The 144179-nt window shown below is 44.5% G+C and overlaps 1 protein-coding gene and 1 non-coding gene across 4 annotated transcripts; both read right to left on the reverse strand.

Annotated features, from left to right (window-relative positions):
* Window positions 1-8692: 8692 nt before the first annotated feature.
* XPO6 (exportin 6) lies at window positions 8693-117895 on the reverse strand. Of its 3 annotated transcripts, none has more exons than XM_061153076.1 (24): window positions 117355-117894; window positions 82029-82119; window positions 78896-79008; window positions 77718-77915; window positions 74412-74571; window positions 72296-72373; window positions 62890-63343; window positions 59499-59625; window positions 54801-54910; window positions 46143-46251; window positions 44620-44709; window positions 43386-43455; window positions 36659-36818; window positions 33470-33562; window positions 28318-28462; window positions 26533-26679; window positions 25433-25622; window positions 18733-18888; window positions 17667-17781; window positions 17332-17503; window positions 15778-15939; window positions 12477-12575; window positions 12104-12334; window positions 8693-9388 (listed from the first exon to the last, which is right to left on the reverse strand). In XM_061153076.1, exons 1-24 carry the CDS (start codon window positions 117355-117357, stop codon window positions 9287-9289), a joined length of 3375 nt encoding a protein of 1124 aa, XP_061009059.1. In that variant the 5' UTR covers window positions 117358-117894; the 3' UTR covers window positions 8693-9286. The 3 variants fall into 3 exon arrangements, with proteins under 3 accessions (XP_061009059.1, XP_061009058.1, XP_061009060.1); XM_061153075.1 differs by having other exon boundaries at window positions 44620-44712; XM_061153077.1 differs by lacking the exon at window positions 77718-77915 and having other exon boundaries at window positions 44620-44712; window positions 117355-117895.
* On the reverse strand, window positions 70913-70985 carry TRNAE-CUC (transfer RNA glutamic acid (anticodon CUC)). Its single transcript has one exon. It is a non-coding gene; the product is annotated as a tRNA-Glu (tRNA).
* Window positions 117896-144179: the final 26284 nt, after the last annotated feature.

Consider the following 144179-nt stretch of genomic DNA (forward strand, 5'->3'; position numbering starts at 1 on the left):
ACCCACAGGGCCTGGGTGGAGTGACAGGGAAATGGAGACTTCAGGCACCAGTGACAACTTCAATATTTCACCTGCTGTGTCCTGGTGGGGACAGTTAAGGCCAGATGTCACAGGCAAGGGAGTGGCGCACAGACACAGTTCCAGACACGGAATTGAGTCAGTGATGGATATTCATGCCCTTTTGGTCTGAGGATTCAAAATCCAAAATAAGAGCTAGATGTCCCTCCCCCAACCTCATAAAAACACATAAGCCATCTCGCCTTGAAAGCCATCTTGGAAAGAAGAGGGATGAGGGGGAAAGGACACCTCTTGAGACAAGTTTCAGTGGGGAGTTTGACAAGTTCGCCATGGACAGCTGTGCAGGTTGTTCACTGTCCAACAAGGCCTGGCTCAGGGGAGCAAGCGTGGGTTGCAATTGTGCCCACCCTCCACTCTCCTGGTATGGAGCTGCACCTGCATGGGGGAAGAAGTGCCTTTTGAAACTCTCACAAAATTTGTCTAAAGTTTGAAATTTAACTGCATATTTTATCCAGAAGAGTCTGTTTTAAATCTGGAGAGAATAATTTCTGTTTAATAGGCAAATTTTTTAAAAGTACATTTCTCCAGCCACCAGTATTCCAGCATAAAATGAGATCATTTCTAGAAACAGGTACATTTTGTGGACACCGGAGTCACATCAGAGTTCATTTTGTCCACCACCCCTCACATGTTCATGTACCCGTGTGCACACACACATGTGCATGCACACACACACACTCTCTCTCTCAGCAGTAATTATGATGATATAAAGGACATGGAACAATTTGCATTTGCAGCAACATGGAGGGACCTAAAGACTGTCATACTGAGTGAAGCAAGTTAGAGAGAAAGATAAATATGTATGATATCCCTTATATGTGGAATTTTAAAAGAAATGATACAAAAGAACTTATTACAAAGCAGAAACAGACTTGAAGACTTCAAGAACTGGACATATGGTTACCAGAGGGGAAGTATGGGGAAGAGATAGAGAGTCTGGGACTTCCATGTACACACTGCTATATTTAAAATGCTAACCAACAAGGACCTGCTGTATAGCACATGGAACTCTGCTCCATGTTATGTAGCAGCCTGGATGGGAGGGGAGTTTGGAGGAGAACGGATACACGTACATCCACAGTTGCTCTGCAGTGTACCTGAAGCTATCACAACATTGTTAGTTGACTATACTCCAGTATAAAATAGGGCTTCCCCAATGGCTCAGCAGTCAAGAATCTGCTTGCAATGGAGGAGACATAGGAGACTCGGGTTCAATCCCTGGGTCAGGAAGATCCCCTGGAGGAGGAAATGGCAACCCACTCTAGTAGTCTTGCCTGGAAAATCCCATGGACAGAGGAGCCGGGTGGGCTACAGTCCCTAGGGCCGCAAAGAACTGGACACACCTGAGCACACATGCCAATATAAAATTAAAAGTTTTTTTTAAAAAAAGAAGAAAAAACAAAAGGACACGGTGCACTTTGTTGAGGGCAGGACCCATGGTTTCCCATGCATGGGTCCTCGACTCAGTAATGGTCACAGCGTAGACCCGCAGTAAATGCCTGGTGACAGCCTGGCGGACTGAACCGGTGAGTGAGCGTGAGTGACACGCACCATCCTACCAAAGGAAACCTAGACAGCTGTGGCTTGACTCTGCACCCCCGTGCACAGAGAAACCCCAAGGAGCCTTGTGCTCAGGGATGGGCCTCCCAGAAGTATACCCCACCTGGGCCACCTATACAAACTGGACTCTGCAAACTACTCTCAAAGCCACCAGGGAAAGCAGAACCAACTTAGGTATGAAGCCTGCTGTGCGTCAGGAAGCAGGTCCGCTCCTCACACGCACAGGCTCTGAAAACAAGAGAGAGAGGGATGGGGCCCGGCAGACACGGTGAACCTGAGCCCCCAGGGACCCAGACTCGCGGCTTCCTGCTCTTCCTGATGACCAGCTCAGGCTCTGGAAACCCCCAGCCCCACCCACAAAGCCCCTCATCCGGGGCCCGTCAGGAAGCAGAATACGGAGCAAGCCACAGCAGCTCTGCCAGGGAACAGAATTCAGAATCTTGGAGACCTGGTTTCCTGCCCGGCCACGTGCCAGCTGAGTGGCCTTACAAGCCTGCTCAGCTGCTTCAGTCATGTCCAACTCTTTGCAACCCCATGGACTGTGGCCCACCAGGTTCCTCTGTCCATGGGATTCTCCAGGCAAGAATCCTGGAGTGGGTTGCCATTTCCTCCTCCAGGGGATCTTCCTGACCCCAGGGATTGAACCCAGGTCTCCTGTGTCTCCTGCACGGGCAGGTGGGTTCTTTTCCACTGGGCCACCTGGGAAGCCTGTGTGATCTTCGGCAAGCCACATAACCCCTCCAGGCCCCAGTGTCCTTCAGGTTTAAGAGGAATAGTGACAAATGTCCTGCTGATTGGAATATGAGCGTAGGAGGCATTTCCTGGCAGTCCAGTGTTTAGGGCTCCGCACTTCTACTGCAGGGGCACAGGTGTGATCCCTGGTAGGGGAACTAAAATCCCACATGCCAAGCAGTGTGGCCAAAAAAAAAGGAATATGAGCTTAGGAATGACTGACAGGAGCACAGAAGCTTCCAGGCCCCTGGGCATGCCACTTGCCCAGCGTGGCTGAGCCAAGGCTGGTGCCTCCATGAGCGCGGGCACCGCAGAAAGAACGCAGGCAGGGGAGCATACAGACCTAAAAAGGGACCCCAGCTTTGCCAGTGACTTGCTGTGTGGCCTTGGGCAAGTCACCTCCCCTCTCTGAGTCTCAGTCTCCTCTGTAAGCATTTGCTCTAAGAGCAAAGGAATCCTAAGGGGGTGAGGTGGGTGCCTGCAGAGGGCAAGCCCTGGACAGGATCTGGAGGGCAGCCTGTCTCCAGCAGCAGGTGGGAACCATTTTCGAAAATGGCATAACACACATCAGTAAGGTAATAACAGTCCCCCAGAGCAACTGCTGGTGGCTCAGAGGGTAAGGAATCTGCCTGCAACGCAGGAGACCCAGGTTTGATCCCTGGGTCGGGAAGATCCCCCAGAGAAGGAAATGGCAACCCACTCCAGTATTCTTACCCGGAGAATCCCATGGACCGAGGAGCCTGTCGGGCTACAGTCCATGGGGTCGAAGAGTGGACGTGACCGAATGACTAACACTCACTTTTTCAGAGCTTCCTCGGAGTTCCCAGCCCCTTCCCGGCAGGCTCAGCGGGAGGAAGTTGGCGATGCTATGCACGTCCTTCTCTGGAGCCTGAATCACTCCTACTCCAGCGCCCTTCAGAGGCTGGAAGCAAGGTCGCAGCGACTCCCGTCAGCTCAGGAGTCATCCACTGGCGGAGGGAGGCGGGCTGGGCTGATGGCAGCCTCTGGACCACAGGCCCCACCTCTGTAAAATGGCAGTTAAGCCTTCCTCGAGGGCTCCAAGAGTGGACAGCATCTGATGGCTTCTCTGGAAGGAGCCGCTCCTCTGGATGAGCCTCCAGTTTCAGGCCTCGTGCTAACTCCAGACACTCATGTGGGTCCGAGAGAAATGAGGGCCCAGATTACCTCTCACAGCGTTCCAGGGGCCGCTTCTCTCACCAGCCCCCGTTTCCTCTTGGCAGAAACAGCCACAAGAGACAGCTGGGTTCTCTTAAGGGGCCTGTGACCCACCAAAGGGCGTGTACATGCAGACAGGCCTAAGGGGCCTGAACCCTGCCACGCACGTAACATTCTCTGGTTCACCCTGAAAGAGACGTGTGGATGTACAGACACACAGGGAAAGGTCTGGAAGGCCACCCACCAAGTCATTATAATGCCTTAGGAGATTTTTATTTTCTTCTTTTTATCAGAAAGGAATATGCATTATTTGTACAATAAAGAGAAGGGAAACTGGGGCTGTGGGATTTCCCCTGTGGTCCAGTGGCTAAGACTCCACGTTCTCAATGCAGAAGGCCTGGGTTCGATCCCTGGATGGGGAACTAGATCCCACAAGCTGCAACTAAGACCCGGTGCAGCTAACAAATAAATAATCAACCAAATATATTTTTAAAAAAAAAAACTGGAGCTACTGGAGGTGTTTAAAATCATTAGTCTTTCTCTCCTTGCCCTCCACCACCAGCACCACACAAGGCTCTCAACTTAGATCCAGAGGGCCACAAAACCCAGGTCCACAGTGAAACCCACCAACCCCCTCAAGGGCCTGAGCCAGCTAATTAACATGGCTTTTAAAAGATGTCTCCAAATGACACAGACAGGGGAGAGCGGAAAAGGGAGTCCTTGAACTGAAGAAATCCTTCACTGAAGAGCCGTTCACTCGAGTGCTTCTCCCTGAGGAGCCTGAAAGCAAAGCCAGGCGTTCTGAGCAGACACCAAGGATGCAGCTTCATTATGTTAAAAATTAGCCAGAAGAGACCCCAGTGTGACTCCAGCTTCCTCCTGTGAGAAAAAACCCGTTTGGATAAATCTGGAAAGATCCTCATGCACTCAAGTGTTCTGGGGGCACCTGCCCCAGGCCAAGCCCTACACGGAACACTGGGGACACAGATGCGCCCCAGCCTTCCAGGAGACCTCACTCTAGTAGGGGAGACAGGCGCCGTGGGGTCAGTGAGGAAGCCTGTGTCAAGGGGCGGGCAGGAGAGCTCCTGAGGAGGGGAGGGCTGGGGGAGGGCAGCCAGCTCCAGCCCAGAGGGTCAGCGAGGACCCCTGCTTCCCCCAGAGCTGGTGTGGAGACAACCCAAACCAGTAAGACTGCAGTTAGCTGCGGCAGAATACACTATTACACATCCTCTATCTCAGCGCTCGGGACCAGCTCAGAGTAGATCCCTCCCGATGAGCCAGGAGGCTGCACCTGAAGCTGAATGGAAGGATGTCGGTGGTCATCTGTCTTTGTGTTAGTCACTCAGTTGTGCCCTACTCATTGCAACCCTGTGGACTGGAGCCCGCCTGGCTCCTCTGTCCATGTTCATGGGGATTCCCCAGGAAAGCATAACTGGAGTGGGTTGCCATTCATTTCTCCAGGGGCTCTTTCCAACCCAGGAATCGAACCCAGACGTCCTGCATTGCAGGCAGATTCTTTATATCTGACTCACCAGGGAAGCTCTGCCACAGCGCAACAAGCCTCCCAGGGCCAGACACTGTCTCTTCCAGGACCAGGAGAAGCCCCAGTTGACACTTATCGTCCCAGAATTACTGTCGATAATGTCTCTTCTTACTCAACACATCCTGGTTTGGAAGAAAGATTTTAGTCACCCCACCCACCTGTCCACCAAAGCTTCGTGGCAGTCTGCAAAATGTCTCCAGCCAGCTCCAGCCTGCTCACCAGCCTGAGGATCCTATTGGACCTGGGTCTTCACCTTTCCTCCACCCCTTGCCCCAGGTGAGAGCCTGCTCAGGTGATCGCCACCTGCAACGAAGCATCCCCTGACCCCCTAGTTCAACAACCATTTCCTAGACTCCTCACCCCGATCACCCGAACAGTGCTAAATACTTGAGATTCTTTTTTTCGGCTGTGCTGGGTCTTCATTGTGTGGGCTTTCTCTAGTAGCAATGAGCAGGGGCTACACTTCGTTGTGGCGCTCAGGCTTCTCATCACGGAGGCTTCTCTTGTTGCGGAGCATGGGCTCTAGGGGAGCAGGCTTCAGTAGCTGTGGTTTGCGGGCTCAGGAGTCGTGCTGCACTGGCTTACTTGCTCTGCAGTAAGTGGAATCTTCCTGGACCAGGGATTGAACCCGTGTCCCCTGCACTGGCAGGCGGATTCTCATCCACTGTACCACCAGGGAAGTCTAGCACACCTTCTGCAATGAACTCTTTGCCTTTCTCAATGGTCTGTGAATTCCTTGCAAACACAGGCTGTATCTCATTTGTCTCTGAATCTTCCCTTCCCTTACAGATTAGCACCTGGCTTAAGATGATAAGTTTGTTGAACTGATGAACCACCATCAGTTATGGTTCCTGTCAAGGCCCAAGGAGTGGACTAGAACTGTAAACTCTTCTCTCCCGGGTCCCAGCCGCCTTGCAGAGGTGTCAGTCAGGGACAACAGTGTGGCTCAGAAGTGGGCAGGAGGGCTGTTTAGGCTGCCACTAACCAGCCAGGCACCCCCGGGGGCTCAGAGGCCCTGAGATCCACAAAACCAGGGGCTGACTTGGAGCCTTTGAAATCTGTTAACTTTCATCCTTCTCCTGAAATAGAAATCAGGCCCCACTAATACCTATCATAAGCTTCAAAAACTTGATGCAGCAATTTCACATGCAGGACTGAACCTATGGAAATAATCACACAAGTGCACCAAGATTTATGTACATAGATGTTCACTGCAGCATCATTTGTAATTAAAAAAAAAAAAAAAAAAAAACCCTGTAAGCAAATCATGGTTATCACCATATGAAATAATACAATTACTGAACCGAGGTTCATGTGCCCTAAGCACAGTGAGACCAAACAATACCAACATGTTGGAGTTTGAGCAGAGAAAAGTTTATTGCAGGGCCACACAAGGAGACAGGAGGCTCATGCCCGCCAAACCCTGAACTCCCTGAAGGATTTCAGAAAAGCATTTTTAAAGGTCAGGTGAGGGAGGAGTGCTGTTGGTTGTCACAAACTTCTTGGTGCAGCAATCTTCCATTCACGTAGGTTAGGTCAAGATGTTCCTGTAAACCTCCAACAAAACAAATGTCATTCTCTGTTCTACAACTTTTTATCTCCATATGAATAGAAAAATGTTATACTCTTAAAGGTTGGAGCCTTGAGAATGGCCTATCCTGTATATTTTAGGCAATAGGTAATGTTCATAACTCCAAGCAAAAGGAACAGGATACAAAGGTTGAAGCAAAAGAAACAGCTCAAACATGGAGTCAGATTTGTTCTTTCCAATTACAATAGCATCCAAGGTTTAAAATCATGATTTAGTACAATACATAATAACACTCAGTATAATTCTTAAAAATGGGGCTTCCCTGCTGGCTCAGACGGTAAAGAATCCGCCTGCAATGTATGAGACCCAGGTTCAATCCCTGGGTCAAGAAGATCCCCCTGGAGGAGGGCATGGCAACCCACTGCACTATTCTTGTCTTGAGAATTCCACGGATAGAGGAGCCTGGTGGGCTACAGTACCTAGGGTCGCAAAAGAGTTGGACACGACTGAGCGATTAACACTTAATAACATGAGAAAATTGTCATGTTAAGTAAAAGGGAGACTACAAAAACAATGGGACCTCAAAAAAAAGGGGTGGGGGGAAGGAATGTGAAAATTGTACATTTCTGCACACATATAGGAAAGAAAATTCACGGAAATAATCTTTTAAATATTTATTTGGTGGCAGCAGGTCTTTGTTGTGGCACTCGGGATCTTTCCTTGCGGTACACTGCGGTCAGAAGTCATCAGATCAGAGCTCTGTCTGACCTCCCCTGAGGGGAGGTTGCCTTCCTGCAGGTCATCCAGCCTCCTGTCCACCTCCAAGGCCCGGGAGCTCACTACAATCCACACAGCAGGGGCCGTGCCCGTCAGTGTTGGAATAAAAATCCTCCAACCCCCTCACTCCTCAAGGCCTTTCTTCTACCATCTCAGGTCCTGCCTTGTGTTCCATGAGTGGAGCTCACAGGGGACCAAACCCATCCCCTCACCCCCTCCATCTCCAGGCGTTCAAAAAGCCCCTTCATAATTGCCGGCATAGACAGCACTCCCAGCCTTGCCACGCAGACAGGTGAGGTAGTATTTATAGCCTGAGAATAATCGGATGCTAATTCCCTTCTGTAGGAGAGTGACTGAAGTTCAATTCCCTCCTCTATGAACTCAGAAGTGGGGCTAGCTGCAGCTGGGAGGCTGTGATTGACAAGGAACAGGGGACTGTGTGCACAGGTGCGTGCATTCACACACACACACACAGCTCGAACCCGGCCCAGGGCCCCACTCCCACCAAAGTGCTTCTTATCAAGAAAGGCCCTGAAGTAGAAGCCATCAGCCAGCTGCCTTCCTCTCCAGTTCTATCGACAACCCAGACCCTGACCCTCACCCACCCTTACTTTCAAAGGGTGAGCATACCTCTTCCTGCCAGGCGTGGTGTTCCTCAGGAGAAGCAACCCTGTCCTGTCGGTCCACTCCCTATCACACCTAAAGCAGGAGTTGCCACTGATCCATTAGCCCAGGAAACTCCCAGGACAAGCGCCATCTCTGCCCATGTGTCAGCTCCCTGACACACCAGCGACCCTGAGCCCCACCCACTCCTCGCCCCCACATGAATGGCTACACCCTCCCTCCCTTCTCCAACCACCGCTCTCAGACGGTCCATCAGGAGACCCCCGCCTCCCTGCCACTCTCGGGAGAGACCCTGGGCCCCTGAGGGGCCCACTTCCTGGGAGGGAGAGGAGTGGACATGACTCGATGAGCAAGGGGGTGGGCACCACCCGGACTCCAGACCCCACTCCACTAGGAAAACCATCAATGGAACCAAGTCCCCCGCCCTTCCTGAACGTGAGAAACGGGGGCCCTGAGTCTTCTCGGGGTTAAAGACGTTGTCAAGAAGAGGGTGGAATGGAAGCCAATCCTGGGAAGGGCTCTCCCAGGGCACCGATGCAGGGCCCACCCCTCATGGCCCCACTCCCCGCCAGGCCGGACACTTCACCTGGATGCTGGACCCTAAGGAAGTGTTTTTCCTGTTTTTTCCTCTTGAGAAAGTTCTGAGTGGAAAAGAAGCTCCCTAACCAACGTTTATATAACAACAACATAAGCATTTTATTTTTTCATTAAGCTTCTTAGTTTCTTAGTATCACAATGGAATGATGAGAAAACAAGAACAACCAAAAAAAAAAAAAAAAAACCCCATGAGTCTGCAAATCTCTGACAAAAAGCAGAGACTTCAAGGCAATTTAGGAATTTAGGGGGAGGGAGGAGAGGCTTGACGGAAGTGCCAACGTAGTCCCAACATCATGCCTCTCCAGAGCGGTCTGGGCCGGGAGGGGGAGGTGGAATGGTGAGAAGGTGGCACTGTCACAGCTGTCCTTGGCGTTTCTGCCTGGTGACTGATGCATGATCTGCACGGACCACCCCATAGGGTGTCCTGGGGCTGCCCTGGTACCTGGCCGCATGACCCCCGCCTGCTCCAAACACCCCATGCCCTTCAGCCAGTGCTGGGACGCCCCGGAGCTGGTTCTGCTGGGCGGGCAGCAAGAGAGGAGCGTGGAGGAGTTGTGAGCGTCGGAGGAGCAGCCGAGGCCGCTCAGGAGACGCCAGTGGCCGCAGGCGGAGGTGATGCGGGGGCGGCGGCAGGAGTCGGGGTCCCTCGGGTGGCGAGCAGGCCGCACCTAGAGCTTCACGGTGCCGGGCGGCAGGCTGTCGTTGCAGAGTCTGTAGTAGCGCAGGTCGTTGACCAGCCTGTGCACACTCTGGGTGAACGAGGGCAGGTCCTGGAAGGCAGGGGCACAGCTGCAGCCCAGCCCCACCCGACACCCAGACCACCCACACCTCCCAGCCACCGCTTCCCCTCGGGGTGTTCCCGAGCTCTGCGAACACTCTACCAGACTTGAAACTGTCCTCACTCTTGCCCCACATGTCAGCAAAAGCACGGCGGGAGAACAAGAATGACAGCGGACACGGCCCTAGTGCCCACCACGTGCCAGGCCCTGTCCCCAAGCAGTTCGGAGACGAACTCATTTAATCCTCACAGCCAGCCTGCAACACAGATTGTCAGCACCATCACTGGGAGGAGGAAGAAAGTGAAGCACAGACAGGTTAGGAAACCTGCCCCGGGGGACCCAGTCATGAAGGGAGGGGGTCCAGACTGCAGTCACTGCCAGGGCTCCCCTTCACCGTGGCCCGCCAGACCCCTCTGCAGAGCCTTCTCCAGCCAGGGCTCCAGGCAGGCCCTGCCAACCAAGAGTCACACACTGGAAGTGGCCTACACGCCACCCAACACCTAGCCTGCTGGCCACAGAGTGCAAACAGAGAAAGTCCCTCACGGGAAGCCCAAAGTCAGCCACGGACCACTGTGGGACCACCAGAGGTCGTCTTCTTCATTTGGGGATTGGATCAATAATGCCGGATTGCAGGTCCACACACATAGGAACATCTACAGTGCTTGTCCACACCTGTAAGGCCACCTGGCTAACCTCCCTCCTCTCAAAGCCTGCCTCTTCCAAAAAGGCTACTCGGATACAACCTATTTCCTGGCCTCAGCGGGGGAGGTGAGCGCCTCTGCTCCAAGCTCTCGGAGGCCCGTGGCTCTCCCTGCCCGTGGATAGAGCACAGGTTCCGGAGCCAGAACCCCCAGCTCTGGATCCTGCTTTTTGAATGTACCAATCCCAAGTTCTGTACTGCTGACCTTTCTGAGCCTGGGCTCCTCTGTGAAGCAGGGTTGGCAACAGGACCTACCCACCCTTCACAGTAAGCTGTTGGAAGGCTTAAAGACGCCAACGGAGCTTCCCTGTGGGAAAGAATCCACCTGTCCATGCAGGATCCCCAATCCGTGAAGATCCCACACACAGTGGAGCAACTAGGCCCGTGCAACTACTGAGCCTGTGCTCTCGAACCCGAGAGCCACAGTTACTGAAGCCTATGCGTCTTAGTTGGTGCTCTAAAACAGGAGCCACCACGGCGAGAAGCCTGTGCACCACAACTAGAGAGTAGCCGCCACTCTCTATAACTAGAGAAAATCCCAAGCAGCAACAAAGACCCAGCCCACCCAAAAATAAATAAATAAAATTATTATTTTTTTAAGTCAAGCACATAAGGTGCCTGACTCAGCGAGGTCCAGAGGGCTCTGCTGCCCATCTTCCCAGCAAGATGCTTGGAGGCAGGGCGAGTGGCGCTCCCGGAACCCCGGCACAGGGCCTGAGATGCAGCCAGCTTCAACTACACGGTGGATGGATGGATGAAGGCACTGACTACTTACTTCATCCTCATGGAAACAAACCCAGGGATGTTTTTAAAATCAGTGGCTCCTGAATGCCAAGTTCAAATTTCTTGAGTGAAACACAGGAGTACTGCTGCAAAAGCACCCCAGGTGCTTGATGCATACTGAGATTTGAAAGCCACTGTTTTAAATCCAGAAGTTGACCAACAAAAACACAATTAGAAACCAACCACTGAACATCAGGGCCTCCAGGACAAGGATGACAGAAATACCCAACTGGCTGAAGTGAACTTCAAGAAGCTCAGGAGAAAACAAGATCAATCCAGGGAGAGAAAGACTCCGAGACAAGGGAAATCAGGGGCTGAGTCCAGAAAGAAGAATCCCGCCGCGTATCAGAGGAGACGAGCGAGGAGGATGGGGAGTTTCCTCCAGCAAGAGCAACACGTGACCCAGAAGAGGAAGGTGGACAGGCTGGTGCACACGGGTCAGGTCAGCAACACCGAGAGGACACAGGAGAGGGAGCAGGCGTCACTGCATCAAGTGTGAGGAGGTGGAAGACAAAAAATTACTGGACAGATAAAGGTCCAGGAAGCGCCTCCTGGCAGGTGAGCAGCAAAGACTTGACAGGGGAAACAGGAAGGAGGAGGGCAGGTGAGGGCCCAGCATGGAGGCCCCAGCGCAGAAGAGGCTGGCACCATGCAACCTAGACACACCAGCAAGGATGGCTTCCCACACTCCAGAGACCTCACCACCCCAATTCCCACCTGAGGGGCTGCCCAGCCCACCTGACCGCCTCCGGGGGAACAGCGTGGGGAAGAGCGTGAAGGCCAGGAGGCTCCTCCCAGGCCCCGGCAGCAGGTCAGCCCCGCTGCGCCTGGCGTCTGAGAAGAGCCAAGGCCCCACTTCTGACCCTGGGCTCCCTCCCAAGCACCAGTCGTCTCGGTTTGTCACAAGTCCAGGCTGTACCAGCTCACTGCCCAGAGGAAACAAGAGCTGGGCCCCGCTCAGAAGTGGGCTCAATGGGGCACAGAGAAGCTGAGACAAACCAGGCGGACAGCTGGGGCCAGAACAGGGGCTGGGGGCTGGGCAGCGGACACAAGGAATATACTCGACACAGGCCACCCTGGGACAGCGCGTGCCCCTCCGTCCACTCCCAGCACCGACTCCCCCAGGAGCCTTGCGAGCTACAGCGGAGCCACCGTCCGCACCCAGCAGGCCCGGGGCAGCCTGCCCCGCCTCTCGGATGGCCGCCGGGCCTCCCTCTCCTCACCCGATCCATCTTGAAGTTGCGCCCCAGCACGTTTTTCTGGTTGGCATCCACACCATCGCAGCTGGAGAGGAACTCCGGGAGGAAGCCTGTGAAGAAGCCGTCGAAGTCCACGGAGGCCATGTTGTAGACGGCGATGCCGATGTCCTCCTGCAGGAGGTCGTGGGACCTGTGCACCAGGACCTGCAGCAGCACGTTCACAAACTGGAAGAGCATGGCGCTCCGGAAGATCTTCTACAGACAGACAGACAACCAGAGCGGGTGAGCGACAGCCTGGCAGGCTCCGCGGCCACCGACCCAAGGAGGAGGGACCAGGCCTGGGCCCCTGACACCCCTGACGACGAAACCTGTATCTGAGAGGCGGTGGGGCACTCACCTTGTGGTACAGCTTCTGCTTGGTGTTGAGGGTCTCCAAGTAAAAGAGGTTTTGTTTAAATAGGTGGATGTCGGGCTGGAGAAAGGACTGTCCAAAAGCCTAGGAAATAAGACCACCGTTTTATTAGCTCCAGCCCTTCCAGGGCACCGCCCTACGCCCAGAGACCCGACACTCGCTGGCAGCTCCCCGGCCAACACAGGGTGAGGATGCGTACTGCCCGCTTTCCTGGCTCATCTGGTCAGATCTGTGTAGTCTGAGCTCCCAAGAACTCCCCACTGGGCCTCACTTAATTTGGTTGCATTTTGACCCTTTTGTAATAAACCTTTAACACCCTTCACAGGGCCTGTCTTTGGAGGAAGAAGCTAACACCTCTAGGCAAATACCTCAGCCATCACAGCAGACAGCAGAGGTTGCCCACCCCCAGCTCATGCCAACCACTCACCCATAAGCCACCCTCTCCTTGGCATCCCAGGTCTTATAAACCACAAATCCTTGGAGCTCCTGCACAACCGGCTGCCTCTGCCTTGGGGTTAAGCAATAGCTCATCTTTAAACTGCTTTGCAGGATCTGAGCTGAGGAATTCCGTTACTCGTTCACCCTCCCCACTCCAAGTACAAAGAGCCCTGCTCCAACAGGAAGTGACTGAGAAGGGGGCTTTCCTGGGGCTTCAGTGGTAACGAATCCACCTTCCAATGCAGGAGACATAGGTTCCATCCATGATCATAGGCCACGGAGCAACTGAGGCTGTGGGCCACAACTACTGAGCCTGTCTCCAGAGCCTGGGAACCACTACTGAAGCCCGCACACCCTAGAGCCTGCACTCCGCAGTAAGAGAAGCCATGGCAATGAGAAGCCTGTGTCCCACAACCAGAGAGCAGCCCCCGCTCGCTACTAGAAAGCTAGAGAAAAGCCCTCCCGCAGCAATGAAGACCCAGCACAGCCAAAAATAACAGTAAATAAATAAAAATTATAAAAAAAGTCTGACTGAGGAGGAGTAGGGTAGGCCAATGAAACGCAAACCTATCAGTGGGCAGGACACATCCCACAATAGGCTGGCTGGCAGCTTCATCATTCTGTCCGTGGGCTCCTAAACTATGAGAAGAGGGTCTTATAATCCTTGTGCCGTGATGAAATCTTCATGACGTCCAATGGTTTTATTTTTTAATCATGTTTATTGAAGTGTAACAGAGTAAAATTTACCCCTTTGATGTTCGCCAGCGTGTGGTTCTAAGCAATACACAGAGGCATCTGACCACCACAACGATCAATAACAGTCTCCTCTCCTCAGAAAGTCCCATCACGCCCGACCCGTGGTCAGTCCTCGCCCCCTTGCTGTTGCTCTTGTTCAGTCACTAAGTTGTGCCCAACTCTGCGATTCCATGGACTGCAGCACACCAGGCTTCCCTGTCCCCCACAATCTCTCAGAGTATGCGCAGATTCATGTCTGTTGAGTCAGTGATGCTATCTAACTAACCATCTTTTCCTCTGCTGCCCCCTTTCTCCTTCAATCTTTCCCAGCATCAGGGTCTTTTCCATTGAGTCAGCTCTTTGCACCAGGTGGCCAAAGTACTGGAGCTTCACCTTCAGCATCAGTCCTTCCAATGAATAATCAGGACTGGTTTCCTTTAGGATTGGCTGGTTTGATCTCCTTGCAGTCCAAGGGACTCTCAAGAGTCTTCTCCATGACCACAATTCGAAAGCATGAATTCTTTGGCACTCAGCCTTCTTTATGGTTCAACTCTCACATCCATACATGACTACTGGAAAAACCATAGCTTGGACTATACAGACCTTTACCTTTGTCAGCAGAGTGATGTCTCTGGTTCTTAATACGTTGTCTAGGTTTGTCATAGCTTTCCTTCCAAGGAGCAAGTGTCTTTTAATTTCATGGCTTTCCTCTCCCCCTACCCCTAGGCAACCACTGCTCACTCTCTGTTCCTCTAGACTTGCTTTTTCCAAAACACATGTCATATGATGGGATGGAATCAGCAGTGTTTCCAAAGCAACCCTTTGGAGCTGGTTTCTTTGCACTGGGTGGAATGCACTGGGAGGCCGGGGCATTGCTGCGTCAACAGTGCCTTTTCACTGCTGAGGGGCAGGTGTCAACAGTCTATCTAGTCAACGCCTGATAGATATTTGGACTATTTCCAGCTTTTGGCAATTGGGAAAAAAGCGGCTATAACATTTCTGTACAGGCTGTGAGAATACATGTCTTCATTTACCTTAGGTAAAAAATTTAGAGGTGAGATTGCTAGATTATGGAGTAACTACATGTTTAACTTTATAAGAAACTGCCAAACTGTGAAGCTGTTTTACAAAGTGGCTTTACCAGCCCTGAGTGGAAGACCAGCCATCTGTCAACCAAAAGCATTTTGAAAGCAAGGACAGAGTAGAAGGAGGAGGTAGGAGGGGAGGGGAGAAGGCACCTGAATACTCCAAACCCAGGCCGGCCTTGGGGTGTCGGAAATGGAAGAACGGCAAAATAACTGCCGAGACCAGGGGTGCAACAACTGCTCTTCCACACCGGGAGTGTGTCTCGTGTGTGTATGCTGGAGGGGAGCAAAAGTGAAGAACAGTAGAACCTCTCTGGCTTCTCTGTGAGGAAAAACTAGCACTGAAAAACCAGAAAATAAAAAGAACCCTGTACTCTGACCAAGGCTCAGAATAAAAAAGTTGTACAGCTGAGAGCAGAACGAGGAGCGTGCCTGAAAGCAGCCAGGGAGCAGCTGCCACCCTGTGTGCTCAGCCCCCAGAGCTCACAGCCATCACACCTGATCGAAAAGGGAGACTGGCTCCCAGGGCAGTGCCTCTCCCAACGTGGCACAAGCCAGAATTATCTTTGAAAAATGCAGATTGATCACGACAGTGCTGCGGGTGAGGAGGCCCAGGTGGACCTGATGCAGGCGGCTGCCTTACATGTGGGTTAACTCCACCGTAAGGCAGAGGGAACTGACATGGACCCAGCACTCCCGGTACCAGGAACACCATGGATGCTCTCATGTAACCTACAACAAAGCTATGAGACAGGCAGTGTTACCCCTACTTCACAGATGGAGAGACCGAGGCTCCAGAAGTTAACTAACATCACAGGTACTAGAGCAAGAACTGAGCTTCAGACCCAAGACCACGAGGCTTCAAAGCACCACTGTGTGGTACCCGCTGCAGGGGCCACATTAGAGGAAGGGGGACCATGAGCCGGAGAAGCCAAGCAAGGGACAGTCGGCCAACAGACGCACTGTCATCCAGAATGGGGCCTGCCTGTTTGTGGATCCCACGCAGCCTCACCAACTCTCCAGGTTACCTGCATGATGGCACTGAACTGCGGTTGGTTCTCCATCTGCTCCTCAGCCATTCCCCTCTGCACACTCGCCAGGACGGTGGACTTGAAGAAGTACCTCCAGTTGTGATGGAGCGTCCGGAAAAGGAGCTCAAACAGCTCTGCCTTCACATCAGGGGAGGGGCGCTGCGGAGACACACACAGACCCTCGCACCTTCCCTTCCCAAGGCTCAGGGGCCACCCACGGCCCAGTCCCAGCACAGGGACGAGGTCTGAGACGCCTGTTGAGAGTCAGCAGCATGCCCCCTTCCGCGTGGCTCTAATCCCGTCCAGCCCCCCCGTGAGCCAGCAGTTCAAATGTGGAGTTTGCTCTCATCCCATCTAGCACCCCACAGGCCTGCAGTTCAAACGAGGATCACACAGGCCAAGACAGGGCCAGAGCTGAGACACACAATGCCTGGGGTCAGTGCCAAGGGTCCCTTTCTCTGATGGAAGCACTCACAGCTTTTCAAGCTAAGAAAAAATGTTCCTAAGTGGAAAAACAATTAGGACTATGGATTTCCTGTTTAGAAAGCAGTTGATCTGATCCATCATTTCCTTTGCCAGAATTAAAAAAAAAAAGTGTCCCATGCAACCTCTGAGGATAGAGACAGATGAGAAGGCTGCCCTCTATAGAAAAGGAGTTTAAAGGGCACTTAGAAACCACCAAAAGCAGCATGAGAGGGCCTCCAGGTGGAGGTGGCACCTCACGGGGGAGGCAGCTCCTGGTGCTAACTGCTCTCCGAGTCTGTCTCCTCTTTCACTGGCAGGAGGAGAAGAGAGAGGCAGGCTCAGCAATAATTTGCTAATTTATCAAAAAATCTCCAAGTCGTGGAAGATCATGACAGGTCACATTATTCCATGTGTCTTGGCAGAAGTCAACATTATAAGGCCCAGATCTATTTAATCCAGCCTTGACTGAAATCAAGACCAGGGGGCACCAGCTTCCATGACAGGAACCTTCAGAGGGCCAGGATGTGTTTAATGACACAAAGCAACTGGACTGACTTATGCCTTAGCTTGGGCAGTTAGAAAGGTTAGCCCTTGTTTACGAAACTGTCACAGAAAACTTTAGTTAAAAATATACTGATTCTGAATTTGGTCATGCTGAGTGGCTGTTTTCTGAGAAGGACAAGGAGCTTTCTAATGATGAAAACCTTGAATGATTCTAGGAACTTGTTTTGTACGCTTGAGATTATGAAAGTTCTTAACAGGAAAGTATTATAAAATTTTGTTATTATAATGTTTGTTGTATCTGCTGGAGAAAACCACGTATTCACCTAAAGCTATCAACTATTTCCCATGGGAGGCTGATCTTCCCAACCAAGCAACCTCATGACAATGAACCTGCTATGCTTATACTAGATTAGTTCTAATTAACTCAACTAGTGTACCAAGCTAGTAGCATTCTCAGAAATAATATCTTATGAGAAAAATAAAATAACTAATAAATTTGTTTTAAAACACAACACCTTTTCCTCAGTATCTCATTCCCTCCCCAGTCACAGGCAGCACGGGAGACCACCCAGCCCCTCGTACCTCGGCAATGATGGGATACACCTGCTCCATGCACAGGGCAATGATGCTGGGGAGGAAGGGCTTGAACACCTGGCCAGGCTCCTGGACCACCACCTGCAGGATCTTCAGGAACTTCTCGACCACCCGGCAGCCAGTACTGCCTTCGTGGAGGATGCTCTCAGCCAACTGTTCTCTGAAGACAAGAGAAAGCATACCATAGCCAAGGAAATGGCTCTCTAGGAGCAGCACGTGGCAAGTGAAGAAAGGGAGCAAAAAGGCCCATGCTTAGCAGCCAGGTCCCACCATTTCTCATGTGGAGCCTGAAAACCATGGACAGCGAGCGGGTCAGCGGTTACCTGGTAAACATATTGAGGAAAGTCTGTATGATCTGCTCAGTGAAAGGCACGCCCATCTGGACTCTAAGGCCTCGAAACAGAGTAAGGAAGAAGCTCAGCATTTCATCAGTCACATCTAAATAAAGGGACAAAGCGAGTGATCAGAGGCACATACACAGGCATGAAGAGCAGCCCCTGGCTAGATGCACTTCCTCCTGCAATCTGCACTATCTTCTCTCGCTCTAAGGCTTCCTGCAGGAAAAAATTTAGCCAGGACCATCAGAGCCAATGATAGAAAGTAGAAAATGATTAAGGACATGCTGAGAAAACAGCCCTGGTACAGACAACTCCGCCCAATGGCTCATGGTAGGGAATGAAGGTCATCTTGAAGCCACCCTCAATGCCCAGCATCCAGCGCTGTGCAGAGCGCTCACTGTGGCTGGGTCATCTTGTGCTCGCGGATGCGACTACTGAACTGGGTCAGCACCTGAGGGCTTCAGCCACTTCTCTCTGCAGTTGGGTCCAGGGTCAAGTGGCTGAAAGTGGATAACGGTGTACTTCTGATTGCATGCCCCTGGGCCATTAAATGGACTAACTGCCGAAAATATTGGTTACATTTAGTGTGGCTGCACTTTCAGATCTCAAAAATCATCTGTACAGCATGTTCTGGCTTCAACCACATACACTCGGGGGCAATTAGTGAGGATCTGCTGACTGAGAAGCCCTGATATTTCTCTCACAAGACTGACAGGACCAGTCACTGCTCAGGAGAGCCAGGCCAGCACAGAGACCCAGAGAGAGCTTCCCTGAGCGAGGATGACAGAGTGCGGGGAGGGTTAGCATCTCAGCGAAACCCACTTTGCCATGTAATAAATAAGTAGAACCCTCAGAAAAAGCTCTATGTCGGCCCTGGAATAACGCCCCATCCACTGACATGTTCCCAAGTGACTCAGCACCTCACGACATCACCGCCCTCAGCCTGCCCTCGAGTCTGCGCTGCCGACCAACTCGGCCTGCCCTACAGAGCTAGGCAGGACTCTGGGCCCTGTCAGAACCACCCGGCAGGCGGCCCGTGGCCAGCTCCTACCTGACTGATGGATGAAAGCTGGAAAGAGGGCCAGGGAGACCTGAACGGATTCCTGCAGCGACTGATAGCAGATCTGTCGGGACTTGGTGGATTCCCCAGAGATGTTCTCCACGATGTCTTCTAAGACACTAAGTGTCTGGTGGATGATCACTTTGGCTGCAAACCAAGAGTGAACTGCAGGTTATGACTTGTCTGAGGAGAAAAGCAGAGTAAGAGGGAACACCAAGAGGAGGAAGAAATCTGCAAAGGTCTTTCTTTGAAGGACAGTCACACAGAAGCCTCTCTTGACTGAGTTCTCAATCTCTGTCTGGATCTCTCTGTATCTTCTTTCTCTTTTGTTCCCTTTTTACTGTCAGGACTCCAATTGCCTGCCAGCCAGCCTGTTCAGTGTTTTGCCTCTATTCTGCCTCTTATCACGTGAAACATGTCCACAGAGAAGATGAAGTGTCCTCGGGTTTGGGGTCTTGGACTTGAGACTTTAAGATGGGAACAGACTAGTGAGGATGTGAGGGTCAGAAAGGCCCAGATGGGAAGGGACACATGCAGATGGAACCCTCCCCCCCACCTCCCCACATGACTCCAGCCTGACAGCCCACACAAGCACCTGCTGGGCACACCTACTGCTGCCGCGTTCATCAACTGCCTCATCAGACCTGTCTCTTGGGGCTGAAAATATATCATTACTATTATCATATTGCATTACGGGGCTTTCCAGGTGGCACTAGTGGCAAAGAACCTACCTGCAATGTAGGAGATGCAGGAGACACGGGTTCAATCCCTGGGTTGAGAAGACCCCCTGGAGGAGGGCACTGCAACCCACTCCAGGATCCTTGCCTGGAGAATCCCAGGGACAGAGCAGCCTGGCGGGCCACAGCCACAGAGGTGCAAAGAGTTGGACATGACTGAAGCAACTGAGCACACATGTATGGACGCATACTGCATTGTATTCTTGTAATCTATGTTTCATATTGTATTATATGTTATTGACAATACATACTTATAACACTCCCCTGAGGCAGGAGCTCACTGATGACTCCACACAGCACACAGGGGAAACAGAGGCAGTGTGGCCAGCAAACAGGCAGGATCTCAGAGGATAGAGCAGGGGGCCTGGCTGTGAACTGCACATGGTCAACACTGCTCCACATGGGGGAAGGATCCTCATCAGCAAGCCAGGGTTGGCCAACAGCCCCCAGATATGCGAGGCTGCTGTGAGGATTAGAGACAAGCTTCAGAGAGATTCCAGCAAAGCACCCAGCATATCAGGAGCTTCCCAGGGAAGCTGTCACCATTCCCCAGCTCCAGTGGGGTTTCTCTTCCCATCAGCTGCCTCAAGAAGCAGGTCCCGGGCTCAGCCTGAATTTAGCAGACTTGACCCTGGTGGAGCTCCAGTAGACGAAGCAGAGCTAGGCTGAGCACCAGCCTCCACCTGGCAAGGCTCACTGGGTGGCCCTGACCTCCAGAGCCCACCAGCCTCTGGGCACCACAGCAGCTTCAGAGAAGCAAACAACAGAAAGAATCTGGGTTTTAGAGGTGGGTGGAACCAGTGTTGGCTCCTGACTCTGCTTATTCTGAACCTTGGTCTCCTCACCTGGGAATGTGGAGATGACACCACCTCCCTCACGGAACTGGGCAAAAAAGAGAACAATGGCTCCCACAGGCCTGGCCCACTGAAGGCTGGTCCCTGGGCGTCAGAAGCCGAAGGAAAGGCACCTGTGCTCCTGAAGGAGCTGCTCACTCCCCGCACTGCCAGCCCGCAGGCACTCACTGAGCCGGAAAACTGCGCTGGGGAGACGCCACCCCAGGGACACCAGGCACAGGGGAGGCAGCTTAGGGGGAAGAGCAAAGAGTCAAGAGACTGACCAAAATCTGCTGTGTAAGGACACTTACAAGAACCAAGATTTATTCGCAAAAATGTCCAAGTGGAAGACTAAAAGTTCCATTCAATTAGGCAGTAATAAGAAAATGGACTAAATATGCAAAAATAGGAAATATGGACATTGGTACTCCACAGGATACGATGATATAAAACCATTAAAAGACAGTGCTCTCGAGGAGACAAGGACAATGTGATGATAAGCGATGAAGCCATTCAGACCCAAATCTGATTCCTACCACCACCACTTTCTCTATGATCCAGAGCAACTTATGCCTGCCAGGCTCTGGGTAGGGGTGGAGAGCAGGGAGGGGCTACCTTAACAGGGGAGAGACTGGCAGACACAGCCTGAAGATGGTGACCACACTGAGCATCAGCAATAATGAGGCAAACAGAAGCAATGAAGCAGAAATACAAGTCACTACCTAGGTGGTACTCCTGCCAAAAACTGCTGGGAACAATCAGAAGAAACAAGAGTATGGGACATTCCACAAGAAAACAGGTCTGGATGCTTTAAAAATGCCAATGTCATTAAAAAAAAAAAAAAAAAACTAGAAACATTTCTTTTCTAGAGACTAAAGAGATGTGACAACTAAATATAACTCATGATTCTTGAAAATAACCCTTTTAAAAAGCAAAAAGGACATTTTGATAACTAGGGAAATTTTAAATGTGATCTATATGTTAAAAGACTTTACTGCAACATTGTTCCTCAGCTTGGGTGCTCTGGTGACATAACAGAATATCTTGTTCTCAAAGATAGAGTGTTTAGGGATAAAGTGTTGATGTCAGCAACTTCGTTTAAATGGCTCAGTTAAAAAGAAAAAGTTTGTGAGGTTGGGAAGAACAAAAGCGTGGCAAAATACTAACAACTGGTGAATGCTGGTGAAAGATACATAGTTGCTCATTTTCTCAATCTTGTAACTATTCTGTAGATTTGGAAACTTCTCAAAGTATAAAGTTGGAAAATCTTTCCAGGCCTTCATTTATCATTTGCAGCATGAGGGGAAAGCAAGATGACATAACGTACATAAAGTTCTCAGCCCAGTGCCTGGGACACGGTACACACTCAACAAATGTTACCTATGGTTTTCCATTACGCTCAGCACATATTTTCTCACCTGGTGGCATCACTCTTCCCACCCTCCTCTGGAGTTAAGCCCTGACCCTATAATCGTTCACTCTGGCCAATGCGACGGGAGAGGAAACGATAAGTGTCACGTCTAGGCGAGAGCTTTAGGAACACTGCACAATACACCACGCTCCCTTCCCAGGTTAAGCACAGACTGCAGCAGAGCCATCACCAGCCTGGGTCCCTGAGTGAGCAGAGTAAGTATGACCCCCACAAACCCCTGACCCAAGCTGGACATGTAGTACGAGCAAGAAGTAAGTGTTTTCCCTGCCTTAAGCCACTAAGGCTTTGGGGATTGTCTGTCACCACCCAGTATTAACGTAGCCTATGCTACCTGATATAAGTGCATGTGAGATACAGTGAGAAAAGAAGATCATTACACTTTATAAAACATGATTCCACAGCAGCTGTATCTAATCCCTGGGCAGATTACTTAATCTTCACATACCTTGATTTCCTCATGGATAAAAGCAGGATAATTAACATTACCTAACTCAGAAAGCTGGTATCAGAATTCGATGAATTACTGAATGTAAAACACTTAGAACCAGGATTAGACAAATACCAGACTTTGAAGGTTGATGCTGGCACAGCCAGAGAGGTGATGAGGATACAAGATCACCAAAACAAGAGCCCAGCACACAGTATGCCCTTATTAAGCCAGCCATTCTTATACAGCTATGTAACTATAAAATATATTTACAAATGAAAAGGGAAGACAACGGGGAATTATAATAAACCTTAACTACAAGAGAAGTCTTTCCTTTTCTCCTTTGCTTTTCACGTCTCTTCTTTTCACAGCTATTTGTAAGGCCTCCTCAGACAACCATTTTGCTTTTTTGCATTTCTTTTTCTTGGGGATGGTCTTGATTCCTGTCTCTTATACAATGTCATGAACCTCCATCCATAGTTCATCAGGCACTCTATCAGATCTAGTCCCTTAAATCTATTTCTCACTTCCACTGTATAATCGTAAGGGATCTGATTTAGGTCATACCTGAATGGTCCAGTGGTTTTCCCTACTTTCTTCAATTTAAGTCTGATTTTGGCAATAAGGAGTTCATGATCTGAGCCACAGTCAGCTCCTGGTCTTGTTTTTGCTGACTTCATAGAGCTTCTCTATCTTTGGCTACAAAGAATATAATCACTCTGATTTCAGTGTTGACCATCTGGTGAATGTCCATGTGTAGAGTCGTCTTTTGTGTTGTTGGAAGACAGTGTTTGCTATAACCAGTGCATTCTCTTGGCAAAACTCTATTAGCCTTTTACCCTGCTTCTTTCTGTACTCCAAGGCCAAATTTGCCGGTTACTCCAGGTGTTTCCTGACTTCCTGCTTTTGCATTCCAAAAGTATGCCAAAAGCCTTTGACTATGCCAAAGCCTTTGACTGTGTGGATCACAATAAATTGTGGAAAATTCTGAAAGAGATGGGAATACCAGACTGCCTGACCTACCTCTTGAGAAATCTGTATGCAGGTCAGGAAGCAATAGTTAGAGCTGGACATGGAACAACAGACTCGTTCCAAATAGGAAAAGGGGTACGTCACGTCTGTATATTGTCACCCTGCTTATTGAACTTATATGCAGAGTACATCATGAGAAATGCTGGGCTGGATGAAGCATAAGCTGGAATCAAGATTGCTGGGAGAAATATCAATAACTTCAGATATGCAGATGACACCACCCTTATGGCAGAAAGTGAAGAACAACTAAAGAGCCTCTTGATGAAAGTGAAAGAGGAAAGTGAAGAAGTTGGTTTAAAGCTCAACATTCAGAAAACTAAGATCATGGCATCCAGCCCCATCACTTCATGGCAAATAGATGGGGAAACAGTGACTGGCTGTATTCTCTTGGGCTCCAAAATCACTCCAGATGGTGACTGCAGCCATGAAATTAAAAGACGCTTGCTCCTTGGCAGGAAAGTTCTGACCAACCTAGACAGCATATTAAAAAGCAGAGACATTACTTTGCCAACAAAGGTCCGTCTAGTCAAGGCTGTGGTTTTTCCAGTGTTCATGTATGGATGTGAGAGTTGGACTATAAGGAAAGCTGAGCACCAAAGAATAGATGCTTTTGAACTGTGGTGTTGGAGAAGACTCTTGAGAGTCCCTTGGACTGCAAAGAGATCCAACCAGTCCATCCTAAGGGAGATCAGTCCTGAGTGTTCATTGGAAGGACTGATGTTGAAGCTGAAACTCTGATACTTTGGCCACCTGATGTGAGAGCTGACTCATTTGAAAAGACCCTGATGCTGGGAAAGATTGAAGGTGGGAGAAGAAGAGGACAACAGAGGATGAGATGGTTGGATGACATCACCGACTCAATGGACATGAGTTTGGGTAAACTCCGGGAGTTGGTGATGGACAGGGAGGCCTGGCGTGCTGCAGTCCATGGGGTCGCAAAGAGTTGGACATGACTGAGCGACTGAACTGAAATGAACTGACAAGAGGAGTCAAGACAGGCTTGCAGGGGGAGCTATTACTCCCTACCATGCACTGTCAATTACTCCAAACAGGTAGGTATTACCCACTTCATCCAGCAGGAAGGAGAAAACTACTCTTCTTTCTCAAGACAATTCAGCTAAGCAGAGACTGTAACAGCCCAACCAATGAGAAGCCCTCATATTTTGGACTCCCAACTTCTTTCAATGGACTCTGGTTATTACAGACATCCTCTCAACCCTCCCTTTGCCCTATAAAAACAAGTGCCCCTTCCTAGCTCTTTGAATCTGCCTATGGTCCGCCACAGTCCTCATAACCTGAAAATTGCAATTCCTCTGGCTATTCATGAATAAACTTGCTCTTGCTGGTAAAAGAATTGACTATTACTAAAGCTGAGAACGACAAAATAGTTAAAAGGGTTACTTTCCAAAATACTAAAAATGGTGAGACTTAAAGAGTTCCCTTTTCCATCTGTATACTATTCTAGTATTTTTGTATAATGAGCTTATGATATTATTCTTACTTGTAAAAGTAATGTACTTTAAAAAGAATGTTGAATATATATTATTAATATGTGACAAAGCATTTTTGTTGACATCATCCAAAAATGTTCTATTATTTTCTCACTGTGAAAATAGACAATTTACAAACTATTTCTGTAATATTTGTTATTTCAGGAAGATTGTTCAGAGAAATCTGATGCCTTTTACTTGAACAACTGAATTCTTTTTCTCCCTTCTTCAATATAAACAACCAAACTTGAAGATACCAAGCTCTATCACTTTTGAAGATACCAAGCTCTTTCAAAGCCTCTAAAACATTTATAATTTGAGAAAGGTTAAAAACAGTCAAAAGATAGTTTCCTGTTTCCCAGTGTGGAGAAGTGAACTGCTGTGACTGCTTATGCAAGTACCTGAGATGGATCAATAATCACTAAAGGGTTTTTACCCACAGAAGGCATCATCAAATAGGGTCTTCAAATGGATGTATTTCTTATTGTTGACATTGTTGTATTTCTTATTTCTTATTGTTGACATTTTAAATAAGAGACGGGCACCCTGCATTCAGGGAACAGGTCCATGTGATGTCCTGAGTCACCTGGGTCACCTGAGTCACCTGGCTGAGCAGCTGGGTGATGGTGGGCAGATGAATTCACCCACGAGCCCCAGATGCAAAGCCCATCTGCTACAAAGGAAGAATGATGCCAGCTCTACCTGTCTCCCCAGGCTGCCCTGGCCTTGGGGCCACTTACTGTCATCCAGGGGCATCTTCCTCTGTGGGGTGACAGCACTGGGCTTCAGATTGCGATAATCCCGGGACAGCGCAGAGATGAGGCTGGCATGGTTCATGGAGCGCACCGGCCACTGCTGCTCATTCTCTGGGAGGTTTGGCCACGGAAGCAGCAGGATGTTCGAGAGGGCTCGGCACACCAACACCTGAGCCTGGAAGAGACCCGAGGGTATCCATCCAGCAGAAGTTTACAACCAACATGGACAGCAGAGCGGCTGCACCTGACATGACCTTTGACACTGACCACACACGCTGAGCTCAGGCCTTGGGCTCCCTTCTTAAAACCTGGGCCTGGGACTTGGGTCCAACTGGAACAATCCAGGAAGGAGGGGAAAACGGAAGAAACACCACCAAATCTAGGCCCAGCACATCTGAAGGCCAGCCTCAATCATCACTCTTACTGCTGGCACTTCCCCTCTGATTTGTTACTTGAAGCGTTAAGAGGGGGAGAAATCACCGACGCTGAATCTAACCTGTCCCTTGGCTGCCTGCTCCGGATATCCTCCACCGAGAAGCTACTCAGAACACTGCTGTTGAGAGTCTTTTACACTCAATGTGCCCTTGGGGACAAGTCAGAAGCAACACATTCACAGTCCAGGTACTTTTAAGTAACTGCTTTGACTCCGCTATGACCCCGCCCCCATTTCATTGCTTTTAAACTTTTAGCCTGAGCCTCCCAGAGGATTTTAGAACATACTTGTCTGGAGTGTCTCAACCCTAAGAAAACAAACATTTAACAATAAAAGCAGACTCTTTTAAACCACAAAGAATACAGAGAGGACTCTCCCAGCACCAGCCAAACTGCCAGCTCTCAAAGCAGCACAATCACCAGGCCTGTCGGGAGGAACTTTTTATGTCTGAATAAGCACGCTGACCGTATTGGGAAGGAAGGTCATAACAAGAGAGCACTGTATGCATCAGTGTCATACATGTAAGAAATCCATGTACGCTGGCAGGGCCTGTAAGCTCTAAGTACAAGACGAAAGGCTAGGTTCTTCTTCCTCAGCCTCTCAGCCTGAGCCAAATGGCCCTGGGGATCCCAGGGGAGCCCTGAGGCCTCACCTTATCGACAAGTCGTTGGGAAGAGGCGTCGGTGATCCTGTTGAATACTTTCTGTACTGCAGGGATGCTGATCAGAAAGACAGGTCGCACAGTGGTGGCCAGTGAGACCAGTAAGTGGCATGCAGATAGCAGCAATTTGTCTTGGACCTGGGGAGTGAAGAAGACATGTCAGCTCACGACGTCTCCTGTGAGACTGGTATTAGAAGAACTGGATGAGGCAGCCATGAGCTGAATGCAGGGCCTGATGCCAAATTACGTCAACTAGACTCTGTCTCAAAGAAGTTTTCCTATAATGATGCCCAGTAACAAGGTTTCCTCTTCCCTGCCACATCCATAGCTCCTGCCCTCAAACCAAGACCACTGTCTAATTTTCTAGTTCTCAGCCACTAGTATCTTTGAACCCAGTCACTTCTCAGCTCATGAAACTACAGTGGCTCCCCGTCAGCATTTAAACCACACAGCAAACTCCTTGGCATCATTCAAACAACGGGATTGTTCATCTGACTCTTCTTACTCTAGTCAAGCTGAGATCTCTCTTAACCCCCATTCTGCAGTCCATCAATCACACCAGGCTTGCCTACTTCCTTCACTTCAACAGGCCAATCAAACCCTTGGTTTAAGTACCATCCTTCCCTTTCAAATTATCTAGCAAAAGCGAAGACGCTTTGAAAACAGGACCAGATGCATAAATAAAAAATAAAGAAAGAAAGAAAACAGGACCAGATGCTAATAAGACTGCAGTCCAACAGCACACCAAAAAGCCAGTGGTATGTAGAATAATTTAGAAAAATTACATAATTTCCTAAAACCAAAAAATATCCCTAACCTTTGAACCCTATCATCCCACTTATTCTAAGCAAATTACCTAAAAAGATAAAGCTATAGTCGTGAGTACACACATTTCAAAACTATCTGTAATGAACTCTTAACAAACGGACACAATTTAAAAGATCAGCAATGGATAGGTGAATTCTGAAACAACCCCCTCACAGGATTATCATAACTCATTTACAAATTATAATTATAAATACACAAGAACTTACTGAAAACACCACCTTGTTCTGTTAATAGTGGTACAGAATGCCATGTATGATTAAAACTACCAGAAAAAGAAAAAAGGAAAAAAAGTATCTATATGCTTTAGTAATATAAATTGGTGGTTTCCTTAGAGGAGAGCTTAGAATCGATCAAATTTTACATGGATAGAACCTTAGACCCAGCAATTATACTTCTAGGAACCTATCCTACAAGGATGTACAGACAAGGATCTAATTTACATCAACAGAAGAGTTATCATACATCCCCACTACAGAATAGCATTGGTCAGTTTCACACGCTACATTTGTCTGACACATGTAGAAGTCTCCAAGGCACACTGTTACACAAAAGAAGATATTAATATATCTCCAGCTGTCTACAAACATTTACTTATGTATATGATAATTGGAAAAAGTCTAAAGGATATACAACAAATGGTTGACAGTGCTTACCCTGGAAAGGAAAATGTTTTGGAGGAAGGAATTAAAGAGTACCATAATTTTTTAGCCTATACATTTGAATAGTATTTTACTTTTAGACAATGAGCATGTATCTGTGGGAGACAGAGAACTGAAAAAATTGGTATATTTGAATTTATATGGACTAGAACTGAAAAGGAACATGAAATGGCACATAGTTGTATCACAGCAGTAAGAACCGGGTCTTAAGTGGCATTATAAATGGGTATATGAAGAGGAGGACAGACGAGGAGTTAGAGAAGAGATGCAGCCTTCGCTGTTTCAAGACCTTGGTGGTGATGAGAGGTGTGACTGCATCCATGGTGGTGGAGATGAGTGAAATGAACTGCTGGGTATTCTGCCGATGTGCCTCGCTGCAGTACTGTGCTAGCCAGTGAGAGTACGCCTGCAGGGCAGCCAGGGACTGAGCGTGCCTGCAAACAGAGAGAAGGTGTGTTAAAGGTTAAGGTCAGAATACATCAACACTAAACCTACTTTCACAGGAGGAGAGAATTCCACCCATCGCATTTACCAATCTACAACACTCATGATAGCCTGGAAACCTCCTTGCTCCCGTAGGACCTAAAGTTAAAACCCATCATCTAAATATTGCCACCACTGCCTGGAACCCAGAAGGCAGTTAGCAAACGTCTATCAGATCTCATTCAATCTTTCTGTGATACACACGGGGTCAGGTGAGAGAATGGTAAATAATAAAGCCAGAATCCAAGAATTCAAGTGATCATGTGTTAGACTGGGAAATAGTAAAAATTTTATATCCCTAACTATAGACCAGGATGTAGAAAGCTACCAGGAATTAGAGCTTTACAAATAAGCTTTGATACGAGACTCTCAGCTTTAAGCTTCCACCACACCATACATGGTATCTGGCTGAGGCTTAAAGGAGCAAAGACTACAGTTTCTGCCGATGTTGTACTGCACCATACACGCAACAAAATATACATCATCAGTTCAGTTCAGTTCAGTTCAGTCGCTCAGTCTCTTCCGACTCTTTGTGACCCCGTGGACTGCAGCACGCCAGGCCTCCTTGTCCATCACCAACTCCCAGAGTTTACCCAAACTCATGTCCATTGAGTCGGTGACGTCATCCAACCATCTCATCCTCTGTTGTCCTCTTCTTCTCCCACCTTCAGTCTTTCCCAGCATCAGGGTCTTTTCAAATGAGTCAGCTCTTCACATCAGGTGGCCAAAGTATCAGAGTTTCAGCTTCAACATCAGTCCTTCCAATGAACACTCAGGACTGATCTCCCTTAGGATGGACTGGTTGGATCTCTTTGCAGTCCAAGGGACTCTCAAGAGTCTTCTCCAACACCACAGTTCAAAAGCATCTATTCTTTGGTGCTCAGCTTTCTTTACAGTCCAACTCTCACATCCATACATGAACACTGGAAAAACCACAGCCTTGACTAGACGGACCTTTGTTGGCAAAGTAATGTCTCTGCTTTTTAATATGCTGTCTAGGTTGGTCAGAACTTTCCTGCCAAGGAGCAAGCGTCTTTTAATTTCATGGCTGCAGTCACCATCTGGAGTGATTTTGGAGCCCAAGAGAATACAGCCAGTCACTGTTTCCCCATCTATTTGCCATGAAGTGATGGGGCTGGATGCCATGATCTTAGTTTTCTGAATGTTGAGCTTTAAACCAACTTCTTCACTTTCCTCTTTCACTTTCATCAAGAGGCTCTTTAGTTGTTCTTCACTTTCTGCCATAAGGGTGGTGTCATCTGCATATCTGAAGTTATTGATATTTCTCTCAGCAATCTTGATTCCAGCTTATGCTTCATCCAGCCCAGCATTTCTCATGATGTACTCTGCATATAAGTTCAATAAGCAGGGTGACAATATACAGCCTTGATGTACTCCTTTTCCTATTTGGAACGAGTCTGTTGTTCCATGTCCAGCTCTAACTATTGCTTCCTGACCTGCACACAGATTTCTCAAGAGGTAGGTCAGATGGTCTGGTATTCCCACCTCTTTCAGAATTTTCCACAATTTATTGTGATCCACACTGTCAAAGGCTTTGGCATAGTCAATAAAACAGAAATAGATGTTTTTCTGGAACTCTCTTGCTTTTTTGATGAGTCAACAGATGTTGGCAATTTGATCTCTGGTTCCTCTGCTTTCTCTAAATCCAGCTTAAACATCTGGAAATTCATGGTTCACGTACTGTTGAAGCCTGGCTTGGAGAATTTGGAGCACTGCTTTGCTAGCATGGGAAATGAGTGCAACTGTACGGTAGTTTAAGCATTCTTTGGCATTGCCCTTCTTAGGGACTGGAATGAAAACTGACCTTTTCCAGTCCTGTGGCCACTGCTGAGTTTTCCAAATTTGCTGACGTATTGAGTACAGCACTTTCACAGCATCATCTTTTAGGATTTGCAATATCTCAACTGGAATTCCATCACCTCCACTAGCTTTGTTCGCAGTGATGCTTCCTAAGCCCACTTAACTTCACATTCCAGGATGCCTGACTCTAGGTGAGTGATCACATCATCATTATCTGGGTCATGAAGATTTTTTCTGTACAGTTCTTCTGTGTATTCTTTTACATCATAAAAGCTCACAATTCACCAAAAAGAGTAAATCTTTGAAAAAGTGAGGTAGTTGTCCCAGAGCTTACAAAACATGAGACCTTCTAATAAACATAAATGGGTCATTTCTCCCTTTTCTGAAAAAATTAGTAAGTAAGTTTTTGGGTGGGGTGATACTTTGAGACTCCATAAATAAGTAACACCCTCCACAACAAATACCCATTGAGAATCCATGCCTACATCATTCTTAAAACTTGGTGGTTGCAAACGAGGGAATTTTCTAATTCTTTTTCATTAGCTATATTCTTCTGTAAAAAGAACTTTCTCTCCCTGATCTTCTTTTCTAACCATATGGATGCTGTATATTCAATCATTTCTATCCTTTCTGGATGATCACATTGTCAAGCTAACCAGGAAGCGCCCTTTCTAGCTGGCCCCCGTGTCCTTTTCATACATTCCCAGCCTTCCCAGTTGGCTCAACAAGATTCTTCAGGGTCAGCCTGCCCCAGACTTGTAGCATTTCTCCAAGAAGCTCTGATTCCTTTTGGTGGAGAATGTATCTCAGAAACCAAGAGCCTGAATACTAAAGGGAGCACTGCTTCTGTGGTATCACTGCTTCTGGGACCTTTCAGTGGAAAAGCAAGGATACATGCAGACACTATTTAAAAATCAAACTTAGCATCAATAACTCCAGGGCAAATCGACCTCCAAGGCCTTCTAGACATGATGCAAGAAGGACACACCATCACATATATAACATTCTTGCTAAAATGTTTAACCCTGATCTAATACAGACAAAAACTAGACAAATCAAGATTTTTAAGCTTTTCTTAAAAAAAAAAAAAAAAAATCAGACGTGAATCTCCGAAAAGTAACTCTCTCCCCCCACCCTACCCCTCCCAAACACACAATTTGGGGAACTAACTTGTCTAGACTATAAGAGAAACACATAATGAGATTCCTTAGTTAGAACCTAGATCTAAAATATATACATCTATAGATAGATACGTATAAAGGACATTCCTGGGACAACTAGGGAAACCGGAATATACAGACATATAGATATGCTTAAAAACAGGAGATGACATTACTGCATCTATGAAAGTTTTTGAGTGTTAATAATGTATTATGGTTATACAGAAGAATGTTCCTAGGAGATAAATGCTGAAGGATATAAAAGGTGAAATGATGTGTTGTCTGCAATTTATTTTCAAATAGTTCACACAAAAAACATGTATGTGTGTGCACATGTGTGGGGCTTCCCTGATGGTTCAGTGATAAAGAATCCATCTGCAGTGCAGGAGATACACGTTCGATCCCTGGGTTGGGAAGATCCCTTGGGGCAGGAAATGGCAACCCACTCCAGTATTCTTGCCTGAAAAAATCCCATGGACAGAGGAGCCTGGCAGCCTACAGTCCATAGGGTCGCAAAAGAGTCAGACACAACTGAGCTGCTGAGCATGCACATGCAAATGTGTATGCAGAGAGAGAAGCAAAAACAGAACAAACAAACACACACAACAAATGTGGCAAAATATTTATCACTGATGAATCGAGCTTGAGAGTATAGTATATGGGTGTTCATTCTATTACCCCCTTTTCTATAAATTTGAGCTTTTCCAAACTAAAAAGTTAGGTAAGAATAGGTACTAAATACTTTACAGTAAGAAACTGTAAATTTTTGGATTTTGGTATTCATTGTGACGAAACAGTTATTTTGTATTTTATCTTTAGAATCCAGTGATCAAAAAGTACGAAAAGTAAGGAGAAAGGCATCAAAGTCTGTCCTGTGAAAGGGGTGTCTAAGAATTTCAGCCAATCTTTTACATTTATACAGCTCCTTAAGCCTAAAGGAAGGAACACTAAAACGTTCTGAAATTGTGTGCAAGGCGTGTTTATGAGCAAATCAGCGTCTTTCTTGGAAGAAGCTTTCTCTAAATTCTCAAAAAGGAGAGCAATATTAAAAAAAAATTTTTTTTGAAACCACCATAGTAAATGAGACTCTTTTTCTGTGTATCTAATTTGAAGCTCCAGAATGCTCTAGAACAGGGATCAGAGACTTTTTCTGAAGAAAGTCAGAATATAAATGTTTGTTTTTGAAGGCCATCCACTATCACTCAGAACTGTTAACTACTCTGCCACTACAGTGCAAAAGCAGCCATAGGTAATAATGTAAATGAATGGGCAGGGCTGTGCTCCAGTAAAACTATTTTTAAAAGCTAGCACGGGGCTGAATCTGGCAGAATGCCTCTCCAGCCGAGAGCAAGCCTTCCAGGCAGTAATCTCTGGGAGAGGGCCCCATCTCCAATCCCCATTCCTTTACCCCGTCCCTATGTCACTTTCCTAATGGTCTCCCACTGTCTATACTGTTTCTCAGTGTGGTCCCTGGGCGGCCGGCTTCAGAATCACTTAGGGTTCTTGTTTAATATGCAAATACCAAAGCCTCGTACCATCCTGCTATAGTCAGGATCTCTAGGGGCATTTGTTCCCCATGCAATTCTTCTGTACCCTACAGTTTCAGTCACTGGTCTTCAGAACACGATTCATGGCATTCACTATGCAGCCTCGCCTCCCACCACACCAGCTGCTCCCCACACCCCTACCTGTGTGACTCTGCATCACTTCTGTGTCTTGGCATGTGCTATTCTTTCCTCCTGAAATGCCTACGCCATATACCTACCCTCCGCTCCCAGCTCTCATCTGCCTGATGAACTCCACTCACTCCAGCCACCCCAGTCCCCAGATATAACAAGCTTTCTCTCTTTCGGGGTTTGGAGAGGGAGTTTTTTCATCTTTTCACAACAGCCACTACAGTCTCTTTTTATCTATAAAGCCATTTGGGGGCAGAGAACAAGTCTTTCTGAGAATACACAAACATCTAACTATACTTACACATCAATGAGATCAGGCTTCAATACTGATGGCACGGCAGTCTCAATGTTGTACAATTTTATCTGAGATCCATACAAAGTGACTTTGACCAATCTGTTGGCAAAGAAGAATTGTACGAGTGAGACCACACTCAGTTTGTGGACTAAAGCAGACACAATGGACAAGGTATCAACAAAGGTCTTGAGGACATGCTTTTTTCCAATCAAAAAAGAATCAAGACCAGGTTTTCAATTTTATCCCAAAGATGTAATCTGAGATATGCATAAAGATTTATACACTAAGACACAGACTAAAGCACTACCTACAGTCTCAAACTTTTTGAAAACAATATAAATATCCAACGGAGAATATAATACATCCAACAACATGATTAGAATGGAAATTGTTATTATATGTGTATTTTACCACAATTTTAAAAAATGGAAAATAAGCAAATGTTTCAGGTAGATAGACATATGATAAAATATAGCAAAATTTCACTGTAGAATCTAGGTGATGGGTACATGGGTATTACCTATACAATTTTTTAACTTTCTGAAAATATGAAATGTTCATGATAAAACACTGGGGTGGGGTTGGGAAAGGGGGACACAAGTTTCTACAATAGATTAAGGTATTTTTAACTGTCAGCACAATTCTTTAAGAAGCAAGATGTTGAGCCCCCTGGTTGCCCAAGGGCTCACTACATACAAATGAACATTAAATATCACCAGCTCTACTGGGAAACGGGAGACTGCTCTTCCATTAGAGAGACTCCTTTCTGACTAAACATTGGAAAAAAAAAAAAAAAAAACCCTAGAGAGCTGGCTAAGTTCTCTCTGTGCCTGCTCTGTAAGGAACCCTGGACTCAGGTCTGCGGGGCATGCCAGGGAAGATGGTGCATGTTTTGCTCCCTCAATCCAACAGCGCAGAGGGTCCCACACTTCACTGAGCGGAAGAATCAACTGGGGAAGTGGGTATAAGACAACTTGCTGGTGCTGCCCACAGATGGACACTGCAGCTCTGAGGGCATCTGGACATGTGCACCTCTGAAGAGCATCCATGGGACCCTGATGCATGGGGTCCATCTTCTGAAAAATATTCCTCTCTGATAGGGGCAAAAATCAGGATTTTATTATAAAACCACGAGCTTGAGTCACAAGTTATTCAGGGTTGGGGAGCAGTCAGAAAGAGGTATTTTCAGTAAGCCAAGGAACTAAGTAAAAGAATAAGAGTCAAGGGTCCTCAATCTGAAGTTCTAGGAAGCGGGGTGTGGTGGTGACGATAAGCAGGCATCAAAAAAGTCACCATCAATAAGTAACACACCAATGAGTGCCCAGTGTTTAATTCTTTAAACTGTTTTACATTTTTTACATTCATACAATGTGTGTACAGTTTACTGGTGTTAAATATATTCATAACATGCAACTACCCCAATCATCTATCTCCATGACTCTTTCCATCTTAGAAAACTGAAACTCTGTATCCATTAAACAGTAACTCTCCACAACCCCTCCACCCCTGACAACCAAGGACTTTGTGTCTCTACCATTCTGACAACTCTAAGTACCTCACAGAAGTGAAACCATACAGCTTGTGACTTGATACTCTTCACTTACATTTAACATCATTCTTTAATGTTGCTCTACACTAAAAATGAACTTCTAAATGTGTCTTTTAATATTTCTATGTTTAGTAGTCTTGATACTAATATCATGTAACCGACAAGTAAAAATGCTACTGATGGAAGTGGCTATTAAGATCATGTAGCCGTGACAAGGAGGCTTCTCTCACACTTTATTCTAAGTGAAGACCAAAGAGCCAAGTCTGTTTAACTACTGAGTCTGCAAACTTAAGCAATACAGAAAGATGTATATACCTAAGGACCTATAAAATAACAACCCAGAATCTCTGAACCTCCCTGTGAAGCCGAAATGAGTGATGGATACAATACATGGCTTAAGTTTAAATTAAAAAAATATAGACTTCAGACAGAAAGACAAGTTCTATTTCTACTATCAGAGGAAACAGGCCTAGCGTAGGAAGAAGAGGAAAAAGAGCTTGAAGTAGAAGCTCTGTGGCTGGAGAAAGCTCAGCATTTGGGCTCCAGAAACTGGTAAAAGTCCATGTGCGGCTTCTCACAAACTGTGTGGTCTGAGGCAAGGCACTCGCCCTCTCTGGGCCACAGTTTACACAGATAAAATGATAATACCTGTCCCTCAAAATACAGAAAGAAAATGGACAAAATTACTTTCTAAAATCTCCTACTACTGTATACTGCTTTTCTTATTAACATTAATCTGGCTTTGCAGATTTATTTAAAATTCTCAGTCATGTCTGCTTTTAAGCAAAGAGAAACAAAGAAAAATCTGGCATGCAAGTAAGTAGGCTTGGGCCCTAGCTCCCCCTTGTGTGTTACCAATGACACAGCCACTGTGCCAATGAAAGCACCAGGTGTCTCAACTTTGGGCTGGATCCACACCCACCAGGGTTTGATCTAATCTACTTGCTGGTTACCTTCAAACGACCTGAACGACCTGTCACTTTTATTTTCAGCAAATGACGTTTTAGGTGCCTGAGTTCATGAGGGGGTGGGGACCGGGCAGTAGGAAATGATCCTCAACAAATGCAGCCGTAAAGCCCGTGACAGACCCTCCAGGAAGAAGCAGTAATGGGAGCTCGGTGGGGGTAAGGTGGGGGTCCGCCCCTGTCAGGCTTGGCAGCTGCCCAGCTTCAATTCCCGAGGACCCTAAGAAGACTGCAAAAACTAGCCCCACTCTTAACAGGACCAGAAAAAGACCCCTCTGGCATCTGGCTGCCTAGCCAAGAGTGCATAATGCCTACTTGTTTGTCCTTTTATTAACAGGGCTGTCTTAACATCTCTTTATGACCAAAGCTGGTTTCTCTTGACGTTACTGCTGTCTTTAAATATAAGCTCTTCCATGAAATCACAGCTTATCTTTACCGTGTGCTACATACTAGGCCCCAGGCTCAGTGCCTTACCTCATATAAATCTCACAACAAACCCACAGCATACTACGTCCACTCCATTTTACCAGGACCTGAATGAAGTTCAGAGAAGGGCAGTGACTGCTCCACACCCTGTGTGCGGTGGAGCCTCGAGTCACCTGCGCAGGGCAGAGCTGCCCGGCCACCACAGCCCCTCATACAAGCAGGAAGTTGAGTTCCATGCTGTGACTGCCCACCCACCTCTCCACCACTGTGAGCGCGTCGCTGAAGCGTGCGGCGAACACGTCCCCAATGAAGTACTCGGCCAGGCGGCCCACAGCCTGCAGGAGGGAGCTCAGGTCTCTCAGGGAGCAGTGCAGGCGCCGGCAGTCATTCTCCGCTGTGATGTTCAGCCTGGGTCCTGGAACAGAACACTTCAGGTTGTTTTTCAACAGGAAGAACATTCGCTAATTCCCACTACAGGTAACTGCCTTTTCATATGGTTCAGGGGATTCTCAAGGGAAAGGTCCGTCTAGTCAAAGGTATGGTTTTTCCAGTAGTCACGTACAATGTAAGAGTTGGACCATAAAGAACGCTGAGAGCCAAAGAATTGTTGCTTTCAAACTGTGGTGTTGGAGAAGATCCCCAAGAGTCCCTTGGACTGCAAGGAGATCAAACCAGGCAATCCTAAAGGACATCAACCCTGAATACTCATTGGAAGGACTGATGCTGAAGCTCCAATACTTTGGTCACCTGATGCCAAGAGCCAACTCACTGGAAAAGACCCTGATGCTGGGAAAGATTGAGGGCAGGAGGAGAAGAGGGTGACAGAGGATAAGATGGTGGGGCAGCATCACTGGTTCAGTGGATATGAGTTTGAGCAAACTCCAGGAGATAGTAAAGGACAGGGAAGCCTGGAGTGCTGCAGTTGATGGGGTCACAAAGAGTCGAACACAACTTAGCAACTGAACAACAATGGCTAAGGAACAGGGCTTCCCTAATGGCTGAGTGGTGAAGAATCCGCCTGCCAATGGAGATGCGGGTTCAATCCCTGGGTTAGGAAGATTCCCCCAGAGTAGGAAATAGCAACCCACTCCAGTATTCTTACCTGGGAAATTCCATGGACAGAGAAGCCTGGTGGGCTACAGTCCACGGGGGTCACAAAGAGTCGGACACAACTGAGCATGCACACACACATGGATAGGCAACACAGTAGACAGAAGAAGGCAGGCTGACACCTAAGAGCCAGGGGGATGAGTCAACAAGTTCGACACCTCAGCTCCTACATGGATTTCCAAGTGATGAGGCTGGAACAGAGCTCGTGACAGCCCCGAAAGAAGGACAGGAGCCTGGAAAGGGGGACACTGTGGCCAGGGCGTTGTGACAGTGGGTCACACCCCAAGGAGCCAGAGGACGAAAGGAAGACACAAGTGGAGGAAAGAGCCAGTGACAAAGCAGCCCTGACCTGCCCCCCTGCAACACTCCCCACGGAGCACAGAGCCTTGGCACAGAAACACCCAGCAGCAGGATTCTCAGCCTGCAGGCAGCCCGGCCAAGGCCACCAGACGGGTGGCTAAGGAGGGTGGGCCAGCTTCCAGGGTCAGAGCAAGAGGGTGAACACCCCACACTGCCAGCCAGAGGGGCCCACAGCACACACAGAACCAAGAAGTGGTTCTGGTCACGTATGGTCACGTGAGGGGGAACAGTGCCTCTGTCCACTCCTCTCCCACAAAAGCACCACAAGTACACACCTTCTGAGTGTCAAGGATGTTCAGGGTCACTGCTATGTAACCAAAGCCCGGGGTAAACTAAAACCTGTCAGAAGACGGGTTCTGATTCCTCATCAGTGGCCCCTCCCCTTCCCTGTACATACCCATCCTCATCACCCACCCAGCTCTACCCTGATAACTCATTTTCAACTTTTTCACTGTACTAATTTTCAGCATAAAGGGAAAGATACCGTGGTTCTCTATGATCACCAAGCCAAAACAGCAGCCTAAATCAGGTTTCCCTCACGGATAGTCATGAGACAGCTTAAAAGTCATCCTGACGGGGCCGGCCCTCTTCCCCGCACACATCTGGCCCACGGCCGTCCCCAGCACTGCCCCCTCAGCCTCTTCCTGGACCCCTCAATAGAATGCTAGAGCTCGATGTCTCCTGAGGGAGTCTTCCACCTTTCGATAGCTTGGTCAGAAACACAGGGGTCTCCCCGATAAGTCCTCCTATCATCCCCTGGTCTCACCTCTGTCCATTAAATTCTCTAGGCAAGAATACTGGAGTGGGTTGCTATTCCCTTCTCCTGGGGATCTTCCTGACCCAGGGATCAAATCCGAGTCTCCTGCACTGCAGGTAGATAATTTACTGTCTGAGTCACTGGGGAAGCCCTTCCACCCTTTGAGAGTGGAGAACAAAAAACAAGCTTAATTTAAGCCTGCTGACACATGACAGTCATGGGGAGATGTGGAGAGGAGGGTCACATTCTTGCGAATCTTCTCTTGGCTGAAATACATGCCTGGTCCCTTCTGTTTTCTGTGCCCACCCCCTCTCCAGAATCCTGGCCATTCTCATCACTCTCATTTAAACCTGCCCTAATTTTTCTGATAAAAAAGCAGTACCTAGAATGAAAAACAGCCTGGAACTGCTGTGTGTGTTTTGAACTATTGGTTTGAACCATAGCAATTTGCTGCTATTTGACCATTTCTGACCTAAGAGAACCATGGTAATTCATATAGTTCAACTTAACATTATGTGCCATCCAAGGTTCAAAACAATCAAAATGGCAGTTGGTTCTTTCCTGATGTGTCTGCAATGCAGTCAAACGCACAGACAGTAAGTACCCCTCAATCAGTCTCTAGCCCTGCCCCCCAGCCTGGAAACCTCATACTACTATCACCACAAAATCAAGCAACGTAACCACATTGCCACCTGAGGGGGAAGGCCAGAGTTCCCACTGTGAAAAACTGTTCAGATCAATCCACATTCTATTCTGTTTGGCTGAGGCTTAGTTCCCTCCTTGCTCCCAACAACAACACAGAATATCTGCACAATGGAACCTGCAGGTGAGGACACTACGACGTGTAGGCTTCAGAGACAGAAGAAAACACGGCCACACCAAAGTCTGATCTTCCATAAACCATGTTACCCTGCAGCTGTCTAGATAGATGTCCCCTGAGCCACACCCAAACAACAGCCCACAGGACTTCGCTGGTGGTTCAGTGGTAGGGACTTCACCTTCCAATACAAGGGATGTGGGTTTGATCCCTGGTCGGGGAACTAATATCCTACATGCCTCACAGCTCCCCCTCCAAAACAAAACAAAACACAAAATAGAAGCAATATTGTAATAAATTAAATAAAGACTTTAAAATGCTCCACACTTTAAAAAAAAAAAAAAAGATCATTAAAAAAAACAAAAAACAGCTCACTGGAAAGTCACTGCCCTGGAAAGAAACATATTAATGTTAAAGGTAACTCAGGGGTCAGTGGTTAAGACTTTGCCTTCCAAAGCGGGGGGTGTCAGTTCAATCCCGGGTCACGGAGCTAGGATCCCACATGTCTTGGGGCCAAAAAAAAAAAAAAGCCAAAACATAAAACAGAAGCTGCTGTGTAACAAATTTAATAAAGACTAAAAATGGTCCATGTTAAAAAAAAAAAAACTAAAAAAAAAATTTCAGTCTTTTTTTTTGGGGGGGGGAGGACTGGGCAATAAAAATATAAAAATTAGCACTTAAGGTATTCAACTCTGAGAGAAAAAACAAGTCATAAATGAACCTAAGCAGAACCAAGAGTTTAAGTCTAAAAGTCTGTATCATAGACGAAGCAATCTCTTAGGCAGGGAAGTCTGCACGGCTAAACAAAAAGTTAGCGGGACTGCTTGGAGCAGAAATGTTGCCCCAATGAGGGAGGATCTCAGTGAGGAGTGGCAGAAGCCAAACACCTACGTAGAGGACAGATCCTTCAGGACATGTAAGGACACAAACGCAGCAGCAGGGGCACAATGACTGGTGAGGGGATGACGCAGACCACAAACAGTGGGAAAGACAGTCAGCCGGGGCAAAGATGCCGGCCGGCGTCAAGGCGGCACAGCAGCTGGAGCGCACAGCGACGGCAGGTTTTGTCTTGGCTTTACCAAGGGAGCAGAAGCAGGGGGGTCAACAGAAGCTGAGTCAAGAGTAAGACTCCCAGGAACTTCCCTGGGGGTCCAGTGGCTAAGGCTCCAAGCTCCTGATGCAGGGGGCCTGGGTTCGATCCTGGTCAGGAAACTAAGATTGCACCTGCCTCACAACGTAGCCAGGACAAAAATAAAAGTAAGACTGCCATCACTCCAGAATTCAGGCCAGGAGAAGGTAAATGCAAATGAAAGGAATGAGCCCTAACCCATCGGGGAAAAGAACGTGGTTTCTGGTAAGAGGCAGTAAGGCTGACTAATATAGCATGAAGGTTATGTGAGGGGTAAATGACCATGGGAACCAAGGAACAAATCGTACTCAGAGTTTCCATTTTTTAATAGCCTTTGCATTGGAAACTTGGCTTTTGCTTCATCATGGATAAGAAAGCTCATTTTAAAACAGGAAATAAGTATTTCTCTGGCCTGAGAGGCTCTGCCCCTTGAGTGTATGCCCCAAGGATCAGTGCTTGGGGTTGAGCTTTAAAAATGACCTGAAGAGCCAAGCACACGGCGAAGCTGCCAGTAAACGGGCTGCGATGAGCAGACCTACTTCATTCAGGGAGCAATCGACCAGACTGTCCTTGGACAAGAAAGTCTACGTGATGAGATTAAGTCTCAGAAAAAGGACTTGGCAATCACTGCAGATTGCCACCCGAAGACAGACTCAATGTTAAAAAGTCAGCTACTATTACTGACTTTAGGTATCTATTCTGGGGGGAAAACAGTACATGCTCCATTTTAGTTTTAAGACCAAGAATAACTTTCTTAGGATCCTGTGTGTGTGCTCAGTCCAACTCTTTACAACCCTATGGACTGTAGCCCACCAGGGTCCTCTGTCCATGGAATTTTTGGGGCAAGAATACTGGAGTGGCTTGCCATTTCTTCCTCCAAGGGATCTTCTAAAGCCAGGGATCAAACGTACGTCTCCTGCGTCTCCTGCACTAGCGGGTGGATTCTTTACCACTGTGCCACCTTAAGGTCCTGAGTATATTCTAATTGGAACAAGAGCCCTGAGGGAGAGTCCATTACAGCATGATTTTTCCCCCAAGAATAGATTTTGGAAATATCTGCAGCATCTGTACACAGTCCAATGACTCCCACTAATGTTGACGGTGTATCATACAGGCACGCTTGCTTTGAAAAGTAGTTCTTTTAAAGTTCTACAGAAGCTGTTCTTACTCGATCTACACAAATCAAGGTCTAGAGTTGGGGCATGCCACGTCCGTCAACCTCCTGGGGCCCAATGGACTGTTTATGGTAGAAGCTAATCTAGTCATGGAAACAAGCAGTCACAGGCCACCAAGAAGGGCAGCCTTGGAAAGAGCCTCTTGGGGAGGCTCTGCCACAAATAACAAGCTCATCCAGGCACTAGGTTGTACCCTGGGCAACCGTGTGACAGGCTGAAGAAGCAGAGTTATACAAGAGAGGGGCAGCTGCAAAGGGCCAGGGATAACTCCTGTAAGGAAAACTGTGTGTGGGTATTGGGGGGGGGGGGGGGGGGGGGGGGGCGGGGGGTTGTGTAGCACAAGTGTGTTTGCAAGCACTTTGTTAAGTTCCTATGTGTCTTTGTGTGTGTCTGTGTGTGTGTGTCTGTAGCACAAATGTGTTTGCAAGAAAGACGTTCCTGGTGCTTTTGGCTGCAGAATGAATATCAGATTTTGGCTAATTCAACTTTTTATTATTTCCTAGTATACCCTCCTGGGACTAGCACCAACAAGCTATGTGACCTTGGGTAAACTAACACCTCTGAACATGAATTTCCTCTTTTGTAAAACAAGAGAACCGTGATTAGTACTTACACCTCACAGGAGAGTTGAGAGAATTAAATAACAAAAGCTAATAATATGGTGCCTGGCATGCAACACCTCTTCTACAAACAGAAGCTATTATTATTAACAAAATAATCCCAAAATGCTAACCCTAAAACCCCAACTGGTAAAACCTGCCAACAGCAGGCCAAGGCCCCTCCAAATGGCTGCAGTCAGGGCCACTGACACAGGAGGGCTGAGCAGGTGGCACAGTGGTAAAGAATCTGCCTGCCAATGCAGGAGACACAAGAGACACAGGCTCGATCCTTGGGTCGGGAAGATCCCCTGGAGAAGGAAATAGCAACTCTCTTTAGTAGTCTTGCCAGGGTAATTCCATAGACAGAGGAGCCTGGCAAGCTGTAGTTCACAGGGTCACAAAGAGTCAGGCACGACTTAGCGACTAAACAACAACAACGTTAACACAAGAGAGTTGACAATCCCCATGTGCTGCAGAGCTGCTCCCAGGTCCTCCTGATCCTAAAACCCAGAGAAGGAAGAACACATCCCAGCAAAGTCCAAGGCTATTTTTTCCCCCTAGCTCACCAACTGGTTTAAAGGACACAGAGAAATATTCCAATTGCCAGGGTTTTTAAAAAGTCCTACTTCTTTATTCCAAATTAGCTTCTCTCTCACTGAAACACCTCTTTGGGATAAAGTGTCACAGCCTCATCCTCTACCTCCCCCACAGCTCCTTTCTAATCATGATTTTTTTTTTTTTTAATTTTTGCCTATTTAGAAATTGAGAGAGAGGAAGCAGTGAGGAGGGGGCAGTGGAGAAATCATGTTCTCAGAACAAAGAAGGCAGTGATTAAGTATTAGTCCACAGGGTCGCAAAGAGTTGGGCATGACTGAGCGACTAAACCACAACAACGTTGACACAGGAGAGCTGACAATGCCCATGATCAGCTCTACCAGGTCATCTGCTGCAGCGCTGCTCTCAAGTCCTCCCGGGAGGATGATTTTTCAGAATCTTTTTTCTGAATATTAAATTAGAAGATAAAAGACAGTTTACCTGACCCTGAAGTAACTATAAACTGCTGTAACCCCAGATAAACTTCTAAATTGTCCTGAAGAACTGGGAACTGAAAGAAACAAAAGATTAAAAAAAACATAAATGCGAATTTTAACAGCATTTAAACATTGAAAGAAGTATCTATAGTGGGAGGAGCAGGGTAAAAAACTTTTCTCTCGGAGCCTTTACACACAGCTAAGAAGAGGTGGCACCCCTCAGCACCTCCCATCCCCAAGAAGTCTTCTACAATTAGAACCACCAGTTAATATTTGGAATAAGAAAGAAAATAATGCACTAGTTCCATACTTTTCTAAACAAAGCACTATGATTATTATGACAATTATGTCCTTAAATGAGGATATCAAGCCTCCAAATGATCTATACTTTCTAGAGCTCTGAGACAGGACCCAGCTCCCTTCAAGTCCAAGGGAAATCCTGCCCTTGAAAAAAAGCACAGTTATGCCTTTTTAAAGTGCATGATAGAGTGAAGAGACAGCCAAATTATTTGGAGTCAGTTTGTCTTACTCATTTAGCAGACAGGACCTTCATAATCAGAGCTCTATCTTTTCTTCCTAAAGCTGCTAACTCACCAATAAGATAAAATTAAGACGTTAATATGACAGGTCCCCATGAAAGGCATATGGCAAAATAAAATGGCAGTCTCCAGGTAAGAGAACACGAGACACGGCTGGGCCGTGCAATGCAAACCTGACCTCAATAAATTATCCTGCCTTTAGAGGAGAAATGGACTTAATGAAACTCCTTCAAATAACAAGCATCACTTAGTGAATGAAATCAGTCCTTATGACTAAGGATTCTATGTTCACATAAACATAGACAGAAACTGCCCAGCAAATAATCTGCCAAGAGTTTTTTGAGTTTTACGAAGGCTAACTTTCCAACAGTATAATTTTTTTTTTCCAACAGTATAATTTTTATAAATAAATCTTCCACTTGGCTTGGCCACTTGTAAGCCACTGGTGAAAGAATAAAGGCATCAGTAAAATTTATATTATGCCCAAGAGTTTAGGAAAGAAAAACAGAGCTTCCAACAGCTCATTTAAAAATACTGGGAGGAAATGTTAAACACATTAAATTCAAGGGTCGGTTATCATAATTATTATTGTTTAAAATATATACATTATGTAAGACTGGTGAGCACAGACGCCTACCCCGCCACGCTATATGCAGGGAGATCATCAGGCCCTCCGCTCCCCCCCAGACGGTGAGTTACCAGTGTGGAGAAGGCGTGTGTGGGAAGGAGCTCCATCACTTTGGCCACCACCTCCAGGCTCTGGCGTAAGTACCGCTGCCACTCTGTCTGCTGCTGCCGGGCAAACACAGAAGGATCAGCTCTCCTGCCAGCCTGCCCTCCACCTCAAGCCCACTCTCAGACATAAGTATGTGAAGAAACAGTAAACCAGGTTATTTGGTACTTTAAAAAGGCCAAGCTAAAAAAAAATTTTTTGATCCAATGAATTAATGTCATAAGAAGCTGGTTCCTCAAAAAGTAAATGATCCACATAGAATGACCTACTTTTCTCCCTGTCATAGGAATAAGAGATTTTAAAAAGTGACTGGTGAAATAAATGCTCAAGTCCCCTTTCCATCATCCCAGCTGTAGGAATCTGTCATTCATTACTTTCTGAGACAGCCCGTTCCTGAGCTTATATAACCGGCCACACCAGCACTACACAAAGTATGGTCAATGAACAGGCAGCATCGGCATCTCCAGGGTGGGGGGTTGTCAGAAATGCAAATTCTGTGCCCTGCTGCCTCCCCAACCCCCCACACACACACTTCCTGAATCAAAGTCTGCTTAACAAGCTGTCTCACAGTGACTCTTATTCAGATAAACTATGAGATGCACTGGCTTATATCAAACAGGTACCAGGAAGTGAAGCTAAGTCTACCAAGTGCTGCCAAGCACCTACCGTCCACCAGGCACACGGCCGCTATGTCCATGTGTGCTGCCCTCACCTGACTGTCAACACAGGTCGGTTCAGACATATCGTTCCCGTTCGGGAGATGTGGAAATTAAACCTCAGAGAAATCCAGTGACCAGTCTGCTACCTTCTTTGTACTCAAGGCTGCACAGTCAAATCTAGGCCATCTGGTTCCAAGCACAAGGCTGTTTCTAACCCAGATATGGCTACCCTCAAGGTCTTAACCACAGCACAGTGGCTGCTATTCTGAGAGCCGTAACAGTGACTTGAAAAAGTTTAAATGCATGGTGGTTAAGAAAAAGGAACACTGGGATTATATCCTTAAAGACATTTTTCTTACCAATGTGGGGCACGCCAGCGTCAATAAACTCAAGGTTGATTTTAAGAGATATCAGTTTATATTAATAAAATATAGTCAATAGAGATGTCCTTTCACTCTAGCCTTATCATTTAAGTATCTCTAACTATCTCCACCACTACCCAGCCAGCTTATATTTGTTGCCCAGAGTGTGGATGCAAGGCAGGGGAAAATAGGTGGGATGCCGAGTTCTTACTAAACCACTTTTCACTGTATGTATGGCTTCTTTACTTACGTCTCTAGTCCATACAGGTAAATGCCTGTAAAACCTTTTTACAGTTCATAAACCCAAATCGACCAGCAGAATACAAATATCAAATGAGGAACTCAAACCATAAGATTGTTCTGGCTTAAAGACGGTCTCCAGAGCAAAGAGCTATGGATTCCAAGTCCCCATTTCCATTCATACCACAGCGTGACAAGGATTAAGGCCAACAAGGCTGTGCTGCTTACATCATCATCCAGAGTCTCATCATCCAACTCCTCCAGCTGGGCCTGGTTGTATCTGAACTGGATTCGATTCAACACCTCCGTCAGCAAGAGGACTAGGGCGTCTTCGTACCTATGTGGCAGGGAGAAATGCAACATCAGGAGAAAGCAGGCTTTTAGCCTAGGATTTCAAAAAGGCCCCCCACATTCTGAAGGGAATGGTGTCTACACTGGATTACCACACACAAGAAGCATCTAAACTAAACTTAGTTTATGGTTTGGCAAGTGTAATGTGACCGTGGGACAGGAGCAGGGGTGTGACTTATTCAACTATGTTCTAGGCACCTTCTTATATAATATCCTTTGTCTCTGGTACCAATTTTTGTCTTAAAAGTCTATTCTGTCTAACTTAGTATATAGTCAGTAGGTAAACAATCTGTCTACAATGCAGGAGACACAGAACATGGGTTCAATACCTAAGTAGGGAAGATCACCTGGAGGAAGCAATGGCAACCCACTCCAGTATTCTCACCTGAAAAATCCCACGGACAGAGGAGCCTGGGGGGCTACGCCCCAAAGGGTTACAAAGAGCTGGACACGAATGAGTGACTAAGAATACCCCACACACACACACAGTGTAGTTACCTCAGGTTTATTTTGGTTATTGTTGGCATGGAATATCTTTTCCTCTTTTTACTTTAAACCTATTTGTGCCTTTAAAATTCAAGTCAGTCTCTTGTAAACAACATGTAGTCAGATCATGTCTTTTTAGTCCATTCTGCCAATCTTTGCTTTTTAACTAGAGAAGTTAAGCCTTTACATTTAATGTAATTACCAATAAGAAAGGACTGACTTCTGCCATATCGCTATTTGTTTTCTCTATGTTTTATCTTTTATTCCTTACTTCCACTAGGACTGCTTCCTTTTGTGTTAAATAAATTTTTTGAGTGTACTATTTTAATTCCCTTGTCATTTCTTTTACCATATATTTTAAAGTTTTTTTTCTCAGTGGTTGCCCTGAGGATTATAAGTACTATATATAAATATCAATTAACTCAATGATCCGATTTGGGGGCGGGCGGGCTGCACCACATGGCTTGTGGGATTCTCAGTTCCCTGTGCAGGAATTAAACTCAGGTCATGGCAGTGAAAGCCCAGAATCCTAAGTACCAGACCACCAGGGAACCCAATGATTCAATCCTGTCAACAACTGTGAGAGGTAGGTGGTATTACTGATACTTTTCTGATGAGGAAATTATAGTTAAGAGAAGTTAAATCAACTGCCCAAGGTCACAAAGCTAGCTGGTTTGAACCCAGGGCTCCCTAAAGTCAACACCTCATGTTCTTCTCTCTACACATAAACCACCAACAGGCTTTGAGCCTGCTCTACCCATTCCCCAAAACCTCAATTTTAGTCAACTTTTAAGAACATTTAAAGCCTAAAAGAAGACATGGAAAAAGTCTAGGGAAACCCTGACCCCTTGATCTGTCTAAAAATAATTTCTCAAAGAAACATTTGGAGCCCAAGGCTTGGATATTTCCCAGATGTGGTAAGAATCTAACTTAGCACCAAAGTTATATGTAATAGTTGCTGCCACAAGGGCCAACAAACCACTAATTTTCAAGAACAAATCATGTGGCCTAAACATTTGCCTTAAACATTTCCTGAAATGTTTCTACGAGAAGTTCGGGGCTAGACCCACTCACAGGGCAAAGCACCCACCCTGGTGGCTCAGCTCCCAGCACCAGTCCTCTCTCCACACTCTGTGATGCGGGGACCGAGACTGCACACAGCACATCTCATCTCTGCTTGTTGGACTCTATCAAACACTAGAGGAAAACTGAAAGGCAAAGGGACCCCTTTCTTCCTGTGGGCTTGCTGTCCTGGCAGTGTCACCCCAACAGTAGTCCCCAGGCAGTAAAAGCAATAATAAGAGGTTTCAGCTTTCAGCTTCCACACTCCCCAAGCCAGCCCCATCACACCCTCTCTCTGAGGTGCCAACAGGAGCCAGGTCACAACCTCTCCTCAAAGGAATAAGTCCTAGCTCCCTGGGGTCCCTCTTCTGAGCTGTGGCAACTGGGTGATTCCCTCCCCTCAGAGATCTAACCTCTAGCTGCATGGAGGCCGTCTCTCTGATAGTCAGTGACCCCGACACCTTTCCGTTGTACCCCTAGCCCTAGGGATGAAACTGCTTCCTGTAGTTACCATGTGTTGTCTCAGTGTTCCCTTTTTGCTTTCCACTCCTCTTAAAACGTGTTTAAGCAATTTCCCACATTGAATTCTTAAATAAGTGTAATTTCTGTTTTCCTGACAGGACTCTAACTTATCAATCACCTAATCTTATACGGGGAGTGCCAAGACAACAAGACAATTAAAGCCAAAAGGTATCCAATACCAAGACCAAGTACAGTTCATTCAGTCTAAGAGTTACAACCCCTGTACTGAGACTGCAGATACAGTCTAAAGACTACTTAAAAATCCTCCTGAAATGTCACATTTCAGAGCTCTGTGGGCACAGGAGCTCATTTCTTCATCAGAGACAGAGACAATGTCCCCCCTCAATCCCTCAAAGAGTTCCTCATTATTTGCAAATAACTTAACAAGCTAGACAAGATAAGTAATTAAGCATGATGGCCCAGAGGAGAATACTGGCAGAGAAAAATCACTAATAAAATAGGCAACATCTGTGGGAAAACTTGCAAACAGAATCAAAATCCCACTTCAGTAGACTTTAGAAAAAGGCTAAGTTCAAACACTTGCGCCTAGAGCTTATATTTGTCATTTGCCTACCCAACCCCCTTCTTCCCCGATAAGAGGACACGAGGCCCTGATGCCAAATGAAAGACTACATTTCCCAGTCTTCCTCTGCAAACAGGAGTAGTCAAGGAAGTATTAGTTATTTGGTGGGGCCTCTGGGAAAGCTGCTTTTGTCCACCTCTCCCCTCTACTCCTGCTGCCTGAATCACGGGTATGCTGTCCACAGATTCAGCACCCATCTTTGACCATACAGTGACTGTGGAGGTGGAACTCATGCCTAAGTCTGGTAGAACAAACATGTACAGGGCTCTAAAATAGTTGACATACAAAAAATGAGGAGACACTGAATACTTATCAAGGGGAAGACAATCAGCAAACTGTCACAGATAACACAGATGCTGGAATTATCAAAGATTTTTAAAGCAAGCTATTATAAGCATCCTCCATGAGAGTCTTCAGCTGGAGGGTGTTTTGGACTGAACTGTGTCCACTCAAAATACATACGTTGAAGCCCCTAACTCTCAGTATGACTGTATCTGGAGATAAGGCCTATGAAAGGTAATAGAAGTTAAGTGAGATCATATGGGTGGAGTGGGCCTTTACCCGAAGAGAGAGACATGAGGGAGTGGAGTGTGCTCACGCTCCCTCCTCCCCGTGCAAGCACAGAAAAGAGGCCGTGTGAGGACGTGGAGGGAAGGCAGCGTCTGTAAACCAGGAAGAGAGCCCTCACAAGAAACCAAATCTGCCAGCACCCTCATCTATGACCTCCATTCTCTAGATGTAAGAGAAAATTCATTTCTATTGTTTAAGCCACCCCAGTCAGTGGTATTTCATTATGGCAAGCCGAGCTGGTTAATTGAGAAGGTAAATGATAATCAGAAAGAAACCTGGAAACCTGCCTGCCCCAGGGCACCGCAACTGCTGAGCCCACATGCCACAACTACTGAAGCCCGAATGCTCTAGAGCCCGTGCTCAGCAACGAGAGAAGCTGTGGCAGGAGAAGCTCATGCCCCACAACCAGAGTAGCCCCTGCTTGCCACAACTAGAGAAGAGCCCTAACAGCAATAAAGACCCAAGGCAGCCAAAACTAAATAAATAAAATTATTTTTTTAAAAGATTTTTCTAAAAAAAAACAATCTGCCTGCAAATGCAGAGGACATGGGTTCAATCCCTGGTCCAAGAAGATCCCACACGCCATGAAGCAAGTAAGCCTATGCACCACAACTACTGAGCCCATGAGCCATGCGTACTGAACTCTGCGTGCCCTAGCGCCTTTGCTCTGCAACGAGAAGGCTGCGCACTGCAACGAAGAGCAGCGCCCCATCACCACAACTAGAGAAAGCAACAAAGACCCAGCGCAGCCCCCAAAATTAACCAGTTAATTAATTCATTTTAAAACAGAAAGAAACGTGGAACTTCAGAATGAAGGGTAAGCAAGAGAACTGGCAGATCTCTGGGTAAATACAACAACTGTCTCTGTGTTGATTCTCTTAAGATCTCTTAAAATATGAATGCTGGATGAAAGCAAAAACAGAACATTGTCTGATGGGATTTTCACTGCTCACAGATGTAAAACATATGGCAGCCTCAATACAAGAAGAGAGAGCAGAAAAGTGGTGAGGCTTCTATATTACACTTGACGTGGTAATATGCTAACTTGAAAAGTTAAACATATATGCATTTGAATACACAGAGCAACCACTTAAAAAACTCATAAATACGGTCAATCATTCAGGAGATACACTGAAAGGAAAAACTAAATTTTTGTGAAATGTTGTTGTCATTTAGCTGCTCAGTCATGTTCACTTTTTGCAACCCCATGGACTGTAATCCACCAAGCTCCTCTGTCCGTGGGATTTCCCAGGCAAAAATACTGGAGTGGGTTGCCATTTCCTTCTCTAGAAACTAACAACAGAGTCTCAAAATAAACGAAGCAAAAACTGATAGAACTGAAAGGAGACATAGACAACTCCACAATTTTACTTGGGAGAACTGACCCCTCTCAGTAACTGATAGAACAAACTGGATAAAGACATGTAGACACTATCAACCAATCTGACCTGACGTATCTGGAACACTCCACCCAACAACAGCAGAATACACACTCTTTCAAGCACAATGAATAAGCCTCAAGAAGAGTAGGTCATAAAACAAATCCTGACAAATTGAAAAGAACTGAAATCACACAAAATATGTTTGCAGATCATGATAAACTAAAAGACAACAGCAAGAAGACACAGGGAAAATCCTCAAATATTTAGAAATTAAACACCAAAGAGAATTCCGAATTCTCAAGAGAGATTACAAAATAAACTGAATGAAAAGGAAACTAAAACATATCAGAATTTGATAGATAAAGCTAAAGCAGTGCTCACAGGGAAACTTAGAGCATTAAATGCTTAAATATACAATGGAAATAAACCTACAGATCTGTGTGGCTCAAGCCACAAATGTGATTTCAGAAGCACCCCAACTTCTTCTGAGAGTTAACTAAAATGTTATGTTAAGGCAACTACATAGCAGGTGCTTAGTAAATGTATGATGAATGAAAGAGAACAAATGAATCAACATGCAGGCAATAAATAAACAAACCTACAAATCATATAACTACAAAGCACCGAAGCATAATCCTGGATAGCTTTTTCAACTCAGTGAAACAATTAAGATCCCATTCACTTGCTCTCTGGGGCAGCCAACAGCATGAATTTCGTGTAACAAGAGCTAGAAAGCTACTGGAGCCCTGACATAAACCTAGTTAATACCTTTTACCAACTGTATCAAAATGCTGTGTGTCACAATGGCACTTCCTCTTTACTAAGCAGAAAAACCCACTCACAAGAAAAAGGGCAGCAAGTTTTCTCACGCCTACCCACATTTGTTTACAGTCCAATCTAGTGTCACCCGGAATCCCTGGCAGGTCTGTGGCCAGCACTTGCCAGCACTCTCATGACAAAGGGGTTCACAGGACATGACTCAGTAACTTTAGGTTGCTTAACACACTTCAAGTTTCCTCATCCTCCTGTAAAAATAAGTTTCTACCCAGGTGTCTCCCTACACATTGACAAGCACAGAGAGAAGGAAGTTAGAGAGACAAAGGATGAGAACTAATACTTATTTACTGAACATGTACTATCAGCCAAGGTACTTTAAACTGACTCATTTAACTTGCTCAACAACTTATAAAGTAGGCACAACCATTCCCAAAGCACAAAGGGGAAAAGGAAACTGAAATTCAGGTCTTCCAACACCATTAATTCAAAATGTCAAACCCGGACAATGAACCCCATTAGCAATTAGTTCAGCTGGGTATATTACAGAACATTTATCTGTTAACACTGGGACTCAAGTTCTCCAAGTCCCCACCAGCTCTGAACAAGAAATTCTTGAGCATCCTGACTAAGCAAGGAACATGTGGAGTTCCAATTTCCAAACTCCTAGGACCCAAAATATATCTATGTACATTTGTGCTTCTAAATTTGTAGCCTACAAAGCCTACCACTTTGTTGTGATGAATGATGCAAAACCTATAAACCACAAGAGACAGGAACTGAATGCTGTCTCTATGACTTAACCACACCTACGTCTCCCATTTAAGACACCAAGAAAACATCTGACTACTTCCTGCAAGACCAGTTGCTTCTGAAATTCTGATTCAAGTCACAAAAGCCCCCTAACTTCTTTCAGATATATTTTATCAGTTGAAAAACATTTGATTGCATTGACAAGCTCCTCACTAAAAATCAACCCAGTAATTATCTGTAGCCAGTGCTCTTTATCAGCTGCTTCAACATATTGGGATCTCTAAGATAACCTAGAGCCGTGGTTGCCAAACTTTCACTTAAGATTTTTTGAGTATGCACTTCTTATAAATATGCTCCATAAGAGGTGACAGGTAAAACACAGAGTTCAACTATTTTCTTCGAGGACGCAGTAGACTACCTTGGTACATCCTTCTTTGTAGTCTACTACCTTTGACCACTAGGGGGCGTCGGACTGACAAGCTGTTACCCCAGATGATGGTTACCATTTAACGGCATAAACCACAGACAAGCTTTGAATGTTTGGGTTGTTTTTTAAAAGTATGAAAGTGTTATATATGTATTTTTTTTTAAGTCATGAAAAATCAGAAAGCCTTATTTAGGATATAATCAAATGATCAGCAAGAAAAATCCCTAGTGTTTAAAGTGGTCAGCCAGGACCGCTGACAACTGTGACGACAGACTCCTAGGCAGGCAGGCAAGTGGGCTGAGGAACCTCTGTTGTCCAGGGGTCCTGTCACTTAACTCCACAATCACCACCTCAGTCAAACGACAGCGACATCTTCTATGACTTATTATTACTGTGTGGTCATTACAGTGACCATCCATTGAGTGCCTAACATGTGATCGATACTATGCCAGGTATTTTATATAACACGATTTCCTTGAATCCTAGCCATTCTGCAAGAGAGGTATTAGTATGCTCATTTTGCAAGAGGAAATGTGATTACCATATGACTTGACCAAAAGTAACACTGCTACCATGAAGCAGAAAAGGAATTTAAACTGCACCACTGCTCCTTCTATTGGTGAAACAATCAGTACAAGTATTTCTCGGTGGAACAATACTATATTCTCCTCACCTAAAGCATATTTCTACTGTGCTTTTAAAAGCATTTTTGTGCCGATCATTTCCTCAGCTTATTCTTCCAAAAAGTCTGAGCGATGTGAAAGACCATCTAACCACTTAAACATAGCAAAATCAGGCACAGTCCCAGAAGCAAAGGATGCGACTGCTCAGCATACAAGAAAGAGAATCTAGCGGAAGCGCCTTTTCTTTGAAGAATCTCATTCAACAACACAATTACTCACAGTTGGCAAGTTCACCAAAAACAGGATCTACTGTTGTGTAAGAAGGTTTCCGATACACAAATATACTACCCAGAACCACATGTGACCTGACACCATAACAAGCTGGAAGCTATTTTGCAATCATAAAAATAGTTTGGGGAATGAAAGTGCAAATGCTTAAACGTGGAATGAAAATACCATTTAGAATTTTAAAAACTCTTCAAGCCTCAGCAGTGGAAAGGGTTTTAAGAAGTTCAGTCCAACTCTCTCCAGATGGAGTTCTCCTCACCACCTCCATTTGGCACTCTAGGAGAGAGGTGTTCACTATCTCCACCATCCACCACTGATACTACTTACTGAGCATTTGTAATGTGCTGAGCACTCTAGATATATTAGCTTCAAATAGTTAGATGTATAAGGACTACAGTGTACAGGAAACATACTTTCTGCCTGCAAACAAGAAAAATGGGCTTGAGAAACGTGGGGAAAAAACATTTCCCCATTTTCTGTTTCTAAACTATAACAAGAAGTACAAAACTAATTATCCCTGGATTGTGAGATTATAGAAAACTTATCTTTATATTTTTCTATCTTTGCTAGTTTTTAAAATAAACACTTTTTCCCTGACAAGTATTCATTATTTAGTAAATTTTCAAGCACATACAAAAGAAGTGAGGATATAATGAACTCCAAGTTCCTATCAACTAAGTTCAACATCAATTGTCAACACATGGTCAACCCACTTCCCCCACTAGCCCCAGGGAATTATTTTAAAGCAAATCTCAGATGTCATATCATTTCATCCAATAAATACTTCAACTTATATCTCTAAAGTAAGGGTCATGGGGGAGAAGGGGCCACAAAAGCATTATCATACCTAAAAACTTAATACATATTACTTTTTAATCAGGAAAATGTTTTTTAAAAATGAGGTATCTAAGGGGAAGACAAGAGAATGCTCAATGGCATTACTACCTAAACAGCTTATGTGACTCAGTTTCACTAAAACGGTCTGACAGCGTGGCAGACTCTTTAGGCCACAAGAGAAACTGACCAAAATGTCTATTTCTAGTTATCAATGTTTCTGTGGTTTACCTGTTGAGAACTGCTTCCTTGTCTCCCAGACGGCTTTTAATTTTACTTGTCAGATAGTCCAAAAAGAGCGTCCAGATATCCAAACAAGAGAAGTAACCTTCATGAGTAGGCTATGGTGCAAAAGAAATCCAGACAATGAAATTACTTAATGTAACTACTCCTTAGAAACACACCCACCAGTGTTTACTTCCACCAGAACTCTACGACCATAAGCGTAGGTTCCCTTGACTTCTTGGTAATAACCACCATTGGTGTCTTCTATTTGGTCTTCACGATTGGGCCCTGCTGAACTAACAAGGGTCCATGGAACATATCATTAAGGAGATATTATGCAGAACAAACCAATTTACAAAATAAGCCAAGAGAACACCTATCTTGAACTCTGAGACTGTGATGTGGAGAGTTCTCACTGATCCTCTGATTCAAATCTGCTTCAGAGAAAAAGAAATTGAGATCCAGAGATACGTTCAATGTCAGGGATAGGAGCAGGTCTCTTTACTCCCCCAGCCAATGCTCTTTCCACTATGTACTATTACAAAACCAAAACTAAGTTTCAGTGGCTTCTAAGTGACAAGTTTACACATCTGAACATTAGGAAACAAACACTTGCAGTCTTCCTACATGACAGACAAAGTGAGCTCGTTAAGTCTGACCCGCAGGCTCCAGCTTATCTGCAAAGTAGATGTGTCAAACAGGCTAACAGCAACCTCTGCTGTGAGTTTTGACAAGGACAAAGTGAGAAGAGAACAAGTCTTTGTAGGGTCCTAGCATCTGGACCACTGCACTTTCTCAGGAGTTTTGCAAAATCCAGGCACTCTTTTCTGCAGTATCTAGTCCTCCTCATACACATTCAGTTTCATCTGTGGCACCCCCAACCCCCAACCCTTATGTATCCCCTCAAATCCTTGCTACCTACAAGAACTCCTTCATTTTACTTGTGATTACATCATTCAACTACATCATTGATGGCAGGATTAGATATGGCAAGAAATAATACCACTATCTTCTTAGATCAGCTTCCTTCCATTTCTGATCCAAGACAATCCAGAAGTTTACATAGGCAGGTATGGAATTTGTCCAAGAGGTAACTTATGACAATGGTGGTGGTGTACAGTGAAGTTCTATACCCAGGCCGAGTCTAAGACAGAAAAGCTATAAACTTAAAAAAAAGGGGGAAGGGACTTCCCCGGTGGTCAGTGGTTAAGAATCCACCTTCTAATGCAGGGAACTTGGATTTGATCCCAGGGAACTAAGATCCCAGATATTGTGTGGCAATTAAGCCTGGGGGCTCTGGAGCCCGTGCTACACAACTAGAGAAGCCCATGTGCCGCAACGGAGAGCCCGTGTGCCACAACTGAGACTCAACACAGTCAAATATGTAAACTTTTGTTTTTTAAAGTGGCCGACTCCACTCATAACGCACAGGGCTGCCCTGGAACTAGACTGCTAAGAGCTCAATCAGGACCACTGGCAAGACCCTCCTCATAGCACAAAATAAATCAGAAGAATAAGCAGGAAAAAACACACAATAAGCCCACAATAAGCCACGTGCCAACAATATGGGTAGCCTGTGGACAGGCACTAGACTGGCAGCCAGGAGATGTAGCCTTGTCCTGGCTGCAGTGTGCTGTGCTTCCTGTCAGGAGCTTACCCAGTCACACTTCCTTGATTTGAAAAGCAATACCTACCTGCTCCCTCACCAAAAAACATAACTGATCAGATGCATGTGGCTTCTGAGAAAAGCCAAGAGCTAATGGCTATGTCAAAGTGCTTCAAAATTACACACGTCCTTCTCATGCCTTTGAATTGAGGATTTACTATGTGGCTTGAGGCTGGAAGAAAAGTTGGACAGATACACCCTCTTCAGGACCTAAAACACCATGGTTCCCATCCACATCTACAGACCCCACGTGAGGCCTCCTGTGCTGCCCACAATCTGGCCTTTGACGACTGCTCTGGGCACAGAATGGTAAGATCATAAAGGTGGATAGGCTGACCACACTTTTGGTGTCAACTCTGCAGAGCCCTCACAGACCCCTCTCTAAAATGTACCCATACTCAGATTTACTCCTCAGACTCCAGAGCCAGTTAGTCACCAAAGACCAACTGGCAAGAGCCTTTAGAAACTAATGATACCACTACTCCTTTCTCCAGGGAATTGTTTCCATTTGCATTTGTTCTATTTGACCTTCACAACAGTCCTGGAAAATGGAGAGATATTTTTCTTCTTTCCATTTTACAGATTAAAGAAACCAAGGCTCAGAAGTAAAGTCACCCGCTAAGGTGACAAAATAAGGAACAAAAAGAGAACCAGAGGACTTTCCTTGTGGTTCGATGTTTGAGAATCCACCAGCCAATGCAGGGGGCACAGGTTCAATCCCTGGTCCAGGAAGATTCCACATGCCACGGGGCAACTAAGTCCATGAGCCACAACTACTAAGCCCACATGCTCGAGAGCCTGTGTTGTGCAATGAGAAGCCCTTGCACCACAACTACAGGATAGCCCTCACTCACTGCAAGTGGAGAAAGCCCTCCTGTGACAAGGAAGACCCAGCTTAGTCCAAAAAAAAAGAAAAAAGATGCCCCCCTGCAGTCTAACTCCTTAGAAATTTAAAAGACTTGTCCAAGGACAAGGCCTATTACAAATAACCAGAGCTCAAATACCCAAAGAAGTAGTCATTAGACATGCATACTTAGAACATTTTTTTAAGCTTTCTTCTATAACATATATCTTAAAAAGACCCCATTTTACATAGAGAACAAAGCTATATGATATTTCATTCTGTTTTCCCAAATAAACCCCTTCTTTCTGCCCCCAGCACTGGTTCCTTTTCTCTCATGTCTACTGCACTTATTCTAAAGTATCAGTCAAAGTCTTCCTTTTTTCCTGATTCTCTTTCCAGTTTCTCCAGATCGACATCAAAGCTCTCCCATTTCTGATATTTCTCTCCTACATGCTCACCCTCCTATATCACATCACCTCTCTGTCCCATCTTAGCCCTGGTGAGCTCAGCTGGCTTCCTCCTAGCTCTGAGCTCACTGGCCCCTCTATCAGACATCTCATCAATTCTTTAATCTCCTTCTCCTCCACCCGTACCCATCCAAATCCCCTATTACATTCACACACCCCTCCCAGCCTCCACCCTTGCCTCTCCTCTAGCCTCATGAAGTTACATGTTTCAAACTACCAAAATGACTACTTATAACATCAGATGCCCACCCTGACCTAGCAGTTCCATTCCTAGTACACACCAACAGAAGGAGTTACGCATGTCACCAAAGGCAGGCACAAAAACGTTTACTGCATGACTCATGACCACCAGAAACTGGAAGTAGCCCAAATCGGCAGTGGCGTTGCTTTTCTAATGACTTCCTATAAAACAGTGAGAACAAACTCCTGCCACACACAACACAGATGAAGTTCATAAACATAATGTTGAATGAAAAAAGTCAAACAAATCTATATTGTATGCTTCCATTTAGAGGAGTTCTAAAACAGGCACAACTCATCTGCTGAAGTCAGAACTGGGGAAGATTTGGGAAGGACATGAGGGGATTTCTGGGATTCTGGTAACATTCTATTTCTTGACTTGGGTGGTGGTTACCTGGGAAATCTTTGTTCATTTTGAGAAACCTCATGAAGCTGTACACGTATGATTTACACACTTCTTTATGTGTGTAACCCTTCAACAAAAAGCTTTGGAAGGGAGCGGGGCAGTCTGCACCTTGAGGTTTGCGGAACCTTAATTCCCCTGACCAGAGACTGAACCCAGGCCATGGCAGTAAAAGCCCAGAATCCTAACCACCAGGGAACTCCCCAAAAAGCTTATTTTAAAAAGGACACGTAACAAGGCCCTACTGTACAGCACAGGGAACTCTGCTCAACGTTACACGGCAGCCTAGATGGGAGGGCAGTTTGGGGGAGAATGGATGCGTGGATATGTATCACTGAGTCTCTACGCTGTCTACCTAAAACTATTATAACATTGTTAATCGTCTATACCCCAAAACAAAATAAAGTTTAAAAAAACAAAGACAATTATATGAAAGGGAAAAAAAAAGACATGCAAATGAGCACAAGTGAAAGGGCATGACTGAAAGGTCTAAAACAGCACTGTGATGATGGCTGCCCAAGTCTATACGTCTACCGAACACCACTGAATCGTACAATTACAATGGGTGAATTGCTTAGCAAATAAATTCTCAATAAAGTTGCTAAAATATAAACAGAAATAAAAAATACTGGGTCACCAAAATATAAATTCTAATGAAAAGAAAGGACTTGGTTTAAGAGGAAATACAACAGGAGCTCAAAAAACAACTGCTGAATGAGGGAAACAACTGGATTCACCAAAACTGAATTCTTGAGAGCTGCACTACCGTCTCCTTGTGGGAAGGCTTAGTGACGGCTACAGACTACAGCTAAAGGCCCTAAGGGTTCAAATTCTGGCTACACTGCTTACTAACTCTAAGACCCTCAGCAAGTTATTCTTTGTGCCTCAGTTTATTTATCTGTAAAATGGGGATGATAATAATACCTACCTCAGAGGGTGGTTATGAAGGATAAAGGTGTTCATCTTCATATAGTAAGCACTACGTAAATATTCTCAAAATAAAATAAAGTTCTTTCTCCCCAAAATAACAAAGTGGGCTTCTTGGGTGGGAAAGGGATGGATATGGGTCATTCCAGTGCTTTACCTGATGAAATGTGTACTTGAACAAAAGTGTCAAAAACTCCACCACAGGGAACTGGGAGTAGGACTCGATTCTCCTTAGGTGAACACTCACAAAGAGCCGCAGAAAGTCAGTAAACTTCTCGATGTAGCTAGAGAAGACAAGAAGACAAAAGGCGACAGTGAGAAACTCAGTCACCTCCTTAGAGGAGAATTCAATTCAATCCAAATTTCTTTCAGTACAAAACTATACAGATTTATAACATATTTGCAGTTAAAAATATAAAGGCCTGCAACAATTACCTACAGGTCAGGCAACCCTTCATTCCATTACCACCTGAAACATAGCAGAAAAGCAACTTTAATCCTCAGACACCATCTACTAAGGCATCTTATAAGCTAGCATCCTCACATTTGCTAACTCGGTGTTATGACCCAATTAAAGGGAAAGGAAATAGTACTAAAAAGGTCGATGGGCGGATCAGCTGTCATTTCAATGTGGCACGTCTGGAGGGCTGGTTTTCTTTGCTAGGAGGCCAAAATATCAAAATGAATGTGCTACAAACCCCAAAACAAAACAAGGCTATACAAAAGGCATGGCATCCAGGTAAGATCTATTCAAGCTTGCAACCCAATGCTCATGTTTTTCCCCACCCTCTAGCTCTGGTGCTAGTTAAACACAGCACATCCCAATCCATTCTAAAAAATTTCAGAAGGGAAGAGGGCTGTTCGAGCTGGACAAAACTCAGGGACAATTTAGCGATGCTTCATTTTACAGATGAGGCCCAGAGAGACAAAGTGACTGGCCCAAGGTCACTCAGCCAGCTCATGGAAGAATGGGACCACCATCCACTCCCAATCCAGTGCTCTTTCTTTTCACATCACAGGGAGTTCCCAATTCATTTGTATTCAAAAATCATTTCACAGAGGAGTGTGGGTCACAGCTGTAAGGATAAGAGATGTCTGTTATTAAATACACAGCACGTCATCACTCTCACATTTCAGAAACTGTCATTATAAGCCCCTCAATACCAAAAGGTGATTAGAAAATGAGATGGGTGTACCTCCATAAATCACATTTCAAAAACTGATTAAAAAAGGTAAACTTGGCCTTAGCCAAAAATTATATGTTGGCTAAAAGCAATTCCGAAACTCCTAACTGCAAAAAGCTGGCTTTTTGTTTAAAGCAAAGATATATGAGATAATAAGGGGGAAGAAGACTAGTCCTGAAAAGAGCAAAACTGGCCCATCAATAAACGTCCCAAATTGCTCCTGGGACCTAGCACCTGAGGGTGACCAATCTGTCTGTGTGGCTGCCACACACAGGTAAGTTTATCTGAAGCTTTAAAAAAAAAAAAATTACTTTGTTTGATAAGGACCATGGGGCCAAACATTTAAAAAACAGTAAGGCACCAATCAACTGTTCTTAGAGATGGAAAAGTACAAAAGAACTTCTCTCTGAGGCCTTCAATCACTAAGACTCAAGAGCAGGAACTCTTCACTCCTTGCTCTGCTTATTACATTTTGATGTGGTTACTCAAAGCTGTCAACCATTTTGCTGCTCTTTAGGAAGATGTACTCAATTCCCTACCACCCATAAAAGAATAAGGAAAAGTCGTAGGTCATGTAACACACAATCTCAATTTTATTTTCATCTCCAACTCAATTTTAAAAAAGAATACAGGCAAGACTGTTTGGCAGCTAACACTCTGATTTTATTTCACCTCATTTTCTTTCCCTTGCCCACCTTCTGGTACAGGTGCTAATGAGCAGTAGAAAGTTAGAAAAAAAAAGCAGGAGAAGAGAGGCAAGAAACCTGGGGTTAAGTAGCTCCTAAATGACTGAGAAAGGACTTAGCTGTTTAGAATTAGGGGGGAGGGACCCAAGAGCCAGGAAGCAAGCACACAGGATTGTTCATGTCACCTTTCTGCTTCCAGGCACCTCTCAGCTTTCACAGGGCAAGAGGAAGCATAGGATTAAAATATAAAACCAAGAGCACAAAAGTTACACGTGACAAAATCAGTATACATCATCCATGATGACATTTTTATACCACCCAAATGTAAGCCGTAACAGACATTAGACTACAAGTGAAAGTCAAAACAACTGATATCTATTTGATGCTTGGTGTAAGCTGCTAGGTTAACTGTTGGGTTTTTTTTAACCATATGAAGATATAGCCTTACTTAACCAAAGCTAGAAAGGATATAAACATATACAGTTGTGTGTTTGAAAGCTGATAGCTTTGAATTCAGACAGAAAGCCATTATCAAATAATGCAAAATAAACCCACATATTACCATATCAGATTATGAGTTCCTTTGTGAATATACAAAGAAAATTTCACAGAAAGCTTGTTCACGATGAACCAAACCAAAATACTCTTACATACCAATTTTTTTCAACTTCAGAAAAACTTGTCAAACTTGCTAAATTTAAAAAGGACTAGAACCGTCTTGACTTTAGGCACTTGACTTTATGTCCCACTGCTTACTCTAAGGAAAAGGAAAACGGCTTAACTCTGTATAGCTTAACAACAAAAACAAACCAAGGAAAATTGATTAAAATACTAACGACTTTTGCTCCCAGGCAATCTAGAAATATTTACTAATTCAATACAATTTATCTGCTTGAAACTTTCTGAACGGTCAAATTAATGTTCTTAATACATAAGCTTCCAATCTTCCCTTGTTTCTACACAGCAGTAGCATCACATGAATGAACACTGTAAGATTCATAAATGACATCATCTGTAAGGGAAATAAACAATGAGACGGTGCCTCAGCTCACTGTGGAGTCATCTGAGTCCTTAACAAAGACAGGCGAAGTGACTTTAGGCTGCTTTCAAGAGGAGAGTAACCAAGAAACACAGATGTCTGCCCACATGAACATCGCCCCTCTCTTCTGAGGAAACCTTGCCAGTGGTGTAAAACTTACAACAGTGACAACATTCCTACACACTGCACGACGTTCACTTGGGAAAAGTCAAACAGTCAGAACCAAGAAGCAACACCAAGCGAGGAAGGGCGAGGGTCACTCCTGTACCTCCACGGGCCTCCTCTCCTGGGCTTGGCTCTGCCTGAGCAGCGGTCCCCGCTCCTGCACCACCTCAGACCTGCAGGCAAGAGTGAGGAAGAGGGCGGACGAGGGAGGAAGGGCGGACAGGAGATGGACGGGCAAAGAAGACAACCAACCTGTACAGTGTACAATCGCTTTTCCTCCTCAACTTATTTCCCTTAACCACCCGAGCCCTCCTGGCTAAGCTCAGACTCACTGGTACATACCTACCTCTGCGTTCCTCACCAGGAGCCCCAGATTCTGAAACCAAAGAGGATTACGGACACTATGCAGCACAACGTGATCAACAGTCAGGCCCGTTCTTGGGGCACAGCCGAAGCCACACCTATTTTCATTACCTCTCATCGAGTTCTTCTAGCCTGCTCTTCACTGTGTGGGCATTGTTATCCTTGGTGATTTTCTGCAGGAGGTAGAAAGTCTGCTGGAACATACGCAGTAAGTACTCCTCGAATTCCATAGGCACACAGTTCTTGGACATGAGTTCATTGATGCAGGACATGGCCAGGACCCCCAGCCGGCCTCGCTCTTGACCCAACACACAGTTCTGGCTGCTGCCGTTAACTGATGCCATCTTTCTGGCCCGGATGTCACAGCCAAAGCGCGCAAAGTGGAAGATGGTGGTAAGGAGGGACGGGGTGATGCTGGCAGACAGAGGAATCCAACTGAAGAGATGGGCCAGGCACTCCAAGGCCAGGGAACAGATATACTCACTCTCCGCATCAAGAATGGGGATTGGCTGATTCAACAGTTTGGCTGAACTAGGACTCTGCAACAGGTTACTCAGTAAGTCACCTGAAACACAAAAGGCTTTAAGATACATGCCATCAAATCTCTTACAAACCAACTAAGAAAGAATTCTCCTTAAAAAAACAAAAAAACGAAGCATTAGTACAAAGCAGAAGTTCTCAAAGTTTGGCCCGGGGACCTTTAAGAGTCCCCAGGAACCCCCTTTGGGTGGTTCAAAAATTCAAAACTATTTTTAAAAGAATTCCATTTTCCCCTCTCACTTTTATTATCTCTCAAATGTAAAACAGAACTCTCCAGAGGCTACATTCCACAAGCAAGAAAAAGCAAAAGTTATCTATCATTTAGCTACATGTTAAAGAGATTTACAAACTATAAAATAACGCCACTCTAAGTAAAAATTTCTGATTGCTTTGCAAAGTTATTTTTTCATTAAGATGTATTATTTGTTTATATGTGCTAAGTTCAATATAGTTACTTTTAAAAGAATTAATATGTAAATCGACTATACTCCAATAAAAAAAGAATGCAGGGGACATGGGTTCAAGCCCTGGTCAGGAAACTAAAATACCCCATGCCTCGGGGCAACTAAGCCCATGTAACCACAAACAAAGAACCCAAGGGCACAGCTGCTGAGCCCGCGACCTCTAGAGCCCACGTTCCACAACCAGAGAAGCCCTTGGGCCACAACAAAAAAAGCTCACGCATGGCAACCAGAGACTCTGCCCCCTCTCACCGCAACCAGAAACCCAAGCTCCCGCTCACCGCAACCAGAGAAAGCCTGTGCGCCACAATGGAGAGCCGTCATAAAATCTTACAATGTTCTGAAATGTGCACCAATATAACAGTAGTACTATTACAATACACTGTAAAACCAAGATGAATTTATATATAAGGAGAAATAAAATGACACCTCCCAAAAAAGGATTAATAAATATTTCTAAATTTTCTCAGTTTTGATATCAATAGATAAAACTCATAAAGCTCTTTGAGGACCTCAATAATCCTTAAGAGTACAGAAGCTGAGGGTGGGTCAAACAGGCTGAGAGTGGTAAAAAGGTACAAACTTCCAGCTGTAAGATAAATAAGCCCTGGGGAGGGGATATGATGTACAGTATGGTGACTATAGTTTACAATACCGTATTCTATATTTGAATGCAGCTGAGAGTATAAAGTAAGTTTTCACCCCAAGAAAAGTATTTGTAACTATGTGTGGTAATGGGTGTTAATAGATTTACTGCTGACAGATCAGAATGTGGTGATCATTCTGCAAAGTATATATAAACCATTATGTTATGCACCTGAAACTAACACTGTTACATGTCAGTTATATTAAATACCTCAATTTGAAAAACAGAGAGAGAATAAACAGGCCCAAGGACCAAAAATTTGAAACTACTGGGCTAGTCAAGGTGAGGTCTGTGGACCTGCACAATCAACATAACCTGGGAGCTGGTCAGAGATACCAATGATCAGGTGCCACCCACTCCCACTGAAGTAGAACCTAGGGGGGGTGAGGAGGCTGTGCTTGTACCAGCTCTCCAGGTGAGCAAGCATTCTTATGCTTGCTTACTAGTTTTGAGGAGCACAGAACTAAACACTAAAGGAAATCATGCAAAATGAAACTGGGGGTGGGGAGATGGCTATGATTTTAGAGAAGACAAAAAAAAAGACAAACATTCAGTAACTATAACAAGAAGAAGTCTTTTCTGAAATAAAGATGAGACAAAAAAAAAGACAAACATTCAGTAACTATAACAAGAAGAAGTCTTTTCTGAAATAAAGATTAGACTATATAAAATAGAAGGGCTTATTCTGCCCCAGGGAAAAAAAAAATAAGGAGTAATCAATACAAAAACTTTGGGAATAAAGAAGGAATGAAGGCAGCAAAAGCACATATACAAAGAAGAAAACCCTGAATTCAGACTTCACAGTAACATTCAAAGCCAAAAAACAGTGGTGCACTGTCACAAGTTCTGGAGCAAAGAATGACTTAAGCCCAAAGATCTCCTTTGAGTATAAAGAAAGGTGACATTTTTTTCAAACATGCAAAAATTCAAATAATACATTGCCCACAAATTCTTAGGGAGGATAATGAACAAAGAAACCATGTAACTAAAGAGATAAATAAAAATGAAGAATTACGGAATGGAGAAGCTGTGGCAAATGGGACTAATGCAAGTACTGAATTAAATACAGAATCAAGACTAAACAAATGGAAGAATTATAGAAGGCTGTGCTAGCTAACTTTCTCATCTTTCACAAGCATTAAGCCTCAAAATATATGGACTAAAATTAAAACATGTAGTCAGAAATTTGTTTTCATAATCTTTTTTTCTTATCCTTGGAGATATCTTTTACAAACTAATATTACTTGTGGAAAAAGTATCTCATGGTCAGCAATTACTTTCATTTAGTACTTTCTGTTAAATTCAAGTAAAACTAAAATTTAATAGTCTTTATCAAAAAATAAAAATAGGACTTCCCTCGTGGCCCAGTGGTTGAGTATCCACCTGCCAATCCAAGGGACAAGGGTTCGATCCCTGGTCCAGGAAGATTCCACATGCTGCAGAGTAACTTAAGTACGTGAGCCACAACTTCTGAAGCTTGTGCGCCCTGGAGCCCGAGCTCCGCAACGAGAGAAACCACGAGAATGAGAAGCCCGAGCACCACAACGAGACGAAGTTCAAGCATAACAATGAAGACCCAGCAATCAAAAAATAAAAAATAACTTTTCTTTAAAAAATAAAAATATGTGTTATGATGCCATTTTGTCCTTTTATTCAGCTTACTCTACACCTTTATATCTATGCAGAAAGAGAGGTCTGGAATGATGCTATTTCTGGAAGGTGGAATACTGGATAAATTTTTACATTTTAAATATTTTTTTTACATTAGCAGCAGTTTTCATATTTGGGGTTTTAAAAGTTTTTAAGAGTGTAACTCTTAAAAATCATTGAAGACACCAAAAACACATTTATACTGGTTATTTCTATTGATATTTGTCATTAGAAATTAAAACTGGAAATTTTTCAAATATTTATTTCATTTAGTAATAATTAAGCTGATTTACCTGTTTTCATAAATACCGTTTTTAAATGAAAAAGATTATATTTTGCCCTACAAAACGTTAATGTGAAGAATAGCACTGTTACTACATTTTTGGAAATCTCTTTACTGTGTGGCTTAAAAGAAGATGGGGCTTCCCTGGTGACTCAGATAGTAAAGAGTTTGCCCGTAATAAAGGAAATACGAGTTTGACCCTGGGTCGGGAAGATCCCCTGGAGAAGGCAATGGCTACCCATCCCATGGACAGAGGAACCTGGCAGGCTACAGTCCATGGGGTCGCAAAGAGTCAGACACGAATGAGTGACTAACTCACTTTTGAAAGAAGACAGCTAGATTCTCTCATCTGCTTCTGTACTTTATCTGTTGTACTATGTTGTTTTACTGACATATATGAAGAGAAGCCAGCTTTACAGATAATAAAACTGAAAGAGAATGAAGTATTTTAGTGGCCTTTTCAGATAATGGCAGCTATTCTAATAATAAAATTTGAAAAGTACCCATTTCTTAAAGGTTAACTGCAATGTAGGATCTGAATGAACTTGTTTTTCAGTATACTCATGAGAGTGAGAATAAAAATGACAAACTGTGTCTTAGCAATTTTTATGAACACATGGTTGAACGTTGGGACCCTGAAAGGGTTTTGGGGTGACTTCCAGGGGTCCCCAGACCTACTGATACCTGCCACCTTATATTAATGTTGGATTAATATGAACAAAGTGGTTAACCTTTCTCGGCCTCAATCTCCTCAACCATTAAAATGAGGCTTTTGTGATTTATTAACAAGGACTCTCATTTCCGTTGTTAAAACCAGATTAGACAGTTGTCCCCTGGCGTCTGTCCTGAAAGGTGTTTGCTGGTTTCTGTTCTGAAAGAGCTGCATCCAATACCAGATGAGACTCATCATGATCTCAGCTACCCAAGCTGATAATCAGAAGACCTGGCTTCAGAGAATAATGCAGAAGGATGTTCAAGAAGAATCAGCAAACGTTTCAGTTTGTTACTGGATTAATTAATTTTGACTGCTGTGGTGGCTATCCACCTGAGTCACACAACCGACTCTCTATCAATGACTATTTCTGGTATTGCTTCTTTCATCATGGAACATGGAACATGGGTCATGGAATAGCCCTTTATAAAAGATGCCAAAGTCAGAGGAAATCAAAACTCTTAAAATTATCAGGGCATTTATCAACCAGGATCAAACTGAGGCTTTAGTAATGGAGGAACCAATCAACACCACCTCAGTATGATCTTGTATTAAACCAAGACATCTTTGGGCCCTGGGGCCTTTTTTAAAGCCTCTTGAACCTCCTGGAAAAGAAATAAATTCTGGCCTTCAAAACAAAAAAGGGGCCCCTATTCTTCAGCTCAGAATTTTTCCAGAATGGGATTCCACAAGGATATTAGAATAACTAAAACATAGATAAATTAGGCATTTCCCCCATGTTCCTCAGCTAGTCAGAGGCAGAGTTGAAACTAAAACCCAGGTATAGCTAAAACTAAGGCTTTGGGTCCTAGTATACCCAAAGCCTATGCTCCTTCCCAGAAGCCAAGACAGGAAAGATGATGCAGCCAGGAAAAATGAACAGTCAAGAAACTAATGTTCAAACATAGAAAAGTATGAAGATCTAAAGTCATACGTAAAATAGTGTGTGTCCACCATGACTGAAACTATAAAAAAGATATCGGTACAAGAACAAAGACTGAACAAGATTATGCAAAAGTAAATACAACCTACTGATAACGATGTAGGATGATCTCTGATTTTTCTCCCCCCTCAAAACAAGTATCTTTTAATGTTGCTTCTCGATAAAAACAGTTTACTCAACTCTCAATCTTCAGGGGAATTTTAGTAAATCAAAGAAGAGTTTTTAACAAAACTATTACTTGAATCCCAGCATGGGAGTCACCACAGAACAGACACCCTGCTTCATGCCGCAGCATTTCCAAAGCAAAGCTAAGAGCTTTAACAAGTTACTTCCTTGATTATACAAAAACCTGTCAGCGACCTCATCGCCCCTGAAATGGGCCAGGCCCCAGCCACCCAGGCCCAAAGTAGTATGTGAGCTACTCTGGGACATTTACTAACTTGGGAGTACCTCAGACATGGTTGGAACACTTGTAAATGGGCTTTTATGAAAAGATCTTCTTGGCTTCTTCATTTTCTTCCTTACTGAAATTCTACATGTTTTCTCCATTCTACCTTTATGAGGTGTTTCTCAGCCTCAGCACTACTCACATCTGAGGTTGGCTAATTCTTTGTTGTTCTATGTATTGTAGGATATTTACCAGCATCCCTGGCCTCCACTCACCAGATGCCAGTAATGCTCTTTTTCTTTAAAAAAAAGAAAAAGAAAAATTTCATCACAATGCCAAATATCCCCTGCAGGGCAAAACCACCCCAACTGAGAACCTCTGATCTAACTATAGCCTCAGTCCAGTAAAATGGAGAGGAACTCTTTTCAAGGAACCCTTGGGAGGAGGAAACAAGATCACAAGAGTTGTGATAACAAGTCCCATTTTTTCTACAGGTGAGAAGATATGCAAGTGCATGAACCTGTGCAACTTATAAACCGTTTGGGGAAAAAAAACAGGAAGGTGTAAACTGCTCACAATCAACTCAGGCTCTCTAAGACACCTTTACCTAAAAACCTTCCATTGACAGTATATGTTCAGGTCTATATTCAAAACTGGGCTTCCCAAGTGGCTCCAGTGGTAAAGAACACGTCTGCCACTGCAGAAGACAAAAGAGATCTGGCTTCAATCCCTGGGTCAGGAAGTTCCCCTGGAGGAGGGCATGGCAACCCACTCCATTATTCTTGCCTGGAGAATCCCCATGGTCAGAGGAGCCTGGCGGGCTACGGTCCATAGGGTTGTACAGAGTCAAGAGATGACTGAAGCAACTTAGTCATGATTGAACGCATGTATTTAAAACTAAACACCACGTGGGCAAGGACAATATGGCCCCTTAATTTTTACTACAGAACAATCAAAGCTGGTTCAGAACCACAGTATTTATGTAATTCCATTTTAGCCACTTCCTCCCCACTCCCACCCCCCCCATTTTCCAAGCAAAAAGCAGCAAGGACAAAAGAAGAGTAACTACGGAAGAGGGCTGAGGCTGCACAAGTGCAGAAGGAAGCTGAACCGCAGCACGCAGACGGGGCACATCCACCTCCCCTCCCTAACTCCCCAGAGCAGAGCTGCTCTTCTACGAGGACACCCAAGGGCAGAGAAGGTAAACTGAGTAAGCGTCAGAGCCAGGACTCCACCAGGGAAGCAGGAGGCGGGCAGAAGTGCTGAGAGTGACTGAGACAGCAAACTCAGGAGACAGTGTGCCTCAACTTGGAATGATGGTTCACGTCACTGCAACCCTCCACTGGTGATGTGACCTCTGGCAAGTTACCCACCCACCACCACCATGAACCCCAGTTTCCTTTTTAGTAAATGAGATAAAAAACCACCATCAACTTCACAGGATTATGGCCTAGTGAGGTGAGTTTAGGAGATGAGTCAACAATTTGGGGGAACTATTGGGAGAAATTAACTACATATACTCGTCAAAACTTTTTCTACCTCCAGACTATTAAGAGTAGTTGTTGCAGGGACCAGTCCCTGGGTTTTATTCTTATCAGACAGAAAATGATATTACAACAAAGTATATGAAAAAAAAGACCAAGTCTGATGGGCAGTTGGGCAGGGCAGCGCGAGTCTGGCAGGAACTGCTCACAGTGTGTTTAGGAATTATCTGGTCTACTCACTGGGTCCCACAGTTTCTCAGAAGGAATTTCCTCAATAAAACTGAACTGATAGTCAAGAGAGCTAAAGAATTTTCTAGAGGTTTTACGACTTAACTGGGTGTCTTAAGGGCACAAAGACAGTTGAGCAAAACAGAAGTTGATTAAATCATCAGCATTGCCCAAACAGTGAAGCAAGACCTAATGACTTCACCTGCAACTGTCATAAAGAGAAAAAGAGTTAACAAGTGAACATGTAATTCTTTTTTTTTCCCCCTTGAAGAGGAAGCATGCCAGCTTAAAAGTTTACTTAACTCCACTAGCCTCAACTATTTTGCTTTGTCTCAAATACTAAAATTCAAGACTTCAAAAATTGTAATAGTGCCTAAGAGGCAACTCTCAAAAAGTATGCATCATATTTTAAGGTTTTATTTATATGGAAACATTAACTGAGTTCTTATTTTATTTCACCTAACCCCTAACCTCATAAACAAAACCTAGACAAGCATTTATTATTTGTATTATCTAATATTCCCCAACCTGACCTGGAAATAAGTCTATCAAAGTATAAACTGAGTTAGCTCAGAACACGTACCTGAAAGAAGTCAACTACAACTCACAGCTTTTGGTATTGGAAAACAATCTCAGAAAAACAAGTTTAACTAAAGAAAACTGCTGCTGTTCACTTAACCATGACACTAAGCTAGTATTCAACCATCTAAAGAACTGACTTTAGCAAATTACTATTGAAATGAGTTTTTTGTTTTTTTGGGTTTTTTTTTTGCCGCACCTTGAGGCTATGAGATCTTAGTTCCCTAAGCAGGGGTTGAACCTGGGTCCTCTGCAGTGAGAGTACAGAGTCCTAACCACTGGACTACCAGGAAATTCCCAAAAGGTCAAATTTTAAGATCAGCCAAATTGCAAGAGATTTCAAGGTATGTATTCATAAAATCAAATCTCTCCATCTCTGCAATTTCTTTAATCATTTAATATTTCAAAATATAAATCTGCTAAGTCACCTCAGATATCCACTCTGAAAATGAAGATTTGCCACCAAATAAAAATAAAATTCAATTTCTTGTAGGCTTCTAATATCCTCTAGAACTCTGTAACAGTTTTTATCTAAAAAGTATTACAAAAGACTCTAACAGTTTTTAATCCAGGTATGATAAATAGAAGTGGAATAAATTAGTAAATTGTGAGTAGTCCTCAGAACTTCAATTACATTTTCAATTCAACCTCAATATATTTTCAGTTGTACAGTAACTCTGCAAGAATTTTAACTTCCACGTATTAACAACAGGCTACATGAAATCGCTGGAACTCAGAGCTGTCCAATTACAACAGCCTATTTCCTTGAGGTAGAAGAGAAAGATGAGGAAACATTTCTCATTAGCCACATCAACCTTTACAGTAGAGGAAGAAGCGTGCTACTTCACAGAATGTACTCTACTTGAAAAGCATTTGTGATCACTTGGTATAAACAGAAGCCGTTTAGAAACTAAAAGTTCCTGCTCAGACACAATTTCCTCTTTCCATCCATCCTTGAAAGGAGCCATTTTTAGGTGAACTGCACTCTGACTTTTGAAACAGATATTAATACTGGGGACAATACTAAGCCACCAGTAAACTATTTAATGGGCACTGTAAATATGTCCCCGCTTTATCAAATGAATCTGAACTGAAGTAAGGTTTGCTGATCTCTGCACACTGGTCCCCAATCCATCCAGACCAACATGACTTTTCCCTGAGTCCATGGAGAAGAAAATACTTTACAGGCTCACGTCAGTTCCTTCAGGCTGCCACCCACTTTCTATGACCTGACCCTTGCAGGCCTGCAAAGCAGACCTGTCATGCCCACAGGTTCATACCAACCTCAGCAGGAACAATACAGCCAAGGAATTTAAGTGAAAAAAAAAAAAAAGCCAGGAGGGACAGCAGTCATAAGCTGAAGGTCCCATCTCCCTGATAGGCAAGGAAAATCAAACTATGTTGTTCAGAATACTATATTAGAAAGTACTTATAAGGAACTAAGAAGTAAGAAAGACAGCTACTCAGAAGACAAGGGCAGAGAGGCCAAAAATAGATTAAGGAAGAATCTGCATCTGTATATGGCACAGATAAGCATTTGCCACCCTGCTGAGACCCCCGAATGCAGTTAGAAACAGGAACACGTGTGTGCTGCAGACCATACCGCTTTCTCCTGAGGTTGGGGATGGTGGTGGGGTGGCAGCAGTCACGCTGTGTTTGTCCCAGACAGTCTCCAAGATACCTACCAAGAAAGGAGAAACTGAGTTGAACAGAGAAATAAAACCCAACATGTAAAAGTCAGATTTAGAAAAACGATGTATTGATATCTTTGATCCAACATCAGTATTTAAAGATCTGTCTCTCTCTCCAACTGCTTTTTCTGAACACCACCACTTGGATATTCCAAACTCAATGTATTTTCTCCCACCAAGCTGCCACTAATCTTCTCATGTTCCTCACCATGTACCATCCCACGCAATCTCGGCATGGGCCTTAGCTCTCCAAATCTGGCTTCACCTCCACCCCACGCACAGGCTTCATCACGCTGCACTGTTAGCTGTTCCTTCCTCATGTGACCTCCTTCTCAACCTCTGACCTGCTCTCCTCCTTCCAATCCAACCTGACCTTTCACCAGATTAACTGCGACCTGTCTGTCAGAATTTCACTCAGTTGTCACCTCCTCCAGGAAGTCTTCCCTGCTCAGCTTTGCCTGCACATAAAACACGACTACCATAACTTACTGCATCATCTTTCTCCCCTAGTAGAGTACACATTACAAGAGGGCAGGGACTATGTTTCAGCACTCTTTGTATCTCCTTACAGAACCTGGTCGGTAACAAGATCATAAAAGCTTTCGAAAATATTTTGTTCTCAAAATATTTAATATTACAACGTGGAAAACTTTGAACATATCATGCTAAGTAAAAGAAGCCAGACATAAAAGATCATGAATTCTATGATTCCATTTGTATGAAAAGTCTAAATAGGAAAATCCATTGAGAGGTAACAGGGTTGGGGGTGACGAAAATGTTCTAGACAGTGTGCTAGCATTGCAGCCTTGTGACTCTTAAAAATCACTGAGCTGTTTGTTACACTTTAAAATGGTAGATTTTATGATCCATGAATTACATCTTGATTCAAAAAATGTTAATGTCCACACAAGTAAGACACATGGACCCTAACTTTAGAATTTAACATCTAATTGTAGGTGTCAATAAATATGCTTCAAATGAATAAATGCTCTGAGGTCTGGGTTTCCTCCTAGAGATTTGGGGAAGGATGAGGGGGCAGAGGGGGGGTGCAAGTGACAAGTTTACTTTTTAATCAAGCACTCTGACAACCACTTTTAAGTGCCCACCACATGCTAAGCACTTCTGTTAACACATGCCAAAAAAAAAAGTTCCTAGACATCCAAGCAGCAGCCTGGGTCAAAGAGCTGGAGATAAAACCTTCCCTTCCCTACACTGTCTCCTCAGCAGCGTGGCCTGGCCTCACCACCTGGCACAGCCCGGAGCCTCAGGCGTCTCAGAACCCGCAGCTCCACCAGTAGCTCAGCAGGCTCGGCCGTCACCCGCTGCCCTCAAGACGCAGGGGCGCCGCTCTCCTCCTACCATCCTCTCTCACTCTGCAGTTTGCTTTCTGCTTGCTGTTACTCTTCGCTCCTCATCACGAGGCTCTAGTACAACAGCCCAGATGACAAAACAAACGCTATATATGGCTCCAACTCCACACCTGGGCTCACTTCCCTGCTCAGTATTAGAAACGTTCACATCATCCTCCTCCAACTTCTTGTGATTTAAATTCAAATCGTCTTAAATAAAGTGCCTGCCACCTGCCTTACTTAGAATGCAGTCATCAGTATTTCAACCACCTCCCCATGACTCGGTCTATATCTCATTAATCATAGCTATGCCGCTGCTAAGTCACTTCAGTCGTGTCCGACTCTGTGCGACCCCACAGAAGGCAGCCCACCAGGCTCCCCGGTCCCTGGGATTCTCCAGGCAAGAGCACTGGAGTGGGTTGCCATTTCCTTCTCCAAATCATAGCTATAGTCAGGTTCAAATAAGGGGAGACTTGAAAAGGAAAATAAATTACAAACATTTTTTTAGTTCCTCCCATGTGCCAGACACTGGGCTGGGTGCTGGGACTACGGCATCACATTCTTTCTATTTTCACGCTCCGTCTCAGTAACAGCTAAAGCTCAACAACTCTGAGCTCCAGGGCTGCACTCAGGCGTCTGCAGGCAGAACTCTGCCTCCTGGCGCCACCCAACCACTCACCTGTCAGCAGCCCAAGCACCGTCTGCACCTGGTCCAGCAGTAGCTTCCGCAGCTCTTCCTTCCGAGCAACACTGAGGTCCTCACGGGGACAAGCCAACTCTTCTGAAGTTGTCTTCAACATGATCAGCCCAAGGGGAGTTGTCACGGGGGACTGGATCAACTGCCAGGAAAAAGTCAGTTCTGAGCAGAGTGTCTGGCTAATTAAGGCACAAGGAAGGCTGACTAATGGTAAACCGGCGAAGTACAATCGTTCCTCGGTATCCACAGGGGGCTGGTTTCAGGACCCCTGTGGATACTAAGCCCAAAAAAAACCACCTTTCAGATGGTTTAATCAGAAGATCATATAATGATGAAGTTGACTCCAGAACCAGTTTGATCTTGTTTACTCATACCTGCAGAAAAGATTTACTTTATCATCATTATCAGAAATGTCAGCAATGAAAAAAAAAAAAAAAGAAATGTCAGCAATGGAGCACCAATGGTTCTTGACATGGCTTTCATACCACTAACTGGTTGTCATGGAAGGATAAGCAGAGAATAAGACAACTGGAAAGAATTTTAAAGATCACTTAGTCCAATCCTCACATCTTACAAGGAAAGAGGCTCACAGAAGTGGCAGGAGTTGCTAAAGTCAAGGTGATTTGGGACAAAAATCACCATCTCCTGGTTCAGTGTCCCTTCCACAAAGGAATGTTTCAGAGCCATGAGGACTGCAAGAGGTGAAAGGAGTCATTTATGAAGGGTGGGAAGAGGGAGGTGTCGGGGAAGAGAGAAAGATAGCTACCCTTTTGGAATCTACGAGCACCTGACCTAAAAGTGCTCTTCCAAATTCTCATTTATCGTCATCAATTAAATCTCATGGGCAGACAAGAAATGCCTGTTCTTCATCGAAGGAAATGATCCTGCCTCATGCCAGGGGTCACCCTCACTGCTGCCGACAGGCCTCGGCTCTCTGTCTGCCTCACGTTCCACTGCTGCTTCCCACAGGACACACCATGACCAACCCACCAAGGGATCCACTCAGACGCCCTCCTTCCCGTCCTTTCCATCTCCGCAGACTTCCTGGCTCCCTCTTAGAGAACATGGAGGGCGACCACAAGTCCGTTCCAACTTGGAGAGAGGGCAAGTGTGTCAGAGGGCCAGCAAGCCTCTCGCCTCCTAACCCCCAACTCCAGGCTCCTGCCTCCTGCCCTCCTCAGCTCCTCTGCGCGGTTATTCCCTCTGCCTACAACACTGTTCCTGTTCCCTGGACGCCTACGTAGATCCCTCCATCACCTCCACTCAGGTTTCTGCTCAGATGTCTGCTTCACAGAAAAGGCTTTCAGGATCATCCCCTCTAAATAATACCCCTGATATTTCCTCCTCCTCACCCGAGATTTAGTTTTCGCACAATACTTCTATTAACTACCTGAAGAAGTTATTTGCTTATTGCTTACTGACACCTCCCCCATGGGATTATAAACTCCATGAAGGTGGGTATTTGTTCACTACTATATTCCCCCACGTGCTTAGTTATCAGTATTGATACATGGCTGGTATTCAACAAATAGTTTACTAAATGCATGCATCTGGACGTTCCTAGTGGTCCAGTGGTTAAAAATCTGCCTGCCTGTCCCCTTCCTGCCAACGCAGGGGACACAGGTTGGATTACTGTTTCGGGAAGACTCCCACATGCTGTGCGGCAACTAAGCCCATGTGCTACAACTACTGAAGCCCAAACACCTTAGAGCCTGTGCTCAGTAATAACAGAAGCCACTGCAATGAGAAGCCCACCCATCGTCAACTAGAGAGTAAGCCCCACTCACTGCAACCGGAGAAAGCCTACATGCAGCAACAAAGACCAAGTGCAGCAAAAACAAAACAAATGCTAATCTCAGAAAAAAATCTTTAATAGATCCATGAATTTTCTTTACAATTTCAATGCAATAAATCTCTAGATACATGAATCACCGTACAAAACGTAATAGTACTGAATGAAGAATTGCTGTGCCACTTTGAGAGGCAATCTGAGAAAAGCAAGATGGATGCTGTTGTTTTTTTAATTGCTGCATCATTCAAATGGTTTGTAGGGAGAAGCAGCCAAACATTAGAAAATGGTACTGTTCAGGAAAATTCTGAACCTGCAGTCACTGAGACTATAATCAATTTTCAAAGATTGTTACTGCTATAATCTGTACATGATACCCACTTCCTACACACCCAAGACTGCCTCAATAATATAAAAACACTTCCAACTTTATCACAGGAGTCAAAGAACGAAAGCATCTCCCCCTTGGCTTTTAGGTCGCATCTATTCCCTGATGATTTCCAAATCCTGAACCCAGATCCACATTTCCTAATGTCTCACTTGATGGATGCAGAAGCAACACACAAATCTTAAATGTATTCTCTGCGAAATTGAACACACCATCTTCTATCCAAACCCATTTCCTCCTCCTCCATCCCTGGCCTGGAAAATCTACCATCTGAGCCAGAAACCTGGAAGGCAGTCTAGCTTCCTCCTCCCACCATCCCCACAACCCAGTCCCTGCCCAAAGTCTCTTGATTCCGTCTCCTCCGTTCCCCACCAAGGTTCACCAGGCAGGCCCTAGCTTGGCTCAGGCCCCTCAGCTCACTCAATGTCTCTAGCAGCAGCCTTCCTAGCCTCCGTTCCTACCTCGCCCTTCTGCCATCCAGAGTTCACACTGTTGCTAGAACTGTCATTCCAGCATAAAACTGTGACCACACTGTCTCCCTTTTCCAAACTTTTCCTCAGTCCTCAAGAAAGGACTGTGAATTAAACACCGATGCCCCCTGCGAGAGCAAGGCCCTTCCTGCCCTGGGCCTGCCTATCAGCCCAGCCTCTCACTCTACCACTTCACCACCTCGCATCACCAGCAACACTGGAAACTCAACACTCAGCTCCATGAGGCTAAATGCCGTGTCACCACCACACTCTGCATACTTCTGCAGTCGTTACATATTGTGGGGTAATTATTACCTGCACAGCAATCTTCCCACTAAACTATAACTTCATCCTGGCACCCAACACCTGGCGCGACACCTAACAGCGCTTCCAATATTTGCTGGACAAAATTTCACAAGAGGTTAACACAGCAACTGGGGTTCCCTATTCCCCAACTTCTCCACTGCACCAATGTACAATCCATCTGGAGAACAAAGCTTAAGTGAATGAGCTAATCAACCCCACAGAGCCCTCACCACTGCAGGTCTAAAAAAGTCTTAAAATGCCTCTTCCAGACAGAAAAGAATCACTCCTACAAACCAATTATTTGCAAGATCAGGTTTCCCTAAGTATCTCCTTACCTGTAAAATGTTAGTAAAAAAGTCATGGTAGAACATGGGCCAATCTTGACGGCCAATGTCAACAATCACTTTGCAGAGCTTGTTCCGGATGAAGTAAGGTAAGGTTTTGTGGTGAGCCAAGAGGAGTTTGGGCAGGCAGCTACGGATTTCCATCTTATCCTGAGATGGGACCCCAAGCCACATTTTATTGATCAGATTCTGAAAAACAAGCACACATCTTAACAATCTACTGGTGGCTAAGTGGTAAAGAACCCACCTGCCAATTCAGGAGACTCAAGTTCAATCCCTGGGTTGGGAAGATCCCCTGCAGACAGAAATGGCAACCTACTCGAGTATTCTTGCCTGGGAAATCCCACGGAAAGAGGAGCCTGATAGGCTACACTCCATGGGGTCTCAAGAGTCGGACACAACCACCTAACACAAAACAAACTGGCTTTCATCCAACAGCAGCTATCTCCCTCAAACAAGAAAATCTGCTTTTAAACAAAGGTTTGGAGCAATCTGGCAATGAGAATAATAAAATATTCAAATTCTATGATACAACAACTTCATTTCTGGGAAAACTGGCAACATAATCTAATGGAAACAAAAAAGGGCAGGTACAAAACCTTTCTATTACACTACTGTCTCTATTAAAAATAAAGACAGAAACAACTTTAATGTAGAGGCAGGAGAGCAGTTTGGTGAGTAAAGGTACAATCACTTAAAGGAATATTATAAAAAGGTTAAGCGTAGGGAGGTAGGGACCAAATGCAACATGGCATGAGCAATGCGATTTTATAATTAATTTTTTTTTTATAATTACATTTTTTTTAAAAAGTATGCACTGGAAGACAATGATTGGAAGAGGGTAGACTAAAATGAAGATTTCTGTGGTTGGGACGATGGTATAATGGACAATAGCCCTCCTCCCAAACTGCTTTTCATTATCTCTTTTAAATAATAACAGGGAAGAGAAAATTATATGTTACCACAGAAGACCTCCCAACCTTACCCCATCTTACCTTTTGGGGTCAAGGAGAGAGAATCCTGACAAAGGCAGCACATGGGAAGGAGCCCTTGTGCTTCTTGCCATTTCCCAACCATGTACACATCCAAACTGAAGTCCAGGGCCAAGGACAAGGCAGTGTGACTACAAAATACTCTTCAGAATAGTATAGAAGTATCTGACAACTTACCTCAAAAACCGTTAAACTGTACATCATTACATAGTCATTCCTAGTGCTGGAGAGAAAATACAGGCAGAATCTCCAGGCTCCTATTTGCTGAGCAAAGTTATTAAGAAGTTCCTCTGGAAAAGTTAAAGAGCAACAAAAAAAAACTATGAAAATACATGAAATTAATACAAGACTGGGCTGTCATATTATTTTTTTAAATGCCTCTCTCCACACAACGCAATGACACCCCCAAAAAACAAAACAAAACTACAATATCCAGCTGCCTCTTCAAGATAGGAAGGACAAAGCATACAACACTTCTCTGACCCTGAGGTGCCCATGAACACTGGGTCTAAACTACCAGTAAATAACCTAGCTACGGATACTTTCTTAGGCAGAGAAACTCACTGTTGAAGTGCTTAACCTACTGAGTGGACAGACGGCTGTAAGAATATCATTTTTACCTTATAAATGATGGCTGACTGGTAACTTACTTCGTCTGGGGTACAGCTATACACACATGTATCTAGATAGATAAGACAGACAGAAAGATAGATAGATAGACAAGATAGATATATCCACACCACTCACTCAACACTATTCTCACATACAATCACACACACAATGACAGCTAGAAAAGTAGGAAAAGAAAAATTAAGACTAACCTTATAAATACAGGATTGGAAAAAATGCAAGAGAATTCAAGATGGCTAACTCCCCTCATGTGAGTTGGTTTTATTTTAAAGTATGACCCAAAAAGTCAGTAAATAAAGAGTAGCAACCATGGGAGTTTCCAGGAACCCTGTCTACCTCACATCACTTGGAAATGGTTTTCTTCCTCCTGAGGCTGCTGGACAGACAGCAGCATTAAGACTCTATCACCGTGCTTCCAGACATGCTGCCCCTAAGTCATATTTTATGCTGCATGGGTTATAAAACATAACACAAGGTGGGTAACAATACAAAGGCAACGACCCTGAGAGATTCTCAAAAGCCCCCGGAAAAGCAGCGAGCACAGCAGCCCATCCTAATCCCACGGTCACTGCTCTGCCAGTGCCCCACCACTCAGGCTAAATGCACCAGGGCAGTCTCATTACAAATCCCAGAGAAGCACGCTGAGGGTGCCTTCTTACAATAATCAGGCAAACCTTCCAGGTACCCCAAAGGTGAAGTCCAACCAGAGACAATGACATCTGACTGGAAATGAGGAGCTCTGGGGTCTGTTCTAGACTCTGTCACTAACTCACTGAGTCTGAGCCCAAGCAAACCCCTGCTCCTCTTTGATGCTTCAGCCTTCTCCACTTTTAAAAATGACCAATCTGTCTCCAGAGGCTCCCTGCTATCAGCTCTGTCTGTAGAGCACTAATAACACATTTCTGGTGGAGGGTGGATGGGGCCCCTATAATAAAAGGTCTCCCTCCTTTCCCCTACCTAGCGTGGAAAGACAGTAATTTATTCTAAGACATCAAAAAAGAAGCAAGAAGTGGTTCCAGCCCACACACTCAAATAAAGCTACGGAGACTAGGTACAAAGAGAACTGAACTAAGGCACGCCTGTTACTGAGCCCCCGGATTCCCCTTAGCCAGCATTTAAATTAGACATTTGTAGCATCTGGTTATTTAAAACTACTTTAAAATCAGATTAGAATACAAACATGCTAAAATGATACCACTTTTAATGCATGAACACTGAAGATGAATAACATTTGCACTGCAAACTGAAATTTAAGAGAAAAACAAAAGCATGTCCATTATAAGCTAAAAACGGGACTACAGAGAAATCTGTGTTGGAATATATAACAGACTGATTTAAGGGAAAGATCCTTCACCTCCTTGCGTAAAAATCACCAGTGATGTTTGTACTGTAAGATACTCTGGTAGCATGAAACTAACAAGGGGCTCACTACGGGAGCAGTAGTCGCATCAACACAACTGAGTAGTAAGGGAACCTGGGGAAGCAAGCAGAGGGGGGTCTTCTGAGCCAGACGCCTGGTCATCCACTGGGCCCAGCTCTGTCAGTATCCCTCACTGATAAATGCTCTGGTTCCCTACAGCACACTCCCTTAGAAAAGAAAGGCATATACAGGGGAGGTCCAAAAGAGACCACCATGTTTAAAATTAAAAGCGATAAGAAGGTGCATCCCCCAGGAGCTGAGGTGATGTTCAAAGGATACGGCAGCCAAAGTTTTACTGACTGGCCACCTGAAAATCCAAACCCTAATCAAGTTTTGGACCGAAGGCAGAAATCAGCCATACCAGTTAGCTGGCTAACATAATTCAGAGAAGCCACACGGGCCAGAGAAACGGCTCTGCAGAGTCCTGCAGACACAGAAAAATGCCTCCAAGGGAGTGAAAGCAATGAAGGGCAGTGCAGAGCAGCCAGACATGCAGGGGCAAGCCTGCTGGTTTGGATCAGGAAAAACAGTTTTCATCTTCAAGTTCAAGGGTTAAGTGAAGACTTGGAGAGACAGAGAGAAAGATTACTCTAGGACCAAAGTACAGCATGTCTCTGAAGCAGAGATCTCACACTTCAATACTCTTCTAATGTACAGCATGCTCTAAAGAATATCGTGCATGTAGATGAATATAAAATTCAGAAAGAGGTTCTAGAAGGTGCTGAGAGTCCCAGAAGACCTGAAGTTATCATACCTACATCTCTCAGTTGTTTGAAGCTTCTATTCAACAAAAGTTGTAGAAGGAAAGGGATAACAGTGGCAATAAAGAAAAAGCAAGAACTGGAGGTAAATACCCATTATAGGATCTCTGGGCACTAGATAAGATTTCAGCTAGACTTCTACACACCAAAAGTTAGATTGTTTTAATGCTTTTTATGAGATTTTTTGTTTAATTAAGTCACAGACTTCTTATAAAAGTTCAACACTGTTGAAATTAAGAGCAACACAGGGGGAGGGGTTTCCACATACGACCAAAGGAAAGAAAATCCATCACTCTGGATTAAAGTGGGCTCTGCTGACTACATCCATTGCAGCTAGGTTTGTAGACCCCACCAGTCACTGACCAGCAGGACTGGGGCAAAAAACAGCCAGAACTCAAGGGGAGACATTCAGGCTTGACCAGTCGAGAGTACCACCTCCTTCCTCCCACTGGGGTCTGTCCGTCATAAATGACTCTTTACAATTCAGCACTTCACTTACCTATCTCACGTTTCCTTTCATTGGTTGTACAGTCATGGAAAAACTCTGTCATCAGATTTTCCAATGCCCTGAGAGAGGCTTCTTCAGATGCCTAACAAAGGAATTTGAAAAAAAATCAGCAACTGTATTTTCAGTTCTACTGCTCCTCAGTTCCTTCCAGGTCACATTCAACAGTCACAGTAATTTACTTCCTCAAAACATCTTGGTTCAACATTCTTCAAATGCATGATATAAGCCAGAAAAATTGCAGGGAATTTCCAACTTGGCTCAGTGCCCAAAACTTTAGAATACTGTATATATTCATGCTACTGTGCAATTAATTTTCAATTATTTATGCTAAGGAAAAAGGGAGCAATAATTTAAAATTTAATTCTGGAAACAGACTAAAAGCAAATTAACAGTCCCTGATTTATTTTAGACTGAACAGGTAGAGTGAAAAGATTCAAAGAGGTTAGGGTGCTTTACAGACTATCTGTCAACAATATATTTGCCCCATGTCTGAATAGCGTGCGTTAGTGATAGTCGCTCAGTTGTGTCCAACTCTTTGAGACTCCATGGACTGTAACCCACCAGGTTCCTCTGTCCATGAAATTAGCCAGGCAAGAATACTGGACTAAGTAGCCATTCCCTTCTCCAGAGGATGTTCCTCACCCAGGGCTCAAACCCAGGTCTCCTGCATTACAGGTGGATTCTTTACCATATTATGAGCCACGAGAGACTACTGGCCATATTCTGACTCAGAACAACTGTAGTCAAACTGCTGCATGGATTTCTGGGGCTTCTGGAAGGGACTTCAGGAGCCAAACATTCCCTCAACTCTCAATCTCACATGAGCAGCCAACAGAGATTACGGTGCAGCTAAGAGCCACGCAGAGCAAGGACTCCAAGTAAGAGCACCCCCCACCACAGGCCCGCAGACAGCCCTACTCTCAGCCGAACCACTTGGGTGGAGAATGGGAGAGAGGGGCCCGCGGCTCCCCAGGGCTCCTCCTCTCCCTTTTCCAAGCGGAGCCCCAAACCCACTTCCTCTTCTCTTACTGAAGGTGGGAACATCAAACGCAGCACTGAACTTGAGTCAACACTCCTCATATAACCAGTCTACGATAAGGTGAGTGCTGGCAGGCCCTTTGTGAATCTTCACTGGCATTAATCTACCAAGAGATGATCAGGAGACTACAGCAGTTCCGATTTCTTGTCTCTTAATTTCCTCCTTTCCACCCACCTTCCCCATATCCTCTCTACTACCCCCAGAGTGAGAGCTGACCACTAAAACTGCATTTTAAGGGAACTTCCCTGGTGGTCCAGCGGTAAAGAATACACCTTGCAATGCAGGGACACAGGTGTGGTCCCTAGTCAGCGAACTAACTCTGCTGCCGGCCCTCGGGTTGCCAGCTGCTGAGCCCGTGGGCTCTGCAGTCCTGGTGTCACAACTGGAGAGTCTGTGCGCCACGACGGAAGATCCCGCCTGCTGCAAATAAGACCCATCACAGCCGAATAAACAAACAGACATTTGTTTAAAAAACTGCATTTTAAAACAAGTCCACATTCAAATGTGTCATGTATCAAACTGTAATATTACCAGGGGCCTCTACTTGGTAACTGGCTTTCGAGGAGACTGAGGAACTTGGGCCATTTCTGCAGGTGAACCAGCACTTCTTAGGACTGGTACTAATTACACAGGCTGAATCAGGCTTGCACCAGCCCATCTACATCAACCAACACATGTAAACACACCGGACAGCACACAGGGGTCACGTTCAAGCAGTGCCAGGCACAGCTGTCCCTCCCATGCTGTGGTCATGGTGACAGCCATGCAATGGCAGCTGAACTCTGACATGTGGAGTGACAAATTACTGCGCAACAGTCCTAGCACTTGTGAATCTGAAGGAATTTCTTGTCTGAATTTTACGATAAGAATTAGCCCTCTATTCCTTTTTCAAACCAACGTATCAGTTCAACCAAGAAAAATTACTGGATTACAAGTTGAGCTGCTTAATTCTAAATGACACAATTTTTTAATGCAGAAATAACCAGAATGTGGGACAAAAATAAGACTGCAATCCTTTTGTGTGTGTGTGTGTTGATCAAAACGGCCTCACTGTTCTTACTGACAGATTTTCTAAGTGTTATAAATTCAAATTTCAAAATGAATTTATATAAATAAAAGAATGCTTTGGTCTGCTTCATAGATCAACTTGGTGTACCATTTCATCTGAAAAAATGATTTTCCATTTTTAAAAGTTTGTGAGAAGATTTGAAAGAACCAAAGGAACATCTGCTGTGTTAAAGTAACTTTTCGGCAAAAAAAAAAAAAAAAAACAACAACAACAACAACCATAAATCGAGACATATTTATTAAACTAAAGCCAGCTATTTAGCGAAAATAAATCAGTAGTTTTATGGAGGTAAAATAAGTTCCTGAACACTAAAGACACATCTTCAAGTCACACCTGCTCCACGAGTGATTCTTTACTTTTTGGCCGAAGCATGCAGCTTGCGGGGTCTTTACCAGGGAAAAAACCTGGGCCCCCTGCTGTGGAAGCGTGGAGTCTTAACCACTGAACCACCAGGGAGTCCCTCACAACTTATTCTTACAGTGAACCACACCAGCGTAGACTAGAAAAAACCTGAACTCATCACATTCAGGCAATCAGCTGTCAAGTTTTATTTCAGATGGGTTCTTGAGGCAGAAGTTCATGAACTTGACAATCACTGGCCATATATCAAAGGCTGCTGAAGCAAGTTCCTGCCTCCACAGAGAATCCAACTCTATCTCCACTCCAGTCCCATCACACCCACCCTCACAGCTCCAACCCAAGAAGCTAGCACTCCCACAGAAAGGGGAAAGATGAACACCCACCAAAACCATTGGATGTGCTTATCAAATGATGGTCACTATATGAAAAAGGAAACCTCCAAAACCTAATAACCCAGTGCCGTCACCAGGAATTTCTCAACAAGAACAAATAGTGCTGTTTGCATTTTCAATCACTTCTCTAACTGCAAAAGGAATACCTACCCCACAGGGTGCTAAGAGGATCAAATGAAACGCTACATGTTAAGCTGCTGGGTAAACTCCTAGGAGCGATCTAATTCACAGTATGGCTGCTATCATTTTTACTTAGTCCCAGATACCAAATGAAAGCAGACCAAAGCAAAACAACAGAAGTAGTCAGGCCTCCTTTGAAACTGGAGATTCATGTCCTAAGGGCTTTGTCCCAAACAATTTAATTTAGTGGGGCTTTTCTAACTGGATTTCAAAACGCAACTATTTTGAGGGGAAGGAAAGGAGGTTGAGACTTTACTAGGGTCACACAGTCAGAACATAGATTAAAGGATAACATTCAAGACCTGAAAATGGTTGAAGGGATATTGGAGAACTATCCCTAATTGGCAAGATGGCCAGTGGACCCCTTGCCAGTTGTTTTAAGTAGGTGGTGAAGCCAGAATTCAGACAGCAATGGGTTAAGAAATTAGTGATAAGTAAGCACATGAGACTACACTTTCAAGTAATAAAAGGACAAAGAAATAAAACAAAAACCAAGTACCCTGATGTAGTAGGAAGAGCAGTTTCAATTCCCAAAGGCTATTCAAGCACTGTACTCATTAAGTGACGAAGAACATTCAGAATTCAGACACACCTGACTGCTTCCCATCCTGGACACAAATTTAAGACCCAGATCTTACAGAACAAAAAAACGAGGTCAGCTCAAAACCGAGCAAGGCACATTCCACATGCAAAAAAATTTCAGTTACATGGCAGATATAAAATGTAAGAGGCAAAACAATAAAGCTTCTAGAAAATATAGATCATCCTCATGACCACAGGGTAGGGAAAAAATTGTTGAAAACACCAAACATAAAGAAAAAGACTGAAAAAAAAGAAAAAGAAAAAGACTGATAAATGGAAATAGTCATCAAATGGCACCATGAAGAGAGTGTAAAAGAAAGCCACGAAACAGAAAAAGATATCATCAATGTGGGTAACAGAGAACTTAGCGCAAAATAACTTCTACAAATCAATAAGGAAAAGATAAATGACTTAATTTTTTTCAACAGGCTAATAGTTATAAAAGAGGACACTCCAAAAGCTGATACATAGAACAAGTACTCAACTAATTAGTCATCATAGAAATGTAAATTAAAAACAATATAATGCCACAAATCTATCAGAACGGCTAAAGTTTAAAAGACAGTAACAGGTACTGCTGAAGATGCTGCTGGGGGGACTCTAAACCGGTATAACCATTTTGGAAAACGAACACAAGCATTCTTTATGACCCTGTAACTCTACTCCTTGACAATATAGCCAACAGAAATTTGTACCCCACGAAATGTACACAGATGTTCACAATACCACTATTCATAATATCCAAAGAGTCCAAAGAACCCAATGTCCACCACCAGTGGGATGGATAAGTTGTGGTTTATTCATCAGGAAGATGTTATAACAGTAGAAACAAATGAATATTGCTTCATACAACAACATGGGTGAGTTTCACAAACAAAGCTGAATGAAAGAAGCCAAGATGCATCCAACCCTCATTATTTGTTTTATGCTAACTTTTAAAAAAATGAGCAACACAAATCCATGGTGTCACAGAATGCATGCATGCTCAGTCGCGTTCAACACTTTGCGATCCCATCAACTGTAGCTTGCCAGGCTTCTCTGTCCATGGAATTGTCCAGGCAAGAATACTGGAGTGGGTGCCATTTCCTACTCCAGGGGATCTTCCCGACCCAGGGATCGAACCCATGTCTCTTGCGTCTCCTGCATTAGCAGGCAGGTTCTTTACCACTGAGCCACCTGGGAAGCCCTATAAACAGAAGAGTGATTATTAGCCTTTGAGGAGGAGGGTTTCTGGGATGCTGGTAATATTCTATTTTCTTGATCTGAAAGTTACACAAAGATGACTGCTTTATGCATTTTGTAAGTACATACACACAAGTTTTGAAACTTAAAGGAATACTTATTTTTAACATTCAGGTTGGTGTCTGCAGACTCTGATTTTAGAAACTGTGTTTTTTCCTCTAATAGCACAATTATTAAGAGCAGTCTGGGGACCCAGAGGTGAAGTCTGAGCATGAGACTCCTAAATTCCTAGGCATCATCACCTATTTCTCCTCAAAGCTACAAGGATGACAACACAAAGTACTACAATCCCATAAATCTATAATCCCCTTAGGCTTCCCTCAGTAGCAAATTTAGACAGGATAGTGAATTAAATGTGGCTCATAATACACTCGTGGAGACCTATGTACATATCTAAAAAAATCTTTTTGTCCCAGAAAGAGTTAAAATTTACCAAGTGGAGCTTTCAACTGTGCCTGCCTTAACTTTATCTGCTTTTTTATAGCACTGCTCATGATCTAGCAGTTCAGCAACTATACTGTATGACTGATTTACTTATTAAGTCAACCAAAACTCACAATCACCTAAAAACTTACCCAAAAAAATTTGAGAGAAGGGGAAGGTCCACATAATTTGAAATCTTCTGACTCTTCCCTCACTACCACTTCTACCAGGCCCTAATACCCTCCTGCCTAGATTACTGGAACTTTTTACCTAGTCATCCTCATGTCAGCTTTCCCAATTCCAATTCCATCTGTACTTCACCAGATAAATGCTTCTAAATAGCCATTTTCTGCCCCCAAATTAACCTAAATCTAGCTTTCAAGAGACTTTATATCTGGACCAACTGAGATGTTCAGTTAACTCTTCAAGAAACAAATAATCTCAATATTCACTAAGTAACGAATATTGTATTAGGTCCTTGAGATACAAAAGACTGTCCCTGACTTCCAAGAACTGGAGATGGCCTGGGGGGCCAGGGGGGAAGAGTAGAGACTATAGGGGAAAAAAAAAGTAGAATATGATGGTTTATATCCTACAGTAGTGACATATGGATAAATAGCTTTAGGAGCCCAAACAGAACTCTGAAGACACAGGGAAAGCTTCAGAGATGACAAAATACTTTGGGATTTGAAGAATGCAGACAACGTTTACTGGGAGGAAAGCATGCCTATGCCTGATTCACTGTTGCTCACCACAGGAAGCCATCACTCCAGTCTGAATACTCATGGTCTCCAGAACAAATAGCTATTCCCATCCTGCATTTGCTCCTTGGTCAGGTGGCGCTAGTGGTGAAGAACTTGCCTGCCAAAGCAGGAGATGTAAGAGACTCGAGTAGGATCTCTGGGTCAGTAAGATCCCCTGAAGAGGAGCATGGCACCCCACTCTAGTATTCTTGCCTGGAGAATCCCATGGACAGACGAGCCTGACAGGCTACAGTCCATAGGGTCGCACAGGGTCAGACAAAAGTGAAGCAACTTAGCACGTACACACTGCAATTCATAGTTCAACCTTCATGAAGTTTCTTATGAAGTTTTCAGTACAGATTCCTCCCTTGTTTTCATCTTCTGTATTTCCTTGTAAGCGGTATCACAGAATTTTGCCCGTGGCAATGTTCTCTGCTCACTTCAGAATGGCACCATTAAAGAGCACAAGCTCTGGTGTCGGGTTCCTTGGGTTCAAATGAGAACACACCTCAACCTTGGCCTAATTATTTAACCTGTCACTCTTTCTCCTCTTACGCACAACTGGGAATAATAAGAGAACCTAACCCGTGGGGTTGTTCTGTGGATTAAAGAAAATAATCTGTGTAAAGCATGTAGTAAACATAATGCCAGGAATAAAGTAAGGATGTGAAGTCACATCTGTACCTGTTAATAATTCACAGATACCAGGCCTCTTTCTCTAATGAGAACATAAAACTGTCTGGAAAGAGATTCTGCCTAATACGTTCCTACTTCCTGTAACAGCCGGTATGGTGGTAGTAGTAGTGTCAGTCGCTCAATTGAGTCCAACTCTTGGCGACCCCATGGACTGTAGCCCACCAGGCTCCTCTGTCCATGGGATTCACCAGGCAAGAATATGGAGTGGGTTGCCATTCCCTCCTCCAGGGGATCGTCTCAACCCAGGGACAGAATCTGGGTTTCCCGCACTGCAGGCAGATTCTTTACCATCTGAGCCACAGGGAAGCCAGTATGGACTGGCACTCAAATATCTTACAGACCAAATTCAGTAGAGTAAAAGGAACAAGTAGACTGTTGATATCAGTTTTCATTTCTCAGGAATAATGGTAATTCCTCCAAATTCAAGATACATATGACTGTGCTTTAATTTCCACCTTTGAAGAGCTCTGATCATAATGACTTTTGCTCACAAGCACTCAAGGATTATGTTCTGAAAACCAGGAGACTGCTAATAATTTATCTTAAAAACACTGAGATTGATAATGGATAATATTGTGCTTTGTCTCCTAAGACAAGACACCTAGATGACAGTTTTCTCAAATCCTGATTAATTTGCAATGTTTTACCTAATTGCCTCTAGAACACCCCTCTGTAAAGCGTAACCTTTTTATAAAATTGGTACTGGAAAAAAAAATGACTTTTTTTTAAAAGAAGGTTGTTAAAAGGTGTTTGTCACCTTTGCCAAGAGCTACATTTTATCTATTCTTCAATGAGGTGAATCACATGAGCCTTCTGTACTCAGATTGATGCTTCCTTGATAGTAAACCTAAATATGAGGGCAAACACACATATAGCAGAGTCCAAGCTCAAAGACTCCTACAGCAGATCCAGAACATTTTACCACTCCAGTCTCTTCTATCTAAAGAGAAAGGTGATTCTATACTAACTGCTGACCAAGGTTAAAAAGAAAAAGTATGCAAAAGACACCTGGTGTGTTAATAAGAGATTTCATTAGCAAAGAAATTCAACCTCATGTAAACTCTGGAAGCTAAGAGGATTACCACGATGTCTACACTCTCAAAATTCACATTCTTCCCTGCACCCTTCACCACTGCAAAGAAAACTGATGAGAGAAAATCTCCTTGGCCTTTAGACCTGCATATAAATATGAGATGAAATACTGAGCTTAAAATTACATACAATGGAAATCAACGTGACATCCATCCGTCCATCCCTTCCTGCAGGCAGTTCAAAACGCCAGAAGCACACCAGGAAAGACCCAGGCAGGAGAAGGGTGCGCAGAACAGGACTTCTCACCCACCACTGCTCTTTGTTCTCTAAAGGACAGTGTCTGCAGATTGAGACAAGCTAAACAAACCACGATGAAGTAGAAAACTCATTTTATTCCTCTAAAAGCAAACTGGTGAAAACAGTCGAATCTTCAAAGTCCAACACTCGGGTTGTTGAATGCTGAGGCAACAGATACATAGTGAAGTAATTATGTTATATACAAAAGTTGAAGCGGGGGGGGGGGGGGGGGGGGGGGTGGCGGGGGGGACACGACATGTTTCTACTGATGGAAATACAGGGAGAGTCACACCATGTTTTTGGAAAACAAAGCCCAGGCAGATGTACTTATCACAACTCTATGAACATATATATCTGCAACTAACTACTGAAGATATACATGTGCCTACAAAGGCTCCTGGCTGTCTCGCCTACAGCTTCATTCTGAATGATATTTGCCCTTTGAGAGTAACTACAGACTTAACTTTGTATGATATCATCATGCAGATACTTAATATTTGATTAAAACATATACTGCGGCTACATCTAAACATATTTCTAACCATAAAAAGGCACCTTTCTGCTTTAGTCTAAATCTACCACAAAGTTGATCAATGGCAAGACATCCCCCCACTCCCGCTCCCAGTGTTTCTTGGGTCTGCAGAAAGTGCCCAGTCAGATTCTGTTTCTTCCATGAACAAAAGGCTCTGCTGACAGCTGAGGCCGGGGAGTGAGGAGCAGCATCACAGCCCAGCGTCTGGGCCAGGAAGCCCAACTGGCCCCGAGGCGGTCGCCAGAGTCTCAGCAGTGCATTCTGTCCCCACGGGGACCAATTAGGGAAACAGCTCGTACCCAGCAGTCAGTGTGTTTTATGCTGGGGAAACCTCATCCCTGTACTACTGGACAAGCTTAAAAACAAGAGGCACCAATTAGCTACGAATAGACAGGTACACTGGTTTCAAAAATGTCCAGCAAATCTAAAGAAAACTACAGAGTCATCACAAGTAACTCACACCTGATTCTAGACTAGATACTGCACTGGAGGGGGAGAAAAATGCTATAAAGGACTTAATTTGGCAAACTGACAAAACTGGAATACAGATGGTAGATCAGGTAGAACTACTGAATTGATGTTAAATTAATTAAAGTTGACAGCTGCACCATGGTTATGTAAGAGAATGTTTCTATTAGGAAATACACTATATGGGGCAATGGACCATGACATAGGCAACTTACTCTCAAATGATTCAGAAAATATCATGTGTATGTATGTATGTATATGCATATATATACACACATATACAATAGATACACAGAGACAGGAAGTGCAAATAATAAAGCGAACATGGCAAAATGTTAACAAAACGTGAGTTTGTAGAAAGAGTGTTAAGAGTATTCTTGGTACTACTCTTTCTTTGCCAGATTTCTGTCAGTTTGAAATTTTTCCAAATAAAGTTTTTTAAAATCTCATCTGTTGAACTGGTACCCTCCATCTTGCTCCACACTGCTCCAAGTTAGCTGGTCAAAGAGGAAAGAAAAAGTGAGAAGAGAATACAATAAGGGAAGAAATTATTTTACTTTCTCAGATGCCAAATTTATTATCTCACACTGTTTCTGAAAAAGGATAAACCCTAGGTCAGACATTAAAAATTTAGCATCTGCTGGTTGGACAAAAACTACATCCCACTAGGAGCTAAAATACATACAATTTATATCCTTATTTATTTATATTCTAGTCAGAAAGCTTTAATTAGACAGCCAAAAAAGCAAATGATAAAAATAGTTATTCTGCAAGAAACTGTCTAAAATAAATGAGTAATACAGCCAAGACTGGGCTCTCTGTTCACAATCCCATCTGCTTCTCTTTCCCAGGTACATATCCCAGGAGGATGAATGTTTACATGTGCATGCGGAGTCAATTAAACTCAAAAGATACTCACTGAGCACATTTTAACACAAGGCATGCTACCAAGAATTCCTAAATCAGGACCATGGAATCTTAAGAGAGAAATAAAACAAACCCCAAAGAACAGCAAGTCAACCTCCTTTTATAGATCAGGAAAATAAAGCTCAGAGAGAGAATCTTGCCCAAAGTCGGCCAGCTATTGGTCAAGTCACTGGGCAGGGCCACCAGAGTCCCTTCCCAGCCGTGGCTCCTCCACCCCTTCAAGAAGCACAGAGGAGTTCTGCTCCAGGCGCTGTAGGGATGATGAATGACCTGCTGTTACCCTGCCTCAGATGAAGTCAGGAAGTGGATGGGTGAGGGGTTAATGAACCACAGCAAACGTGAATCACAATTACCACTGCAGCTCAAATGTTAATGACTTCATTTCATTGTTGTTACCACCTGAACTGTTTAAGAGCAAGTCTCCTGCAAAACCCATACCACGTTCCTCCTAAATTACTCTGAAACAGAACTGGCTTTTTAAATAACAGTTAAAATAACATTCGTTTGAAATTTTGGCAAACATCTCCAGTCTGTATTACAGAGTGCTGGAATCTGGGAGAGCATAATCATTTCCCTTCCCTCGTCCTAGTTCTATCCATTGATATATAATCATTTCCTTTCCCTCACCCTCATTCTATCCATTGATATATAATCTCAAGAGACAAAGTACAGATCAAAGTCTAATGTCCTCCTTAGAAAGGGCAAAGTTGCAGCCTCCTTCCTGTTCTGAACTGCCCCGGCCTGCCCAGGTCCAGCCACAGCGGAAAGGCAGGACACAGAGCAACATGAACTTCTCCTGTGGGGAGGCAGGTGAAAGGCTTGAAAGCTGGGTGGTTTTGATGCAATGACTTTGCACCTGGTAGATGCGGGCCATGTTACTAGGCTCCCCCCTCCACCACGCACTCATCATAAACAAATCAGTGATCAATCTCTCCTGTGGTAAGGAAAAAATGTGAGGAGGGATACAGAGCCCAGAAGAATGTGCTCCAGTACAACTCCTACCTCGGGTACAGACAACAATCCCCTAAATGGGCATCAAAGCAGGAATGAAGGGACACAGAAAAGGAGCTCTTTACATGAGAAGAGGCTTCATGCGAGCCAGTGCTAACACTAAGAGGTCCTCGGCCACAGAGAAAATGCCAGGTGAGAGGCAGCCCCCACTCCAGAGAACAGCCTACATGACTTTGGGCAAATCCTGCAAGCTGTTGGACAAGCATCCTTGGACTAAATGCATTCAGGGGTGTTTCACGCAGCTGATGATGATAAAAGGAAAATGAGAAGTGTTAAATCGCTCAGTCGTGCTCCACTCTGCGACCCCACGGACTGTTGCCCGCCAGGCTCCTCCGTCCATGGAATTCTCCAGGCAAGCATACCGGAGTGGGTTGCCATTCCCTTCACCAGAGGATCTTCCCAACCCACGGACTGAACCCAGGCCTCCAGCATTGCAGGAGGATTCTTTACTATCTGAGCCACCAGGGAAGTTGACGATAAAGTGCTATGTAAATGTTAGCTAATCCAGTCATCCCTCTCTCACTATACGTTCCTCTCAGCTCACCCTCCATGTTTGGATTTGCTCTTATAAAGACAAAGTCCCCTAAGTTGTCGTCAGCTTGTCCCTCTCAATATACCCTGCACCACCTTAATACTGTAATTCTTAATTTACGATCAGCCACGTTACTCTAAGGCTCTCAAAGTACCACTGCCAACTGCCCAAGGGTGCTGGTGTACCCCGCACAACATAAACCACGAGGCCCACGCGGGCAGCTGCCAGAGGACCTCCGAGGGTGCTGCGCGCTGCAGGAAGTGCGATGCTGCTGCTCAGGCAGAGACGCGTGCTCAGTAGGAAGTGATGCTTCCTGGCTGGGGGCGCTCAACGCTCCTCCCGTCACCACAGATGACCACCAGCCACCAGGAAAGACAACACCGTGTGCTCTGGTGAGAGCAACTCTCTCGGCCAGGGACTCTCCTGGGTGCTGGGTTCCGCACAGCACTACGAGTCGACGTAGCTGTCTTTTAAGTTTTACTTTCAAGAAAACGCTTGGGACTCATGACTGTGATTTTTTTTTAAAAGCTGTAACTTTTACAATATGAAAAGCTACTGTAATATTGAAACTCTACATGATCTTGTGCCTCCAGCCCTTTGAAGATTCACTGGGTTACAAAGGCAGAACAGTGGCCACCAGGGGTGGTTTTTTTTGGGGGGTGGGGGGAGTGGGGGAAGTGGAGGTGGGAGGTACACAGGAGAAAGGAAATGGATACTTAGCTCCTGTCCAACTGTCTGACCTGCCAGGAACCCTGGCCTTGCTCATATCCCCGGGTAAAGCAGGGATGACTCAACAGCTTTCCACCAGCCTCCAATCCCCACGTAACAGGAACAACTAACTAGCTGGAAAGAGGAGTACATTATGGCCCTTTTCATGGTTCTCAACTGGGGTAAGGAGAGGAAGAGAGGGAAAGAGAAAGTGCTGCTTTTGATTCCCACCTCTAAGCTCTGCTCCTCACTATGGGCAACAGCCCAAAGCCAAGGGACAGAAATTTCACACCATTCCACCCATGTGCGCCCTTCTACCGTTACTGGGAAGGCTGGATACTACCGATCCTGGGAACGCCTTAAAAGTGAATTGTTTGTCACAGCATAACCAGAGGGGTATGGGCTCTCCAGATCTGTGTCTGACCTCTAACTTCACCACTTACTTGGTGCATGACCTTGAACAAATAACTTCCATCTCTCTGAGCCTCAGGTACTTCACTTGCAAAGTGGTTTTACAAGTCTCCCCCCACACCAGGTAGTTATGAGAAGTCAATGACATAACATACAAATCCATTGGCACCCTTAACCATAAAGGAGCAAAACTATTTCACTATTTCATTGATGAGTCAGTAACCTTTAAAAAAAGGAAGACACCAAAGAAACAAAAATTCCAAGTAAGAGTCAACTAAAGGCTCAAAAAAATTCCAAGAATGCCACCATCTTCACCAGGGCTACAAACAAAGACTATACGAACGGTGCCATCATCTTCCAGGCTTCTGTTTGTGTTTGGGACAACATGGGTTGGAACCAAATCCATGACTGCAGCAGCAAAAGCTGTTTGGTTTGCTTTTGTTTTTATAAGGAAATAATATTACAGAGAATCCCAATACATAATACAGACTCAATCAGAGACTACTGAATTAACAGGGATGAACAGGAGAATTGAAACGCCTATCCAGCACTCAGGATCTCTCTAAGAAATCACCACACTAAAATTCCTAGCATTAAAGCCCTTCCAGCTTTGATTCAGGTTCCACCAAGTATGCCAAGTTTTCTTCAGGTAATAAATGGTTACTAAAGACCGGTTTACAAATTCTCTAAGTATCCTTCAACTGGAAGCCTCTCACCACCACGCAGGGTGTTTGCCATCTGACCATCACGGGTGATCAAGTCACCCCATCACCTGGCCTTGACCTGCCCTTGGACTTCACCGTGTCCACACTCCCTCTTCCAGTTTCCTCACCCTCCCTGGGCCCCAGCTAGACCCAGCTTCTCCACATAACACCTCCACATCTTCACAGACGCCATTCCTACCTTCTCTACTTATAGAACTCCTATCTATGCATTTTACAAGACTCCTTGAAAAACAGCACCACCTCCATGAAACCTACTGGCCACGGCTGGGCCAGTCATTGTGGGCTTCCTAAAATTACACAGAAGACGGTGAACTGAAATGACCTCTTTGTCTTGCATACAATGCTGGTGAGACTGAAAACCAATACCATCACAACAGAAGACGATTTAGCAACATCTACGAAAATTTAAATGCACAGACAGCTTCATGCAGCAAGTATACTTTTAGCAGTCTCCAGGCCCCGCCCAAAGTTTATGTGTGAAAGATCTTCAGGTCAACACTTTATAAAACAAAAGACTGGGAACAACCTAAATTTCCATCAAAGCAAGATTAGTTAAATAAGGTACATCTACATCATGGAATACTACCCAACTGTGAAACAATATACCAGTAAGTACAGTATGCTAGCCATCAGTAGAGGTAGAGTGGATAAGAGAAAAATACTCTTTCTCTTTCTCTCTCTCTCTCTCGTTTACACTGGTAACGGTGGATGCTTCTAAAGAAGAGAACGGAGTACTAGGGGCAGGGGAACAGAAAGAGGCCAACTTTCCTCTGTACACTCTATTGCATCGTTTAAATTTTGTATCTTGTTCACTTGTTTAAAAAGAGAGAGAGAGAACCAGAGAAAAAAGAAATTTCCTGCTAGGTCCCTCCAGTGGACTGGAGTACAGAGGCAGAGACTACCTCCAACTCATCTCTATTCCCAGGGTCTACCTAAGCACACAGCAGGCACTTAATAAACACCTGTCACAGGAGCTATTTTAATTCTTTCTCTTACATTAAGTGAAGCTGTAAACCAGTTACTCAACGGTGATAACTTAAAAAGCTAACACTTACTCAGCACTGGGTACGTACCAGGCACTGTCCTACGTGTGTTAGTTGCTTAGTTGTGTCCGACTCTTTGCCATCCCATGGACTACAGCCCACCAGGCTCCTCTGTCCATGGGATTCTCCAAGCAAGAATGCTGGAGTGGGTTGCCATGCCCTTCTCCAGGAGATCTTCCCAACCCAGGGATCAAACACGGGTCTCCTACATTGCAGGCAGTTTCTTTACCGACTGAGCCACCAGGGAAGCCCTGTCCTAACTTGGTGCTTGGTGTATTTATGGAACCATATATAGCTTCTGTGGTAAATTCTTCTGTGGACAAGTCAGTACCTTGTTTTCTTTAGTCAACAAGTTAATCACTTCCCCAGAGTGTCCTAATGAACTGGCATCAACTCCTTTAATCCTCATAACAATCCCATGGCACAGACAGGAAACAGAAGCCCAAAAGGATTAAGTAATTTGTCCCAGGTCATATACTTGGTTAAGTGGAAGAGCCAGGATTCAAACTCAGGCCCCAAACCCATGTTGTTGAACAAGAGGTTATACTAGTCTTCAGATATCCAGGAATGTATTAAAATCACTAAACACTGAACACACTCCTTTCTGAATACCTACTGTAAAACTCTGTCCTTAACTGCTTAATCGTAAGCAATGCTGAAATAAAATGAGGTCACTGCCTACTTGGGGGACTGAGGTATCTCTAACCCAAGTGCTGATCGTTGGCTTTGCTGACTGACACTGACCCCACCCACTCTGGGAAAGAGATTAACGTGTTGACTAATGAAAAAAAGACACTAACTCGCCCACAGAAGAATTTACCATGGAAGCTATATATGGTTCCATAAATACAATCCTCCATCTACACGAAGCATTCCATCTCAGTGAGTATATGATCAAACTCTGAAGGCCCTTGGAAAAACTTTTATGTGAAAAATTAAAAACCAAACACAAAACTTTCCCCACTTCCCAGGACTTCCAGAGAAGAGATCAAACATGAAAAACAGATGCCCCGGCCCCTCTCTGTCCTTGCAATCCTCAATACCAATCTTACTTCTAAGCAAAAATTCACACACTTCCTGAGTTCCTGTGTATTAGACACTGTCAAAAACTTATTCATTTTTAAGCAATTTTGTTGCCTTTTTTTTTTTTTGGATGATCTTACCTAAAGTTCTTCAAATCATGCTGCTGCAGAGGTTAACTTTGAGAAGGGCTTCCTATATATTCCCAGCCATGGAATGTGCTTTCATTTCACTGGCTTTCATTCCCCAAGCACCATACTCTTTCTATCTTCGTCCTTATTTTAGGTTCCCTCCTCCCCACAAGGCCTGTCGCCCTCTGTCACCACCAACAATCATAAACCAGGGATGGGAAATCTTGACCAACTAAATATGCTGAATTAAGACTGTTTAATAGATGGACTGTCAATTTTCAAACTCTAATATTAATATATAGATTCAATTTGAATCTCACTTAATCTAATTCATCTTTTTTTCTGCTTTAAAAGATACTGAGAGGCCATACACACTGTGAGAATTGGAATACTTCCTGCCATGTCAGTAAACAAGGACGCCACAGTCAGCGATTCCAGCCCTTCAGGGCTCTCAGGAAGAAGCACCTGTGATCTGACAGTCATGAGACTGCGGCCACTCCCTCTGTGGGCTCCAGAGAGCTCAGAACGTGAAAACACAGGGTACTGGCCAAAGGGCAGCTGAGATACATTTGAAAGGAATGATTTCAGTGAGCCCAGACGCCTGCATCTTCCCATACATAGGGGAAAAAAAAAAAAAAAAAATCGCTGAATTTCTTAACTTGGGATACCAGATTTTCTTTGCTGTTCAGTCGCTAAGTCATATGTGACTCTTTGCAATCCCATGGACTGCAGCACACCAGGCTTCCCTGTCCTTCCCTGTCCTTCACTATCTCCCAGAGTTTGCTCAAATTCATGTCCATTGGTTTTCTCTAATTAATAATAATCTTTTGATGTTCAGACTACCTGCCCTTTGTTGTTAAGACTTCTATATAACCTGACTCCTCCCCTCAACTCTTTGGAGCAGTTCTCTCAGGACTACTTGAGATGCTCTCTCTCAGGCTTAAGACCTAAAAGTTTTCACCAAACAAAACATAACTCTCAACTTCTAGGTTGTGACTATATTTTAAGTCGAATATGACTCCACATATATGAGACAACAGAATAAGCACAGCTATAGAGACAGAAAGCAGCTCTGCGGTCGTCAGGGGCTAGGAAGAGGGAGAAATGGGGAGTGACTTTTCCTGGGTTCAGGGTTTCCAGTGGAGAGACAGAAAGCTCTAGAACTAGAGAGTGGAGTGGTGGTAGTTGCATAACATGGTGAATGTACTTTTAATGTCACTAAACTGTACACTTCAAAATGGTCAACTTTGTTACATGCACCATGCCATGCTAACTCACTTCAGTCGTGTCTGACTCATTGAGACCCTATGGACTGTAGCCCACCAGGCTCCTCTGTCCATGGGGATTCTCCAGGCAAGAATACTGGAGTGGGTTGCCATGCCCTCCTCCAGGGGATCTTCCCAACCCAGCGATCAAATCCATGTCTCCTGCGGCTCCCACATTATAAGCAGATTCTTTACTGCTGAGCCACTGGGGAAGCCCTTCTGTTATGTGTACTTTACCACAATTAAAAATAATAAAAATCTACTTAAGACCACAGGAAAAAATGCTTAAGGCACCACTTCTAATAGATGACAGTAAAAGATAAATAGTAAGTAAAGTAAGCGTAAGGGATGTCTTCTATAAACAAAAATAAAATCTAACTTGGTAAAAACTTTCCCTACCAAAGAAAAAAAAGAAACTGAGGAACAATGAAAAGCCATTTTTTAAACTTACTAATTCTGCAACAATTTTTCTGAAGGCTACACAATGCTGGTGAGTATTTTTCTATAGCTTGTGGGAGAATAAATTGGTATAAGCTTTCTGGAAAAAGGCTAATGACATACCTCTAAAATAAAAGATTTATTAAAAAAAAAAGAAAAAAACCTTCATACCCTTTGGGCCCTTCTGGCAATCTATTCTAAGGCAATTTTCTGAAACACAGAAAAAGCTTTTAGCAAAACATTAATCACATATTATTTACAATGGTGAAAAATGGAACAATCTAACTATCAAAGAATCCATGCAATGTGATATTATAGAGTCACTGCAGGTATTTATAAAGTATTTAATGACTGGGAAAACTACTTATACTATATTAAGTAGAAAAGGCAGAAGAAAAAAGTACATTTATGGTGTGATCTCAACCATATTTTAACAGTAAATAGAAAAACACACTAGAAGGAATGAAAAATGTTATTAGAGGCTGAATCAGATGGCGGTAATTTCTTGCCTATTTTATACTTATCAAATAGTCTACAGAGTTCAAAATACCTTTTATAATCAGGAAAAAATAAGCAAAAACAAACAAACAAAAAATGGTGGAGAAGACTTTGTGATCACATCAGTACCAGCTTTAAATGCCAAACAGTACTAGAAGCAAGCAGGTGCAGAAACTGAACTAAACTACTGGCGACAAATCTTGGAAGACTGGGCTACTGTGACTCTTGTTTTTGTCTTTAATAAATTCCTATGAAAGAAGAGTATACAGGAACTCCCTGTACTATTTTTGCAACTCCTCTGCAAGTCTAAAATATCTCAAAATGAGATGCTTAAATTGAATACATAAATCCATGATAGATCACTTAATTTGTTTTTTCTCTAAATGCAATCAAAACAACAATGCAGTATCACCTCACTCTGGTCAGAAGGGCCATCATCAAAAAGTCTAAATTTAATAAATGCTGGAGAGGATGTGGAGAAAGGAAACCCTCCTACACTGTTGGTCAGAAATGTAAATTGGTGCATCCACTACAGAGAACAGTATGGAGGTTCCTCAAAAATACTAAAAATAGAACTATCATATGACCCAGCAACCCTACTCTGGGGCATATATCCAAAAAAACCCTCTAATTAGAAAAGATATATGCATCCCAATGTTCAAAGCAGCACTACTTAAAACAACCGAGACATGGAAGCAACACAAATGCCCAGTGACACACCATACTCATCAATTCAGCCATTAAGAAAGAATGAAATGATGCCACTTGCAGCAACATGGATGCACCCAGAGATCATCATACTACATAAAACAAGCCAGACAGAGAAAGACAAATACCATGATATCATTTATGAAGAAGCTAAAAAAATGATACAAATAAATTTATTTATAATACAGACTCACGGACATAGAACACAAACTTATGGTTATCAAAGAGGAAAAGGGGGGAAGGATAAACTTGGGATTAACAGATACACACTGCTATTTATAAAATAAGCAACAAGGGCATACTGCATAGCACAGGAAACTATATTCAGTATCTTGTAATAACCTACAATGGAAAAGAATCTGAAAATATATATATAATTTATATTAACACATATATACATATATATTAACACATATATACAGCTGAATTACTTTGATGTACACCTGAAGCTAACACAACATTATAAATCAACTACACTTCAATAAAAAATAAAAATTAGGGACTTCCTGGCAGTCCAATGGTTAAGACTTCATGCTTCCACTGCAAGGGACACAGACTCTGTCTCTGGCTGGGGAACTAAGATGCCCCATGCCACATGACATGGTCAAAAAAAAATACTAATAATAATAATTAAATTTCTTTATCTAAAAACAGGATGCAGAGTATAGAGGAATAATTTCCTAGACAATAATAAAGCTCCTTTCCTCAGTAGCCTTTCCAAGAGTAGCTGCCTTCAGAGACATCATCATCACCGCCTATTTCTGTACTTTTTCCCCTGCCATACACATCTCCTCTTCCAAAAGTTAAAAACTTCTATGACTTCTAGTCAGGGCTTCCCAGGTGGCTAGTGGTAAAGAATCTGCCTGCCAATAATGCAGGAGACACAAGAGACACAGATTCAGTCCCTGGGTCTGGAAGATCCCCTGGAGAAGGAAATGGCAAACCACTCCAGTATTCTTGCCTATAAAATTCCATGAACAGAGGAGCCTGGCGGGCTACAGTCTAAGGGGTCGCAAAAAGCGACTGAGCACACACACACACACACACACACACACACACACATATAACTTCTAGTCACCGTTTTCCATGTTTACATTCGATAGCTGCAGGCCAGCTGATTTGCAATTATTTTGGAACTCTGTTGCAAGTGAGCCCCCAAATTCACCAACAGTGCTTCCTCCCACTCCTGACTTTGCATTTCAGTAAAGAATTACAAATTAAACACATCCTGGTGAACAGACTAACATCACAAGTTAACTGTCTTTTCAACTTTCTCTAATCAGCAATGTTTGCCATGGCCCAGCGTTCACCCAGTGTTACGAATTGCTTTCCTTTCTTTCCACAACTAGAGTGTGGTGGATCCAAGACACCAAATTTTAACACTGTACTCTAATTTGTCCATAACTCCTCTATACTAAGAACTTTTAACTTCCTCAGATCGTTTCATTTGCACCATCAGTTCTACCAGTTGAATTTCTTTGGGGGATTACCTTTCATAAAGTAATGAAGATTTTCATAACTCTCAAGTCATAACCCTGAGGAGTAAAGAACCCCCAGGCTGTACTAAGCTAGGCGATCAGACAGGCCCACTTGTATGTCAGCCAAGAGACTTGTTCCAGACATCTGAAGGCACTGCAAGTCACACTTCTCTAAAATAACAAATGATTTATCAAAGCCTTTGAAAGTTACTGACAAATAACCAAAAATACAAGTATCACATATCAAGAGTCTACTGAGTATGCCAATAAAAGCAGTCTACTTAAAGTTCTCTTTCAATCTGTTCACTCCTAAGGTGTAAAGGGGGATGGTTTATATTTCTGAGGTCTTTTCATCCTAAGGAGTCTCCTACACAGATACACCATGATACGATTTTTCAGCACTCCTCAGATATGTATGTCTATCCACAGAGCTCTGGAGACATGGATCAGTGAACCCCAACAGAAAAATGTGCTGGTGGACACAGTGCTCCTCAAAGGGAACATACGTGCCGGGGACTCTCCTGGCAGCCCAGGGGTTAAGACTCCTAGCGTCCAGTACAGGAGACACAGGCTGCATCCCTGCTTGGGAAGCTAAGAAGCCACATGCCTTGTGGCTAAAAAAACAAAACAGAAAACAGAAGCAATGTCGTAACAAGTTCAATAAAGACTTAAAAAAAAATACATACATACATATATATATATATATATATATGTATATATATATATATATATATATATATATATATGCCTGGATCTTTGTAAAGATCAGGGAGGGAGGAAAAGGTAAGAAAAAAGGAGAGGGAGAGAGGAAGAAAAAAATATATATTGACTTCTAAATAATATTATTGACTTCTAAAAAATAAAGATTTAACATACAGTTTAAGATTTGCAAGAAATTTCAGGTTTGCAGAGAGCTACTTTGACCTAAAGCCCCAAGACAGGGCCTTCTCTTAAGCAAGTGTAGGCTCTCTGCCATTAGAGGAATTTCAGTAGAAAATCAGAGAAACCCTAAGCGTGACTGATAAACCCTCCTATGAAGTTCCTTCTTATTTCCTTTAACATTCTAAATTAATACACCAAACTAATAGGTAGGACCAGCAACAAACAATTGCCAGAAAAATCATTCACCAGGGTGAGTTCTGCAACTTTCTGGCAATGGAACCACTTTCCTGCAATTAAACCTGTTCTTACATTATAACAAATAAACCTGAAACCAAGTGAGGAGGAATACACAACTTAACTACACAGATCATCAGACAAAAGGTAAATGTAATATGGTTCCAAAAATTACCAAAACTACCAGATTATACAGTCCTATCCCAAGACAATCATTTTATTCAAGTCTACAATATCAATATACAGGAAATTATAGTGTTCTTAATCTAACTAAAATTAGTGTCATGAGATTAATCAACCAAATATGCAGGCTATTTCAAACCTAATTTTACCAACATTCTGAAACTAGTCAGCCAAATTACATTTTTCAAAACACTGTTGGCTGACCCAACAGAAAAATGTATAGAGGTCAGGAATTGTCAGCTGACATAGGGGAAAAAATCACATGGAAATAAAACATCCAAAGATGTTCCCTTCGCTCATAACCAAACATAACATGTAATTCCTGAAGTGCCATTTTCATCTTTCACATTAAAAAGTTTTATTGGTGTCAGCCACAATCCCACTAGTGATAATATAAACTGATACAATTGTTTTGTAGAAAAAGCACTAAATACCAGAATTTTTAAATGTACTGTTTGCCCCACAATTCCAGTTCTAGAAACTTATCCGATAATCTCACAAAATGGATAAAGATACATTTAACGTGTTTCCTGTAGTTCTGATGCAAAACACACTAGAAATCTAAAATATCCAACATTAGGAAACTAGGTATAAACATGAAAGTAAGCATACCATGTTCCCAGTGATCCACACTAGAGATAACCTAATTGAGTTACTGAACTTTAGTAATACAGATTTCTTCCAGCGACCATGCAAGAAAGGCAAGTTCTCTCCCACTGAGGTAAAGGGAGAGGGACATTAAATGAATCAGGATAACAGGCTTTCCCACACAACCATCTTCAATGGCAAATGCCAAAGCCTCTGACTGTGTGGATCACTATAAACTGTGGAAAATTCTGAAAGAGATGGGAATACCAGACCACCTGACCTGCCTCTAGAGAAATCTGTATGCGGGTCAGGAAGCAACAGTTAGAACTGGACATGGAACAACAGACTGGTTCCAAATAGGAAAAGGAGTACGTCAAGGCTATATACTGTTCCCTGCTTATTTAACTTATATGCAGAGTACATCATGAGAAATGCTGGGCTGGATGAAGCACAAGCTAGAATCAAGATTGCCAGGAGAAATATCAATAACCTCAGATATACATATGACACCACCCTTGTGGCAGAAAGTGAAGAACTAAAGAGCCTCTTGATGAAAGTTTAAGAGAAGAGTGAAAAAGTTGGCTTAAAGCCCAACATTCAGAAAACTAAGATCATGGCATCCAGCCCCATCACTTCATGGCAAATAGATGGGGAAACAGTGGCTGACTTTATTCTTTTAGGCTCCAAAATCACTGCAGATAGTGACTGCAGCCACGAAATAAAAAGACGCTTACTCCTTGGAAGGAAAGTTCTGACCAACCTAGACAGCATATTAAAAAGCAGAGACATTACTTTGCCAACAAAGGTCCATCTAGTCAAGGCTATGGTTTTTTCCAGTAGTCATGTATCACGTGAGAGTTGGACTATAAAGAAAGCTGAGCACCAAAGAATTGATGCTTTTGAACTGTGGTGTTGGAGAAGACTCTTGAGAGGCCCTTGGACTGCAAGGAGATCCAACCAGTCCATCCTAAAGGGAATCAGTCCTGAATATTCATTGGAAGGACTGATGTTGAAGCTGAAACTCCAATACTTTGGCCAGCCGATGTGAAGAGCTGACTCATTTGAAAAGACCCTGATGCTGGGAAAGATTGAGGGCAGGAGGAGAAGCGGATGACAGAGGATGAGATGCTTGAATGGCATCACCAACTCAATGGACATGAGTCTGAGTAAGCTCCTGGAGTTGGTGATGGACAGGGAGGCCTGGCGTGCTGCAGTCCATGGGGTCGCAGAGTCAGACATGACTGAGCAGCTGAACTGGACTGAACTGAACCTTCAATGGAAGGAAACAATGGAGAAATATCCAAAGAATTCTTAAAAAAAAAATGTATGACCCATGAATATTATACCCAGCCAAGCTGTCATTTATGGATAACAGACACTTTCAAAGTGAGTAATTCAGGGAACAGAGCAACCATAAACTCTTCTGGAAAAAAAGTGTATATATATATATATATGTGTGTGTGTGTGTGTATATATATATGTATGTGTGTATACACACACATTATATATCAGCTCATCAATGTTAAATAGATTAAAAGGTTCAAGAAAACACCCAATCCCAGATGGTGGAACAATGTCTGCAAGATCTAAGGGAAAGAGTGCATTCCAAGAATTTTATACCCAGCCAAGATGTCCTTCATATATAAAGGCAGAGAGACATCTTTAAATCACCAAATAAGGCACTATTTCTTAACAGTGGCAATAAAATCTAGCTTACAGGGAAATGAATCAAAAATTTCAGACATGGAAAGATCATAGTTAAAAGAACTAGTCGGGGGACATTTGGATTCTTTAAAACATAAAACTAAGACTAAACACTGATGGTGTTATGGTTATAGAACAGGCTATAAATGCTCTAAAGACACTGACAAAGTAAAATAACAAGAGTAAAGAAGGAAAAGTGGAACAACTACACGTCTTCTTATTTTTCCTATTATGAAGTTCACTGATGCTGCCTAGAACTGAAACATGGAATATATTTATGAAAAATGCCATCTTTGTAATATTTTCCATTACATAGAAATGTTTTCCACTTCCATAACCTTTTTTCCTTAACCTACTGAAATTTATCAAGAGCTAATAATTATTGAAGCAAAGATATGTTTGAAATTAACAAATCATTTTTCAGTTTCATTTGTTTCTTTTTCTATTAAACAGAAATGAAATGGAGAGACCTTAAGAGCACTGTGCTCAGTGAAAAAAAAAAAAAAAATCAATACCAAAAGGTTACAGCCTGCAGATTACATTCACAACACCCTCAAAATGACAAAACTACAGAGATGGAGAACAGATAGTATACTGGTTGCCAAGAGACAAGGAGGAATGCTACAAAGGGTATTAGGGGGGGAAAAAATATTAGGAATGAGTCAGACCTTCAGTGGTGATGGAACAGCTCTGTACCTTGACCGTGGTGGTTAGTTACATGAATCAATACATGGAATAAATTGCACAGAACCACGCACATACACGTAGATATAGGTTAAAAAATGGTGAAAAGGGAAATAAGTCTATAGTCTAGTCAATAATTGACATGTACTAATGTCAATTTCCTAGTTTTAATATTGCACACAGCTATGTAAAATGTCACCATTGGGGGAATCTGGGTGAAGGGTACAATCGAAAGCCTTGTACTCATTTTGCAACTTCCTGTGAGTATATACATATTGCAAAAAATGTAATTTTTTAAATGCAAATGATAGTAAAATAATTTTTATTTTAAAACAAGCAGGACCCCCAAAATCAGCATGATCATTTTTTTAATAAAAGTACTTATTTTAGGCATCTATCCTCCTTATCTTATAGACAAATAGAAACAAAGATATATGGACTATTAACCATAGTTCAGGGTAGGAGGATTTAGAGGATGTCTTTTTTTGCCATGTTCTTTATACCTTTTGATACTGCTTGATTTTGAATGAGCATACATAATTTTTATAAAAATCACCCAGTAGTTACTCTTAAAAAAAGGAAAAAAAAAAGACCTATCCCAAGTCTGATTATTAACCAATTTAAAAACCAATGAGGGCTTCCCAGGTGGTGGGGCTACTGGTAAAAAAGCCACCTGCCAATGCAGGAGACATAAACACAGGCTTGATCCCTGGATCAGGAAGATCCCCTGGAGGAGGGCATGGCAACCCACACCAGTATTCTTGCCTGCATGTCCTCACAGGGCAGAGAGAAAGAAGAACCAATGATTCCCCTCTACACCTCAACTGCATTTAACTCATAAAATACCTTTGCCTTTCCAGGGAGTCTGAGACCAAAGATCTTTTTCATTATAACCTTCATATAAAAGAGTAGCAGACTGCTCTGATCTAAATGAACCACTGCATATGCTAAGCCTAATTGGCTTAAGTGAACTGAAACACATAAAGAAGTCAAAGAACTTTCCTTCACCTTGTTCTGTAACGTGCTCCAGTTACCACGTTGCCCTCAGGAGTCACATTTCCTCTATTCTATCACATTAGAGCATAAGCAGAAATATCTTTTCTCTCATTTGTTATCAGCAAACTTTTCCCATACTGCCCTTTCTATTATAAGAAATAAATTATGCAAGTTTTAAGGTTATTATCATTGTATGTACTGTTTTTCCTGGGACAACATACCCACTTGGGCTACATTTCAAGTAAATATGCCTGTGTAAACATGCAGAGGCTTAAGAAGAAACCTAGTGCTACAGAAAGAACATAGGCTGTGCATCTAGAATTTTGGGTCTACAGCCCATCTCTGTCAACTTGCCATGTAACTGTGGACAAGCTGAGTACTCACATTACCCTCCCTGAGCCTCAGGGTCCTCATCTTCCTCAACTGTAAAATGGGAACAAACAATCATACTTACCTTGCAGGACACCTGTAAGAGACAAAATGAGGTACTGTCTGAGTACACGAGGGCCCTAACAAAGCCAGCACGAAGTGTAATTACGAAACACGCACAGACCTTTTTCTCCCTTCAGCCCCCAGCTTCCTTCCCTTCCCATCAGCCTTCCTCACCTCCCTCATTTCTCTCTGCCTTGTGGGTTTCCTCAGTCACTATCCACAGCCCTCACCTCACCTCACCCCACCGCCACTCCCACCTGTCCCCCAGCAGTTCTCCCAGGAGCAATCAGTTTTGGGGGACTCACAGGAAGTGTACCATCTGCACAGCATTTGTTCTGACAACTCCTCTTGCTCACCTGCTCCTCACCTCTACCTGCCCGAAAAATTACCTGAGCTTGCTGGCTACATGGTTTTTGGAAAAATTATACTCTATTTCAATCTTACTACGCTCTTTGAATGGTGCTACTATCAACTACTAACCTCAAGGGCCTACACTGACCTTCTGGGATTTGTTGTTTTTACACCTTTTTTTTAAATTTTGTTTTGGGCGGGGAGTGGCTCCACCACACAGCTTGTGGGATCTCAGCTCCCCAGCCAGGGGTTGAACCCAAGCAGAGTCCTAATCACTGGACTGCCAGGGACAGCCCATCACACCTAACTTCTTCAATTACCTAAATATCTGCTGAATGCTTACTGGGCACTGGAAATGTAAAGAGTGAGACTCATTCTGCTATGGGATCATAAAGAGAAGGAATCAATCCTCCCCACCCCCAGGCTTGGAGGGGGAGGAAGGGAGAGAAAGTCAGGGGAAAGGATGAAGGAAGTTCCCATTTTGCTCTTCAAACTTCTGAATTATTTGACACTTAAATGGCAACCCACTCCAGTATTCTTGCCTGGAGAATCCCGTGGACAGAGGAGCCTGGTGGGCTACAGTCCATGGGGTCGCAAACAGTGGGACACGACTGAGCTACTTCACTTTCTTTCACTTCACTTTCACAAGAATATAGTCTTGTAATTCTTATACAATAAAAACAAATAAATCAAAATAATAGAAATAAAAAAAACTATAATCAAAGATGATAAATGTTAAACTAGTGGCTGGAAAGCCTCAAGGAGGTCATGTTCATGTTAGGTAAGGTCTCAAAAAGAAGAAAAGGATGTTCAGGCAGAGGGAACAGCACTGAACAAAGGCAGAGACATATGAAAGTGTACTTGGTGTTCTGGGAATGACAACTGGCTTGCAGAGGCTATACAACAAGACATAATTTGAGAAGTCTTTAAAAGATATTCCTAACAAACCACTGTAAGCGTTTAATATATCATCTCCATCCTTACTGAGAGGATTAAAAGTAAGAGAAATTGTGAAAAATCCAGGGTCCGTGTGCTTTCCACTACTCTGTCATGATAAAAACTTGGTCTTTGACAACACTGGGGACCCTCCGTTCAGAACACTTTGGGGTCAAGTGACATGACCACATCTGAGGTCCATGAGGTAGCTCTGGCAGGAACATGGAAAGATGGACTGGTGGAGGAAGAATCTGGAAGCTATGAAGACACCAACTACAAAAGCAAGAGATGACAGTAGCCTCACCAAGGCAGAGGGAACAGAGGGTAAGGCTGAAGTCAGACATAAGTTAGCTACAGCATCAACAGGTCCATAAGTCGGGGACTGAAGGCAAAGAGGAAGTTAAAGATGACTCAGCTTTATCACTGGAGTGTCCGGTGAACAAGATCACTAAGAGAATTAGGGTATAGGGGAGGAGGCACTAACCTAAATGGAAGACAATGGGTTTGGTTAAGACACATTTAATTTGATGTCTACAGGACAATCCGGTGGATATCCAAAGCAAGAGAGGGTGACTGAGTTCTCACTGGTTCACAGGTCATAGCTGAAGTCATAAGAAAGAAGATCAAGGGAGACTGAAACAAGAGTTATATCATGGAAGCCAAGGGAACCAAGAAAAAGTGTTTTGGGGCAGGGGGTGGGGGAGGGCAGGCAGGAGGCCAGAAGGGACCAGTGGTTGCCAACAGCCAAAAGAAGGCATAAGAACTGAAAAGAGGCTATTTATGTATTCACTGTACTACATCAATTGAGAATCCATGGATTTAGGTATACTCAGGGGCTCCGGGAACCAACCCCCATGGATACCAAGGGATGACTGTATACAGTGGTCACTGGTGGTCTTGAAAAGTAGTGAAGACAAATCAGTCTGCAGTGGGTTGCAGAACAAACCACTGGTGGAGAGAAAAAGGGAGGAGGAAAAAGAAGCAATAAGTAACAGCTACACATTCAAGAATTCCATCCCTCTTCACCCAAGCCTGTGCAGTTACATCTCCCTTGTCACTGCACAGGACACTTACATTGACAACCCAACCACCTACAATCGTCACAATCCTTGTCCTGTCCAAAGACAATTACCTTCATCTCGACACAGCAATGACTCTCTATCTACAGACAGAGCCAAATCCCTTATTTTACCAGCACATGGCCTATCTCCTGTCATCTTCCTATCAGTTCACCTATCATCGCTTTCATCCGTACCAAATCCAATCACCAATTAATTAAAAATTTCCCACCATTCCCAATCGCCAGTTTAGAGGCTTCCAAAAACAGCTTGAGCTCCTCCCCCTTTTTTTTTTGAGCTCCTCCCTTTTCTTCGTCCCTTGCATCTGGAGTCCGTCCATTGTAAGTGATGACTCTCTTGGTCAAGTCTTCCTCTCCATTCCTAACTCCAAATCTAAATCCAAGCCTTTGTCATATCCACATAGGTGTTCTATCTGGTTTCCTACACCAATCTAACCTACACACAGCAGATGAATCAATGTTCCTTCAAGGAAAAACTTAACCAAAAAAACAAAGCCAAACTCCTTTACCCAGCTTTTAACTGCTTTTGTAAGCTTTCTAACTGCTTCTTCACAAAAATCTCCACCACTGCCAAACTAGTCTATTATAGAGCTATCTTAACACTACACGTTCAGTTACACTCTTCTCTTCTGAAGTGCCCCCTCTCTGCAAGTTCTATTCACTCTCCTCTAAAAACCCTGAACACACAAGACTGCCACAGCATTCCTAATTACAACATAACTGTCTAGGATTTCCCTCATAGCTCAGTTAGTAAAGAATCTGCCTGCAATGCAGGAGACCCAGGTTTGATTCCTGGGTCAGGAAGAGCCCCTGGAGAAGGAAATGGCAACCCACTTCGGCATTCTTGCCTGGAGAATTCCACGGACAGAAGAGCCTGGCAGGCTACAGTCCATAGGGTAGCAGAGTCGGACACGACTTTGCGAATAAACCACCACCACCACTACAGCAGGAATTGTTCTATACTCCTAGGATACATCAGTGAACAGAGCAAAGCTATAGGAAGTTAGTATTTTGGCAGAGAGGTAACAAAAAATAGACTTCATAAATAACATTAAGTTTGTAAAATGTTTAAAAGTGTACATGCTACAAAAAGAAGTGAAGGAATGGGAGTTCTGAGATGGGATCACAGTTCTCAATAAGGACTGGCCTCACTGGGAAGATCACTCTTGAGCAGGCTTGAGGAAGTTCACATGCTCCTGTAATATCCAGGGGAAAGTACAGCCCAAGGAGAGACAACAGATGGGCAGGCACACATCTGGAGAATCTCAGCGACAGGAAGGAGGCCAGGGTAGTTGAATGGAATGAGCCAAGCGGGGAAGAGCAGGAGACGGGTTCAGAGAATAATCACGGCCAGAATATGGAGAGCACAGTAGACCACGGAGGTGCACGTGGGCCACCGTGGCCTTCACTCTAAGTGAGCTGAGGCGCCAAGGAAACAGAACAAAGATATCAGGTGCCTTAGATTTTTCAAAGGATCACTGAGGCTACTGCGTTGAAACAGTCTATAAAGGCACAAGGTCAGAAGCTAAGAGAACAGTTAGGAGACAACTGCAGCAATGCAGGCAAGAGATGCTGAAGGCCTAAACTAGAGAGACAGCGGTAGAGGGAACATGAAGTGAAAATCCTGGCTACATTTCAAAGGTAGAAAACAATCAGCCTTCCTGATATGGACCAGATGTGGGACAGAAGCGAAAGAAAGGTCAAGGATGACTCCAAGTTTTTGGCACAACCAATTAAATGGATGGAGCTGCCCCCAACTGAGACAGAGAAGGCCTGTGGGTGGAAAGGAATTAAGGCAAAGATTGGGAGTGGAGTTTTAGACAGGTTACATTTGCTACGCCTGACAAACAAGCTTGCATGTTAAGTAGGCAGCTGTGTATGTGAGAAATGCAGCTGAGGAGACAGGTCCAGCCTGGGAGCTCACTGGGCCTGAGGCTTAGAGCACTCCACCTGTTCAAAGATAGCTGGATGAGGAAGAAATATCCAGTAAGATGGGGGAGAACCAAAAGCATATTTTAGCGTCCTGGAGGCCAGGTGAAGAAAGACTTAAAACAGAGAAGGGAGTATTCAACGTGTCCAATGCTACTGGCAGACGAGTAAGATAAGGACTAACCTCTATGTTCTACAACTGTGGGGCATGACCTTGACATGTGAGCTTAAGAGAGAATGGAAGGAAGGTGAGAAATTAAAGATCACTCTTTCCTGGAGTTCTGCTGCAGAGGAACAAGGAAATGGAGCAGCAGCTGGCCAGGAAGGTAGCAGTAAAGGTATTCACGATGAGGAAAAAATAGCATGTTTGTGTACCGTGTCCACACGTGCACACAGAGCCCCTACTAAGCCCATGCACCACAACTACTGAGCTCTACAAAGTCCTGAGCCCTCAACAAATGTTAATTCCTTCCTTCACTTCCACCCTTATTTTCTATTATCTTTATTGATCTATATCTAATCTTTGTAACTGTCTGCAAATTTTCAATTAGAAGGCCTTTTTTTCCCTTGTCCAACTCTTCTGAATCCTTCACGATTCAAATATTTCTCCTGGGAACTCTTCCTTGGCCCCTCTGCTCCGCTAACCTCCCTCAGGTGTGCTACCTCTGTACCAATGAATTCTTCTACTACATGTCAGTCAATCAGTCATGTCCAACTCTTTGCAACCCCATGGACTGTAGGCAAGAATACTGGAGTGGGTTGCCACTCCCTTCTCCAGGGCATCTTACCAACCCAGGGATCGAACCCGGGTCTCCTGCATTACAGGCAGATTTTCTACCATCTGAGCCACCAGGGAAGCCCTATTCTTCTACTATGCTAAACCTTATCACACAGCCTCTCGTAATTACCAGAATATATGTCCCATTTCCTCACCAAACTGACTCCCAGAGGTCAGGGGCAATATAACCCTTGCTGGGGTAAAAGTGTAGCAGTTGAGAACACTGACTCTTGGGCCAGGCTGCCAGGCTCTGAATGCCAGTTCTATCACCTGGTTGTAGTGTGACCTTGAGAAGCTGCCTAACCATTCTGGGCCTTGAATGTTCTCATCTATAAAATGGGAAATAAAAATAGTCTCTGCCTCCTGGCATTGTTTGAAAGGCTCAGATAGTAAAGTATCTGCCTGCAATGCAGGAGACCTGGGTTTGATCCCTGGGTCCGGAAGATCACTGACGAAGAAAATGGCTACTCTAGTATTCTGGGCTTCCCTGGTGGCTCAGACGGGAAAAGAATCCACCTGCAATGCAGGAGACCTGGGTTCAATCCCCGGGTTGGGAAGATCCCCTGGAGAAGGGAATGGCTACCCACTCGAGTATTCTGGCCTGGAGAATTCCATGGACCTCCAGAAGCCTGGCAGGCTGCAATTTATGGGGTCACAGAGTTGGACATGACTGAGCAGCTTTCACTTTCTTTCATAGAGACTCTTTCATGATGATAATGTATCCACAGATCCTAGGATTTTAAGCTTGATGCAGGAAGTCAATAAACAGATGAATAAACTGAGGCATTACAAAGCTCTGGCCTGTTGTACAGAATAACTTCTTGACACCACGTTAGTAGTGTTTTGGGGGTCTGTTTAGCAGGTCATTTTATCATTTGAACCATACCATCTCCTCATTTTTTCAAAAGCTGTTCAAGTCATTTCCGGATAGTTAACCGGACTCCCAGAAAACCTCTGTGCCATGACTGCCACTGAGAACGTGAGTACCACTGAACCTTGCCCTGTGGTCTCCCTCTACCACCACAGCTTCTTCACACCTCCAGTCCTGCAGTGCACAATGCAATACAGTTGCTGAACTAATGGAAGGCACATCAAGTGAGGAGCCAAATTTAAGGTTTGATTTTCCCTCCACTACAGGGACTGTTCACGGAAGAGGACATTAAAAAATGAGAAGGCTTAGTAACCAAAGCAATCTTCCAGGCAACTAAAAAAAAAAAACAAAACCCACTAGTTTAAGCAAGGGTTCAATTTTGCACAAAATTTCCATAACAAGCGAATTTGACATTAAGTAAGAACTTTTCAGAGAAGTGGTGGGAACCTCTGAGATGTTACATCACTTGAGAACTCATGGGAATTCAACCCAAAAATAATGATTTCATCAAAGGTAGTTACAGTCTCACTGTTCTAGGTATTCCGTGCTGAACCTACAAATCTTTCACTAGTCCTAAATTTGCAGGGCAAAACTCGTCTTCCTAGAGGGAGACTTTAAAGGAAATTCCCATGGTCCCTTGCCCACATCACTATCTCAGAACCAAATAAAACATAACTGGATGACATTCCCAACCATCTTCCATGTGAGGCAGCATCTGTACCTCAAGGAGCAGAAGCTTTAGAGAAGGGCAGCCTGAGCCCAAATGCCAGCTCCCCCTCTTGTTAAACAGGTATCCTACACCAGATGTCTTCACCTCCTCCTCTGGTAGTAATGGCAGGCAACATGGTAACCAACCTAGCAGGGCTGGTGTGCTTAACTGATACTGAATGACTGAGAGGAAACAAATAAATGAAACACAGCTAGCTTAGTGTAGATACTTAATCAATGGTAGTTCTATCCTATTACACCATTTTCATCTTATTAGGGAACTTAAATTTTAAAAAGAAGATATTACAAAGGCCCCAACTTATTTGCCAACTCTTTCAAGGCTCTTTAAAGCAAAAATGTTAAGTCAGTACGAAATGGAAAGAGTTTCTGCAACAAACAGAGAACTGTGATCCCTCCCCTCCAGGGAGACACAAACCCAGCAAGAGCTTCCTTGCAGTCGGGGGCAAGGCCTGCCCCAGCCACACCCCCGAACCTGGGACACCTAAGGAGATGGACCCCGGGTGTCAGTGCTGCGAAGAGGACATGATCTGACAGGCCTACTGGCCTTACATCCGCTGTGGTCACCCACTGTGTGCCAAAATAAGTGAGGGGAAGGTTACAAAAAACTTGACTCAAAACTTATCTCAGAAAAAAATTGTAAATGGTGATCATGAAGTCAACTACTTTACAATTAATTGCTCAAAGGTGGTTATTTTCATAACACTCTCCTGACTGCCAATTAAAATGAAACCTGAATACAAGGGTGCTTGGCCAGCTAAGTCGATAAACAGTAAAATTCTGCCCAAATGTTCTAAAGCAATGTTGTCAGCTACCTGAGAGAAGGTACCTGTCTGTCTTGTTTATCTGACATTCACTAGAGCCTCACACACAGTGGCAACTTAAATTCATTAAAAGATGCATACACCCGTGTTCATATCAGCATTTTTCACGATAACAGCTAAAAGGTGGAAGACACCCAAGTGTCCATCAATAGATGAACGGATAAACAAAATGTGGGCAACACACACAATGGAATATTATTCAGTCTTTAAAAGGAAGGAAATCCTGACAGATGCTACAACACAGATGAACCTTGCAGACATTATGCTAACTGAAATAAGCCTGTCACAAAAAAAAAAACAAAAACTGTATGATTCCATTTATATGAGGGCTTACACAGTAGTTAAATTCAGAGAGACAAGTAGAAGAGTGGTCACTAGGGGACAGAGAAGAAGGGAATGGGAGTTTTTGTTTAATGGGTATGGTTTCAGTTTTACAAGATGAAAATAATTCTGGGGATGGACACAATGTGAATGTACTTAATGTGACTGGGCTGTACCCTTAAGGATGATTAAAATGGGGCTTCCCTGGTGGCTCAGTGGTAAAGAATCCACCTGCCAGTGCAGGAGACACTGGTTCCATACCTGGTCCGGGAAGACCCCACATGCTACGGAACAACTAAACTCGTGCATATAAGATAAAGAAAAGAAAAAAAAATGCTTAAAATGGGAAATTTCATGTTACCTATATTTTACCACCATTTTTTTAATTCACTGAAAGAATCAATGAAAGACCACTGAATACTACTTTCATCATTCACTCAATGTTACACCTCATACCTTTGTTCATTAGAGAATTCCTGTCTCCACATTCTGCAGCTGAGGACACTGGGATTCATAAAACTTAACTGACCTGCCACTATCCATCCTACCTACACATGGTATATTAGGCAATACTATACAGTGCTGCCTGGCATTAATGGTGCATTTTATCTGACTGGTTATAAGCCCCATGAAGGGCTACAGCTTAGGTCTCCTTTCTCTGCCCCAGACCTAACACATCACCCACAGGACACTCCAATGTTCAGAAAACCACACTGGCCTGAAGATCTATTACCACAGCCGACGTCATGGCCTCCTTTTCTCTACTAAACCCCCAGAGTGACAGATAAAATGGGCACCCTGTAACTGGAGGTGCTCAAACACAGACTTGACAATCAACCACCTTCAGTGGGCCTACTGTGTACCAAGAGCCAGGGAAGATAAAAGTTTTGACAACTTCACCTTTGAGGGAACTGAGTCCACTGCAATGGACGACTACGGCTCAGAAATACTCCAACAAGACAAATGCTTAAAAACAGATGTGCACAAATCTCAGGGAGTACTGAGAGTGCCTTTGGGCCTGGAAAATGTGGAATGTTATCCTCAGAAGAGGTGGCTTCTGAACCAGATCTGGAAAGATGAAGAGATCTCCAGGCACTCCAGGGCAAAGGTCAGAGCATGTAGTAGAAAGACAGGCAGGGTGAGTGTCAACAGAGTTCCTGACTTTGCTACGATCTAGGTAAGAGACCTTTGCAAACCACAAACCCTCTCAGCTGCCCTGTATATAAGCATATACCAAGATGGCAACCGACTCCAGTATTCTTGCCTGGACAATCTCATGGATAGAGGAACTTGACGGGCTGCAGTCCATGAAGTCGCAAAAAGTCGGACACGACTGAGCCGGCTAAAACAAGATCCACTCCAGCTCTGTCAAGCGTGTTCCATTAGGAGCTCTGAAATCAAACTAGGTTCAAACCTTGCCACTGTCACTTAAGAGTGACCCTGAGCTGGATATTTTAGTTGCTCTGTGCCTCAATCTCCCTCCTTCAGAACACAGGGCTGGTGTACTAATAACACATGTCAATCACTTAGCACAGAATTGTTAGCTACTGTCGTGATGACCTACAACGTACCAGAGGCAAACAACAGATGCAAGGATTGTGTCTGCTCCGCGTCCAGGTCCCTCCCAGTCCTGAACCATCCCTGGGGCGGGAGGCGGGGTGGAGGGGAGGGTTTGGGAGGGGGGGATGGGAGCTCAGAGCCGGGCTGCAAACCCTGCACGCATGTGTCACTGCCGGACTCGGCACGCGCCTCTCCCCGCCCCAGGGAGAAGCGATGGCTCAGCAGTCCCGGGCCCGCTCCCACCGCTCAGACCTGGCACCCGGGAAGCAAGGGGCTCGGACCCCACTTACCATGCTGGCCGGGGGAGGGGGCGGCTCAGGTGAGCTGGCTCTCGGGCTTCGGACACGTCCGGCTCGCACAGTTCAGGTCATGGTCCCGGCAGGCTCGGGAAGTCCCCCGCCCATGCAAAGACAACCGCTTCCCCACCCCCGAGCCTCTCGGGGACCCTCTAAAAAGAGCGTGGCCCCCCGGCCCGCCTCATCGGGGACCCCCGGAACAATTCATCCAGACCCACCCGCCCCTCCCCAAAGAATCTGAAAAAAGCAGGAAATGGGGCTCGGAGGGCTGACGAGGAGGGCAGCCGCTCGGGGCCCCCCGCCCGGGCCCGACCCCCGAGGGGAGGCTCCGGGCCCAGGCAGGGGCTCCCCGGCCCCCGCGTTCAGAAGCGGCGGCGGGCCCGGCCCGGAGGCTGAAGGGGCGGAGGCTGAAGGGGCCTGGACGGCGCAGTCCGAGCGGCCGACTCAGGGGAAAGGCCCGGGAGCCCACGTTATCCTTGCCGCCTCAGCCCACACAGCCGCTGCCGCCGCCCCCCGGAGCATCCCTGCGCGCGCCCGCCCCGGAGCAGCCCGCTCGCGCCGCGCGGCCGCCCCCGACCAACAGCCCCAACGCGCCGGAAGTGGCGAGCGCTCGGCGCGGCCCCACGGCGCGGCCGCCGGGCTGCGGCGCTGGAACCGGACCAATCCGGAATCGAGCGGGCGGGGGCTGGGGGGCGCGGGGCGGGGCCGTACCTGACGGCTCCCTCAGGCCCCGCCCCCTCCCGGCCCCGCCCCACGCCCGCCGCCCTCCGCTGGTCCACGCGGGCAAGCGGCCATGTTGGTAAAGGGAGCTGGCCTGCCATCTTGGTAAAGGGGCGGTTTCTCTTTCATTTCCTGAGCTCATTCATTCCACCCATCTTCATGGAGCACCATCTATTTGCCCAGCACCCGGCTAGAAGGCGGTGGCACGCAGCCCCTGCCCTTGTGGAATTTACAGCCATTCAGCCCACAGACATTTTAGCCGCTGTGGACCAGACTCAGCTGTGGATGCCGGGACTAATACAGTAACAAGACCGCTCTAGTCCCTGCCCTCAAGGAGGCAAATAAGCAGCAAGTAGCAAGCAAGTGAATAAATTAATTGTAAGAAACGAGGCGTGTTGTGATTGTTATGAACGAACGAACACACAGGGGCCCCAGATAGAACGTGGAAGGGAGGAATGGAAATGTAAACAAGCCTGAGGATAAAGTCAATAGCCGCCAGCGTGATCAAAGTTAAGGAAAAGCAACTGCATCTAACTGCATCTAACAAGGCAAAGATGTGGTAGGTTCCGGTTCTTGTTCCTATCCTCCAACCCACTTTATTTGTGAAAGTACTGAGTTTAAGAAATAGAAGCAAGAAGCAATGCCCAGCAGCAGAGGTGCTGCTAGTCACAGGCTGGACCAAATCTGTGTAGGGGCCTTCAAATTCCAGCATGAACCAGAATCACCTGGAGGGCCTGTTAAAACACTGATTGCCCTTCCCCATTCCCAGAGCTTCTAATCAGTAGAAGCTCTCATAAATTACATTTCTAAAAAGTTCCAGGGTGATACTAATGCTCCAGGGCCAGGGATCACCCTCAGAGGACTGCTGATACAACTCATGGCCAGAGAAAGCAATGGCTCTCATTTATTCTTTCATTAAATATTTATTGTTGCCCACTAAGTGACAACCACTGTTCTGAGGATTCAGTGCTGATAAAACAGACACACTTGGGCCTTTTTGGAATCGAGAGGTGAATTATTTTGAAAGTATTACCAAATGAGTCATCACTTATAATTGCAATAAGAGCATTGAAGAAAAATACAAACCATTTGTGGGTTAATAGCCAAGGGATCTAAGCTAATCTTGGGGGTTTGGATGGGGAGGCAGTCAGGAAGTGACATTTATTTACCTGTGGCCTGAAAGACATGTTGTCGTTGGCTAGGCAAAGTGAGGGGACAGAATCTCCAAGGCAGTATAAACTGTATGTATAAGAGAAGCCATCTCAAAAGATAAACAGATGAATCAGGATGGATGCCAAGTGGCCTGACCTGTCTTGGCTCAGTGTAGTGAAATGAGCCAAGACTTTGGAATGAGAGATTCGGAGTGGGAAACCCAGCTCTTATCACTGAAAGTGAAAGTGAAGTCCCTCAGTCAACTCTTTTCGGCCCCATGGATTGTAGCCTGCCAGGCTCCTCCCTGCATGGGATTTTCCAGGCAAGAGTACTGGAGTGGGTTGCCATTTCCTTCTCCAGAGGATCTTCCCAATCCAGGGATTCAACCCCGGGCCTACCCTCATTGTAGGCAGACGCTTTACTGTCTGAGCCACCATGGAAGATCGCTGTTAATCACTAGATGAGGTATATTGAGCAAGAGACTATCAAAGTCTTAATTTTCTTACTGTGTAATTAGATGAAACGACAGGAAGTCAACTCACTCTCAATAAGAAGTATGCCAGGACTTCCCTGGGGGTCCAGTGGTCAAGACTCGGTGCTTCCAATGCAGGGGATGTGGGTTCAATCCCTGGTTAGGGAATCAAGATCCCACATGCCACATGGCCAAAAAACGGACATATGCCTTTGGCTCAGATAACTCGCAAACCTGAACAACCAGAAATAAGTTAGCTTCAGGCTGGGAGTAGTGGGTACCCTGGATCCATTCATCTAGGATTTTTTTGGCTTTGCCATCCTAGGTGTATCAGCCTTGTCCTCAAGATGGCAGCCAGTGCCAGCCAGGGCCACAGAATTCCCTGTTCACATCCAGCAAGAGAGACCACTTCCCTAGTGGTCCAGGGGCTGACTCTGTGCGCCCAGTACAGGGGACCAGGATTCAATCCCTGGTCAGGGAACTAGATCCCACATGCCACAACTAAAGATCCCACGTCCAACAACTAAGACCCAGCACAGCCAAATAAATGAATATTTTAAAAAGAAAGAGAGCATATTTTCCCATGTCTTATCTCATGGCAGTAAGTTTTATACTTCTGGTCCTAATCGACCCAGGCCTGCCCATCCCTGAACTAGCCATGTAGAGGAAGATGGAATTGCTATGACTGACTTAGAGAAGCCTCCCCTGGGGCTGATTTCAATTGCCCAGAATAAAGTGGATTTGTTGGCGTCACCGCCATGTCCATCATACCTCCATTGCCAGGCTAGAGTGAAGATTAAAATTAATGTACACAAAACATCTAGCACATAAGGCAGACAATACATCACAGCTATTATTAATTTTACTCCAGGGATTTTGTCCAAGTCAACAAAATAACATTTTGTTATTAATATTAATCTCAAGCGTGTCTATTCCAAAAAAAGATTTAAGGCTGCTGTTACCTTTTGTTGGCACTGCAGGGATGGCCCCTATCCATCTCCTTCTGCCCATTCCTATTGCTACTGTCTTGGTCTCGTTCATTCTGTTATTTGTTCAACATTCAGTTAGTATCAACTTTCTGCCAGACCTTTTGCAAAACCTGAGATTTCCAAAATGAATAAGATTCAGACAAATTGTTTACTGCCTCGTGGTGGAAACAGCCACCAAACAATTACCACAGTGTGACAGATGCTATAATAGACGTAGGTACAAACTTTCTGGGCTTCCCAGGTGGCACAGTGGCAAAGAATCCACCTGCCAATGCAGGAGATGCAAGTTCGGTTCCTGGGTCGGGAAGATCCCTGGGGTAGGAAATGGTCACCCACTCCAGTATTCTTGCGTGGAAAATCCCATGAACAGAGGAGTCTGGCACTCTACAGTCCATGGGGTTGCAAAGAGTCGGACACGACTGAGCAACTGAGCGACTAAGCACACACACGTGCATAAGCCTCTAGCAATAGTAGGAGAAGTAGCTGGGAGACTAAACAAAAATGGTAACATTTCAGTTGGGTCTTCCGGGATAAACAGAAGTTCACCTGAATGCTGCAGTGTCCCCAACTCCTATTCCAACTCCAAGCTGTCTTCTGCTGTGACAAGACTCACAGTGACAAAATTGGGACTCTTAGATTTGGAACTCAACTATCATATGAAAAAAAAAAAAAAGGACTGTATTGTTTCCAGGAGAGATCCAACGGGTTGCATGGATTTCAGACACAACTGAATTCTGGGTCTGAAATGATATCACAGAACTGAGTTTTTCCCCATTTCTTGGTTCTGCTTGAAGATCCATGTGGTGGGCCCTGCATACCCAGGCTTTATCTTCTCCCAGATGGAAACCTGGTAGAAAAGAGAGTATGCCTCTCCTACAAATGTTCCAGGAAAATAGTCCCATTGGCTTTCGTTGGCTCACTATGAACCAATCATTCCAACCAGGGGTGAATATGATGCTGTGATTGGCTGGACATTGGTCACATGCTCCACCCCAAGCTCTGCAATGTCTCTTTCAAGGGAATGGCCAAGTTCTCTCTCAGCCCAACCACAATTGGGCCAGGCTGTTAGAACCTGGAGAATTCTCCCATTTTGCAGATGAGGAAACATGTTTGTTTCTCAAAAGGTGTGTTAACAGTACCACTCAGTATGGACTTGGTGAAAGAAGGGGGAAGAAAAGGCTAAGTGTGTGGCACCCTCTATAGGTGATAGGAAAACTGCCTTTAACCTGTCATTCAAGGCCTTTGACAGTCTGAAACTGTGTAACCAGACTCTCTGGGTTGAGTCTCCACTCTGCCCTTCACTAGCTGTGTGGCCTTGAGCAAGTCACTTAAACTCTTTGTACTTCAGTTTCTTCATCCATGAAATAGGAATAACACCAGTACCTACCTGGCCAGGTAGGTACCTGTGTGAGTCAGATTCTATCAGGAAACCCTAATTTAGATTTGAAGAATTGACAAGGGGGTAATTCAAAGGCGGGTAAGGAAACCCTACAAAGGGTGATACAGTACCCCAGGTCTAGCAATAGTAGGACGACTTGCACATCTAGACCTAACAGGGCAAGAGGAGGAATGGTTGCCAGAATCTGACAAAGGAGAATCATGTGAAAGCAGCTGAAGTAAGCATCCAGCCAGGGTGATCCTGCAGGGAAGAAGCCAGTGGAATAAATATGCTGACCTCACTGTCTTCCCTCCCCGTCTCTCCTGCTGGGGCTCCCCATTGCATAAATCCAACTAGAAGCCAGGGAACAAGGGATGCTGCTGATTCTGTTCATAGAGACCAACCTCTTAGACCCAGGGCTAGGCAGAGAAGGGGATTAGAAGAGAACCAGCAGAGTACCATGAAGTGTTTAGAACAAAACCTGGCATTTAAAAATTTTAAGTCTTTTTGTTGTTGGGTTTTTGTTTTGGCAGAACCTGGGCTCTAGGGTGTACACTCAGTAGTTGTGGCTCATGGACTTAGCTGCCCCGTGACGTGTGGAACCTTCCCAGCACAGGGATAGAACCCACATCCCATGAATTGCAGGCAGATTCTTAACCTCTGCACCACTAGGGAAGTCCCTTAAGATTTTCAATCATTTTAGTTAGCAATTACTATTTCCATCCTAGTTCCAGCCTTCCTTTCAAACTCCTCTTCCTCAAATTCTCATGGCTCCTGGAAAACCGCAGGCTCTTTCATGTCTCTGTCCTATGCTCATGTTGTTCCATCTTTAGGATGACCATTTTCTCACCCCTTTCAATTTCCTATTCATCCCAAAGACCAAACACAGATATCTCCCACAGAGCATCCTCTTCCTGTGGAGTAAAAGAAAGTGAAAGTGAAAGTGTTAGTTGCTCAGTCCTGTCTGACTCTTTGCGACTCCAAGGACTGTAGACCACCAGGCTCCTCTGTCCATGGAATTCTCCAGGCAAGAATGCTAGAGTGTGTTGTCCTTCCCTTCTCCAGGGGATCTTTCCCACCCAAGGATGGAACCCGGGTCTCCTGCATTGCAGGCAGATTCTTTACCATCTGAGCCACCTGAATAAAAGGAATTAATAAACCATCATTAATATGATATTGGAGAAATATTGCCTGCAGCTTTACCTGGTTGTAACAGCCCCTGGAAATATCCAACAGAAATCATCCATGGGTACAGCATTATGCGAGAGAGACCTCTAATGTCCAGCCATGTCTGCTCCTGTTCTCTACCAAGTACAAGGACAGATTGTATTTCCCCATTCCCTGCAGTTGACTGAGTGGAACTGACCCGTGTCACTTCTGGGCCAGAGCATTTCCTTGCGTGGGCGATTCCCTTCCATTCTGCTCTTCCCTGCCATAGTGAACCCTGAGGCACCATGTTGAAATTGTGGCACCGTGAAATGGAGTGATCGCACAGGACAGAACCCCTTCCTGACCCACACCAGACCAGCAGAATGAGCTGATTCTGTTTTTAGGCAAAGTGATAGGTAATAAATGGATGTATTTAGAGAGAAATACATTCCACAAAGAAATAGAGGAAAACAATAGAATAGATCAGAGATCTCTTCAAGATAATTAGAGATTCCAAGGGAATATTTCATGCAAAGATGGGCACAATAAAGGACAGAAATGGTAGGGACCTAACAGAAGCAGAAGATATTAAGAAGAGGTGGCAAGAATACACAGAAGAACTATACAAAAAAGATCTTCACGACCCAGATAATCACGATGGTATGATCACTCACCTAGAGTCAGACATCCGGAATGTGAAGTCAAGTGGGCCTTAGGAAGCATCACTGTGAACAAAGCTAGTGAAGGTGATGGAATTCCAGTTGAGGTATTGCAAATCCTAAAAGTTGATGCTGTGAAAGTGCTGCACTCAATATGCCAGCAAATTTGGAAAACTCAGCAGTGGCCACAGGACTGGAAAAGGTCAGTATTCATTCCAATCCCACAGAAGGGCAATGCCAAAGAATGTTCAAACTATGCATAACTGTACTCATCTCACGTACTAGCAGAGTAATGCTCAAAATTCTCCAAGCCAGGCTTTACTAGTACGTGAAATGAGAACTTCCAGATGTTCCTGCTGGATTTAGAAAAGGCAGAGGAACCAGAGATCAAATTGCCAACATGCACTGGATCATAGAAAAAGCAAGAGAATTCCAGAAAAACATCTACTTCTGCTTTATTGACTACACCAAAGCCTTTGACTGTGTGTGGAAAGTGGAAAGTGAAGTTGCTCCATCGTGTCTGACTCTTTGTGACCCCCAAGGACTGCCGCCTCCCAGGCTCCTCCATCCATGGGATTTTCCAGGCAAGAGTACTGGAATGGGTTGCCATTTCCTTCTCCAGGGGATCTTCCCGACTCAGGGATTGAACCCGGGTCTCCCGCATTGCAGGCAGACGCTTTACCCTCTAAGCGTATGGATCACAACAAATTTTGGAAAATTCTTCAAGAGATGGGAATACCAGGCCACCTTTTCTGCCTCCTGAGAAATCTGTATGCAGGTCAAGAAGCAACAGTTACAACCGGACATGGAAAAACAGACTGGTTCCAAATCAGGAAAGGAGTATGTGAAGGCTGTATATTGTCACCGTGCTTATTTAACTTATATGCAGAGTTCAGTTCAGTTCAGTCGCTCAGTCGTGTCCGATTCTTTGCAACCCCATGAATCACAGCACGCCAGGCCTCCCTGTCCATCACCTACTCCCGGAGTCCACTCAAACTCATGAAGAGTACAACAGGTGAAATGTCAGGCTGGATAAAGCAAAAGCTGGACTCAAGATTGCCAGGAGAAATATCAATAACCTCAGATATGCAGATGACAACACCATTATGGCAGAAAATGAAGAGGAACTAAAGAGCCTCGTGATGAAAGTAAAAGAGGAGAGTGAAAAAGCTGATTTAAAACTCAACATTCAAAAAGTAAAGATCATGGCATCTGGTCCCATCACTTCATGGCAAATGGATGGGGAAACAATGGAAATAGTGACAGACTTTATTTTCTTCTGCTCCAGAATCACTGCAGATGGTGACTGCAGCCACAAAATTAAAAGATGCTTGCTCCTTGGAAGAAAAGCTATGATAAGCCTAGACAGCATATTAAAAAGCAGAGACATTACTTTCCCGACAAAGGTCAGTCTAGTCAAAGTTATGGTTTTTCCATGTATGGATGTGAGTGTTAGACCGTAAAGAAAGCTGAGTACCGAAGAATTGATGCTTTTGAACTGTGGTGTTTGAGAAGACTCTTGAGAGGCCCTTGGACTGCGAGGAGATCTAACCGGTCCATCCTAAAGGAAATCAGTCCTGAATATTCATTGGAAGGACTGATGCTGAAGCTGAAGCTCCAATACTTTGGCCACCTGATGCAAAGAACTGACTCATTAGAAAAGACCCTGATGCTGGGAAAGAGTGAAGGCAGGAGGAGAAGGGCCCAACAGAGGATGAGATGGTTGGATGGCATCACTGACTCGATGGACATGAGTTTGAGCAAGCCCTGGGAGATGGTGAAGGGCAGGAAAGCCTGGTGTGCTGCAATTCATGGGGTCGCAAAGAGTTGGACATGACTGAGCGAGTGCACAACAAAGCAAAGGAGAATGAGCAGCTCATGTTCAGAAGACCCAAACTCTTCAGTGGTTTCAGTGGCAAGGGTTTATAAAGATGGTGTTGAGGGGCGGGTCGTAGTATGCTCATCAGCTTGTGGACATTCTTCTGATTGGTTGGTGGTGAGGTAACAGGGTGATGTTTCAGGAATCTCAACCTTCTGGTTTCAATCAGCAGGGGATCTGTTGTAAAGCAGCATGAACTCACCACCCTCCACCTGGGTGGGGGGGGTGGGTCTTAGTTTCTGCAGAACAACCCAAAGATATGCATCAAATTGTTATCTATTTCCTTTCAGGAGGAATTAGGAGTCCTGTGGTTCTTGTCCTAATCACTGATTGCTTGAGCCTGCTCTTTGAAATTCAGGGAAGGCCTTGAAGACTGAAGCCTTTTTTCTCCTACAAACAAGAAATGGAGGGACTTCCCTGGTGGTACAATGGTTAAAAATCCACCTTACAATGCAGGGGACCTGGGTTCAACCCTTGATCAAGAAACTAGGTTCCACAAGCTGCAACTAAGAGTACTCATGCCGCAGGGAAGCTCAAAGATCACAGGTGCCGCAACGAAATCCCGCAAAGACCCACAACTAAGACCTGCAAATTATTTACTTGCAGCCAAGTAAATAATTGTATTAAAAGGCAGTTTGGGGGGAGGGGGGGCTTCCCTGGTGGTTCAGTGGTAAAAAATCTACCTGCCAAATGCAAGGAACACAGTTTCGATCCCTGATCTGGGAAGATCCCCCATACTGTGGAGCTACTAAGCCTGTGTACCACAGCTGTTGAACCTGTACTCTAGAGCCTGGGAGCTGTTAACTACGGAGTCCACACACTGCAGCTACTGAAGCCTGAGAACCCTGGAGCCCGTGCACTGCAACAAGAGAAGCCACTGCAATGAGAGGCCTGGGCACCCTGCAACTGGAGAATGACCTCTGCTTCCCACAACTAGAGAAAAGCCCGTGCAGCAACACAGACCCACAACAGCCAAAAATAAATGAATAAAAGTATTTTAAAAAAGAAAGAAAGAAATGGAGGTCACAAAGGGACTTTAGTGCCTGAGAAGGCCCACACGGTCCTGCTTGGCTTCAATCCCCCCTTTTCTTCAATATTCCTCAGTTCTGAAGGGAACAGGGGTGGGACAAGAAAAGGAATAAAGTTTTGGATAGAGAGATTAATCATAAACTCAGCAGAACTTAGTTTTAGGGAGATTCAGTTTCGTATTCAGTAAGAGGAAGAAAACGTCAAAAGGAAACTGAGGGGGAGATGAATGTTCAATAAATTGAAACCAAGTGCTCCCCCAATGAGCTGTCTCTTCCCTTGAAGAATCCCAGCCTGGAGGAGGCCCAGGCTAATCACATCCTCCCACAGGGCAGTACAATGGACTGGGGTGACCTCCATGATGGAGAAGTACAAGCCAGCTAGACTTGGGCCATGTGGTCAGAGAGAGTTTCCCAGAGGAAGCAACATTTAATTTCAGGCTTGAAGAGTGATGGTGTTGCAAGAAAAAATGGGGTGCGAGAGGATGGTCACTTCCCAGGTCTCAGGGGAGTCCCTGGGACCAGTTGCCAAATGACAGTCCATAGCTTCACACAGGAAAGAATTCAAGCATGAGACACAGTAAAGTGAAAGCACAGCGTATTTAGAGAGATTTTGGGGTCGCCACCCACTTTTGGGCCTTTTATGGTTAGCCTCAGAACTGTAAGGGCACCTGTGGTTGTGTCATTTAGTGAAAGTGAAAGTGAAAGTCGCTCAGTCGTGTCCGATTCTTTGTGACCCTACAGACTATACACTCCATGGAATTCTCCAGGCCAGAATACTGGAGTGGGTAGCCTTTCCCTTCTCTAGCAGATCTTCCTGACCCAGAAATCGAACCGGGGTCCCCTGCATTGCAGGCAGATTCTTTACCAGCTGAGCTACCAGTTAATGCATTCAAATAAGTGTATAGTGAAGCTCAAGGTCTACTAGAAGTCAAATCTTCTGTCATCTTGGAGCTAGTTGGTTCTAATCAGTTTTTGTGATATCCTCAACAACTATGTTATTCTTTTAATAGTTGGGCCCTACCACCTTCCCTCCTGTCTCAATGGGAATCAGAATCTCCTATGTAAAAAGGTTGTTGTTTAGGTGCTAAGTTGTGTCCAACTCTTTGCAACCCCGTGGACTATAGCCCACCAGGCTTCTCTGTCCATGGGATTTCCCAGACAAGAGGACTGGTGTGTGCTTGCTAAGTTGCTTAAGTCATGTCCAACTCTTTGCAACCTCATGGACTGTAGTCCACCAGGCTCCTCTGTCCATGGGATTCTCCAGGCAAGAATACTGAAATGGGTTGCCATGCCCTCCTCCAGGGGATTTTCCCAGCCCAGGGATCGAACCTACATCTGTTATATCTCCTGCATTGGCAGGTGGGTTCTTTACCACTAGCACCATCTGGGAAGCCCAAGAATACGGGGCTGGGTTGCCATTTCCTTCCCCAATGTAAAAGGAGAGGTGGTGGCAAAGGAAAGAACGTATGTAAAGGCCATGAGGTACTACAGAAGATGTGAATTTCTCTTGTCTTCCTCACTATCAAACTTGTAGCATTTGAAACCAGGAGGAATGCCCTTTTTGATTTTCAGTCATCTCTAGAAAAGAAAAAGGGAGGTAAAATGAACATGATTTATAGATGATACAGTTGTATATCTGGAAAATCCAGGTGAATCTGTTGAAAAAACAAATAATAAAAATCTTCTGTTACTTGACTGGGTCCAAAATTAAACTAAGGACATCAATAACTTCCCTATTTATATCAACCACAACTGCTTAGAAGATATAACGGAAGTGGTGACCCCCATTTGCAACAGCAGCACAAAAGGTAAAAGACCTAAGAATAGACTTACTAAGAAATGGATAAAAATCTCTATGAAGGAAATTTTAAAACATTACTGAATGATGCTAAAGAAGACTGAAGTCATGAAATGACAAACTTTTTCTTGAAGGAAAAGTCAACACCATAAAGATGCCACTTCTTCCTAAGATGATCTATATAATAAATGCTATTGCGATTAAAAAAAAAAAAACTTCCCATCTGTTCAGACCTCACTAATTCTGTAATGTGCCTGTGTGTGTGCTCAGTCGTGTCTGACTCTTTGCCACTTCGTGAACTGTAGCCCACCATGCTCCTCTGTACATGTGATTTTCCAGGCAAGAATACTGGAATGGGTTGCCATTTTCTCCTCCAGGGGATCTTCCTGACCCAGGACTCAAACTTGCATCTCCTGCTTTGGCAAGCAGATTCTTTATCCCTCTTTAAGGCTCAGCTCAAATGCCATCACTTCATGAAGCACTCCTGGTCAGAATGTACTGCTCAGTGTTCCTTTTTTTCTCCCCAATATTTATTTATTTATCTGGCTTTGCCATGTTTAGGTATAGCATGCAGAATCTTCAGTTGCAAAAAAAAAAAAAGAATCTTCAGTTGCAGTGTGTGGAATCTAGTTCCCTGACCAGAATTGAACCCAGTCCCCTGCATTGGGAGCACAGAGTCTCAGCCACTGGACCACCAGCGGAGACCTGATCAGTGTTCCTTGACCTTTATTCTGCTTCTCATCTTTATTAGAATTAGTGGCAGACAGCTGTGACCTGGAGGCATTTGGCATCTTAGTTCCCTAACCAGGGATCAAACCTGGGTCCCCTGACGTGAAAGCTTGTAGTCTTATCTGCTGGGCCACCAGGGAATTCCCTGTGGATGCCCCTAAGGAGGACTTTACTGAGGGCAAGGATTCTCTCTCACCTCTCTTCATGTATCACGTTAGTAGGGTTCAAGCTGATGTTGACCGTGAGGCTGGGGAGGCCTGGAGTCACAGGTTTTCCCAGGGATCATGCTACTTGCAAGCTTTGTCTGGAGTGCCAGAGGCAGCCACCCAGGTCTTCTCCCGGCCTCCTGTTCCTCTGCTGCCTGGGACCTTGGACTTGCCATCTGATCCCACTTCTTGCCATCTTCCTACTGGGACCTGTTATTGGCTCTTGCTGTCCTGGAGTCTAACCTTGGTCAGTTCTGGGCACTTTTAAAATTCTGTATATTAGGTCCTGGCAACTGGCCTGGCCTCTTTTTGCGAACTAAGTCACCTTAGTGTCTGCCTGGTTTGGGTTTGATTTCTCCTCTCTCAAGCAAGGTATGGATTCATACCTCACCCTCACACTGTACACCAAAATAAACTCTAAGTAAACCAAAGTTTTACCTGTTGTTGTTGGGTTTTTTTTTTGTTGTTTGTTTTTTTTTTTTTTTTAAGCTATAAAAGTACTTGAAGAAAGCCTGGGCAAATTCCTTTCAGCATTGGCATGGGAGCATCCCTACCTAATATGATTCAAAATCTAGAAATCATGAAAGATTGATTAATTCAACTGTAAAAAATAAATTTAAAACTTCTTGGCAAAGTAAAGTCATAAGCAAAGTCAAGAGACATATGACAATCTGGGGAAAATATCTACAAGTCAATGTCACAAATAGGTAATCATCTCTCAGTTACAAAAAGAACTCTTAGAAATGTAGACAAGAGTCCAACAATTCAGTAGGAAAAGAGGGGCAAAGTACATAGATTGATAGTTCACAAAATAATTGCAATGTCACCTCCCAGTTTGGCTCCAAATTCAGAAGTTTGACGACCTATCCTGTTGGCCAATCTGTGTGGAAATAGGTACTCTGTGTAGCTTGTAGGGGGCTTCCCAGGTGGCGCTAGTAGTAAAGAGCCCGCCTGCCAACAAAAGAGACTTAAGAGATGTGGAGTCAGGAAGGTCCCCTGGAGGAGGGCATGGCAACTCACTCAAGTATTCTTGCCTGGAGAATCCCATGGACAGAGGAGCCTGGAGGGTTATGGCCCATAGGGTCGCAAAGAGCTGAACACAACTGAAGTGACTTAGCATGCACACACCCTGATAGGAGTCCACAACTCTGGAGGGTGAGTTGGCACAGTTCACCAAAAACACCTTTTGACCCAGCAGTTCTACTTTGGTGATGAATTTAGTCTATAGACACCAGTCCACTTACGTACACAGATGCACAAGATTATTTTTTACAGCATTGGTTTTGTTAATAAAAGAATGGAAAATATATTATCTAGGGTCACATTCTTACCCCTTGGGTCACATGACACCAAGGAGTGGGATCAGTCCAGCCAAACTTCACTGAGAGGAGAGGAAAGATACCTTCTGAGCAACATTGGGGTTATCAGAACAAGGGACAGGAAGTAAACGACAGTCCTTCACCCTCGACGCTCTTCCTATGTAACAAGGTACAAACAGCTGTCTTTGTCAGAATGCGCCAGAGCAAACACAGCTGACATGGTACATGTGGTAAGATTTCAAGGCGTGTTCAGATAACCAGTGATAGTGGCTCAAACACCTTCTAGGGAATTCCCTGTTGGTCCAGTGGTTAGGACTGGGTGCTTTCACTGCCAGGGCCCAGTTTACCCCCTGCTTGAGAAACTTAGATCCTGCCAGCTGGGCGGTGTGGCCAAAAAAACAACACCCCCCCCCCCCAAAAAAAAAAACACCTTTTAAGAATAATGAGTTATCGATGTGAGGGTCCTTTGCTTTGCTGAGCAAATGATGAGCACGGATACGCAAACATGGGGTAGCATCCAGGGCAGTGATATGTCTCATATCTGTGTAATACTAAGGAGAGAAACCTGGGATTTGGAAGGAAATTCTGGAAGGAGAGAAATAAACTAGACTGTCAGGCATTATGAGAGATGATGAGCTAAAGAAAAAATAATCCAATAGCAGTTTTGCTGATGCAGGATTGTAGGAAAAAAAAGCAGAAAGCGTGAATGAAGTTCTTCAGTTGTTTTGCACTGGGATGAGTGATGAAGTCCCCTCTTCTGAATCCTTATGAAAACTTTAGTAAAGATGAGTCCCTCCCCCCAAAAAAAGAGGAGTCCCTGTGGCTCTGGTGCACAGTTGCTCTGTTGAAGATGGTACTGTCCCTGTGTGCGCTAAGTCACTTCAGTTGTGTTTTTGCAACACTATAGGCTCCAGGCTCCTCTGTCCATGGATTCTCCAGGCAAGAATACTAGACTAGGCTGTCATGCCTTCCTCCAGGGGCTCTTCCGGAGCCAGGGATCAAAGCTACATCTCTTATGTCTCCTGTATTGGAAGGTGAATTCTTTACCATTAGCGCCACCAAAACTTGGGAGCTGGTTTTACTGGTTACAGTGACTGCCGGGAGTGAGGGCATGATCCTTCCTGTCTCTGTGGCCAGGATCATGCCATCTAGTGAGATGTTTCTCATACATGACCTGTTTGCACCCCCAACTGGAAACACTGCTTTGATGAGAGTGAATTGTCTGGGGAAATATGAAGATGTTTTGGGTTTTGCATCCAGGCTGATATAAGGGAAAAAAATGGAGAGCACACAGGAGTCAAAGGACAAAGACACAGCTGGCACACGGGTTACACTTGTATTTAAAACTTTGATTATGGAGAAGGAAATGGCAACCCACTCCAGTATTCTTGCCTGGAAAAGTCCATGGACAGAGGAGCCTGGCGGGCTGCAGTCCATGGGATTACATGTGTGCACGAGGGTGGAGGGAGATGGGTTGGTAGCAATAAAGTGGTAGAACTAAAAAATAATAATAAAAATAAAACTTTGATTTTATTGTAGGTACATCACTTAATTTCTCTTGTTATATCTTCCTTCATTACAGCCCTAGATTTATCTCCTCTTTGTTATCTGCTTCATAATAAGTTTTTTTCTTTTTTACTTAAAAAAAAAAAAAAAAATCCTTTTGACCACAGCACCTTGCAGCTTGTGGACCCTTAGTTCCCTAACCAGGGATCAAACCTACACTCTTGGCAATGAAAGCAGAGTTCTAACCACTGGACCGCCAGGGAATTACCATAACTTGTCCTTTTAGTTTTCTGCATTTTACATTTTTCCGCCATTAAGTCTAATCTGCATATAAAATATAGATGTTTTGCACCCAATTTGTCCTCTTCTGTCTACAGACCAGGGCTCATCCTCTCTTTTGTCAGCACCATATTTTTGGAATCATTTGCCATCTTTTACCACCCTCCCCATGTTCATTTGCCATTTAAAAAAGCAAGTTATTTATGGGTTTCTTAAATTTAGATGTTGGGGAAATAATTTGGATAAAAATATCTCTTACCAGAAAAATATCTCTTCCATACACTGCTCAGGATCAAGGTATTGCAACCTCACAATTTTTTTTTAAATTAATAATACATATGCCCCGCTTCATTCTTTCAAAGTTTGCCAGGCCAAGAGAAATCCCTGTCAGCAAGTAGCTGATGGTGAAGGTGGGGGGGTTGGGTCTGAGCTGGAGGGCTCTGATCTGAAGGTTGCCTGGGGCTCAGTGAAGCTGTGGGAGACCTGCGAGCGTCTCCAGGTTGGATGGTCTTGATCTTCCAAGATGTGAGCCTCAGGTGCTCTCTGTCTTTTAAGGACACAGTCAACAGACAATGGGCCAGGTTTCCTGTCAAGGGGCTGCCCGGTGGTTGATGGGGTTATGGTCCACTGGTTTTTATAGTCTGACAAGAAAGGAGCTATGATGGCTCCTTACGGGCTCCCTTGAAAGGCAGGCCCTTGCTATGTTGTCCTGGTTCCGGATTGTTGCAGGTACTGGGTGTATACTGTTGTCCTCCAACATGTAAATGACTTAAGACAACTTATGATTATCTGTCACAATTCTGTGGATTGACCAGCCCTAGCTGGATATCATTTGGGGTCTTTCATGCAGTGGCAGTCAGAGAGGTGCTGGGCCTGAAGTCTTCCCAGGTTCTGACTGGGCTCAGCCATTCCAAGATGGCCTCATCCCTCAGCTGGGCTAGCTGTGATGGCTGAAAGCTGGTCAGCCAACAGTCTCCTTCTTCCCACTGTCTTGCCATGTGGCTCGCCAGAACTTCCTCACAGCATGGCCTTTTTTGGTGATTGGACTTCTTACACAGTGGCTGATTTGCCCTGGAGGGAAATATTCCTGGGCAAAAGCTGTAGCCTTTCTAAGATCTAACTTTGGAAGTCATGCTCCCTTCTACTTCATTTCTTTGGTCAGAAGTGAATTCACGGGGTCAGTCCAGGTTCAAGGGCAGGGGACTACATAAGGCTGAGAACACTGATAGATATGATTCAATGGGGGTTCATCTTTGCACATATGGTCATGTGTATCAGTCAGGAAAGGGCAGGCTATGCGACAGTAACAAACCACTCCCAAAATCTCACTGTCTCAAAACACAGAAGTTTAGGCCTCTCTTGTCTTTTGAGATGGCCCGCACTCTGTGGAATGGGTTTCTCCCAAGGCCTCTTGCCTTCCAAGGTGTCCCATACTCTGTCTGTGGAATGTCAGTTCAGTTCAGTCACTCGGCTGTTAGGGGAAGCACACTGATTGAAACCGCCCACCCTGGCCAGGCACCATAGTAACCATTTGCATGAGTTGTTTTATGACAAGAGATCCTGATAAGGAATATGGAACTAACAAGCCACCACCAACCGGAAGAGTTCGGGAAAGGTCGAGAGGAGACCCTGCCTGTCCGTCCACTTGCCAGAATCTCTCTCGCTAGCATCCATCTTGGCTGAGCAATGCATGAGCCACCAGGAAAGACTCTGAATTAGAATGATTGGCCAAAGACAACCCGGAAACTAATCCCATCACCATAAAACTCAAGACTGTGAGCCATGTGGCAGAGCAGTTCTCCTGGGTTCCCTTACCCTCCTGCTCTCCACCCAGGTGCCCTTTCTCAATAAAATCTCTTGCTTTGTCAGCACAAGTGTCTCCTCGGACAATTCATTTCCGAGTGTTAGACAAGAGCCCAGTTTCAGACCCTGGAAGGGGTCCCCCTTCCTGCAACACAGCCATGTGCAACTCTTTGTGACACCATGGGCTGCAGCATGCCAAACTTTCTTGTCCATCACCAACTCCCGGAGCTTGCTCAAACTCAGATCCTTTGAGTTGCTGATGCTATCCAACCATCTCATCCTCTGTCACCCCCTTCTCCTCCCGCCTTCAATCTTTCCCAGCATCAGGGTCTTTTCCAATGAATCAGCTCTTCATATCAGGTGGCCAAAGTATTGGAGCTTCAGCTTCAGCATCAGTCCTTCCAATGAATATTCAAGATTGATTTCCTTTAGGATTGACTGGTTTGATCTCCTTGCAGGCCAAGGGACTCTCAAGAGTCTTCTCCAACACCACAATTCAAAAGCATCAATTCTTTGGCATTCAGCTGTCCTTTCGGTCTAATTCCCACATCCATACATGACTCCTGGAAAAACCATAGTTTTGACTAGATGGACCTTTGTCGGCAAAATAACATCTCCACTTTTTAATATGCTGTCTAGGTTTATTACAGCTTTTCTTCCAAGGAGCAAGCATCTTTTAATTTCGTGGCTGCAGTCACCATCTGCAGTGATTTTGGAACCCAAGAAAATAAAGTCTTTCATTGTTTTCATTGTTTCCCCACCTATTTGCCATGAAGTGATGGGACCGGATGCCATGACCTTTGTTTTTTGAATGTTGAGTTTTAAACCAGCATTTTCACTCTCCTCTTTGACCTTCATCAAGAGACTCTCTATTTCCTCTTCATTTTCTGCCCTAAGGGTGGTGTCATCTGCATATCTGAGGTTATTGATATTTCTCCTGGCAATCTTGAGTCCAGCTTGTTCTTCATCCAGCCCGGCATTTTGCATGATTACTCATGCATATAAGTTAAATAAACAGTGTGACAATATGCAGCCTTGACATACTTCTTTCCCGATTTGGGACCAGTCAGTTGTTCCATGTCTGGTTCTAACTGTCGCTTCTTGATCTGCCTACAGGTTTTTCAGAAGGCAGGTAAGGTGGTCTGGTATTCCTATCTCTTGAAGAATTTTCCAGTTTGTTGTAGATCCATGCTCTACAACAAAAAAAGTTTCTGCAATAAGAAGCCTATACACCACAAGAGTAGCTACTGCTCACCGCAACTAGAGAAAGCCCGTACATAGCAGTGAAGACCCAGCACAGCCAAAAATAAATTTAAAAAAAAGGTTTCTCTTCTCTAGCAGAGGGAGAGGGCATATGGTTAAAAGTAGGCCAGATGGACTTCCCAGTTGGCTCAGTGGTAAAGAATCCGCCTGTCAATGCAGGAGCCACAAGAGACCCAAATTCGATCCTTGGGTTGGAAAGATCTGCTAGAGGAGAAAATGGCAACTCACTCCAGTATTCTTGCCTGGGAAGCTACAGTCCACAAGATCGCAAAGAATCAGACACAACTTAGCATCTGAGCACACATGCACACATGAGAACACACACACACACAGGCCAGAAGGAGCCCCCTTCCTGGGAATTTGAATATTGGGACAAAGAGATTGAAATGATTGGACTGTGACTTCAGATACTGTGCCTACTTCATGTAACAAGTTCCCCTTCCTGGCCTCTGGAACTGCCCATCTCCAAGCTTCCTGTTGACTCCATGAGCAGCCCATTTCCTTCCAAGAAATTCACTTTTCCTTAAGTTGGCCACAGGTGATGTGAGGGTAGGCTATGCTGCTGTAATAAATAATCTAAAATCTCAGTAGCAGGACTTCCCTGGTGTGTCCAATGGTTAAGACTCTGCGCTTCCACTGTAGGTGGTACAGATTCATTCCCTGTTCAAGGAACTAAGATCCTGCATGCCACACAGTGCAGTCAAAAAATAAAATAAAATCTCCGTAGCTTATCACATGTTCATGTCGTGGTCAGTGATTTGACAGGAGGGCTCCATTTCACACAGTCATTCAGGGTCCCAGACCTTTTTCATCTTGGGGTTCAACCCACCTTTAGGAACTTGGAGTCCTTCAGACCCTCTGCATCTGCTGGCAAAAAAGAAATAGAAAGTAGAGGGTTCTACTGAAGGTACTTTAGAAGAAAGACCTGGGAATGTTATATATCACTTCTGACCCAGAGGCCATTGGCCAGAACTTAATCAATGGCCCCATCCAGTTGCAAGATAAACTAAGAAATGTAGTCTAGCTGTATGCCAGGGTGAACAAAGAAACTGTGCTTGCCACCACTGCTTACTACCAAACAAAGTATATCTTGACTGGGACCTCCCTGGTGGTCCAGTGGCTAAGAATCCGCCTGTCAATGTAGGGGACGCGGGTTCAATCCCTGGTCCAGGAAGATTCCATATGTCGCAAGGCAACTAAGCCCATAGGCCACAACTACTGAAGACTGTGTGCTCTAGAGTCCATGTTCTGCAACGAGAGAAGCCACTGCAATGAGAAGCCTGTGCACTGCGACTAGAGAGTAGCCCCCAACTTGCCACAACTAGAGAAAGCCCACAAGCAGCAACAAAGAAATATTTTTTTTAAGGTTTTTCAAAATAAATCTTGACTGATATACTCACTCGCTGTATTTTTAGCCCCTGGCCCCATGCCTGACACAGAGTGTGCACTCAATAAGTATTAATTGAATGAAGAAACAAATGAATGACATTTTATATTATTTAGTCTTCACAGTAACCCTGATAAGACTCAGAATAGTTAAGTAACTGGCTGAAGGTCACTCAGCTAGTAAGTGGCAAAGCCAGGATTCAAAGCCAGTGTATCTTCCACTGTTCCATGCCATCATCCAAGGTTCCATCTGTGTGCAGAGCCCTAAGCTGTCTAAACCAGTACCTGGCCTGGAGGAGGTCACATAAAAAAAGAAAAGCTAAGAGCAGCCCAAGTTTGCCAAGATTTAAAGACCAGTTCCCTGGAAATTTCCTTGATAGCTCAGTTGGTAAAGAATCTGCCTGCAATGCAGGAGACCCTGGTTCGATTCCTGGGTCGGGAAGAGCCACTGGAGAAAGGATAGGTTACCCACTCCAGTATTCTTGGGCTTCCCTTGTGGCTCAGCTGGTAAAGAATCTGCCTGCAATGCAGGTGACCTGGGTTCAATTCCCGGATTGGGAAGATCCCCTGGAGAAGGGAAAGGCTACCCACTCCAGTATTCTGGCCTGGAGAATTCCATGGACTGTATAGTTCATGGGGTCGCAAAGAGTCAGACACAACTGAGTGACTTTCACTTTCAAAGACTCGTTCAGGATAGCAACAAACTCAATGGTACACACTTTAGTGCCAAATGCACTGCACAGATAAGTGTGGAAAGCTGAGGCATGCACTTTGAGCTAGAACCAATGGTCGGGGGAATCCTCAGGGACAAAGCAGAGCTCAAACATCAGGAGAAGCTATGTGCTCACAAATTCTCCCAGGGACACTTTGGAATCAGGCTCTGGTCAATCACGGCATTGCAATGGATCTGACAGCAGACAGTGTATCTGACAGTAGATAGTGTGGGCGTTAAGACTCAGCCTAGCTGCCTACATGCCACACTATTCATCATGAAATTCTCAAGATGGTTTTAGTTTGTATGAGAGAAAGCAATTCAAATTGACTTTAAGAAAACAGTGATGTATTCTGATTCACATATGTTCTTAAAAGTTCAGGTGCAGGTGACCTTCAGGCATAGCCTGATCCAGGGGCTCGTCCCACATCCTTGGTTTCTCTTGTTGTTGTTCAGTTGCTCAACCGTGTCCAACTCTTTATGACCCCATGGACTGCAGCACATCAGGCTTCCCTGTCCTTCATTATCTCCCAGAGTTTGCTCAAACTCATGTCCATTGAGTTGATGATGCCATCCAGTCATCTCATCCTCTGTTGCCCCTTTCTCCTCTTGCCCTCAATCTTTCCCAGCATCAGGGTCTCTTACAATGACTCAGCTCTTTGCATCAGGAGGCCAAAGTATTGGAGCTTCAGCTTCAACATTAATCCTTCCAATGAATATTCAAGGTTGATTTCTTTTAGGATTGACTGCTTTGATCTCCTTGCTGTCCAAGGGACTATCAAAAAGTCTTCTCCAGCACTACAATTCAAAAGCATCAACTATCTTTCTATCACTTCACTTTTGCTTTGTATTTGGCCAGGGATTGGACCCTGATGTTGTGGACCCTGATTGCTCCAGACTATTATCCTCTCAGGAATAATTCTAAAGGAAAGAAAGATTTTCCTCCTGAATTGTCCTGGGAAAGAGTCCAAGGGCTTATTCTAGGTTGGCTTGGCTTGAGCCATCACTCTTGAGCTGGATGAAATCAGATTTAAATTCTAGATAGTACACCATCTTCACACACTGACCATATCTGTACTCTGTCACCCCTCTATTTTCAGGCCTTGATGACTTTGGTTGAGGAAGGGTGCAGAAGGAAGGGACTCAGAAAAGGATTTGCCCTCTCATAAAGGGAGACAGACCTCAGGCTGTCACCTCTCCTTGGAGCAATCAGGAACCTGCCCAACATATCATGACATACCTGTAGAAGACCCTATTAGAAATGCCTGGATTTTCCTCAGATACTCACTGAATGGGCCCTCTGTTTCCCAGAAAGAAGGCCAAGAAGGTGTGGTGGGTCCCAAGGTTGACCATAGTAGATGGACTATCTCCACTCTTCAGCCTACTCGAAGAACCAAGATTTTCCACTCATTACTGCCGAGCAGCACTTACTTGCCCATGTGACTCACTTTGAAACATAGAGCCTAGTGTGGGGAACACCAGAGGACAGAACTGCTGACCAGGTCTGGGCTGAACATGATGGAAGGTGGTTAAGAATTCTCTTGTATCCAAATGGCCCAGAATTTAAGATACTGTCACTGCCTAGGGACCAGCTATAACAACAAAGAGAAACTCATTTGTGCTAACTTCAAGGAAGCGATAGTATATATATTAGAAATGCTTTCAGCAGCAAGATACAAAGACATTTTTCCTGCTTAATAGTAAATAAGAAAAAAAAAATAAGAAAAAAAAATAGTAAATAAGTGATGCTGTGTAGACTCAGCTGCTCAATGGCCCCATGGCATCTCTGATTCTCCTGGATTTGCCTTCATGGTGATAAGATGGCTGCTGCAGCTCCAGGTATTGTGTTCATATTCTAAGTAAGAAGCAGAAGGAAAGAGATGGTAATGGCAGCCACATCTGCACTCCCCCACCCCACTTTTTTTTTAATAAAGTAAAATCCTTCCTGTAAACCTTGAGCAGCTTTCTGCTCCCATCTTATTGATGAGAACTGAAAAATACAACTTCCTTAAGCTGCAAGGGAGGCTGGGAAAGAAAACATTTAGCTTTTCTAGACTGTGCAGTGGCAACAGCAAGAGAGAAGGAGGTGAGGAATGCCAAATAGTGTCAACCACAGGAAAGTTTACTGAACATGTAGCGGGATAATATTTAGGGATATTAACTTGCTTTGTTTTTTCTTCTATCTCCTAATAGTTTCTTTTTTGTTTCCTGCTGTCAAGTCAAAACCTGTACTTGTCACCTCAAGAGAGGAATGTGAGCAGATAGAAAGCAGTAAAAAGCCATGAATCTGGCCCTTGTGTCCCAGTCGCTTGAGTTCTATTTGGAGAAACATAGAGGCTTGCCAACCTCAGATCAGAAATATTCCCCTGAGGTATGGGACAAAAGAGAGAGAGGCAGAAGAGAGGTAATGAAAAAAGAATTTGGGAAGTCTCTGAGGATGAGGCCCTGAACTCTACTCCCTGAAGGATCCCAGAAAGAGATTTTGAGAAGCCTAAGGGCAGGTGGAAAGAATGCAGGCATGGGAACAACAGAATGATCCTGAACCTTAAGGATGGTCCAGAAGAGGCCAGAACTCACAGACAGAAACAAGAGAACCTGGACAAGTCAGTGGCAGATACCTGAGAGCTGATGTTTGGACACACCGACAGGGACAGAGGGCTTCCCTGGTGGCTCAGGGGTAAAGAAGCCGCCTGCCAGTGCAGGAGACACGGGTTCGACCCCTGGGTCGGGAAGGTCCCCTGGAGAAGGAAATGGCAGCCCTCTCCAGTATTCTTGCCTCGAAAATCCCTTGGACAGAGGAGTCTGGAGGGCTACAGTCCATGGGGTAGCAGAAGATTCAGACATGACTTAGTGACTTAATAACAACATCATAGACAGAGGACTTCAGGACAGATATTGTCCACCGTTGCTAGGCATCTCAAAAACCACCCAGGAAATTAGACATATTCATACAGTGCCATGTAAATGCCATTCTGGCTTGCAATAGAAATTATGCTAAGATACAAGAAAAAAAAAAAAGAAATTATGCTAAGATACAGAAAATGCAAAGAAAGTTCTTCGGGTATCCATAAGAGGTCACAGTCTGTGGTTGCTTCCCCCAGCATCCATTCTCCCCTTGCTCCTTAGGAATAAACCCTGGCTTTTAGCACACTTCCCAAACTCCGTTGCAGCAAGGTATGATCATGTCACTAAGCAACAGCCAATAAGATATAATCAAAACTGTTCCATGGGACGTGCGGGAAGTTGCCTTCAAAGGGAGGGACCCATCCTTTATCCCGTCCTCTTTTATGCTGCATGGAATAAGGCAGCTCCAGCAGCCATCTAGGTCCAACAGGTGACCTTGAAAATAGACGGCAGGAGTAAAAGTGGAGTCTGAGTCTTTGTGACATGGCCATACCGTCTTGGACTGCCCTTCTCCAGGCTTATTTGACATGAATGGAAAATGAACTATATTAGTCTGCTTGAGCACCATAACAAAGTACTATAGATTAGGTGGCTTAAACAACAAAATATATTTTCTCACAGTTCTGGAGGCTAGAAATTTAGGATTGTCGACAAGCCTCTCTCATTGGCTTATAAACAGCTGTCTTCTCCCTGTTTTTACTTGGTCTTCCCTCTGTGTATTGTCCTAATCTCCTCTTCTGGTAAGGACACCAGTCATTGGATTAGCCCACTCTAATGACCTCATTTTTACCTTAATTACCTCTTTAAAGACACCACCTCCAAATATAGTTGTAACAGGGAAGAACAAATCTGACTCCATATTAGACCTGTTTCTTTTACTTTAACCTTTGTGTTCTATTGCCTTTACTTCCAGTTAAGAATGTTGCTTATAGCCTGAAATATAGAGAATAGCCCATTCCCAACACTCTGACCTTTAAGAGTATAACACTTTTCTACTCATACAGGCATAAAAAGCTGTAGAACAGAGAATATTTGTCTCCTTAGACGTTTACAGGAACACCTTGAGTTGACTTATGTGGACAACTACAAGAACAAAGGATTCCAACACCAAGAAGTTTGCAACAACCAACCACATCCCTCCCTTACCTTGCCTTTAAAAATGCTCTGTTGGGACTTTCCTGGCAGTCTAGTGGCTAAGACTCTGTGCTTCCCTACAAACAGTAAACGCTGGAAGAGAATGTGGAGAAAAGGGGACCCTCTTGCACTGTTGGTGGGAATGTATATTGATACGGCCACTATGGAGAAGAGTATGGAGATTTCTTTAAAAACCAGCAATACCACTCCTAGGCATATATCCTGAGAAAACTGTAATTGAAAAAGACACATGTACCCCAATGTTCATTGTAGTACTATGTACAAGAGCCAGGACATGGAAGCAACCTAGATGTCCATCGACAGATGAATGGATAAAGAAGTTATGGTACATATATACAATGGTCTATTACTCAACCACAAAAAGGGGCTAATTTGAGTCAGGTCTAGTGAGGTGGATGAAACTAGAGCCTATCACACAGAATGAAGTAAGTTAGAAAGAGAAAAACAAATATCATATATTAACACATATATATGGAATCTAGAAAAATGATGCTGATGAACATATTTGCAAGGCAGGAATAAAGACTCAGACATAGAGAACAGACTTAGGGACACCGTAGGGGGAAAACAGGGTGGGATGAATTGAGAGAGTAGCATTGAAATATATACACTACCATGTGTCAAATAGATAGGTATGGGGAAATTGCCGTAGAATACAGGGAACAAAGCCTGGTGCTCTGTGACAGCCTAGAGGGATGGGAGGTAGAACGGAGGTTCAAGAGGGGCCAGGGGTATACTTACGGCTGATTCTTGTTGATGAATGGCAGAAACAAACACAACATCATAAAGCAATTATCCTCCAATTAAGAATAAATAATTTTTTAAAAGGGGAAAAAAAAGACACCCCATGTTTCCATTGCAGGGGACATGGGTTTGATCCCTGATTAGGGAACTAAGATCCTACCTGCCGAGTAGCCAGGCCCAAATAAATGAATACATAAAATGATAATAAAAATAAAAAGGTTTTCCTGAAAACCTTCAGGAAATTGGGGGCTTAAGGAGCACGAGCCACCTGTTTCCTTGCCTGGCCCTGCAATAAACCTTTCTCTGTTCCAAACTCTGTTACTTTGGCTCACTGTGCATCAGACATAGTGACATTCTAAGGTTCTGGGGTTCAGTGCAGTTCAGTCGATCAGTTGTGTCTGACTCTTTGCGACCCCATGAACTGCAGCACGCCAGGCTTCCCTGTCCATCACCAACTCCCGGAGTCCACCCAAACCCATGTCCATTGAGTTGGTGATGCCATCCAACCATCTTATCCTCTGTCATCCCCTTCTCCTCCTGCCCTCAATCTTTCCCAGCATCAGGGTCTTTTCAAATGAGTCAGCTCTTCGCATGAGGTGGCCAAAGTATTGGAGTTTCAGGTTCAGCATCAGTACTTCCAATGAACACCCAGGACTGATCTCCTTTAGGATGGACTGGTTGGAGCTCGTTGCAGTCCAAGAGACCCTCAAGAGCCTTCTCCGACACCACAGTTTAAAAGCAACATGTGAAGTGGGGGAGGGGGACAGCACTCCAGAACACACACTTGCTAGCAGGGGCCGGACCCACCCTGCTGTGCGGCTCTGGGTAATTGGGCCTCCTACAGCGGTCATGTACGGATGTGAGAGTTGGACTGTGAAGAAAGCTGAGCACCGAAGAAATGATGCTTTTGAACTGGGGTGTTGGAGAAGATTCTTGAGAGTCCTTGGACTGCAAGGAGATCCAACCAGTCCATCCTAAAGGAGATCAGTCCTGGGTGTTCATTGGAAGGACTGATGCTGAACCTGAAACTCCAATACTTTGGCCACCTCATGCGAAGAGTTGACTCATTGGGAAAGACCCTGATGCTGGGAGGAATTGGGGGCAGGAGGAGAAGGGGACGACAGAGGATGAGATGGCTGGATGGCATCACTGACTCAATGGACATGAGTTTGAGTAAACTCCGGGAGTTGGTGATGGACAGGGAGGCCTGGCATGCTGTGATTCATGGGGTCGCAAAGAGTTGGACATGACTGAGCAATTGAACTGAACTGAACTGAAGCCTTTCTGAGCCTCAGTTTCTTCTTTTGTGAAGCCTTGGTTTCTCCTTTCTTAAGGGGCTTAACCTGCTGATGTCTGCTGTTGTGCATTCTGTTTCTCAAGCTCCCCCTGGGGCTGCTTTTTAGCTAAATTTAGGGCCAATCTGTCCCCACCATGGGCTTGTGGAGCTGGAGAAGGGTGTGGGTGGACTCGCGAAGTGACGGCTGCAGGCCTGCAGCCTCCCCGCCCCTCAGCCTCACTCACAGTCTCCCTCCCTCTCACACGGTGAGGCTTGGGACTGACTCAGGCCCCGCACTGACCGCTGACTGTCC

Source organism: Dama dama, chromosome 10 (assembly GCF_033118175.1).
Source record: "Dama dama isolate Ldn47 chromosome 10, ASM3311817v1, whole genome shotgun sequence".
Lineage (NCBI taxonomy): Eukaryota > Metazoa > Chordata > Mammalia > Artiodactyla > Cervidae > Dama > Dama dama.

What these genes read in the sequence shown, in the direction of transcription:
- XPO6 (XM_061153075.1), bottom strand. An exon ending in TTTTTACTAACATTTTACAG is followed by an intron (nt 74,572 to 77,717) that starts GTAAGGAGATAC and finishes TTTTCCTGGCAG; the next exon opens with TTGATCCAGTCCCCCGTGAC. An exon ending in GCAACTTCAAGATGGATCGG is followed by an intron (nt 9,389 to 12,103) that starts GTGAGGAGAGGG and finishes CCTGCCTTCCAG; the next exon opens with GACCTGCCCTCGTTCACCCA.